This window comes from Rutidosis leptorrhynchoides, chromosome 3 (assembly GCF_046630445.1).
Source record: "Rutidosis leptorrhynchoides isolate AG116_Rl617_1_P2 chromosome 3, CSIRO_AGI_Rlap_v1, whole genome shotgun sequence".
NCBI lineage: Eukaryota > Viridiplantae > Streptophyta > Magnoliopsida > Asterales > Asteraceae > Rutidosis > Rutidosis leptorrhynchoides.
This window is the reverse complement of record NC_092335.1, coordinates 623036466-623180644: the sequence shown is the minus strand read 5'-3', so window position 1 is coordinate 623180644 and position 144179 is coordinate 623036466. Positions and strand designations below refer to the sequence as shown.

The window sequence follows — 144179 nt, the reverse complement described above, 5'->3', positions numbered from 1 at the left end:
TCAAGATCGTGGTAATTCTAGAATTCGAGGCACTCAAAAACCTCAGGTATCTTTCAATAGTGACGAATTACAGCAATTTGGGGAAGACATCGGATAGAGGTGGCCCGCCTCCAATCCTCAGTAAGTTTTCTTCTCCTCTTGCTCCCTCGATTTTTTTTCTGTTTCTTATGAAGATATTGTCTCTAAATATTCGGGGCTTCGCTGTCGAGGGTAAATTTGGATGGGTCAGAAATCTCTGTATTTCAGAGAGGCCTGATATCGCGGTTTTTCAAGAAACTAAGTGTCGTTCTTTATCTGATTGGTGGGTACAATCCTTGTGGGGTAAATCTGATTTTGGGTATATTCAAAAGGAGGTGGTCGGTAACTCAGGTGGTTTGTTATTTATTTGGGATAAGAGTAGTTTTGAAGCACAAGATGCCTTTGAAAATGAATTCTTTCAAGGGGTACGAGGAAAATGGGTACATTCGGGTTCAGAATCTATTATTGTAAACATATACGGGCCCCATAACGATGCGGATAAGAAAATTATGTGGGATTCATTGACGAAAATCATTAATAATGTGGACACATCATGGCTTCTATGTGGGGATTTCAACGAAGTGCGGGTTGCATCGGATAGGCTTAACTCTCAGTTTCTTCCTTATAGGGCTGATAGATTCAACAATTTCATCAGTGTCAATAGCTTGATTGAAATACCGATTAGTGGGAGGCGATTCACTCGTATAAGCGATGATGCTTTGAAGCTTAGCAAGTTAGATAGATTCTTGGTGAATGATAATTTCATCAGACTCTGGGATGATCTCTCGGTAAGTGCCCTTGACCGTAGGCTATCGGATCACTGTCCTTTGATTCTCACGGACAAAATCATAGATTTTGGACCGAAACCTTTCAAAATCTTTGACGAATGGCTCAATTGCGAAGAAGTAGGTAACATAATTCTTGAAGCTTGGAATCATCCGGTTACAAGTAGTAGAAGTGATTGCGTTTTTCGAGACAAATTGAAGAATGTTAAACCCGCCCTTAAGACTTGGAGCAAGAACACTTATGGGAAACTTGATCGTGAAATCAATGATCTAAAAATGGAAGCAAACGAGTGGGAATTGAAAGCGGAGTCAAATCAACTTTCAAATGAAGATCGGGTCATTTGGTTAGAATGTAGGCGTAAATGGATTGAGATGGAGAAGACTAAGTCGAATATGTTAAAGCAAAAAGCGAGGATTAAGTGGATAATTGATGGAGACGAAAACTCAAGTTATTTCCACTCATCCATACGGCATAAACAAAATAAGTGTAATATTCGCGGTTTACATATCAACGGGATTTGGAATGAAAACCCAATTGAGATAAAGGAGGCCATTGCAAATCACTTTGCTAACATTTTCAAGGAACAGAATCACAGTAACAGACCCCGTTTTCCTGAATGGGCTGATTCTGATCGATCTCATGGACTGGTCAGCCAGGCTGACCCAACTGACTCAGCATGCCCATATTTTGGTCAGAATATAGGCTGCAATATGCTGTCCATTTCTGAATCCAATTCCCTTGAGCTTCCATTCAGCGAAGAGGAGATTTGGCGTGCGGTGAAAGGATGTGGAAGTAGCAAGGCACCCGGGCCTGATGGTTTTAATTTGCGTTTCTATAAAAAATTTTGGAACATCCTGAAGGAGACCCTCATGGATGCCATTAATTCTTTTTGGCAAAAAGGCGAAATCTCGGCGGGGTGTAATGCATCCTTCATAACGTTGATCCCTAAGAAGAGTGAACCGATAAATTTATCCGACTATCGCCCCATTAGTCTAATTGGCAGCCTCTATAAAATCATTACGAAACTACTTTCCAATCGACTAAGAGATGTTGTCCCTAAGTTGGTAAATTTTGAGCAGAGCGCTTTTCTAAGAGGGCGTAACATCATTGATGGGGTCCTCATTGCGAATGAAGCCATAAATTTCCTAAAGCTTAAAAAGATCAAAAGTCTTATCTTTAAGGTGGACTTCGAAAAAGCTTTCGATTGTTTAAATTGGGATTTCCTTATGGAAATGATGAGCATTATGGGCTTCGGGGCAAAATGGAGAAAGTGGATTCTTACTTGTCTTCAATCTTCTTCTATCTCGGTTTTGGTGAACGGATCGCCTACAAGAGAATTCAATATTTCTAGGGGGTGAGGCAAGGCGACCCCCTCTCGCCGTTCCTTTTCATAATTGCGGCAGAAGGGCTAAATTGGCTTGCTAAATCCGCGGTTTTAAACAATCGCTTCAACGGTGTGGAAATTGGAAATGATAAGATAACTTTATCCCACTTGCAATACGCGGACGACACGATTTTCTTTGGCGAATGGAGTCCTATCAACTTTAAAAATCTCTTGAAACTTTTAAAATGCTTCGAGCTATCCTCGGGACTAAAAACAAATTACAATAAAAGCAATCTCCTCGGTGTTGGTGTTGGTTCAAGTGAAGTGTGTGACATGGCAAGAACTTTCGGTTGCACGGTTGGTAGTTTCCCGTTCACATACCTCGGCCTTCCAATTGGGGCCAATATGAAAAAGTTAGAAAGTTGGAAGCCGGTGATTGATAAGTTCGAGAAAAGGTTATCGGATTGGAAAGCACGTGCTATGTCTTTTGGTGGACGTTTAACTCTCGTTGGCTCGGTTTTAAATAGTTTGCCCTTGTACTTCTTTTCGCTCTTCCGTGCCCCGCCTTGCGTGCTAAAAAAGCTTGAGAGTGTGCGACGAAATTTTTTTTGGGGCGGGTCGGGTGAGGTTTCAAAAATCCCTTGGGTAAAATGGGAGGATGTTACTCGTCCTTTCGAGGACGGTGGGCTAAACTTGGGTTCCTTAAATTGTAAAATTTTGGCTCTAATCGGCAAGTGGTGGTGGAGGTTTCATACCGAACCCACCGCCTTGTGGGTTAAAGTCATTAAAAGTATTTATGGGGTTGCGGGTCACATTAACTCGGGTGGGTTTGATTTTCATTCTAGCTCTAAAAGTTTGTGGCTAGATATTATCAAAACAGGTCACTGTATAAACGAGCTCGGGATCGACTTCAGTAATTCAATAATGAAGGTTATCGGGAACGGCAACAACACCAAGTTCTGGCACGACAGATGGCTTGGGAACGTACCTCTCAAAACTGTCTACAACAGATTGTTTCGTTTAGAACAACATCAAGACGTATCGGTGCGAGATCGAATCAATTGGCAGACTACACTTGCGGTCAATAACGAAGGCTGGACTCGAGTACCAAAGGGGAGAACAAACTGTGAACTGCTCGAAATCAACAACAGATTACAATCTTTGTCTCATGATTCATCAAAAGAAGACTCTTGGCGATTCACGTTATGCGGTAATGGTTTATTCTCTACTAAAGTTCTTGCAGACCTATTGTTTTCGAAGATCAACTCATCTGACGGGAACACAAGTGGTGCGACATTAAGGAATAATCTGACTCCAAAGAAAGTAGAAGTATTCATATGGCGGGCAAGGCGGAAAAGGCTTCCCGTTTTATCGGAACTCGATAAGAGGGGTATTGACCTTCACACCGTTCGTTGCCCGCTTTGTGATGACGGTTTAGAGGTTGTTGAACATTCTTTATTTTCATGCAAGTTTGCGAAAAATATTTGGGAAAAGGTTTTCTCTTGGTGGGGTAGAGGTAGCGTGCAGCAGCATCAGTTTGAAGATATTTTCGAGATCGATCCTTCAACCTCTAAGACAGAAATTGGTGAGAAAGTTTGGCAGGCGGTCAAGTGGGTATGTGGATATCTCATCTGGAGGAACCGGAACCAAAAGATATTCAAACGCATACATTGGACCCCTCCGGTTTCATTAAGTGAGATCCAAGTTAAGAGCTATGAATGGATATCAAAACGGTGCAGGTTCGTGAGAATCGATTGACATAGGTGGCTCCATAACCCGACGTCTCTCTTTATTTAATAGTGAGCTTCGGAAGTGATGCAATTCTCTGGTTGCAGTCTTTGCATCCTCCATGTATTACATAGCTTCCTGTATTGTTATGTATTATGGCAATTGCCACCTTGTGAACTACTTGTACATTTGAGACTTTTGAGATTAATATAATAGTTCTGCTTTTCACAAAAAAAAAAAAAAAAAAAAACATATTTTTCTTATTAGTGAACAGTTGGTATAAAATAGCTATTGGAAGACAGTATTGGAAGACAAGAAGGACCTACTTTTGGTACCATAGAGACAAGTTTAGTGTGAAGCTTGACGTGGATATTGTGATTAAATTACTTGTACAATCCAAAGTGGAACGCACGCACTTATCACTCGCATCCTATTTTTACCTCCAACAACCACACTTTTTTTTGTTAGGTCACAAGTCGTAAATTTTTTTAAATATTACAATCACAACGATTATAACTGATCATGACGATTGACGTCATGTATATAAGAGTAATAAGAATGTTAACACGATATCATGTTGAAAAATTACAATAAATAAAATAGTGCGGAATGGATTAGATGAGCTTTCGGGGGCGTTTGAATCAATGATTTCAATTCTCAGGATTTAAAATCCCATGGGATTTGAAATCTCACAAGATTCGAAATCTTGCGAACCCGGAAAGCGGACACGGAACGAGAATCCGAAACTAGTACCCGAAACGCGAACCCAAAACGGGAACTCAAAAAACGAACCCAAAACGCGAACCGAAATGCGTACCCGGAATGCGGACCTTGAAAGCGAACCCGAAACGCGAACTTGAATCGTGAACGCAAAACGTAAATCGTAAACGTGAAATCTTAGAACATGGGATTTCAAATCACTCATATATACAAAGGATTTTCAAATCCTTCATCTATGGGATTTCATAGGATTTGAAATGCAAATCCCTCCAACCAAATCCTCCAACCAAACATGTGATTTGAAATGCAAATTTCTCCAAATCTCACGAACCAAACGCCCCCTTAAATTTTCCATGTTGATTCGTTTATCTTATCTTATTTCTATTTATATTAAGAAAATTAATAACTTTTCATTTTCATACTACTATAAATGAATTGTTTTACAAAAATATTTTTCCTAAACAATAAAATAATATAGGCTAAATGGCAGGTACCAACAAAATTGAATCTCTTCGCAACAACTTAATTCCCAAAAAAAATCGAAATGTTTATTTGGAGAGCTAGGAGGAAACATCTACCGGTTCTTATTGAGTTAGATAAGCGTGACATCGATTTACATTCCGTCCGTTGCCCTTTATGTGATGACGGGTTGGAATCGGTTAACCACTGATAATGCTAAAAACGAACATATATTTCATAGCATTATTCCTCAAGAAAGACAAGCTTTTAGTTGCAATTGTCCTATTTACAAGTGATATTCGTTTAAATAATAAAAGGTGAAGACAAAAGACAGATTCGATGAATTGAAGACGCAAACGACCAAAAAGCTCAAAAGTACAAAATACAATCAATGAGGTTCCAATTATTGATAAGAAACGTCTCAAAATTACAAGAGTACAAGATTCAAAACGCAAAGTACAAGATATTAAATTGTACGCTAGGACGTTCGAAAATCCGGAACTAGGACCAGAGTCAACTCTCAACGCTCGACGCAACGGACTAAAAATTACAAGTTAACTATGCACATAAATAAAATATAATATTTAAATAATTCTTATAATTATTTATATATTATATTATTATTTATAAACGTCGTCAAGAAAGAAAACAAAGAAATGTGACTTCTCCCAGCTGGCCATGCGATTGCATGGCCTGGAGGCACAAAAACCATGCGATCGCATGGCTCTGAAATCCAGCCCAGGTCCTATAAATTCAACGCGTTTTGGACAAAATAAACACATCTTTTCTCTTCTCCATTCATACGTAATATTTATATTTATAATTTATATTTTAATTTTAATTTTAATTATAATTCTAATAATAAGGGTATGTTAGCGAATGTTGTAAGGGTGTAAGTCCCAATTCTGTCCGTGTAACGCTACGCTATTTTTAATCATTGTAAGTTATGTTCAACCTTTTTACATTAATGTCTCGTAGCTAAGTTATTATTATGCTTATTTAATCCGAAGTAATCATGATGTTGGGCTAAAAATATTAAAATTGGGTAATTGGGTTTTGTACCATAATTGGAGTTTGGACAAAAGAACGACACTTGTGGAAATTAGACTATGGGCTATTAATGGGCTTTATATTTGTTTAACTAAATGATAGTTTGTTAATGTTAATATAAAGATTTACAATTGGGCGTCCCTATAAATTATCATATACACTCGATCGGACACGATGGGCGGGGTATTTATATGTACGAATAATCGTTCATTTAACCGGACACGGGAATGGATTAACAGTCACTAGAATTATTAAAACAGGGGTGAAATTATGTACAAGGACACTTGACATAATTGTTAACAAAGTATTAAAACCTTGGGTTACACTCAGTCGACATCCTGGTGTAATTATTAAACAAAGTATTAAAATCTTGTTACAGTTTAAGTCCCCAATTAGTTGAAATATTTAACTTCAGGTATAAGAATAATTTGACGAGGACACTCGCACTTTATATTTATGACTGATGGACTGTTATGGACAAAAACCAGACGGACATATTAAATAATCCAGGACAAAGGACAATTAACCCATGGGCATAAAACTAAAATCAACACGTCAAACATCATGATTACGGAAGTTTAAATAAGCATAATTCTTTTATTTCATATTTAATTTCCTTTATTTCATATTTAATTGCACTTCTAATTATAGTACTTTTATTTATTGTTATTGTATTTAATTGCACTTTTAATTATCGTACTTTTTAATTATCGCAAGTTTATTTTATCGCACTTTTATTATTCGTAATTTCATTATCGTTATTTACTTTACGCTTTAAATTAAGTCTTTTATTTAATATTTTACATTTGGTTTTAACTGCGACTGAAGAATTAAAATCGACAAACCGGTCATTAAACGGTAAAAACCCCCCTTTATAATAATAATATTACTTATATATACATTTGTATTTTTATAAAAGTAAACTAATATAGCGTTAAGCTTTGTTTAAAGATTTTCCCTGTGGAACGAACCGGACTTACTAAAAACTACACTACTGTACGATTAGGTACACTGCCTATAAGTGTTGTAGCAAGGTTTAAGTATATCCATTCTATAAATAAATAAATATCTTGTGTAAAATTGTATCGTATTTAATAGTATTTCCTTCTAAAATTTAAAAGCTATTTTATATACACCTCGCATAACGCCAAGTTATTTTTGGCGCCGCTGCCGGGGATTCGCTTAAAAGCCGGAAGCGCAACGCTAATATAAAAAAAAAAAACAAAAATATAAATTTTTTTTTAGAGTTTGTTAAGTATTTAAGTTCTATAAAAGTTTCTTTATCGTTATTTTGTAAAAATATAATTTTTATTTAATTTATAAATATATTTTATAAATATATTATTCAGCAAAAAAAAAATAAAAAAAAATAATTTAATTCGGCCTGTACTGTAGCAGCCCATTCTGTGGCCCGAAACCCTAGCCCATGCGATCGCATGGCTGGGCAACTTAGGACTCATGCGATCGCATGAGCCCGTCTGACACGCCACAGTTGACTGAACCAGCATTTATTACGGGTATTATTATTTATTATTAATCTAAAACCCTATTTAGGGTTATATATTTTATAATTTAATTTAGTTTTTATATTTAATTTGTATTTTTATGTTTAATTAGTTTATTTAAATTATAAAATTAATAGTTTTGTAAAATAAATAATATAAAAATAATATTTTTATAAAAATTGTAATTTTTACAACTTTTTATATATTTTTATATTTTGTCCCTTTTTAATAGTTTTAGCGTAATATTTGTATTTTTCGCTCGTATTTATTTTTAATTCATAGTTTTGCCATAGTTATTTTTATTTCTAGATTTTTAGGCCTTGCCGTAAAATCCCTTAAGTACTTTTTCTATAGATTAAGATTTAGGTGCTTTAGAATTTTACGACGCCTTTTTAAGTTTTAGTACCTTTTTAAGTTATTTCCATTTGGGATATAGTTTTACTTGTAAGCTTTAAGACGCACCTTTTAGTTTTAAATTTTTAGTTCCTATTTAAGTTTAGACGCGCTATTTTCTTATTTCTCGACACCTTTTACCTATGTATCAATTATCATTCCAATTAGTAATCTCAATTTGCGATTATAATTTTAAGTTAGTGGTAGTAATAAGGTTGGGTTAGGCGAATATTTTAAAGTTTTATAAGTCACTCTTTTTATTTCTTATTTTTCAACACCTTTTCTTTTCTTTTTCGACCTTTTTCCGACGCACTCTTTTTCTTTCTTATTTCTCGCTATTCTAGTTTTTAGGACATAGATTTTTATTCTACTTCTTATCTAAATTTCTTAAAATTACGAAAATTTATTTTAAGTGGTTAAATTGATAGACATCAAAATTTTCTGGTTCGTAGTAATAGTTGGATTTGTACGTGGACCGGGTTATTGGAGCCAAACAGTCCTCAATTATATTGAGACCAAACGAATCCTGCCCCTCTGCTGCATCTTTTGGCTATTCGAAACGTGGGCAAAATCAGAAAAGTCTATTCATTGGATAACTTATATAATTTTTCTTTCCTTTTAAAAACTAATAGGATATTCAGTGAATGCACCGAGCAAGACGTTCACCACCTTTTGTACGTTCACCACCTGTAACTAGATCAAGACATTTAGCAAATATAACCGCCGTTGATTTTTCTTTAGAATCTTCATCCAGTCGACCAAGTACTCCAGTTCAAATTTCCGATAATCCATTTTTTGAACCCGACCTCACAATTGAGAATCCGGAGAATATTCAGGGACGATTCATAGATCCTGAACCACTAAACTTTCCTCCAGAACCACCAATCATTCAAACAGAGATTGTTGAGGAACGAACAATTAAATCAGAATCCTCCAGTGATTCCGATTCAACAAATTCAATTATGGAGAATCTGGAACCTTTAAGTATGGAAGACCGAATGAGAGCTAAACGCACTGGCCAAGGTCACGCAATTACTCATCCAGACATTAATGCGCCAGATTATGAAATCAAAGAACAAATTCTACACATGGTGACTAATCAATGCCAATTTAGTGGTGCGCCGAAGGAAGATCCAAATGAACATCTACGTACCTTTAATAGGATCTGCACACTATTTAAAATCCGAGAAGTTGAGGATGAACAGATATATCTCATGTTATTTCCCTGGACTTTAAAGGGAGAAGCCAAAGATTGGTTGGAATCGTTACCTGAAGGGGCTATTGATACATGGGACGTTTTAGTTGAAAATTTTCTTAAACAATTCTTTCCTGCATCTAAAGCCGTAAGACTTCAAGGAGAAATTATTACGTTTACACAGAAACCGAATGAAACTCTATATGAGGCGTGGACAAGATTTGGAAAGTTATTAAGAGGATGTCCGCAACATGGTTTAGATACCTGCCAAATAGTACAAATATTCTACCAAGGATGCGACATCACTACAAGAAAAGACATCGATATAGCAGCTGGTGGTTCCATTATGAAGAAAACAGAAACTGATGCTTACAAAATTATTGATAACACTGCTTCCCACTCACATGAGTGGCACCAAGAAAAAGATATCGTTAGATCATCTAGAGCAGCTAGAGCCGATTCTAGCCATGACTTAGATTCCATTTCCGCAAAGATAGATGCTGTCGAGAGACGAATAGAAAAGATGACTAAAGATATTCACTCAATACGAATTAGTTGTGAGCAGTGTGGAGGACCACATTTGACAAAAGATTGTCTCAGTATTGAATTAACAATGGAACAAAGAGAGAATGTTTCATATCTAAACCAAAGGCCTGGAAATAATTATCAGAATAATTATCAACCGCCAAACCGATTTACAATCAAAACCAGAATTATAACCGAAATATTCTATACAACAACCAACAAGGTCCTAGCAATCAACAAGTATCCAATAATACTTACAATTAGCAAAGACCTAATTTTCAAAACAAACCACCACAACAACCCGATGATAAAAAGCCGAATTTAGGAGATATGATGACGAAGCTAGTTGAAACTCAAACGCAGTTTTTCACATCTCAAAAACAAACCAATGAACAAAATGCTCAAGCATTTAGAAATCAACAAGCTTCTATTCAAAACTTGGAACAAGAAGTAAGTAACCTAGCAAGGTTAATAGGTGAAAGAAAACTGGGAAGTCTACCTAGTGATACAAATGCTAATCCCCGGAATGAAACAGCTAAAGCCATTACCACAAGAAGTGGTACAACACTTAAACCACCTGAAATACCTGTAACTTCTGACGAAGCTATTCCTACTCCACAAGAACCACAACCTGATCAAGATAAGGAAAAAGAACCGGTAGTTGAGAAGGTTAATGAAAATAACACAGTTAAGGCTAAACCTCATGTTAAACCATACCAACCACCACTTCCTTACCCGAGTAAAATGAAGAAAGAGAAACTTGAAGCCGAGCAATCCAAATTCTTGGATATGTTTAAACAGATAAATGTAAATCTTCCTTTCATTGATGTGATTTCAGGAATGCCTAGATATGCTAAATTTCTAAAAGATCTGATCACAAATAGAAAGAAAATGGAAGAACTCTCGGCTGTTACTATGAATGCTAATTGTTCAGCAGTGCTGTTTAATAAGATACCAGAAAAACTATCTGATCCAGGAAGTTTCACAATTCCATGTTTTTTGGGTAGTCTTAGTTCAATAGAAGCATTGGCAGACTTAGGTGCTAGTATAAATCTAATGCCATATTCACTATACGCTAAACTAGACCTTGGAGAATTGAAACCAACTAGAATAAGCATACAACTAGCCGATAGATCAATAAAATATCCTAGAGGGATAATGGAGAACATGCTAGTTAAAGTTGGTACTTTAGTATTTCCAGTAGATTTTGTTGTTCTGGACATGGAAGAAGATTCTCAAGTTCCTCTCATATTAGGAAGACCATTCTTAAACACGGCTAAAGCAATGATAGACGTGTTCGGTAAGAAACTGACCCTAAGTATAGAGGACGAGAGTGTTACCTTTTCAGTTGATAGAGCAATGCAACAACCACAATCTGCAGATGATACATGTTATTATATTCAAACTATAGATGCACATGCAGAATTATTAGAAGAATTTCCAGAATTACAAGGAACAGGAGAATGCTCTTTAGGAGAAGGTAATGAACCAATTGATGAAGCTGAAATGTTAGCTACACTTATAGCTAATGGATATGAACCAACAACAGAAGAAATTCAAATGCTAAAAGAAGAAGACAGATATCGATACAAATCATCGATAGAAGAACCTCCGAAATTAGAGTTAAAGCCACTTCCAAACCATTTGGAATACGCTTATTTACATGGTGAATCTGAATTACCTGTAATAATATCGTCTTCTCTTACTGAAAATGAGAAATCACAACTCATTTCTGTGTTGAAAGCTCATAAACCAGCCATTGCATGAAAGATTCATGATATTAAAGGAATAAGTCCTTCGTATTGCACACATAAAATCCTTATGGAAGAAGGTCATAAAACGTATGTGCAACGCCAATGAAGACTAAATCCTAATATGCAAGATGTAGTTAAAAAAGAAATTATTAAACTGCTAGATGCAGGTTTGATATATCCAATCTCTGATAGTCCATGGGTAAGCCCAGTTCAATGCGTACCTAAGAAGGGTGGCATGACTGTCATTACAAATGAGAAAAATGAGCTTATTCCTACTAGGACTGTAACAGGATGGCATGTGTGTATTGATTATAGAAAATTAAATGACGCCACCAGAAAAGATCACTTTCCCTTACCTTTCATAGATCAAATGTTGGAAAGATTAGCCGGAAATAGTTACTATTATTTTCTAGATGGATTTTCCGGATATTTTCAAATTCCAATAGCACCCGAGGACCAAGAGAAAACCACGTTCACGTGCCCTTATGGTACTTTTGCTTACAAACGCATGCCATTTGGACTTTGCAACGCCCCTGCAACCTTTCAAAATGATGGCGATTTTTCACGACATGATAGAAGAATGCATGGAAGTTTTCATGGATGACTTTTCAGTCTTCGGTGATACATTTGAATCATGTCTAGTTAATCTGGAACGAATGCTTATTAGATGCGAACAATCAAATCTAGTTCTTAATTGGGAGAAATGCCATTTTATGGTTAAAGAAGGCATCGTTCTTGGTCATAAAATTTCAAAAGAAGGAACTGAAGTGGATAGAGCTAAAGTAGATGTAATTGCTAAACTTCCACATCCCACCAATGTTAGAGGAGTTAGGAGTTTTCTAGGGCATGCCGGTTTTTACCGACGTTTCATAAAAGATTTTTCTAAAATTGCCACTCCTATGAATAAACTCCTAGAAAAGGATGCTCTATTCATCTTTTCAGATGAGTGCATCAAATCTTTTAATATTCTTAAAGAGAAACTCACTAATGCACCGATCATGATAACACCAAATTGGAATCTACCATTTGAACTAATGTGCGATGCAAGTGATTTTGCAATGGGAGCCGTTTTAGGACAAAGGATTGAAAAACGATTTCAACCTATATATTATGCTAGTAAGACGTTACAAGGAGCACAAACGAACTATACAACTACTGAAAAAGAACTCCTTGCTATTGTCTTTGCTTTTGACAAATTTCGATCATATCTCGTTCTAGCAAAAACGGTGGTCTATACCGACCATTCTGCTCTTAGATACCTATTTTCGAAACAAGATGCTAAACCAAGATTAATCCGTTGGATCTTACTCTTACAAGAGTTTGATATTGAAATCCGAAATAAAAGAGGAGCAGAAAATCTCGCCGCTGATCATCTTTCTCGTCTTGAAAATCCCGAATTAGAAGTTCTAAATGAATCGGCCATACAAGACAACTTTCCTGATGAATATCTATTGAAGATAGATTATAAAGAAATCCCATGGTTTGCAGACTATGCAAATTATTTAGTATGTGGATTCCTTGAAAAAGGATTATCGTACCAAAAACGAAAGAAATTCTTCAGTGATATAAAACACTATTTTTGGGAAGATCCACATCTTTTTAAAAGTTGTCCAGATGGAATAATACGCCGATGTGTATTCGGAGATGAAGCCAGTAAAATATTAAACCATTGTCACACAGGACCAACAGGAGGGCATTATGGGCCTCAATTAACAGCAAGAAAAGTTTATGAAGCTGGATTCTATTGGCCTAAAATTTACAAAGACGCACACCTTCTTTGCAAATCCTGTGATGCTTGTCAAAGGGCCGGAAAAATAAGTCAACGTGATGAAATGCCACAAAATGTTATCCAAGTATGTGAAGTATTTGACATTTGGGGTATTGACTTTATGGGTCCATTTCCAAAATCTCATAATAATCTCTATATTCTCGTAGCCATTGATTATGTATCTAAATGGGCGGAAGCACAAGCTCTCCCAACTAACGATGCACGAGTTGTAGTCAACTTTTTAAAACGTCTTTTTGCAAGGTTTGGAACACCGAAAGCTTTAATAAGTGATCGGGGAACTCATTTCTGTAATAATCAACTTGAGAAAGTTCTCAAAAGATATGGAGTAACTCATAAAATCTCCACCGCATATCATCCACAAACAAGTGGACAAGTTGAAAATACCAACCGAGCTTTAAAACGTATTCTAGAGAAAACCGTAGGATCAAATCCGAAGGAATGGTCCATTAAATTGGAGGATGCACTCTGGGCATTTAGAACAGCCTACAAAACTCCAATTGGAACCACACCTTTTAGACTTGTTTATGAAAAAGCATGTCATCTTCCAGTAGAAATTGAACACAAAGCATTTTGGGCTTTGAAGACATGTAATCTTGATATACATGAAGCTGGACGTCTACGATTAAGTCAACTAAACGAATTAGAAGAGTTAAGACATGAAGCATACGAAAATTCATTAATCTATAAAGAAAAAATGAAGAAATGGCATGATAAAAGAATCAGAAGTTTAAAAGAATTTAAAGAAGGAGACAGAGTTCTTCTTTTCAATTCACGATTCAAGCTATTTCCTGGAAAATTGAAATCAAGATGGTCTGGACCATTCATAGTTAAAAGAGTTTTTCCATACGGGACAGTAGAATTGATAAATTCAAATGAGATTGAATTTAAAGTTAATGGTCACAGAGTTAAACACTATATAGATAGTCCGATGGAATTCGACAATGAAGTTAATCACAATTTCGATACCACAGCTACTAAGTGTGGGGAGAATCAAGTCTTTAAAGGATAATATGTATTTCTGTTAGAGTTAGATTGTCTGTTTTCGTGTAGTTCTCGAAAATGGAACCCGAATGGTCTTTCCCTAGCAGACCCTAAAGAACTAGTCTTCTCCCCCATTCTGAATTTTTATTTTTTTTAGGTTTTTACGAAATGAAGACTGCCTGTGAACTAAACCATGGTCTAATGCTACACGCTTTGATCACTAAACGTAATAATGACACACTTCCGAGTGAAATAGTATCAGTAATCAGAGAAAGATTGGACGGAGTAAGAAAAGAATCCAGATGCGAAGATAATAAGTTACAATTTGATAAAGGAAAATCAAAATCCGCAGCGAAAAGAAGAGCACGACACCTTGAAAGATGTCACAAATGCGGAAAATGGTCACATGGAGGTAAATGTTCAAATAATCAAACCTATTCAAATACCGAATTTGTTACTTTATGCAGAGACGGACCGTTCATATGTTTAGAAGAAAAAACACTGAATGCTCGAGGTTACGCCTATGTAGCTATGGAAAACTAATTAAACCGACTATCTTATGAATGAGATAGATCATATAACTAAGAATACTATCTCACAGGTAAGTCTGTACAGTTTTTATTTTTTTAACCTTTTGATAATGAACGCTAATTTGTTCGCTATAAAGTATTAAATTGGTATTAAATAAAATTAGGTTTGACGACCGAAATTGTTGATATCATACAAAAATTTATTACATCACTGCGAAATTTAACGTTTATTCTTAAGGTATAAATATCTTTAATCAATCAACCCAAAATATTTCAAAAATTCGTCATGAGTTAAATTAGGTCATGGAACCGAAATTACTTTACCGAAAAGAGGGGCGCATATTTTTGATAATATTTGATTGATTAAAGTGGGATAAAAAGCAAAAAAGATTTTTAATTTTATTTTTACCATATTTTTAAAATTAATATATAAATCTTAAATTAATATTGTAAACTTTGTAAAATCAATATATTTAAAATTATAAATATTCGAAAAATTAATATAAGTTTGGTGTGAATTTATAATATGAATTTTTAAATTAAGTTTGGTGTGAATTTTTAATTTTTAAAATATGAATTTTATTTTTATGCATTTTAAATTTAAGTTTGGTGTGAATTTTTAATATTAATTTTGAATTTGAATTTTATGCATTTTTAAATTTAAGTTGTGTGAAATTAAAAACAAAATTTTACTTTATTTCGCTAAGTTAAAAATATAATTTTTAAAATTCGTCGTAAGTTGAAGACTAGGTCTTTGAACCGAAATTGCTTTACCCGAGGGAGGGACGAGAACTTTTATTATCATTATTTTTAATCTTATTGAATTAAGGTATGCCAAAAAAATTAAAAAAACCCAAAAATCTAAGCTTTTAAAATAATCGCTTGAAAAAGACAAATTTTAAAATTTTTGTCGAAGGACGGATTAGGACATCGATCCGAAACGACCTCGTCCTAAAACAAAGGGAAACAAAATTTTAAAATTAATCACTTAATTGTTTTATAAGTTAAAGTTAAAAAAAAAAAAAAAAACCAAAAACACTGTAGCCGGGTACCCATGCGATCACATGGGAATCACCCTATCCATCCATGCGATCGCATGGAGGCCAATTACAGGCCTGGTACATACAGACCAGCGGGTCTGTTTCTTCTCCACAAAACACACACATTCACGAAACTCACCCAAAAATTCACCAATTTTCGCCATTTTTCCACCGTAATTCATCAAATTTCTTGTTCTAATCATGCCTAGATTCTCATTCTTCAGCAAATTAGTAAAAATTACACCCCTAAACTCTATAAATTCCTAGTTTTTGTGATAATTACTAATTTTTTACCTAATGCAATTTTGTTAATTTCTAGTGTAATTATTGTTAAATTGTTAGTATTTTATGCATGTATAACCTAGATTGATGCTATTTAACATGATTTGAAGCCAAAAACTTCAAAAAATTTAGAAATCTAGGGTTTGTGTTCTTGAGCAATTTGGGGCTTTTTGATATAAACAGGTTATGGCCGATTTTTGTCATGAATTATTGCTAAATTGAGTAGTGTAACATGTTTAGATAGTTAAATGATCTAAACAATGATCCTAAACATGATTTTTGGAGATTAAAGTGGACTTTTTAAGTCCAAAATTCATGAACTTGATTAATTTGATGTAATTGCCATTTGAGACTTGTTTAATTATTAGTAATGAATATTTTGACATGTTATTTAAGTTAAATGCTTATGAACTTTGTATACATTTTCATATGTGCTTATTTGAAAAGTGTAGAATTGTGAAAAATTGTGAAAATGTGTATAAGTTTTATTTTGATTTAACATATTATAGTGATTGTTTTAAGTTGTTAGGAGCATCATCATCTAGACGACCAGCACCAGCACCAGAACCAGAACCAGAAATGCAACACGAACGAGAACCACAACAGGAACAACAACAACAGCCTGATCAGCACATACCTTATTATGATCCGGTACAGTTTGTTGATGAATTCATAGTATTCCCAATGAGGCCGCCAGTAGAATTCCTAACGATTCCTGAGCACACTCTGCATCCTAATCTGAGATTTGATAGGAGATGGAGAGATTACGAGACATATCAAAGGAACAAATTCAAATTGGTAACAAAAAATGTAGAGGTTCCAAGGGTAATCGATTGGGCTCCTTTGGAAACAGTCCATCTAGCTGACCGTGTTAGACAGCTTTTAGTTCAAAGGTATGGCAGTTCTTCTTTTACAGATTGGGAACGTCTTTTCACCATTCGTAGACCTGTATATAAGGAATGGTGTGTTGAGTTGATGAGTACTGTATCACTTGATACAAATATAGTTAGAATAGATGATAGAAGATTTCTTAGGTTTATCCTTGGCGGTAGGATGTACAGAATGTCCATGTTGGACATGGCCAGGGCCTTACAGATATATACTCCTGGTGAGTTGCTATTACCCGATTGTACAAATTTGATTCATTATGGTGAAAGGGTAGATAGTAACTTTGACGCTGACGCCATTTGGAGGCGTGTGTCACATTTTGATGTTTTTACACGAGCAGGAGGACGCTCCTATACACATATTGACATAGCCGAGCTTCGTATTATTCATAGATTTTTGGCTAAGTCGATTACACAAAGAGGTCATAATAAAGAAAAAATTACCTTATATGATTTATTCTACCTAAAGTGTATTCGGGATCCTAGAAGCTTTGTCAATATCTCTTACTGTGTTGCTTTTTATTTATCTAAAATGGTAGAGGGAATGCAGGACGGGAGTATAATAGGAGGAGGTATTTTTGTTACTCTCATTGGAGAGTATTTAGGTGTTGATAGGAACCAAGGGGGTCCATTACAGCTTTGTAGAGAACAGGTTGAGCCCTTAGGATTGAAAGTTTATGTGGGTGCTAAGGTATTGAAAAGTAGACGTAACCAGGCAGTACCCTATGAGGGATCTCATCCTCAGGTAGAGAGAGGCTCAGACAAGGAAATGGAGGAGGCGGAAGACATTAGGGATGTCTTTCGAGATGCTATTCTTGACGTCCACGTTCGTATAGATGAGGAAGCAATGACGAACACGGCCAGACATAGTATGTATGAGCAGTGGAACTCCGAGCGAGTATACGAGGATTATAGGCGACGCCAACACGATAGCTGGTTAGTTCATCAGCACCAAATCATGAGCCACATAGCCCCGATATCCGACCACCCTTTAACCGGTATGACTATAACCAAGCCTATCAAGACACCTATAACCAACAATGGAACCCACCTGACGAGATGAACTGGAACCCATATCCAGACTTATTTAGTTCCATTTGGTTATTTATATGATTTTTATGTTTTTATCTTTTTACTTATTCATGTTTAAACTTATGTTATTGAATATACTTATGTAATCTTTATCATTTTTATTATTATTGTGTACTAATATTTCACATTTAGGATTTGAAAGTGGGATATTAAGTCTCATTTCAAATTGCCATGCATGTTTATATTTGTATGTATGTATATTGTAAATTGTACAAAACAGGGTAAAACAGCGCATTTTCAAAGACTGGCATTAAGTTCAGCAAAAGCTACTAATTTTGACGACAAGATGACAAATAAATGTGATGTAACAACAGACGAAATGAACAAATGATATGCACCATTTATCATTCAGCAAACAAACGCCAATATGTTTGGAAACTTTGGTAAAATTTAATCATTTCTACGCTAATCACCCTCAATAATTTAAATTGTTACTGATTTCTTGCAAATGAGGGCATTGCAAGATCTTAAGTGTGGGAAGGGGTTAAATTCTTTCGGATTTTAAAATTTTTACTTTATACACTTGGTTACCATTAGAAATACTAGTAAAGTAGTAGTTGTATTAGAATCTAGTGTTCTCTGATAATAAAGAACAGCCCTAGTCTTATATACTGACTACCCAATTCTAGTAAAAATTTTCAAAATTTTCAATTAAATGAACTCAAAATCATGTTTATACATATTTATGAACGATAAAACTAGGTGTTAACACCGAAATTATTGTTACCTCAGAAAGGACATAAATTGAGAAACAAACCAAAATGTTAAAATTTATTTAAAATAGAATAGAGGACAATAAAAAGGAAAATAAAAGCCAAGTGTGGGAAAATGTACCAAGTTTTTCAAAACATATATCACATATTTCTGTAACAAATAACTGAAAATACTTTTGCTTTGGACTAAACTAAACTATTTTACCCGATGAAAGAAAAGAAGAGATGGATCTACACGATGAATCAATTCCATCATTAAAAGGAAGTAAAGTCTTCCGAAAAAGAAGCGCGCTTCTTGATTTAGGTCAAGAAGTTGTCGTCCAGACCAGCTATAGGTTGACGAAAAATCTAGAAAAGTCATCTCCAAAATCAGCAGGAAATCCACGGACCTCAGCATTAAACAGGGTTGCCAAGTGGTCAGATTTATCCTAACCATGAGAAGGATTTATCTCATAAAATGGGGGGGCACCGTGCAAATTAGCTGGATAAGACTAATGAATCAGATCCCCAGAAAGGATAATCTCCTTAAAGATTAAAAATCAGCTTTTAAGCCTGATATTACTCAATCCTAGAGAATTGACCTTAAAGATTGAGAATTCAAACTCATAGAATTCAATGATATCTAAACTCGAGCTTGAACGAGAAAATATTTTGATCAAATTATAAACCGATTTGTTTTCTGAAAACCCATTTTCAATGCGTTCATTACCATTGAACGTAAAATCCTAGGAATTCACCTGGAATTCATTAGGTCATCTGAACCAAATCGGGTGTCAACCGTAAGAACGGTGGTTGCATAGCATGGTTAAAGACAAGACCTTGTGCCAGACCGACAAATTATAAGGGTGAGCTTTACTATTGCTCCTACAAAGGATAGTAATTGCGTCCGACACGTTATAGACCATAATTAAAAGCATGTCAGGAGACATTGCCTTAACAGTTGCTTGTTCAACGCTTTCCTTTACAACCGGACGGTAGTTTACCGAAAGGTAATATACGGGACAAGTAAACTGGACGTGTTGCTTTCCTAAATACAAGGTTAGCAAGTGGGTGACACAAAACCATAAGTTTTGAGCTAAAATTTTCAAATCTGAAATCCACCAAGCCCACAAAAATATTTTGCAAACACCGGTGAAGGGTTATTCCGGAAAACTTATCTAGGGTAAAAACTAGATTTAATTTTCAAAAGATCAAATGTTTTCATAAAGATCCAATTTCCTTAATGGATCTAAATTTTATAGTCATATGAGACTGTAAACCGCATCGTTACTACCATTGTTTATACCGCCGTATTGAAATCACTGATGTACAAAATGTGAAGAATAAAGAAGTGATTCTTGTATTTCAAGACTATATTGCTTGAGGACAAGCAACGCTTAAGTGTGGGAATATTTGATAATGCTAAAAACGAACATATATTTCATAGCATTATTCCTCAAGAAAGACAAGCTTTTAGTTGCAATTGTCCTATTTACAAGTGATATTCGTTTAAATAATAAAAGGTGAAGACAAAAGACAGATTCGACGAATTGAAGACGCAAACGACCAAAAAGCTCAAAAGTACAAATACAATCAATGAGGTTCCAATTATTGATAAGAAACGTCTCAAAATTACAAGAGTACAAGATTCAAAACGCAAAGTACAAGATATTAAATTGTACGCAAGGACGTTCGAAAATCCGGAACCGGGACCAGAGTCAACTCTCAACGCTCGACGCAACGGACTAAAAATTACAAGTTAACTATGCACATAAATAAAATATAATATTTAAATAATTCTTATAATTATTTATATATTATATTATTATTTATAAACGTCGGCAAGAAAGAAAACAAAGAAATGTGACTTCTCCCAGCTGGCCATGCGATCGCATGGCCTGGAGGCACAAAAACCATGCGATCGCATGGCTCTGAAATCCAGCCCAGGTCCTATAAATTCAACGCGTTTTGGCCAAAATAAACACATCTTTTCTCTTCTCCATTCATACGTAATTTTTATATTTATAATTTATATTTTAATTTTAATTTTAATTATAATTCTAATAATAAGGGTATGTTAGCGAATGTTGTAAGGGTGTAAGTCCCAATTCTGTCCGTGTAACGCTACGCTATTTTTAATCATTGTAAGTTATGTTCAACCTTTTTACATTAATGTCTCGTAGCTAAGTTATTATTATGCTTATTTAATCCGAAGTAATCATGATGTTGGGCTAAAAATATTAAAATTGGGTAATTGGGTTTTGTACCATAATTGGAGTTTGGACAAAAGAACGACACTTGTGGAAATTAGACTATGGGCTATTAATGGGCTTTATATTTGTTTAACTAAATGATAGTTTGTTAATGTTAATATAAAGATTTACAATTGGGCGTCCCTATAAATTATCATATACACTCGATCGGACACGATGGGCGGGGTATTTATATGTACGAATAATCGTTTATTTAACCGGACACGGGAATGGATTAACAGTCACTAGAATTATTAAAACAGGGGTGAAATTATGTACAAGGACACTTGGCATAATTGTTAACAAAGTATTAAAACCTTGGGTTACACTCAGACGACATCCTGGTGTAATTATTAAACAAAGTATTAAAATCTTGTTACAGTTTAAGTCCCCAATTAGTTGGAATATTTAACTTCAGGTATAAGAATAATTTGACGAGGACACTCGCACTTTATATTTATGACTGATGGACTGTTATAGACAAAAACCAGACGGACATATTAAATAATCCAGGACAAAGGACAATTAACCCATGGGCATAAAACTAAAATCAACACGTCAAACATCATGATTACGGAAGTTTAAATAAGCATAATTCTTTTATTTCATATTTAATTTCCTTTATTTCATATTTAATTGCACTTCTAATTATAGCACTTTTATTTATTGTTATTGTATTTAATTGCACTTTTAATTATCGTACTTTTTAATTATCGCAAGTTTATTTTATCGCACTTTTATTATTCGTAATTTCATTATCGTTATTTACTTTACGCTTTAAATTAAGTCTTTTATTTAATATTTTACATTTGGTTTTAACTGCGACTGAAGAATTAAAATCGACAAACCGGTCATTAAACGGTAAAAACCCCCCTTTATAATAATAATATTACTTATATATACATTTGTATTTTTATAAAAGTAAACTAATATAGCGTTAAGCTTTGTTTAAAGATTTTCCCTGTGGAACGAACCGGACTTACTAAAAACTACACTACTGTACGATTAGGTACACTGCCTATAAGTGTTGTAGCAAGGTTTAAGTATATCCATTCTATAAATAAATAAATATCTTGTGTAAAATTGTATCGTATTTAATAGTATTTCCTTCTAAAATTTAAAAGCTATTTTATATACACCTCGCATAACATCAACCACACACTTCTATTTTGTAAACACGCGTACGATGTTTGGCGCAAAGTTTTTGAATGGTGGGGATTGAACATTGCTTCATCTCTAAGTATCAATGAGATGTTCAATGTTCAATCAAATGTCGCGATGTCGGAAGTAGGGTACAAGATATGGCAAGCCGTTACTTGGGCTTGTGACTATCTCATTTGGTGGGAAAAAAGTATACAACAACAAAAATTGAAGTACTCCGGTAGCATTATGTGAGATACAAGTGAAATCATTCGAGTGGATCGCGAAAATGTGCATATTAAAAAAAAATTGAGTGACATGATTGGTTGCATAATCCTCAAAATATTATTTTGTAAATTGTTAGCTTCACGCCTTGTTAGTTAGAAATTGTCGCGAATTATTGTTTTTTCTTTCGTGTTGCCTGTGTTATGTCCGGGCATATGCACTGTAATTTTTGAGTTCTAATAATATATCTGCTTTTTCAAAAAAAATATAGGCTAAATGGCGTATTTTTTCATTGCGATGATCTCTAAGTTGCCAATGCCATCTTTTAATCTTTTCATCTTCCAACATCAGTTAAATTTCTTCGTTAATTTGAATAAAATGGCGATAATATACATTAGCATCAATAGTTACGTAGTTACTCCTCGTTTAAACTTTTTATCGTATTAAATTATTCAACGAAAACTTAAGTATTAATAAGAGGTGATTCTTATACACAGAAAAATTAATCCAACCACGCTAATTTTATATATTAATCTTTTTAACCTTTAGTAAAATTTTCAAACATTTAACTAATATTATCCTTTGACTTTTTAGTTTTCTTTTGATAAAAAAACATTTAGTCCGAAACAATAAAATAGTATGAATTGAGTGGCCAAGGATCGCCTTTAAAAATTATTAAATTAATACTCAAATTGAGCATTTTCTTGCTAGATCTCTGTCATTTACACACGATAACTTACCACAGTCCTTCGTTATGAATTAGCATTGTCTAAACTCACTCGTTAATGTTGTAAAATAACTGTAACCAATTATCACATCCTCTAGCTCCAGGTCCAAAATACTGTATATATACTTCAAAAAATCAAAGAAATTTCGAAGTTGAAAATACATCATATCTACATAGTTTTTTTTTTTAGAACGGCAATTTTGGCATCGAATCCTCTAATTTGCAACTCACGCACCCGTTAGGAAGAAACTCCTCGCATCCATCACGCAAAGCGTACCCGAAATACTTTAAGTTGACTGCTTGGCCTGCACAAAGTGAACGATTCCAGGGGCACAAACCCACAGCCTTGGAGAAAACTCCCAACCCTCCTAGATTTGAACATGTACCTGTTTTTTTCAAGGATATGAGCATAGAACCAACTAAACTTTTTACCACTCAACCAATAGTTTGGTGGTCATCATATCTCCGATGTGGATCAGTGAAAATTATATATTTGAATGACAATACTGGTCATCATATGAAGCGTATTTTAGGAAACTGTTAAGAAAAGCGAAACCGAATTATAGCAAACCGATAGTAATAAATGAAATAGCGACAATAAAGAGACACCGAGATTTAACGTGAAAACCCCCAATAGGGTAAAAACCACGGGAAAGGAAAGAAAACGTTTCACTAATAAGAATAATAGGAATTACACTTCTCTCTAATTACAAGGATAAGCACTAATCTTTATATCTCTTGTAATTAGGAGACTAAACACTCAAACTCTCTATTAACTCTTTTAGTACAAGTATGAGAATGTGTTTTCGGGATGATTAAATGAGCATAAGTTGAGCTCTATTTATACTACTCAAATGAATGTTGGTGAGGTTGTGAATGCATGATCCAAAAGTCTAATTTGTATTCCTCAAATTGTAGGCACCAAACACGTAGCAAATTGATTCAAACATGGTTGATGTAGTTGCCAAATAAAAGTCTTCACAAGTTAGGCACCTACCATCCACCACTTGTTCACTTGAATATTTTAACAGAAACTGTCTAAAAAAATACTGGATATATAAAATTTAAGTGTGAAAATATCATCTTCATTTTTTTTAACGGCAACATCAGTTTATTAATATATAAATATCATCTACCTTAATCTGTACGAGAATGTTAAATTTAATGAGAAGTAAATTGTCTATGTACAGTAATCTGTACGAGAATGATTTCCCCAAGCTTGCAGTTGCCAACATCGCCCTTGTTCTATCTAACAAGGTTCTGTTCATCCGCTCTGCCACTCCATTTTGTTGAGGAGTGTATGCCGTCGTGAACTGCCTTTTGATGCCTTCTTGTTTGCAGAACTTATCAAATTCATCACCAGTGTATTCTCCTCCATTATCCGTCCTTAAACACTTGATCTTTTTACCAGATTCAAGTTCAACCCGCGCTTTGTAAACGTTGAAAACTTCAAACACATCTGCTTTCCTCTTGATTGGGTACACCCAACATCTCCTAGTGTAATCATCAATAAATGATACAAAATACTTTGCTCCTCCTAGGGATTGAACTGGTGTTTGCCACACATCAGAGTGAACCAATTCTAGAACCAATTTACTTCTAGAATTTGATGTGTTAAACTTCAGGCGATGCTGCTTGCTGATTACACAATGCTCACAGAAAGGTAACGATACCTTTGTAAGACCAGGAATAAGATTTCTTTCAACAAGAACCTTCATACCTTGTTCAGACATGTGTCCAAGCTTTTGATGCCATGTTATAGCAACCTTATCACTTGAACTATTCGAAGCAATGGATGCTTCCGCTTCCCGTACCGTCTCGCCTTTCAGAATGTGTAAATTAGCACCCACCTTTTCTCCTTTCATAAGTACAACCACGCCTTTCGTGATTTTCATGATCTTATCTTGTATCTCCATCTTACAACCAAGATCATCTAATTGTCCTAAAGACAATAAGTTCTTCTTCAAACCCTCCACATGCCGTACTCCTTGAATAGTACGAACTGTACCATTGTGCATCTTCATAATGATATCTCCAATTCCAATGATCTTTAGTTCATGATCATTGCAACTGTATACAGATCCTCCTGAGATACGTTCATATTGTTTGAACTATTCTCTTCTAGGGTTCATGTGAAAAGTAGCCCCTGAGTCAAATAACCAGACATCAACAAATGTCTTTCTGCCTTCATTTGCTACCACTGCTTCACTAATCAAAGCAGTCCCATCTTCTGAAATTCTTGCGATATTTCCTTGAGGATTAGAGTTATTTAAACTCCGAAAATCCTTCTTCAGATGACCTTTCTTGCCACAATTGTAGCATGTGTAGGTCTTCTTCTTTTTAGACTTCGGTTTACCATGATTGTGACTCCCACTTGGGCTACGTTCCATTGATCTCCCTCCTGATACTACCAAGGCCTCCACTTGTCGTGAACCAGCATGTTTGTCCTCCTTGTTATTGCACCGATTTTCTTCTTCTAGAATAGCAGTCGCAACTTCATCATAGACTAGATACTCTGAGAGAACATTATTGGTTAAGTTAATAATGAGTTGATCATACGAGTCAGGTAGACTCTGAAGTAAAAGTTCAGCACGTTCTTTTGGCTCTATATTGCAACTTAATGAAGCGAGTTGAGAAAATAGAGTATTCAAAGAATTAATGTGCTCATTAACTGAAGTAGATTCATTCATGCGTAGCGCATAAAGTTTCCTCTTAAGGAATATCTTATTGTGGAGTGATTTGGTCTCGTACAATTTTACGAGGTGATCCCAAATCTCTTTCGCCGTCTTCTTTTCTTCTATGCTAGACAAAACACCATCTGCTAGTGCCAGATGAAGATTTGCGATAGCCTGGCCGTCCATTTCTTCCCATTTTTCATCAGTGACTTCGGCGGACTGTCCACTAATGGCCGTCAAACACTTATCCTTTCTCGGGATAGCTTTCATCTTTAGTTTCCATAACGAGAAGTTACTCCCGTTGAACTTTTCAATTTCAAATTTTGTAGACATTGCTATAATTACAATCTTCTTTTCGACAATACTATTTTTACCAGAAATAGTACCCGAGAATCTTTATCGAGTGAAAATAATCTTACTTATTTTCTGATGTGGACGATCCACTCCCGTGGCAACCACAGAGCATACGATAAGTAGATTAATACACACTAGATATTAGACCTTAGCTCTGATACCACTTGTTAAGAAAAGCGAAACCGAATTATAGCAAACCGCTAGTAATAAATGAAATAGCGACAATAAAGAGACACCGAGATTTAACGTGGAAAACCCCAATAGGGTAAAAAAACAACGGGCAATGAAAGAAAACGTTTCACTAATAAGAATAATAGGAATTACACTTCTCTCTAATTACAAGAATAAGCAATAATATTTATATCTCTTGTAATTAAGAGACTAAACACTCAAACTCTCTATTAACTCTTTTAGTACAAGTATGAGAATGTGTTTTTGGGATGATTAAATGAGCATAAATTGAGCTCTATTTATACTACTCAAATTAAGGTTGGTGAGTTTGTGAATGCATGATCCAAAAGTCTAATTTGTATTCCTCAAATTGTAGGTACCAAACACGTAGCAAATTGATTCAAACATGGTTGGTGTAGTTGCCAAATAAAAGTCTTCATAAGTTAGGCACCTACCATCCACCACTTGTTTACTTAAATATTTTAACAGAAACTGTGTAAAAAAATACTGGATATATAAAATTTAAGTGTGAAAATATCATCTTCATTTTTTTTAACGGCAACATCAGTTTTATTAATATATAAATATCATCTACCTTAATCTGTACGAGAATGTTAAATTTAATGAGAAGTAAATTGTCTATGTACAGTAAAGAAGTTGGTATTTTTTGTCCTTTTCATCTATTATATGATAAATTCTTATTTATATATGAAAAATGTTTTTTGCTCGTATCATTTCTAACATAATAATTATTTTAATAGTATAGGATTATGATATATGTCGTTCGTTAACTCTTTCTAAATCATGGTTATTGATTTTTTCCAGTTGTCATTATGTTATTGATTATTTTGATTGATAAAATTATTGAGTTGATAAATCATTACTCTGATTTTTCAAAAAAAAATAAATAATACCGAGTTTATTTTAAGACTTGTATCTAAAAGGTGAATATAGCAACTAAAAATGTAGTAGCTAGCTAGTGTAAACGTGTATAACAAGTACATATATACTCTTACAACAAACAAAAACTTGATTATTTGACAATGACCTAATTTAATTGAATCACTTCAAAAAGGTAAATGATTAGGAATCATCCACCGTACTTATTAACTTTAACGATTAAAAGTTAGTTGTACAGTAAATATGATAAAGGTGTTACATCTATTGAGGATTTCAAAGGTCGCAAACAATTCTCCACATCTGTGTAAAAACGTTAATGCATGATCATATAATGAGTGGGACTGTGCGAAAGTTTTTATTAAAATATTGTTGGTGGATTATATATAAAGCATGACAAGTCAATTTGTATGCTCAAGTCCGGTAAAGCAGAAAATTGATTTGATTCACCTTATTCGCCGAAATTAGTTTTTAAATAAATCCGTTATTAATAAATGGATTTTTTTATTTGAAGGCAAAAGAACAACTTTGAAAGTTTAATTTTTTTGAGGTGAAAGATAAAATACATTATCTATGAAAAAAATTAATAGTGCACTAAGACCGGTTGAAATTTTTTTAACAGAAATAGCTGACTATTTTTAATATACAAGCATTTTTTAAATTTTTAAAAACGCTATTTAGAGTTCTTATAAGAAAATGTGCAAATAATAATTGTAGAAAAGAATATTATATTTAAATTTTTACCCAAAATGACCTACTTTCTTTCATAAAATTAGAATTCTAGAAAATATCACGTTATGGTGCATTTAGATGTTACATCATTATTTTTTATGCAATTGTAAATTAGATATTAGTTTTATCATAAATTTATTATTTAATTGTGGTGGGGTTTTGGAAGTGCCTTAAATTACAGCATTAGTAACGCGTTTCGGGGTAATACCCCTACGGGGTTATCTCCTTTGAGACGTCAATTATGGCAAGCGGTCGAGTGGACGACTTTGTATCTTATATAGAAAAACCGCAATAATAAAGTTTTCTCTAATAAATCGTGGATCGGGTCAAACGCACTAATTGAAATTCAACTTATGTCCTTCGAGCGGGTTTCACAACGACTAAAAAAAGCGAATATCGATTGGCTACAATGGCTTACGTCTCCTTCTATTTGCTTAACTGATCATTCTTGAGATATGGATTGTGAGTTGCACACTCTGCAACTAGCAGGATTTTCACATCTCTTCAATTAATGTAAATTTGAGACAGTTTCCATGTGTAGTCTTATGGCTCTGTATACTCCATAACTAGCGTGTTTGTGTTTGTATATTTTGCTGGGCTCTAGTTAGCCCTTAAGTTCGTGTACTGTATTGGGCTGGGCTCCCTTTAGACCTTCGAGTTTAATATAATATTGCTTTTCAAATAAAATATATAATGTCATATTTTGCCATATTGTTGTTAATCATGTATACTTATATCATTTTAGTTAAATCCTTTAGTTTAAATTACGAGTTCAATTTAAATAGCTGGAATATGAAACGTTCAAAGCAAATCTAGCTACGGAATATAAGTTTCCAGTTATAGCTAAAAATATTAAAGAGTGTGTTAACCAATTATGATTTATTGCTATAAATGGTCACTTGATGGTTTTAGTGCATTTTACTCCGAGTAATATATATATTTATTATAAATAAACTAAACAAACATTTATTTCCAACCTCAGCTAGTCATCCCCATCTCTCTTTCGGTCTTGATCTTCATCTATATCATTTTATATATATATATTTTTTTGGGTGGTTCACCATTTTTAAAAAATTTCTATATGCCATGTTAGATGTATGATACGATTTATTTACCAAAGTTAAATATTTCATAAATAATTTAATTATAATTAATATGTTTTTTTAAAAAAAAAAAAAAAAAAAAAAAAAAAAAAAAAAAACAATAGCTTTAACTAGCTACGGAACGGGCTACCGTTGTTGCGGCTCCAAGCTTAGTGTATTCGTTGGTGTATTGGTAGTTGATATATCTTGATGGTTGTTATAAGCTACGTAGCTATAGTTATTTACGTACGCAAAATGGCTACATACATCAGTTGTTCAGTCGAGTACACGACTTAGTATAGTTTATTACAAACTTAGCGATGACTACGATTATACTTAATAAGTTTTGGCTGGCGGTAAATTTCTATTCATTTTTCTTCTCCGGTTGCTTGCTTTCATCTTGAGGCAATAATGCTCTTTTTGTTGACTCGTTGCATTTTGGTTCATCTTCTTTGTTTGAGATATCTGGGGTTGATGTTGCTGTTGTTGCAGGTGTGATTCTCATTCGAATGTGGATGATCATGCATATATTTTTCATAGGGTCAATATGCATGTTCAATACGTAAAAAGGGGGTTTAAGGATCTTAGAACAAGGCTCTCCGGTCCGGCTACCGTGAATAACCTTGGCCGACATGATGATGCTGGCGGGGTGGCCAAGTGATTAAGTCCACCTTCGATAACGATCGTTGATCAGAAGGCCCCTAGCAAGGTTGTAGGTGCTAGCTAATAAGAAACTAACCTGTAAACCTTGAGAAGATGAACGATGATAGCTTGTTACGTAGGATGTGTAGTAGGTGGTGGTTACGTAACGTGATTGTCATTCGAATGATAATTAGGGTTAGTATATATAGGCAAACCCTAATTCTAGAACCATCCAAGATAATGATAATCTCGTCCATAACTAACTCCCCCGAATCACGGATATAATTATGGAAAAGATATCAACTTGATGGCCAAGTAACCGCCGTACCGGGAACAAAAGCATTCGATACGCCACCGCATGCCGCATACCGCATACAAAGTACACGCATACGCATGCTAGCGAGTGCCCACATACGTATAGAATGCGCATGCGGGGTGCGGTATCATTAGTGGAGGTACAGTTTAAAATTTGAATCAATCTAAGTTTAGTAGATAACTAGAAAAGTCAATCTAGGAAAAGTCTAGAGCGATGCAACTTTGAGGTGAAAACCTGAAATTAATTATATTGTTAAATATTATTAAACTTTTTTTTAAGTTTATGTATGACAGATACTCTATTAAACCTTTATTATATAAAATCATTAACTTTATAATACTCTCAGAGCACATGAACAAAAGGGGCCGAATAAATCACATCCTTATTTAATAGTTGAAGGTAGGTAGGAAAGTAGGAAACGAGTAGTATAACCACGAAAAAATGAATATATATATATACATAAAAAAAAGGACAACATCAAGTTTATTCTGAAAAAAATTAACATTTTCATTTGGAGATTATCTCAAAATGGGCAGCCTACGAGAACAAACTTTCGGAACGTGGAGTTACCATTGACCCAATTAGCTGCCCATTTTGCCACTCTGAAACTGAAATCATTGGCCATCTGTTTGGCATCTGTAGGTACATCATTCCACTTTGGCGCAGTTTTCTGACATGGTGGAACATCCCACAATCTGTCGCCTGACTAATCTCCAACTAGTTAGATTTGGGGATTACTCCAACCCGAAAGGCCTAGTTGGTCAAATATGCACATCAAATTCGTCGGTCAAGGCTAGTCAAGAGGTTAAAATATGTCAAAAGTCATATTTAGTCAAGAGGTTATGACATTTCATTATTGGTTTTTATGTTATTGTTTTGTTAGTTTCAATGGTTCAATGTCACTAGGGTCGGTTTCAAGAGTTGTTTTCAAATTGATTGTAGACGTAGTACATTCAAGCAGATGTGTATCACTTTGTAACTTGATCTTCGAATTTTTTTAATTTTAAATTGATTTTAGCAAAGAAAGAAAAGTAGAAAAGAAATAGGGATTATCACTAAAATGCCCACTTTTTCTCTCCTTTTTGACTTAGAGCCCATAAATTATTTTTTTTGACAATTTGCCCGCGCAAGGTGCCTGTTTGCGACCTTGCTTCCCGGTGGATGCAAGGACGCAAGGTGCCTCTTGCGACCTTGCTTCCCGGGGACGCAAGGACGCAAGGTGCCTCTTGCTCCTGCCTCATATCATGATCAATCTTTTTCTTTCAGACATTTCATCAGACGCCTTATGTGCATGTTACGTGATACGATTTTTTCCGACATCAAACACCCTAGTCTAATAGTCTAATACGTAGTAGTATTTTACTATAAATAACTTACAAAATTAACAAAAAATAAAATAAAAAATCATGGCATCTAAAGTGGAGATGTCAGCCACGTGCATCTAATACCTGAAATTTGCGCAAACGATTAAACTTGCGGGATCTGATATTTGCGACATATAATATTCCTAAAAGAAAGAGACTCATATTTCCGATTAAACTTTATGCAAGGTACTTAATATTTTTTCTCCCTTCTTTCAGACATATTAAGTTTTGACATCAAACAAATGCTCATATTTTGTAACATGAAACAATTTTTTGCCAAGTTAAACGGGTCATAGTTTGATGTCGCAAAAAATTGTATCACATAAGATGCACGTAAGGTGTTTGATGAAATGTCTGAAAGAAAATATTGATCATGATATGAGGCAGGAGCAAGAGGCACCTTGCGTCCTTGCGTCCCCGGGAAGCAAGGTCACAAGAGGAACCTTGCGTCCTTGCGTCCTCGGGAAGCAAGGTCGCAAGAGGCACCTTGCGTCCACCGAGAAGCAAGGACGCAAACAGGCACCTTGCGCCTTGCGCGGGCAAATTGTCAAAAAAAAAATATTTATGGGTTCTGAGTCAAAAAAGAGAGAAAAAATGGGCATTTTAGTGATAAGGCCAAAGAAATATATGGATCCATGAAAATTTAAATAAGCTATACCAAAAAGCCCAATACTTAAAAATACCTACTAGTTGTTTATTGGATAAGGCCCAATGTAGTGAGTAAGCCCACTTCATGAGAATATCATCAGCCCAGTAACGATCAAACATTCACACCACATCGAAACATCACGTTATAAATTCCCACGTGTAAATGCAACAAGGATAAAGTCTGTCACGTGTCCCTCCAACACCTCATGATCTATACTTAGTATGTTTTTCATAAATCCCAAGTTAAATTAAGAAACAAGAACGGAAAACCTAAAACTACGAATGGCGTCAAAATTGAACCCAACGTTTGCATACACGGTGATTTACGTGAAAGATGTTGCGAAGTCGGTCGAAATTTATAGTAAGGCATTTGGTGCCTCTGTTCGTCGATTAGATGACTCTCACAGGTAAATCAATCAATCAATGTGTAGATTTTGGGCTTATTTTTTTTCACAATTTAATCCCATGTGTGTAAGCCTATTAGTAAGTTAATTGACGGTAGGATGTATTCAAGCTTATTTAAATTTGAGGTGAAAATGATGAATGTTTAGTAACAAATCGTCACACATCGTATTGAGAAAAGAAGTTTTAGTCCCTAACCTTTGAAAGTGGCTAAATAATGTTTTTCACTTGAAGCTAAAATAAATATTGGGCCATTGCTTTAGCTTTGGGGCGTTACATATAGTATGATAGTGAGACCAGTTCTAAGGGTGCTCTCGGCCAGGGACGGAGCTTGAATATCTAAATAGGAGGGGCCGAACTCACCTAGGCATAATATATAATCTTTTACAAAAAAAAAAAAAAAAAAAAAAAAAAAAAAAAAAAAACAAACTTAGTCTGTCTATGTTATTGTAAGTGACGACGGGACACCACTAGTTCGACATATTTTAGTAGAAAATACCCTTTAAACTCTATATGATACCACTAAATTGAACTGTAGGACCCCATATATTTTTCGGATTTATAGTTTTTCTTTTTAATTGTATAAAACACCACTAAATACAACTATTCGGACCACCACTAAATACGACTACTCGAACTCCATATATTTTTCGAATGAAATGGTGTATAATACTAAAAATTTACAAGAGTCATCTTTACTTGAATAGAAGATGCATGTTTGAAAATAAATAAAAATGAAAAATGTACGTAGTAAATAATACAATAATACGTAGTAATAATAGGAGTAATTGATATGAAAGGAAACAAAAATGTCACGGGGATTTCAATTTTAAAATGCAGAGACATACATTCAAATTAGTTAAAGGGCCAATAAAAAATTTTGCAATACATATATCTTATATTTATCAAATTTGCTATTTAGTTCAAAACTTTCTGGGGTGGCCAAGGCCACCCCTGCCTTAAGAAAGCTTCGTCTCTGCTCTCGGTGTCTACCACCTCGCCCACCCAGCTGCCCAGGTGGGGGCCGTTGGCAGCATAGCGCCCACGGCTCCGTCCAGGAAGCCGCCCAGCACCCCGTCTCCCTCTTCGTGCATTCTTGTCATATTTGAGGACGTGAGGACGAGTTTTTTGTTTTTTTTTCGAATTTATTTATTTATTTGAAGAAAATATATGAAGGTTTATGTAATGGGTTGAAGATGTAGATCTATAGAGGTTGCAATGGGTTGAAGATGAAAATAAAGAGTGATATTTACTCTATGGAGGTTGCGATGGGTTGAAGATGAAAATAAAGAGTGATATTTTAATTGTGGGTTCCACAAGGTTTTGTGGCTAAAATTGTTTTGCATACTAGATGAGTTTTACTTTTAACTTTTAATTTAATTTTCTTTTTCATTTTAATTTTTTATTTATTTTTTAATTAGATTTTTATTTTATTGTATCTAATCAAATTAATAATTTTTAAAATTTTTAATTAAATGTAATTTGATAATTAATAATTCTTTTAATATTATTAATAATAAAAGTATTTTTAATTTAGTTAAATAATTAAATGTGAGTCCCATGTGGAAGGAGTGTTACTGTTGAGAGTGTTTAGTCATGAGTTTAGTCCTGTGAAGGAAGTGCTGATGTGGCAGCTAGTTCTGAGAAGAGAGGAACTACTTCATTGGGAGCAATCTAAGACCACTCCCAACGGTACGTACTCAGCCCGCCATCCGGCCATGCCCTCGAGGGCGCCGATGGCATTGTGCCGCCCTGGCCACTTCCTCGATCGCCCTGCAGCTTGTCGCCCTGGAAAATTTCTTCAAAACCACGAGGAGGAGGGCGTAATCGTGGACCTTTTTCAAGTGTATTTGTAATTTTCCAGTGTATTTCCATTTATTTTTTACACTTGCAACCTGCAATTGATTTTTTTTTAAAACAAAAATAGAGGGTTGAAGGAATGGGTTAAAAAGGGGAAGAAGAAGATGAAGTGGGTGGTGTGTTTTTATTTTATTTTATATTTATATTACTTAAATAATTAATATTTATATTTATATAATATATGTGGGACCCCATTATAAAAGGTAGTTGAATATTTCAAGTTTTTATTCCAGATTTTTTTATGTTACTCATTAACATTATTTGATTTATTTATTTTATTTTATTTTTATACTAACGAATTTTAATAAAAAAAAATAATAAAATTTGAGGAAATATGTCATGGTTGGCAATGGTGTGTTATGAGAGTGTTATGGGAGGAAGTGGTGAGAAAGGAGGAGAGAGAAAGCTGATGTGGCGCTGAGGAAGTGCACATGACGGCGTCATGATTGGGAGTGGTCTAATGTTTTCGTTAACATCGTCTAGTTCTTGTTTTTTATTTTAAATTTTCAATAATCGGCGTGGGGCTGAGCCGCCTAGCATGACTAGGTTCCAAACCCCGAAAAAAAAGAGGAATATATTAAAAAAAAGTTTATTTGCAGCGTTGATGAAGATCGTTATCATTGACAAAAGTAGCATATCAAATCGGTACTTGATCCTTAGGCACAGCAAGCCACGGCGTAAAAAGAAGAAAAAAAAACGCTACGGAAAAGGAGAAGCCGTCAAGAAATCTGCAACTCTATCAACGAAGATCGGTCTATTCGATGCAAGACAAATGAAAAAATAGAGCTTATTTTATTTCTTTTATTTAATATTTATTGTTTTCTTCCCGTCCGAGCTTTCGCGATTTCGCCACTTGAACAGGGAGTGTTAGATGATAGGTTAATGGCCCAACCCAATTGTGGGTTTGGGTCCATTAGGGTTTGAATAGTTATTAGGGTTTATGTGTCCTTTATAAATACCGCTTGAATAATGTATAATATGGTACGGGTTTATATTCTCAACAAAAAGTCCCTTGTGGGTTTCGATGTTAGTTTGCCAGAATTTATTTTAAATTGACAGTTTCATTATGGATTTATGTCATGGCTTGTACGAGTCCTCTTCTGTGGGCTTCGATGTTGGTTTTCCCAAAATATGTTTACAGGACCGGTTTTGCTATGTGTTCCAGGTTTGTTGCTTTATGGTTTTGATGTTGGTTTTCCTAAGTCAGTATACAATTGACGGTTTCAAGGTGTCAATATATGTCGTGGCTTGTGAAAAATGCCCGTTGCTGGTTTCCAGCTTTCGACCAGGGTTAATATTGTGGCTTGTCAAACAAGTCCCATGTTGGTTTCGATGTTTATTTGCCAAAATCTGTTTAGAATTGGCGATTTTGATATGGATTGCGCCATGACTTGTTAAAAAGCGTATGTCTGTGAGTTTCAAGTTTTTGATGGTGATTTAGTTGTAAATGTTGGGTTATATATTTAGTAAAAGGTGTATACACATGATGGAAAATCGTGTGTACTTTTAAAATTTAGAAACGCAGCGGAACATGAATATAAACATCTTTTATTAATCATTAAAATAAACATCATTTATTTTATTATAAACTTTCAAGTAAAACATTCACACGATTAACGATCCCAACAAGATCCAATTATACAACTAATAATTGTCAAGTAATAAATTCACAAAGAGGAGTTTAGATATACCTTTAGCGAGCGATGCAAGAACGGTAGAAAGAATTGTTCACGTCTAAGTTGAAACATATAGAGAAAATTGCGCGGTTGGTCCTTGTGGTTTACATGAAATGGGGTGCCTAGTAAAGGTAGTTTTTCAATTACCTAAGGCACAAAAGATTGGAGCCAAGACTGTTGATTGCATATTTATTAGATATGTTGAACACAGTAGTGCTTATTGCTTCCTTTTGTATGAATCCAATATTTCGGATATAGACACGGGTCTGAAAATGGAATCGATAAACGTTTCATTCTTTGAAATTGTATTTCCATACATTACAAATGAACGTAGAAGTTCGTTTACGATAGACAATGAAGGTGTTCAAAATGAGACACCTAATGAGCTAGTTCAAAAGGAACAATTAGATAAAGGAACTTTTTCGGAAGGATCTCAATGGAGAGATGCCATTAAATAATTATTTGTGATAATAAACTGAATTATGATTTTGTCATGATACAAGAGATATGGTATGACATTTCTTGTGAGAAAAGCAATGTAGAATATGTATGATGCGTCTTTTATTCTAATGCTTTTGACATAAAGTCTATGGAGTACTAGACTTGGATTTGTTAATGACGAGCATCTGCAAAGATCAATTAACAATTAATATTTCATTGTGTTGAATATATTTATAGACAAAATCACTTTCATTCAGTAATAAAAGGATTTGGTATATCTTGAAACCAGATTTGTGAACATCATTGATGATATTGAAGATAATTATAAATATAAAGATGTCAATCTTTATTATTCTATTATCTTAACGTTTTGAATTATCTAATCAGTATACAGATTCAAATATAATTTTGAGTGCGAAATTTTTGTTAAGTTTCAAAATTTTACGTCTCTAGGTCAAACCTAGAAAATGACTAAGAATTGCTCAAATGTGCTAAAATATGGATCACAAAAGATATAAATCTTATGTGTAGGCATTTGAATGTTTCATTGATTAGAATCATATTAGATATATATGATTATGATATCAAGTTGCAAGACATGTGGGGGAAGCTTTGAATGATAAGCGGTAACCCTTGTTAGTTGTGTAAAATGAACATAATAGCTTGATAATGTGGGGGTGTCTTGCATTTTTATAGCAAGAACATGATACATGATAATGCGTTCTAATGTATCTAATGAGTTTGTACTAGATCCGACTTAGCATATGCTGTAAGCAAGCTAAGTAGATACAAGATAATCAAAGTACATCTCATTAGAGTTAAGTCAGTAACAGATATCCCGCAGTGATCAAGGGACACTGTGATGCAAACTATATATCTGATACGAATGATTCCAGAGCGACAAGTGGGTATTTATTCACACTTGAAGGTGCGACTATATCGTGGAAATCGTTTAAACAAGCGGTTATTGCTAGATCCACGATGGAATCAGAATTCATCGCTTTAGATAAAGCTGGTGAAGAGGTAGAATGGCTACGTCAATCCGTTAAAGATATACCAGATGGCCTAAGCCGGTGTCGGCTATATGTATACATTGTGATAGCCAATCGGTAATTGGTAGAGCTCATATTACAATGTGTAATGGCATGAATAAATATATGAGACGTAGACATAATAAAGTACGACAACTAATCTCTAAAGGAATTATCACTATTGACTATGTGAAGTCAAAGGATAATGTTGCGGATCCGCTAAAAAAAAGGCTTAAGCAGAGAGTTAGTGTATGAGTCGTGCGTGGGAATGGGACTGAAGCCCATGAAAGGCTAAGTTTATATGAAGGAAAACCTAACTCAGTTGACTGGAGATCCCAAGATCTGAGTTCAATAGGACAACCTACTTGTATGAACTGGCGACGGTCACTGTGGGGGAGTTAATTACTAAACTAGCAACCCCTACACTTTTAAAGGGAGTTTACTAATTAAGAGTAGACTTCCTAGTCCATTCCTAAAAGTGACAAGTAAGAGGATAAGCCTATGACTTTTAATGATTCAACTGAAATAACCATGCGTGGTTAGTCAGTAGCAATTCAGTGGTGAATCACCTATGTGAGAGAGAAGTGGGGTCGCTTCGAAGGGTATTGTTGGGGCACAATACTTGATAAGCTCTCGCAGAACCAGGCTAATGTTCATGACCATAACGAACATAACTATGAGGACGTGACATTGTCAGGGAGAGTCTTGTGTGATACGTATTGTCGCCTACACAAACGGCAGAATGAGTTCAAAGACATCGTCGTCTACTCCGAGCCAGTAGACTAAGTGCGTATTCACAAGCGGAAGTTCAAAGGGTAACACCTACTTATCGTATGCAAGATTCAACCGCTGAAACTTAATCGGAATATTGTTGTTTCTGAGATCGATCTCCATTCATGTGGGGGATTGTTGGAAAAGTAGTGTTGAAAATTGTGTTTTCACCAATATTTGGACACCATTTAATATATGAGAGAGTGATATATATTAATGACTAGTTAGTGGGTTTTGTAGTCTCTAACGAGGGCTTTAAAACGAGCCAAAGTGTGTCCAAAACGGATCAATGGTGAATGAGATATCGAGTCTCAAAGTTGTTAGTTTGGTGCAAAATTAAGAGGAATGAAAAGAAGTGGAAGTTGTCCCACATCGGTGATGGGAACAAACTTAAGGCCTTGGCTTCCACTATAAATAAAGCCTTTAGGCTTTGTAGAAAGACACCAAAAACAAGAGAGCAAAAACACTATTAGTTTTCCTTCTCAGCCGCAACGAGGTCTCCCCATTCCGGTTTCCTTTCAGGCAAGTGGTCAAGTCCGGCAGTACGCTGCTTCGAGCCGGTGTACCCTGGGAACAGACGTTGAATCTGTTTAAGGGAATTGTGTCAAACACAAGCCCGGTTCAACCCTTCAAATCGGATAGATCGTCAAATCGGTTAGATCGTTCTATCTTTTTCCGTTCTTATTATGATTATTTATTATATATATTGTCTATGTGATTATTATGTTTGTGATAATATGTATAATTATTTCAGTTTCGTATATATTTTTCTTACATTAAATACCCCTAGAAAATTTGAGATGTTGCAGGCATCTCTCAAGGAACATTCTATGCAACTTACCCGGATATATAACTTCCTTTTAGGGAATAATTAGAAAGAAAAGTGCTTATATTATTCCTTAACTTGAAAGTCTACCCATGCACTGATACATCAACAAGCATCAACCTTAAGTAAGGTAGTAAATATAACTAAGGAGTGTGTTGAAATCTTTCTAGAGCTATTAGCTTCTAAATATGAAGGAAGGTTTTCATTCATTAATCAGCACTTTATATATTATATTAAATCACTTGAACTTCAAATATGTTATTCATTAAAAGGAGCATGCCAAGCTTATACAAAGGATGAATATACAATTACATATGTTATTCATTAAAAGGAGCATGCCATATCTTACAAAATATACCACTATGATCAAGAGAATAAAAACATTCCAATTGGATACTACATGCATGAACCTTAAGTGCAGCAGACGGTATATTGTGCATGTAATACCAGTAAAGGTCTAGTCTAATCTAATCTTATCATAAGACCACTCCCAACGGTACGTACTCAGCCCGCCATCCGGCCATGCCCTCGAGGGCGTCGATGGCATTGTGCCGCCCTGGCCACTTCCTCGATCGCCCTGCAGCTTGTCGCCCTGGAAAATTTCTTCAAAACCACGAGGAGGAGGGCGTAATCTTGGACCTTTTTCAAGTGTATTTGTAATTTTCCAGTGTATTTCCATTTATTTTTTACACTTGCAACCTGCAATTGATTTTTTTTTAAAACAAAAATGGAGGGTTGAAGGAATGGGTTAAAAAGGGGAAGAAGAAGATGAAGTGGGTGGTGTGTTTTTATTTTATTTTATATTTATATTACTTAAATAATTAATATTTATATTTATATAATATATGTGGGACCCCATTATAAAAGGTAGTTGAATATTTCAAGTTTTTATTCCAGATTTTTTTATGTTACTCATTAACATTATTTGATTTATTTATTTTATTTTATTTTTATACTAACGAATTTTAATAAAAAAAAATAATAAAATTTGAGGAAATATGTCATGGTTGGCAATGGTGTGTTATGAGAGTGTTATGGGAGGAAGTGGTGAGAAAGGAGGAGAGAGAAAGCTGATGTGGCGCTGAGGAAGTGCACATGACGGCGTCATGATTGGGAGTGGTCTAATGGGGCTTCACTTTTTTCTGTCACTTATGTGGCACTGTGGCTCAAATTGATGTTGAGCGTCACTTTTGACGGAATAGGGGCGTCAACTGTGGAACTGACGGAAATGAATTGCTATTTTTTGGACCAATCAGATTTCACTTAATTATTTTATAAATTATAAATTTATTTGTTTTATCCTCAACTTCCAGTCACATTTTACCATATCACCACTACAAATCTAACACTTAAATACTTAAAAAAAAATGACGTCTCATTATTTACATTCACACATTCACTCAATGACCTTGTCTCATCACATAAAAAGTGTACTCATTGCCTTTGCCTTTGATATCACAGGTCTCATAGCCTTTCAGGTGTAAGAAATGCAAATATTATTATTATTACTATTATTGCCGTCGTCGTCATTTGCTGTTGCACCGGCACCCACGGGCGGATTTTCTATGGGGCAATCGGGGTCACCAGCCCCCGACGATCCAAATCTTTTTACCGAAATTTTTTTAATGCATACTCGATAAAAATGGTGAAAAGCTAGGTTATAGATCATGTAAAAGACAGTTTAACGGAGATGCTCGGTAGCTTAGATGGTAACACCTTACTTCTTTTAATTGGAAGGTCGCAGGTTCGATACCTATATGGGTTATTGTGTTTTTTGTTTAATAACTATATACATATGTGACTTTAGTATCTAAATAGAAAAAATTCGACCCCGCATTGTTACAGTTGTATTTGGATATACGTTGTTTGGTACCACCATATATATAAATGGTCTGCGCATTGCGGTTGAAGATTTTAACGTCTTTTATGAAATTAATATTGAGCGAAAATTTGAGGGATAAAAAATGAGGGAAAGAAGGGGGCAGAAGGACTCGAACTACGATTTTTTATTTTACAAACTCATGAACTTGTTTTAGCCATGTACTTATATAATTAGTTTGGTTTGTTATATATATATATATATATATATATATATATATATATATATATATATATATATATATATATATATATACACCATATATACTAATAGCCACAAAGTTTTTGGTCGTTTAGGGTCTTCTGTGTCTATAGGAAGTGTGTCATTTTTGAGAAGGAAGTAATGGGTCAAATGCCTCAAACTTGAAGGGTAACAATTGTTAAATTTCAGGGTTAAATATGTTAAATGATATATCTTTTTTCGCCCCGAGTTAGAGTTAAATTTATTCGTCATAACCGTTCAACTTAAAATAATTTTACGAACAAAATGCAATTACCTATATTCGAAACGGAGTTTTTTTTTTCAAAAAAAAAAAATTCTTTTAATATATATATATATATATATATATATATATATATATATATATATATATATATATATATATATATATATATATATATTAAAAGAATTTTTTTTTTTGAAAAAAAAAACTACGTTTCGAATATAGTTAATTGCATTTTGTTCGTAAAATTATTTCAAGTTGAACGGTTATGACGAATAAATTTAACTCTAACTCGGGGCGAAAAAAGATATATCATTTAACATATTTAACCCTGAAATTTAACAATTGTTACCGTTCAAGTTTGAGGCATTTGACCCATTACTTCCTTCTCAAAAATGACACACTTCCTATAGACACAGAAGACCCTAAACGACCAAAAACTTTGTGGCTATTAGTATATACGGTAATGGTAATGGTAATGGTAATGGTAATGATGATACTTGAATTATTAAACTGAGTTTAAAGAAACCATGTACTTCAAAAGGCATTTATTTACTCCGTATAACATTAATTGGCTTTTTTTTACTACTACTAAAATTTGTGTTGAATGTCTAAACTTAACACAATTAATGCTACTTTTTAAGAGAAATGGGATAATTTTTATATTGAAAATTTTATATACGTGTAAATTAATTACAAACTATGAATATTCTATTACTTTTTCTATGAATATTCTATTACTTTTTGCTATATTAACATAACAAAATTATTGTTGATTTATAAGGTTCTATCAAAATTGTTATGAATCACTTTACTTTTTACGTAGTATTTTTGATATAAAAAAAAAGATGTTTGCCCTCACTAATTTAATTTTCTGGATCAGCCACTGTTGGCACCCCTCCTAAAAATGTCATATGTTAGATTTATCACGCAAGGGTATTTTTGTCATCCTTAGTTGTGAAACTTGTACTATATATGTATATATATAATATGGAGTATTTTTTTTTTTTTGAAAGGCAATATAATTAAAACTCAAAGGAATTTACAAAGCTGAGGGCCTACAACAAAAACGAGCAGTAGCTCCTCAGAATCACGAAATGCTTAAGGCACAATACACGGAAACATACTAATCTATAGGATGCTAAGATAGTAACCTATCTAGATTAATACATTATGCAATAACAAGATCGACTGGAGAATGAAGCCATCTATGCCAATCCAAGGTCTTTGATTTGCACCTTTTCGCGATCCAATCATAGCTTGTAACTTGTATCTCGTTTAGGGCTCCCGGAGTATTCCAACATTTGTTCTTGAAAACCTTTTGATTACGGTTTTTCCAAATAAGGTACCCGCTCACCCATCTAACCGCTTGCCAAATCCTCGCACCCAATTCTGTCATGGATCCCGAAGATCCCTCACCAAATATCTCGGCCACACTAAGATTGAATGAGGCATTTAAACCCCACCATTCGAAAACCTTGGACCAAATGTCGAAAGCTTGTTTACAAAAGAGAAGTATATGATCCACCGACTCGATATCGTCGTCACAAATAGGGCATCTAGTGGAGTTGAGGTCGATACCCCTTTTATCGAGCTCGGGCAAAACGGCTAATCTTTTCCTTCTAGCTCTCCAAATGAAAACTTCAACCTTCTTTGGGCCTAAATTATTCTTCAAAGTTTCAATACGGTTGGAACCTGCAACAATGATCTTAGAGTTGATAGTTTCGGTCATGACATTGGTTTCGTACACGCCTCTACTACTCAAAGACCATCGCCACGAATCGCAACAATCAGGAGAGAGTTGGATAGCACTAATTACCTCGCACAACTCCATCAATTCATCAAGGGATCTGCCAGTTGGGGGTCTGAATCAGCACCACGAACCGTACATATTGACCCGTTCCAGCTCAATCTATCACATACCCGGACATGTGGAGTGGACTCTAAGTGAAATAACCTGCAGAATCTGTCTTTTAAAGGCCCCCCTGGCAGCCAATTATCGAGCCAAAATAATGTTTCACTACCCGAACCAAGTGTACGGCATAAAGAGTCTCTAAATGGAATATCAAGCTCTTCGATAATGTTCCCTGCTTTTAATAACATTGCACCAACAAGTATTGTTAAAGGATAAATGATTAACCCCACCCGAATCAAGACCACCCGAAGACCCGTAAATACTTTGGATGACTCTCACCCACAAGGAAGTGGTTTCGGATTTAAACCTCCACCACCACTTGCCGATAAGCCCACCCGAGTATATAATTAATGGTTGCACATGTATACGCATTCACACCCTAAACCAACATCTAAATTTGTATTTTCGATTGTGATGGTTATGTTTTAGATGGGGAGAACTAGGAAGTGGACAAACAACAATAGCATTTACGCCGTTGCATCAACATGAGACCGATGATTTAACGGGCGAGGTTCATGAGTTGCGATCTAAAAGTCGAAGGAATCAACTCGAGGTTTGCTTTGCTTATGAGGATGTTGATGATGCTTACAAGGTGTTATTTCTATAACTTTGTCGTCTTATCTTGATTTGGTACTATTATTTTTATTAAACAAAATAATGGGCATAAAATGATGGTTACTGTTAATACTTTTTTTTTTTTAACGGCCGGTTAGTTGGTTAGACGCACGCACCCGCGAAAGAAGAAACCCACTCTCGAATCCCCGAAGGGGGGTTGATTTTATCTGAGGTCCCACCCACCCAGAAGGTGGAATGGTGACTCAGCATTTGTGGGAAAACCTCCCCCCCATGGATTCGAACCTGCACCACCTGGAGTGAATACAGGCCTGCACACATGGAATGGCCACCCAGGAGTTGCTGTTAATACTATTTCATGCATTTTGAGGAAATCTAACATACCTCATGCTGTCAAATTCAGAAGTAGTTGCACTATTTAGTATTACTCCCGTTTATTGTTGCACTTGTATGTGGGAGTTAAATATACATTAGACATGTGTACATTATATTTCATTCACAGAATCACACCTTTAGGACTTACTTGACGTTATTATTAATTTGTTGCAATTTAGTTGTCAAAAACTTATAATCATCATTCACATTAATATCATTTGTACATTGTACTTCATAAACAGAACGCGGTGGAGAACGGGGCAGAAAGAGTGCGCGAACCTGAGGAAAAGGAGTGGGGCCAAAAAGTAGGTTATGTTCGTGATATCGACGGAATTGTGGTGAGGATGGTAAGCTACGTTAAGCAGTAAAGTAAATACTAATCAATATATACCCTCTTGAGGTGGGAATCAAATGTTTGTGGTATCGTGAAAATTGGTATTATGTTTAGAAGTAGGTCGTGGACCTTGTTTGTGTGTTACTAAGGTTGTTAACTTTTTATTCCATTAAGTCACACAAAGGATGCGTTTGTTTACTTCTTAATGGAATGGTTCAGCACTAAATGTTGAAACATTCAACATTTAGTGTGTTTGTTTTTGACCTCTGAATGACATATGGTATTGAATGGTTCATTATTCGGTGATGAATTATTCAGATTTGAAACAATCTCTATAAATTTTATGTAGTGTTATTTTTAGATTACATCCAGAACACTTATCAAATAAGTATATTGAAGTTTTCGTTTACATTAAACGATAATAATAACAACTTATTGTTATTCAAAACCTCTGAATCATTCAGATTATAAACCATTTAGTCAGAGACGGAGCTTGAACTATTAACTTGGAGGGGCCAAAATCATTTTAGATTGTATTTAAGTGAGCATTATCACTTCACAATTGATAATAAACCATCTCCGAGAGCTGCATAACCAATTTTTTACTGAATTTTTTTTGCAAAGTTAATTTGTAAAATGTTTTTTACCTGATTGTAAAGTTGTGTTTTTCAAATGTATTTAAAGAACCTCACCTTAATGTGAGCAAAAATTTTAGTACACAAAATGTATCAAACATGCACTAATATAGTTTAAAAAATCATAAGAGTTCTGGAATTATTAGATTTATGTGAAATGGGTTTCAAGTTCTTTCGAACACTAAGAAGTTTTAGAAAAGATCTCTTACTGAAAATATTTAATGTCAAAGAAACAAGTCATGCAACATAATATAATTATAATTAGTGGGGGCTAAATAATTTAGTAGTAATATGTAGCGCTATTGCTCATTTTGTAATATATACGAAGTAATCCATATCTCTTGGTCAAATTTTTGGGGTGGCCTCAACCCCCTCTAGTCCCTTCTATCCTCCGTCCTTGCATTCAGTGCTCAATCATTCAGATTTATCAAACGCATAACTTAATAACAATTACAATACAATACACAACTTTGCGTTATAGCTAGTTACTACAATTTTAATGTAAGACATCAAAAAACGTTTACTAATGAAGATTAACAAACAAGACCGGCAGTCATTCTTGCTTCCTCATTTAACAACATTGGGGTTACAAGTGTTTGCTTTACAAATCAATCATTTTTCATACTATTTTTATTTTGTTTAAAATGATCAAAAGAAAACATTTCGACAAGGCCCATAAGATATAATATTATGATATGCACAAGAAACCAAAGTCACCAAACACATCAAGACGCCTATATATACAACCTATTTGTATGCATCTACATCCCACCACAACACAAACAACCATCACCATGTCTTCATCTTACTCACTCTCAATCCTACTCATCCTCCTCCCTTTTTCCCATGCCTCCATGATCCTAACCGTTGTAAACCACTGCCCGTATCCTATCTGGCCAGCAATCCAACCCAATACGGGCCACCCCGCCCTCGAACGAGGCGGGTTCTTTCTCAACACCAACACCCACCGCTCCTTCCCAGCCCCAACCAAACATTGGTCGGGCCGCATTTGGGCCCGCACCGGTTGCACCCACACCAACAACAAGTTCTCCTGCATTACAGGCGACTGCGGTGGCAAGTTAGAATGCAACGGTCTCGGTGGGGCCACCCCCACAACTTTAGCTCAGTTGAGTCTCCACCACACCCCAACCGACCAAACCTCGTACGGCGTTAGTCTTGTCGACGGGTTTAATGTTCCCATGACGGTCACGCCACACGAGGGAAAAGGCACATGCCCGGTTGTTGGATGTAAGGCGGATCTTCTTGCCACGTGTCCGTGGTCCCTACAGAAACACGCAGAGGATGGGCGCGTGGTCGCGTGTAAGAGTGGGTGTGACGCGTTTAATACTGATGAGTTTTGTTGTAGGGGACATTTTAATAATGTGAATACTTGTAAGGGTTCGAAATGGTCAGATTTTTTTAAGAGTGCGTGTCCAGCGACGTTTGCTTTTGCTCATGATAATCCGTCTCTAATGCACGAGTGTTCGTCACCGAAGGAAGTTAAAGTTATTTTCTGTCATCCGTAGGTTTAATTAGTGATAATTATGGTTATTATGATAAGGATTTGAAATAATAAAGTACGTAGTAGTTTGATTATTATCTAGGGTTAATTTTATACAGTATGTTTAAGTGATTTTATTTTATTTACTACTAGTTGTTGGGGTTTGTGTAATGTATTTGGAATTGTGATATTAATGGAATCTAATTAGTTTGTCGTCATTTACATTTTCAAAAATTAATAATATAAATAAATGGATCTAAGATTTAATAATGTACAACATGGATCCAATCTAATCCTAATAAATATACGAGATATCAAACAAGCAGGATAAAAACCGGATCAAACTAAACTAAGATCAACCACAACCATGATATTGTTATTCTCTGTCATATTAGCGCCATATCATGTTTCTTTCTCCATTTACTCGCAACTTCCTCTCATGACATTCTCATAACACTCCACTACTAACCATGATATACATCATTCTTATTAGATACCTCAAAAAATTAATTAAAAAAATTAAGGTACAAGAGTTAAAGCAAAAAATACAAATCAAACAAACACAGTCTCTCTCGGTAGATTATGCGTGAAAAAGAAAAGTTGGAGGGCGGATGAGGGCAGTGAGGGCATGGGAATGCCAACGGTAAAAATTAAGGTACAAGAGTTAAAGCAAAAAATACAAATCAAACAAACACAGTCTCTCTCGGTAGATTATGCGTGAAAAAGAAAAGTTGGAGGGCGGATGAGGGCAGTGAGAGCATGAGAATGCCAACAGTGCCCTCAAGAGCAAGGTGAGAGCACATCTCGAAAGCGTACCGTTGAGAGTGGCCTAACAAGACTAACTAAATAACCATCAAAGCTATAAAGACAAGAACCCAACATACAGGCAAGACTAAACTATTACTGATGAACACTATCAGTGTTCGGGAGAACTCCAAATAATCTACCATCAATCACAAGCATTAGTTTGTCGTCCTATCTTTCTATTTTAATATTGTATTTAATTAATTTAATATATATTAATGATGATATTATTTATATTAATGTGTAAGTGATGATTAATATTAAAATTAGTTTAGTAAGAATATCTTAGTTAACTGTACTGTAATTGTTGTCGTATATCAATTCAAAAGATTATTTAAAATAGTACTACGTAATTATATAATAAGGAGTATTTAACTAAAAGTTTAAACAATGTTGTATCAGAGCCTTTGCTTGTGCTCCATTGTGATTAAAACTGGTAGGTGCTAGTCTGATACATATTTTCAAAGATAAATTTAAGAAGAAATTAGACGGCTCCCAACGTTGCTGTCCACCAACCCGCCCAGGCCACCGCCCTGAAGGACGCCGTTGGCAGTAAACCGCCCAGGACACCGCCCACCCCATCGTGTTCCACTTCGTGCTTTTTCGTCATTTTTGTGGACGGAAGATTTGAAGGGAAATAGACTCCAACGGTCAAATTTTTGTCCGTTGGATATATATATATATATATATATATATATATATATATATATATATATATATATATATATATATATATATATATATATATTCTTTTTTAAACTCTATATTTACACACATATTTCATACAATTTCATACACACACATCTCATTCAAATACATTTCATACTAAACATCAAATCTATCTCAAATTATCAATCACTTTATATATTAATATGAATCCAAATAACCCAAATTCCGATCCGGATATAAATTTGATATTAACGATCTTGAATACCACAAATAATCGAGCTCTTGAAGATATCACAAGACTTGATCATTTAGATAAGTTAAACGACGATGAAGAAGTTGAACCCATTCCAAGGGCACCGAGAAGATATTTATATAGAGATCGTGAAGGCCGTGTAAAAGCTTTATGGAATGATTATTTTTCCGACAATTGTACGTTTCCCGACGATTATTTTCGTAGACGTTATCGAATGCGCAAACCTTTGTTTCTTCGTATATGTCAAGGTATAATGAATTTTTCCCAAACTCCGATTCCTGAGTATTTTACTTATTTTCATCAAAGACGTGATGCTTGTGGGCTACTTGGTTTTAATATTGTTCAAAAAGTAACATCAGCCATACGTCAACTAGCGTATGCTGCGACGACCGATCTTTTTGACGAGTATTTGCATATGGGTGAACAAACCGCATATGATTGTTTAAATAAATTTTGCAAATGTATTTTTCACTTGTACGCAACAGAATATTTGAGAAAACCAACTGCACAAGATGTGCAACGTTTGACCACTAAACATGCTCAAATACATGGATTTCCGGGGATGTTAGGAAGCATCGATTGTATACATTGGAGATGGAGAAATTGTCCGGCACGTTGGAAGGGTCATTATACACGAGGTGACCATGGTTATCCGTCAATTATGCTTGAAGCGGTAGTGTCTTATGATGGATGATTTTGGCACGCTTTTTTTGGTACTGCGGGATCAAATAATGATATCAATGTACTTAATCAATCTGATTTGTTTAACGACTTATTAGCCGGCGAGGCTCCACCGTGCACGTTTACGGTGAATGGGTGTACGTTTGATAAGGGTTATTATTTAGCGGATGGAATTTACCCGGAATGGTCCACACTAGTTAAGTCGTTCAGAAATCCGATTGATCCAAAACAATCAAAGTTCAAAAGGTATCAAGAATCTGCAAGAAAAGATATTGAACGAGCATTTGGAATACTACAAGGTCGATGGACGATTGTTCAGCATCCGGCAAGACCATATTATATCCGAAAAATTAGAAGGATTATGTTAACATGTGTGATATTAAACAATATGATAACCGAGGACAACGGCCGTGCATTTTGTGGACTTGAAGAGAATTATCGTCCGATTCGACGTGCACGAGGAACATTCCAAGAAAGGGTGGACGCGTATATCCGGGCGGACGCTGAATTAAGAGATGTGGGCATTCATCGACTACTACGAGATATGCTAGTAGAACACGTTTATAATCTTCCACCTAATTATCGAATTCGACCAGATCCAACAAGATATCCAAACAATCAAGATGATGCGGGACCTTCACACGTTAACGATGACGAAGACGAAGACGAAGAAGAATAATTATTAAGTGTTTATGTAATTTTATTTTAATTCTATGTTTTAATTTTAATTATTTGTAATGTTTTTTTTATTTATCAATGAAATTTTAGTTTTATGTTATTAAATATTTATTATTTATAATATATATAACTAAATTAATATTATTTTGGAAAAAATAAAAAAATTAAAAATTAAAAAAAAAAAAGGAAGGAAGGAGTGTCATGGTTGGGAGTGTTTAATCCTGGGTTTAGTCCTGAGAAGGAAATGGAAAAAAAGTGCTGATGTGGCGCTGAGGACTAAGCTGGAGACATATCTCCATTGGGAGCACTCTTATTATGAAAGAAAAATTATGTATGAATCTAATATAATAGCTTATGGACTCTTAAAAATACAGAGTTGATGAAAAGCTTTAAATTATAAGATTATTATAGATATTTTTTTAAAATATATAGTTTTTTTTTGGAAAATAAATTTTAAGTAATTAACTTTAAAAATCATGCTATTTGAAAAAATGTTGAAATCATTGGTTTAAAATTAATTAAAACCAGCTTAAGGCCCGCGACTTCGCGGGGCTTTTTTGTGAATGAAAAGGCAATAAATAAATTCAAATAATAGGATTTGATAGTGGACTAATACGGTTAATTACAAAAATAATGAAATAATATAATAATGATTCCGTCATGTTGAAAAAAATATAAAAAACATTTGAAACATAAAATATTAAAAATAACTGAAGCTTAATATTAGAATTTAGGTCTGTTATCCCAGAGCTTAGTCCATGATTCTATTCTCTTCATGTGTTGATGAATTGTGAAGATAGCGAAAGCCGTTTGCTTTATCAATAGTATACTCTGAAGCTGTTTGAATGTAAGCACACGTAATTGATCTGTCTGTCATATAAACATAAATTGATTCACACATTAATGAATAAGAATAGAACATTTATAAGTTAACATGTATTTGTACGGGATATAATATTAGAGTAAAGAAAGAAAATATATATTTAATTACCTCATCTAAGTAGTTTGCATAGTCGATAGCTTGCCAATTTGTTCAAACATGCTATCTTTATAATTCGACATAGCAATGGTATCGCCTTTGTTAACAAAAGTTTCTGATATACTTCTTTTCAAGTTATCCACTCTATTTGTAATGTTGGACTCGTGTTGGATGGTTGTTTGTTTAAGTAATTGCATTCTTTCAGCTTGATGTTCTAATAAATCCAGGTGATTCAAAAGTAGCTGCGATTTGCCGAAAACAAAAATGTACCAAATATTCAAACATGTTTAATATAAAATGTTAATAAAAATCAAAATACAAAGGGAAGTGTCATTAACATAATCTTAGTTAAAAAAAAATGATAATTAAATTCATACCGTAATAATATCAGATGGGCGAATTCCACCAATCCACATAACACAACTTTGAGCTGGCGACATCCATGTCAGATTGACAATAGACATGACACAGGTTCTTGCAGCAACTTTCTTTTTTGTTAATAGGTCATTGTAATAATCGTTGATAAGTTTAATAATTGGTGAAATGTGTGCATCGGTATTGTTTGATGAAACTTGTCTGTGAAGGCTAAGAATAAGATGGTCGAATTTTGATGACCAATCATTATAACAGCTAGCAAACTTTGTAATGTCTACAATGTTAAATAAAAAAAACTGTATAATAAACATGTAAATGACACTATGGTATTCTTTAGATGAAACATATGGTATTCTTTTAACAATAAGATATAAAAATGTGTTTAAAAAGTACCTGATATAGAGTGTTGGGTACTGTTTGCCTGCAATTCATTTAATGTGTATATGAAACTGTACAGTATATTTGTAAACTCCTAAAAATGTTAAACTTATATTATTCAAGTTTGATAACATACCTTATTTTCAGAAATTATTAATAACTCGATGTTTTGTTGTAGGTGTTTTATCTTCCCTTCCAATTCGATAACATACGCCTACAAATATAACATACAATGGTAGTTTAGTATGTATATATGAATAAAATATAATACTTAAAGATAATTAATCTAAAGTGTAGAATTGCTAACCTTTTTTCTCTCCCTAGTTTTTTTTGGCCGACTCGGTGTTTTTAGCTTTTTTCATTGTTAACTTGCATGAAGTAAACATGAAATACATAGTCTCAATATAAATGAAAAAGTAGATACAATCAAAGTATAATAAACCAAAAAAAGTATGTTGAGTTGCAATACCCTTTCCGCTTCACTGAGTGTTTGTTCGACACCATTGATCTTTATTGATCTTTTTTGTCTTACCATGTTCTGCAAAATAGTAATCATTTTAGTATATATTTATCATAAGCATCAATTAAAATAAGCAGATAATGTTAAATAATTACCCTATGTTCAATGTGACACATACAGAGAATGAAACCATAAGCAATGAAGAATGATATAAGGCTAACATAGGTTAGAAGATTACGTACCTTAACAATTCAACGATAAACGATTGTATGATACTTGATGCTCCTGCAATTAATTTTTTTATTCGGAACTCTCTGTGTTAAGCATTGATATATGATATTTGATATGTAATAATATATATGTATAAATATACATACAGGTTAAGGTTAGCAGGAAGTAATTTAGTAAATAATTTTTTTTTTGTCAACCTTGTAATTAACAGTGATTGATACGTTAATTATGGATGATATCACATTTATTTCCATGAATTATTTTTTGAAATGTTACCTAAATCACAATTAGGTTGTGTCGTTTTTGTTTGAGATAACATTTCTTAAATAGTCACTAATTTGTAGGAGATTTAGGCTTTAATGTATATAATTAAGTACAAACTTATAACATATCAAAAGTTGTATGCTAACACAACAACCGGGGAGAATGAGAATTTCTAGGAATTAGACAACTATTAATTTTTAAAAAAACTCATCTTGAATTTAATCTTAATATCCAGCTGGTACACATTTTTTGACTTCACTAAAACAAAAAAACACAAAGGCCCAACAGCAGTTTTAATCTAACTATTTAAAAAACCTGGTCCAAAGAAAGTGTTGTCAAATAATCTGCTGCAGCAACTTTTCATTCATGGAGTCTGTTACGCCAGATGCTACAATAGTGTAGGAAATCTGTAAAATGAAGATGGTTCACTGACCATTAAATGGTAATACTGTTTTAGCATTTCAAAATTTATAAAAGCAAGCATGTTAGTAGTTAAATAATACCTGTTATTTATATTGAGCGCAAAACCTCTTTGTAAACTACATTCTTTGTGGTGGTTGAATCCTTACCTTTCTCATCTAATATTATAACATTCAAACCATTTTTATTCATAACACGAGAAACAGCTACGTATAACTGTCCGTGAGTGAAAACAGGCTTACGTAGATACAGGCCGACATTGGACAATGATTGACCCTGGCTCTTGTTAATCGTCATAGCAAAGCAAACAGCAATTGGAAATTGTCGTCTTTGAAACTTAACTGCTATTTTCTTGTCGGTAGGCGCAATCATCATGCGTGCAATGTAGGTAAGGCTACCAAAACAGTGACCAGTAATAATTCGAGCTTCAATGGTATGTTCCCCAAGCCTCTCGACTAACAGACGCGTTCCATTACACAGTCCTTTTGACTGATCCATGTTACGAAGTAACATTGTAGGTACGCCTCTCTTCAAAACTAATTTATGATTGGGCACACCAGGAACTTTGAGGCCATTAAGGATCTCAGGGGAGTATAGTTGTTGTGCAAAAGTATCATTCTCCTCATCCGGTGTAAGACTATCAGAACTGTAGTAAACTCGTTCCTCATCCATGATAGAATCTAAAATATGACCATTTATGGAATCAACTTCTTCATTAGTGGGAGCGAGAATAGCCTTGGACTGAAAAAAATCTCCATCACCTAAATGTTCATGAACAGAAGAATATGTAGAATCTACAACAGTCTCAACAGCATTTGAATTCATTTTTAATAACATTTCATCGGGAAATTCTACGTCAGCTTCACCATCGTTTGGCTCGTTGATCCTACCCTCACCAATCTTCAAAATACAAACCGCGAAATCACTAATATCCTTTAGATTTGCAGCATTGTTGTTAGACCTGAGGCGCATATTTTTAGTTAACTTCAGTACCTTACAATGTCGTCATAAATCTGATGAATGAAGTGACGCGTGCACAATTTCAGCTCGGGTACCTCTTTGTATGACCGGTAAAATCTGTCCAAAATCACCTCCAAATACAACAACCTTTCCACCAAAAGGTGCAGAACTATTCAGTGACACTATTATATCACGCAGAGTTCTATCAAATGCCTCAAAGCAATGCCGATGCATCATAGGCGCTTCATCCCATATAATTAACTTAGCTTTATTCAACAGTGCTGCTAGTTCACTATCTTTTGGAATTGAACAAAAGGAGTCCTATAGCACATTGATGGGAATGGCGAAGCGGGAATGTGCAGTTCGACCTCCGGTTAATAGTAAAGTTGCAATACCACTGGATGCAACATTTATCACTATGTCACCACGAGATCTAATAGCAGCAGCAAGTGTTTTCCACACAAATGTTTTTCCATTACCACCGTAACCGTAGAGGAAAAAAAGTCCACCTTTATCTTTATCTACTGCATCCACAATAGTATCATACACACCAAGCTGTTCATTAGTCATAGTGGATTTCAGAGTATGATGCTCTGTTTTCAAGGTTTCAATATCATAAGAGATTTCATCTTGAATGAGCATGTTGCAGGAAGTTTCGATAAATTCGAAATCGAGAAATGGCATGTTTGGAATATTACGCAAACTATACCCAGCACTGTTAACTTCTTTTTCAATTCTTGCTAGAGCAATGTTGTGTAGCACATGTTTAAATGTCTCTGGATCTATAAAATTAAAAAAATCAGTACCCTATATAATGTTGCAAATGTATAAAATATGGGTGAATGTTATAGATATTATTGTAAGTGAAACATACCGTTGGATTTAAGTCGCTCTGGGCATTGACGTGTCAAATCATCAGAGAGTAAGTCGCATGTCTCTTTCCATACACGATCAGGAAAAGAAAGACTATTTGATGTGATCAATGATACGAAATGTGACCGACAAGAGTTTCCAGTAGACCACTGATGAACTTCTTTGATAGAAGCAGTGTACTCTTTATCGTCATCTAAAAGTCCCATAGCATAACACGCTTCCTTAAAAGTATCATATGTTATACCATCAACGGTTCTTAAATCGGCATACGAAGTAGGACCTTTTATTTTGTTGAGCATGATCCTTAGATAATGTAACACCCTCAAGTGGGCCTAGATGTAAGATTACTAGAGTGCCCTTAAGTTAGTGTTGTGTTAAATTATACTTTTATTTTTATTTAATGTTTAGTATATTTTAATGATGAGGTTAGGACCAGTTTGTGACAAGGGTCACAGAACAGGTTTGTTTATTTAAATTGGACTCCGTTTGGGTTGCCAAACGAGGTACGAAAGATATCAGATAACTGATAAATACCCGTGTGCCACACAGTGTGGGAAATAAACCTAAATTAAGTAAGAAGAGTGTTGTCTCTCTCCTCACTTTCCAGACTTTTCCAAATAATACTCCCGTACCCTAAATTCTTCCCCTTTGAAACCCTAATCACTAAAACTTGTTCTTGAGCTCTAATTGACTTTAAAATCGTGTTCCTTGTTGTTTACTGATTCATTTAAGGTAAGATTCATGTGTCTTTCATGTTTAAATTGTTGTTAAAATGGAATTTTGTGTTAGTTTTGCATAAAGCTTGAAATTGTGTTAGTTTTGTATATTACGCTTTTGGGGAGAAGACGGGCATGACGATGTTATGTTTGGCAATGAAGAAAACTCTGATGTGTCTTTTCTGTTAAAACTAACTTTTGGTTGTAATGTGACGTGACACTAGTTATGTAATTAAACATGTTTATATTATGGTAATGGTTTAATTAATGTTAATGCTTCCGCCACGTATAAAAAAAAAAAAAAAATAGCGGTGTCACAGATAATATGCCTCACCAGCTCTAGGATGAACATAATGAACTCGGCCAACATTTTTTTGTCCAAGTCTTTTTGTCCACTTTCGTGCAGGTCCATTCCAAACATAATATCTCGGGAATTCAATGTACGTGTATTATCGCGCTTCAGGATCTACTTGGTTGCATTTCATCCACTCTAAAAATTGGGATGCACCTACTGATGGCTTTGCAATGACAGATTCCACACTATCATCACCATCAAAAAGTATTGGCTGTTTATCCGGGAGGTGAAAGGAAAGCCTGTAGACAGCAGGTCATCTGAATACAATCTCGTAGTTGAATATACGCCATGACGCCTCGCATGCAGAAAGATAACGACATCTATAATATTCGTTGATCTCATCTCTACCTTTAGACGTGTTAGCAGACGTGTTAGCAGACATGTTAGCGGACATGCTAGCTCTGTTGACACCATCATTATTACCTTCAAAAGAGACCGATATTCTATCGGGATCTTTGTTCATATACTTGAATAAATACTTGATGGATCCCACTTGATTACACCATTCAATGTTTATATGAGCCTGTACTGTTTAAGCAAAGTTTTATTATAACCAACCACATTCCTGAAAAATCGTAAATAAATCAATTACACAAGTTAGGAAAAATAAATGCACGAAATGTTTTTATAGTACATGAAAAGATAAAAACATGTATGTATAGAAGACAAATTTGACATTATATTGTAATAGTCAAAAACTGGTTCCAGGTATTTAGTATCTAAATTTGATATTATATCAATATTTAATGTTGTATATTTTTGGAATAAAAGTGTCAAGATTAACTGTTTCAGATCACAGGTAATAGATGTTGTATTAGCTGTTGTAGTTGTTCACATAAGAATGACCCATAGATACTAACCTGTTGTCTAACTTCTCGCCCGATTTCAGTATATATTTTCCATCATTATGACGTCTGTATATTGGGAATCCATCGACGTCGAAGTGAGTTTTATTTGTAAAATCCTTTGGGAAATGTTTCGAGCATCTACCTCTTTTCATGCATGCACACTTTGGATGTTTTTCACCACATGGTCAGTGCATCATGAAATCTGACACCATTGAATAAAGTTCCGGATCGTCATCTTTGTCTGGAATTTCAGCGGTGATGACATTGTCTATCTCAGATGCATTGGGTGACATGCTAGTCATGTCAAGAAATAAGCACATGTGAACGTGTGGCAACCCACGCTTTTGAAATTCTATAACGTAAAGACCTATTTAATTTTAAAAACCAAAGAAAATTAAGTGAATAGTATATCTGATACGTTGAATGAAGAGTAACGTATTCAGAAGATACTTAAAAAAATAAATAAATCCAGATAATTGTATATACCTCCCAAGAGATACCCGAATATTTTCTCATCCCTGATTTGATCATACAACGCATCAGGCTTAATCTTGAAGACACGCGTAACGATATCTGGCCTATCTTCAGGCTTTTGATTAAGAGGTGTTACAACCCTCATAATCTCTGGCCACTTAGGATTATATGTCAACGTAATAAAAAGATCGGGTGAACCGTAAGCTCTAACAATGGCCATAGCGTCCATATAATTTGCGTACATGTAACGTGCTCCACCAGTAAAACTTGATGGAAGCATGACCCTAGTGCCCAAAATAGAAACATCATCACTTCCAGTATCTTGTGCTTCAAGCAAAGTTGAGATTTGTGCAATTCTAAAAGTTTTCTGATTATTCCGAACGTAATTCAATCATGTATTCTCGACCATTGTATATGCGTCAACAATAAATTGTTGCAGTAATTTTCGGGACAATAAAATCAAAGAATTCTCACCAACCCTCATTTGTAAACGATACGCAAAAAATTCCCTTAGAGTAAGTTTTGCATGACCAGATATGTGATCTATATCAACACCTTTATGGAGTATATCAACTCTGTAACCATCTTCAGCATAAGGAAACAATAGAGGATACTGAAGAGCTAGATACGATGGATGTAATTCACTTATACGTTTCAATCCCTTTCTACGATGCTCTATGACAATGTCACGCTTGTCACAAGTACCATCAATATCTCCAATAATTAAAGCTGCAACCTCATTGGCTGACGGTAGATTATATGTTCGACCATCTGTATCCCTGCTACCAATGAGCTTAATCCGTATATGTTCATTCTCATTCATGTCAAACCTATCTCTTGTCATCCGAAATTTCTTGACTAAAGGGTTGTTAAAATCAAGTAACCCCTTTAACTGATAAACTGTTTCAGGAATCAAGGCATATTGGTTTGACGTTGTCTTTGAATTTCCAGAGCTGAATATACATGTGAATGTAAAAATTATTAATACTTCAATAAATTAGATATGAAAATATAAAAGGTAGATAAAATCACATCAAATATTGTTAAGGTATACCTGTATGCATCGATTCGGTGACGTACTTCATTTCCAGTGTCATAGATATATAATTGACAGAATCGTGGATCTTGACGTGGTTGGGGAAGTAAGCTACCAAAAAGGTGATAATTCTGACCTTGCATACAATATACATAAGGCGCGATTCCATTGTTTATTGAGTGGTCTATTTTCCCTCCAATAGATGTGAAACTAAAAATCATACTATAACGCCTGATGTTCTCAATAAAATTTTTGCTATTGTCGGTGGCACCGCTAAACAGATCTAAGAGTAATTGGGGTGGATCATTTAAACCAGGAAGCTCAACTTTGCCATTTAAACAACACAGAGAGTAATTTTTTTTTGATGAAACTTGGATTTCCTCGCATTGCCTCAGATTTCCACAAACGTGCTTTACATGAAGTGCATATATATATTGTATCACCAATGTCTCTATATCCTGTTTTACAGCAAATGAACAGAAAATGAAGTTAAAATGCTATGGTATTATTGGTTGGATAAATATTATTATGTAGCTTAGTAATTTACCTTTACATTTTCCAGCGAACTTGTTGTTTAAAGGCTGATCATCGTTTACGTTGAGGTTGCTGTTATTCATTAAGTTCAACGGGATTACTTCTTCATCAGAAAATTTGTATTTTGTGGTCTTCCTCTATGCTTTGCGCTAGTATCTTGGCTCTGTTGTGAACTCTTCGGCGATTCTGAAATTTTTGAACAGGAAATAAAAGGATGAGTTAAGAAATATATATGATATATAATAAAGTATGGTTGCTATTGCTATGATTGCCATTGCTATTTGATATGATGTATATAAATGATATCAAAGAAAATCAAAGTGATGAAAAATATATTGGATACCGTTTATTGTCAGTGTTGACTTAGAGTGTGTCGTTTGTTCACTCTTGATTGAAGGTCCTTTTTGAGTGGAGTTACCTAATTTCATTTTCAATCAAGAAAAGGATAGGAACTTGTGAATGTTAATATAAGCACAAGGTGTAAAGAAATTGTTTGAACAAACATGGAAAAGCTAACCTGGTTTCGCCGTGTCAGTGTATATATGACATTTGTTTGGCAAATCGAAGTAATTTTCTGTAAGGTATTTAGGGGGCCTCCCACGTCTTTTTGATAAAGAAGTACTTGCTTTAGAATTATCAGTGTTTGTATTATAATTGTAGACATATTTATTTGTACGAATACGCATGCAAGCAAATTAATAACAATAACAAATGAGATGAAAATAAAAGTAATTTAAATAACTTACTTTTGGTTGTAGCAGTGATAACAACACTTCTGTTGATACTAATATCAGTTGCAGTTTTAGGCTCTGTTGGGGTTGGATGATCGAAAATGGGTATCACAAATGGAATAACATCAGACGGAGAAACATTGTATTTGGGTGGTCTGCCTTTTCGAACGATTTGAGGAGTGATGGTAGAGCTACTAAATGGTGTTGAAATGGTTGATTGGGTCTGATGTGGACCTGAAAACATGCAAGTTCAAATAAATGATGATTGTGGTGTAATGCTTTTTCAATGATCAGCTCATAGTTAACTTTGTCAAAAGGCAATACATAAGAAAATAGTAAATGGTTTGATAGAACAAATATTACAAAAAAACATTACAAAATAGTATATTTTACTTACTGTTGGTGATATCTTTCAGAACTGAAACGTTGGAGGTAGAGCGCGTAATGGTATTCATACTTTGAGAATCACTATTACCATTCCGTTTGGGGAGACAGACTGCAAATAAAATAACATTCTTGTTAATAGAGTCATAATTAGTCATTTGCTTTAAATACCATATTTTTTTTTTTTTTTTGCGAAATCTTAGGCTATCAATCATACTTTTGTATTACCCAAATTCAGAATAAAGCTAACTAACCAATTTATAAAGAACAAAGAAAACATAAGAAAATATACAATTGATATCCGATACACTTTAATGTAATTGATGTGTAAGCATATTGTATTATCAATTACTAAGGTGAATCAAAACGCATATCGACTGGCAATTTGGGGCTGAATTGTTCAGAAATCAATTTTACATCGATAATTCCAATATATCGACCAATCGATAATAAGAAATTAAATAATTGATACATCGTATAAATTGATAACATACCTTTTCGATTTTTTGATTCAGGATCTTCAATCTTAACATTTGAATTATTATTAATTGAACAATTCTCGTTTTCGGTATAAAAAATGTTCTTCCTTTTTCGATATGAACTTGACTCGTTAGTTTGATTTTTCATCTTCCAAAGGGCTGTTAATGGAATGAATTGAAGAGCAAGAACGATGAATTACTGGAATTTGTTTAGTTTTTTCCGTATCAGTAAATTGAGTTAGGGTTAATTGTTACCAAAAATGTAATTAGCGCGTATGAAATGAAGTTTTGAAAAAATTTCAAGTATTTTGTCGGTTGTTTGATTCTACAGAATTACAAACCTTAAGACACAACCCCAACAATGGGCCATATATGATGGACTTATTTATGTTGTAAATTGTATTCTTAATATTGGCCCATTAATTTTAAAATTTGGGCTCACTGTGTTACTTAGACAATAGAATGTTGGGATTATCACCAAAATGCCCTTTTTTTTTAAGCTTGTTGACTGACAGCCCTAAAAAAAAAAGTTTGACAATTTGCCCTCGCAAGGCGCAAGACAGCTTGCGTCCTTGCGACCTTGCGTCTTTGCGTCTTTGCGACGTTGCGACGCTGCGACCTTGCGTGTAGCAGTAAAAGAACTAGTTAAATGATCAGTTTGCGTTCACTGTTCCCACACACATACGCAAACTCCTCTCTGGTGCCCTTTCGCTCGTCATTCGCAAGATCCAAACACTCGCAAATCACTCGCAAAATCTTCATCATCATCCTCACGTCATCCTCCTCACATCTTCATCGTTACTAGATCTTCTTCATCCTTCCATCTTCGATCTTCCCGAGTACAAGCGAGCTTCTACGCCACCAACATCATCGAATCACCATCATCGTTCACTATGTCTCAAGAACAGGTTAGATTTCTTAGATCTATGTTATATTATTCGATCTACTTCATAGTGCTTAGATTTATGTGCTAAAACAAAGTTTTTGCACTCTTTGCACGCCAACTGTTCGAAAAAATGTGTCAACGAAATTTGTTTGTATTTTGTGTTTTTGATTGTATATTATTGAGATTGCGTACGATACCCAGGAATTTTTGCTAGATTCAAGTTGTGTAACTCTGTTGCTATGTAGACGCAAGACAATCCTTGCGTCCTTGCGTATGCCTTTGCATGTGCACGCAAGGTAACCCTTGCATCCTTGCGTCTTGATCATAAGTTACGCAAGGTAACCCTTGCGTCCTTGCGTCTTGATCATAAGTTACGCAAGGTTAACCTTGCGTCCTTGCGTCGTACAGAGAGCGTTTATGGGGAAGCAGGGGCAACATGTGGTTAGTAAACAGTTTCTATGGTTGGTTGAAGATTTCAATAAGGTGAACGCGTACCCATGGGGGTCTCGTATTTGGGATGCTACTTACTCTGCGGTGAGCGAAGGTTTTGAGGTTCGAGAAAGCCAATTAGAGAGTGGGGGTGGAAAGGCTTACACATTGGCTGGTTTTATGTGGGCATTTAAGATTTGGATCCTCGAGGCATACCGTCGTACCATTAAGAGTTTTGCAACCAAAACTGATAAGGGTGGAGTACCAAGAGCATTATTTTGGAAGCGTTCATCTGCTGAAACCTTTACAGTGTCTGACTACCTAAAACTTCTACATATAATGGTTAGTTAATATCTCCAAGAGCTTTTTATATAGTGTATATACAGCAGTTTCTGTTTTAACAGAGCAGTTTTATGTGTCGCATGAGGACGCAAGATACACCTTGCGTCCTTGTGTGTGTCGCAAGGATATCCTTGCGTCCTTGCGTGTGAACCGTGGGTTATACTTGTTACAGGCGCAAGAATCATGCTTGCGTCCTTGCGTGTGTCGCAAGTTTACTCTTGCGTCCTTGCGTCTACTCGCAAGATGATCTTTGCGTTCTTGCGTCTAGACGCAAAATGACTTTTGCGTCCTTGCGTCCTTTTGTTTTTACTAATATAACTTCATTTCAGGATGATTGTCCGAAGAGAAAAAGACCTTTTCGTTCCCTGCACCCATCTGAGACAGAGAGAGGTTGTCAATGGTGGATCCAGAGTTCCTCTTACTTTCAAGGAGATGTTGTTGAAGACGAGAAAAATACACAAGATGATAATCAAGTTGAAGAGGAGTTGGGTGGCAGTTTGAAGGAATTATTGCAGGAGGAGTCAGAGCAGACCTCGGACGCTCATCCAACACAAAAAGGCAACAAATTGCAGAAATTGTTGCGTATGGTTAATATGTTGACTAAGAGGGTGGATGATCAAGAAAAGGAGTTGGCTGATTGTAAAAAGAAGCTTGATGATCATGAAAAATGTTTGAAAGAACAGGAACACCAGGAACATCAGGTAAACTAAGCGCAAGTTTTTTTTGCGACCTTGCGTCTTGCCTGTTATGTTGGCGCAAGGTTTTACTTGCGTCCTTGCGCCTGATGTTATATCAGACGCAAGTACCATCTTGCGTCCTTGCGTCTTTATTGTAATTTAGGCGCAGGTTGTACTTGCGTCCCTAACTCAGATGCAAGGACTTACTTGCGACCTTGCGTATGGCTACTTTTCTTATTTTTTGCGTTTTGTTCATTATAGTATGTTGATAACGAGGATGCATATGTGGATCCTCGATCTTTCTCTAACAATGATACATCTCCGAGGGTTGTTAGACGTGGGAAAAGAGAAAGAAGGCCCACTCATTTTTTAAATTCCCCTTTCACAACACCGGGCTACAGAAAACCATTGGAGAAGGTATATCTGTAACATTCACCAGACGCAAGGTTTTCCTTGTGTCCTTGCGCCTGATGTTTATAAGACCTTGCGTTTTGCGTCTTGGTATACGCAAGATATATCTTGCGTCCTTGCGTATGTTTGCTGACTCATATATTATATACAGTTGTCTGACGAAGTAGCTTCTAGAGTAAAAAGGCTGAAAGTTTCTCATCAAGGGACTAAAGAAGCTGAGAATATGTTGCCAATGGAAACTGAAAAGCCTACTGAAAAAGGGGCTGAAAAAGCTGTTGATAAACAAGATGAGAACGTGGCTCTGGTGTCTGAGGAGATTGAGCAAGGAGTTGATTTACCATTGGTTAATGAAGCAGAAAAACAAGCAGACCAGCATGATGTTAGTGAATGACGCAAGGATCACCTTGCGTCTTTGCGTCTTCTTCATTGTTGGACGCAAGGATTACCTTGCGTCTTTGCGTATACTTCACTGATGGACGCAAGAACTGTATTGCGTATTTGCGTTTGCATTACACCGACGCAAGACAATTCTTGCGTCTTTGCGTCTTTATTACTAATTTTTTTTTTTTCAGAAAAAGGAAAGGAAGAGAAAAAGGAAGGAAAAGGATTGGGTTGGTGAGGAGGAAATTTGGTCAATGGTTGATAAATTTATAAACGATCAAGGAACTTTGCAACCACCACCACCAAGTGCATGGAGAGATCAAAGGAAGCATGTGGGGCCAGCAAAAGATTTGAAATCACTAATCCTCAATAAGCAAGATACGCGTTGCATGTTCATTTTCCAAAATGAAACCTTCCTCTTCCTTGATACTGAGTTTTGGAAACGTTTATTGGGAATTGCATTTTCTGGTTATTTGGAAAACATAGTAAGTTTGTTAATAATTATAAACTTATGCATGTTTTGTTTTGTTTTGTTTTTAGCTTTATAACATTCATAATCAACTTGATCTGATTATAGCATATTGATGGATGGGCTACCTTCCTGTTGAGATTTCGGCAGAGGTTTCTGCCCCGAGCTAGCCAGATGTCCTCGAGTCCTCAGTTTTCGATTGCAGATTATACATGTAGTTCTCGATGGACGATTATGCCATTGGGTTTCCTCAATCAACTGGAGAAATTCAAGTCCTTTTATGATGATGACACTCAAAATGAGGAGGAGAAGGGGGATACATCTAATCCTGAAGCAGAGGGGATCATTAAATTCAATCCCCCAGATTATATGTATTTGATTGGTCTTGGGGATGGTAGTGATGACCTTTATCCATCCTGGGCTGAATGTGATAAGGTTAGTCCTTTTTTTTATATAAACTATACATTTTGAGTAAACTGTAATAGGCGCAAGACAAATCTTGCGCCCTTGCGTCCGTTCGCAAACACTCTCTTGCGTCCTTGCGACCCTCGCAAGATTAACCTTGCGTCTTCATTATGGACGCAAAGTAAAATTTGCGTCCATGCGTCCACCCGCAAGGTAGACCTTGCGTCCTTGCTCCTGACGCAAGGTCTACCTTGCGTCCTTGCTCCTGACGCAAGGTCTACCTTGCGTCCTTGCGTGTCTCGCAAGGTCAACATTGCGTCCTTCCTTATTGACTTTTTATGTTTCTTTTGTTGCAGATTTTGATTCCAGTACATTTTTCAGATCCTGAACATTTTATACTACTCACTTTGAACTTAGATGAACAGAGAGTATTAGTCTATGATAGTTTAAAGGGTTGTTTGAAAAAAGGTCAACTCGAGGCTGTCTTCAAAAACTTATCAGACAACTTGCCATTATATTTGAAGGCTATTGATTACTTTAACAAGAAGCAGGACTCACAAATTGTTGACTATTATGAGAACAGAGAAGATGTAGAGTTGATGATTGATGATGTAGCGTGGGGGTACGTGATAGTACTATATTTTACTACGAAATACGTTACAAATTACACAAGTTTTAATTATTTATTTACAAATGGGATATACCTAAATCTTACTACAACACTATAGGCAGTGTACCTAATCGTAGAGTAGTATAGTTTTTAGTAAGTCCGGTTCGTTCCACAGGGAGCGGGCTTATTGCACACTATATTTTTAAACGACTATATTTGTACAAAATATATATAATAATATATAAAAGGGGGTTTACCGTTTAATGACCGGTTTGTCGATTTATATTTTAAGTGAAGCGTATAGTAAATGACGATATTTAAATAACAATATAAAATAAATAACAATAATTAAAATGACAATAAATAAAAGTACGAGAAAAAATGAAATAAAATATATTATGCTTATTTAAACTTCCGTAATCATGATGTTTGACGTGTTGATTTTTAGTTTATTCCCATGGGTTAATTGTCCTTTGTCCTGGATTATTTGATAAGTCCATCTGGTTTTTGTCCATAACGGTCCATCAGTCATAAATATAAAGTGCGAGTGTCCTCGTCAAATTATCCTTATGTCCGAAGTCAAATATTCCAACTAATTGGGGACTTAAACTGTAACAAGGTTTTAATACTTTGTTTAATAATTACACCAGGTTATCGACTGCGTGTAATCCAAGGTTTAATACTTTGTTAACAATTACGCCAAGTGTCCTTGTACATAATTTCACCCCTGTTTTAATAATTCCATAGACTATTAATCCATTCCCGTGTCCGGTTAAATGAACGATTATTCGTACATATAAATATCCCGCCCATCGTGTCCGATCGAGTGTATATGGTTATTTATGGGTACGTCCAATTGTAAATCTTTATATTAAAATTAACAAACTATCATTTAGTTAAACAAATATAAAGCCCATTAATAGCCCATAGTCTAATTTCCACAAGTGTCGTTCTTTTGTCCAAAACCCAATTATGGTACAAAGCCCAATTACCCAATTTTAGTATTTTAGCCCAACATCATGATTACTTCGGTTCAAATAAGCATAATAACAACTTAGTTACGAGACATTAATTTAAAAAGGAGAACATAGCTTACATTGATTATTTATCGCGTAGTGGTACACGGACAGAGCTCCGACTTTAAAACCCGTAAAAATAACCTTTACATAACCCGAACTAATCTAATATAAAACTACCCTATACTATATATATATATATATATATATATATATATATATATATATATATTATATATATATATTTATTTATTATTTAGTATTATTATTATTATTTATTTATTTATTTTTTATATATTAAAATCGAACGAATGCATGGCCTTTTATAGGCATTTTGATTTCTGACAGCTCCGCGAGTCGTGGAGTTTTTAGCCTTCAAACTCCGCGAGTCGCGGAGTTTGAAAATCCAGCTCAGGATCATTTGTCTCATAGCTTGTCGACATAATTTTTAAATATATATAATATATAAATAATTTATATAATTATTTAAATATTATATTATATTCTTGTGTATAGTTGACTTGTAATTTTTGGTCCGTTGCGTCGGGCGTTGATAGTTGACTCATGTCCCAGTTCCGGATTTTCGAACGTCCTTGCGTACAATTTAATATCTTATACTTTGCGTTTTGTAACTTGTACTCTTGTCATTTTTAGACGTTTTTCATCAATAAATTGAACCTTTTGAATTGTATCTTGAACATTTGAGCTTTTTGGACGTTTGTGTCTTCAAATCTTCGTTTTCGCCTTTTGTCTTCGCACTTATTTATTTAAACAATTACAATGAAAATATAATACAATTACATATGAAAACCTATTATTTAGGAGGGATATTGCTATGAAATATATGTTCCTTTTTAGCCTTATCAAACATCCCCACACTTGAGCGTTGCTTGTCCTCAAGCAATACATAACTTGAAATAAAATCACACTTCACTCGAATCACTTTTTTATTCTCACACTTTATACATCAGTGATTTTGATACGGCGGTATAAACAATGATAGTAACGATAGAACCATGGTTAAAGGTGGGTGTGTCATCCACAGTTGTCTCGGGTTTAGGTCAACGACACTTGCAATCAAATAGCCGATTTACTTTCGGTTTCCAAAGCAAAGTGCACATTTGAAAGGCGGTTTACAGTCCCACATGACTATGAAAATGTAGATCCTTAAAGAAATTGGATCTTTATGAAAACATTTGATCTTTGAAAATTCAATCTAGCTTTTACCCTAGATAAGTTTTCCGGAATAACCCTTCACCGGTGTTGCAAAATATTTTTGAGGGTTTTGTGGGTTTCAGATTTGAAAATTTTAGCTCAAAACTTATGGTTTTGTGTCACCCACTTGCTAACCTTGTATTAGGAAAGCAACACGTCCAGTTCACTTGTCCCGTATATTACCTTTCGATAAACTACCGTCCGGTTGCAAAGGAAAGCGATGAACAAGAAACTGTTAAGGCAATGTCCCGTGACTTGCTTTTGATTATGGTCTATAAACGTGTCGGATGCTAGTACTATCCTTTGTAGGAGCAATAGTAAAGATCATCCTATGATTTTTCGGTCTGGCACAAGGTCCTGTCTTCGACCATGCTATGCAACCACCGTTCTTACGGTTGACACCCGATTTGGTTCAGGTGACCTAATGAATTCCAGGTGAATTCCTAGGATTTTACGTTCAATGGTAATGAACGCATTGAAAATGATTTTTCAGAAAACAAATCGGTTTATAATTTTGATCAAAATATTTTCTCGTTCAAGCTCGAGTTTAGATATCATCGAATTCCATGAGTTTGTAATTCTCAATCTTTAAGGTCAATCTCAAGGATTGAGTAATATCAGTCTTAAAAGCTGATTTTTTATCTTTAAGGAGATTATCCTTTCTGGGGGTCTGATTCATTAGTCTTATCAAGCTAATTTGCACGGTGCCCTCCCCATTGTACGAGACAGATCCTCTCATGGTTAGGATAAGTCTGGCCACTTGGCGACCCTGTTTGATGCTGAGGTCCGTGGATTTCCTGCTGATTTTAGAGATGACTTTTCAAGATTTTTCGTCAACCTACAGCTGGTCTGGACGACAACTTCTTGACCTAAATCAAGAAGCGCGTGTCTTTTTCGGAAGACTTTACTTCCTTTTAATGATGGAATTGATTCATCGTGTAGATCCATCTTTTCTTTCAAATATATTACAGTAAATCGGGTAAAACTGATTAAAATCGTCCAAAACAAAAGTACCTGCAATAACTTTACAGAAACATGTGATAGATAGTTTTTAATTGAATAACTTGGTACATTCTCCCCACACTTAGTTTCTTTCTTTGCTTTTTTATTCTCCTTTATTCCATTTTAAATGAATTCAACCGTTTTAGGGTGTTTCTCAATTTATGTCCTTTCCGAGGTAACGATAATTTCGGTATTAACACCTAGTTTTCATCGTTCATAAATATGTATAAACATGATTTTGAAATCATTTAGTTGAAAATTTTTCAAATTTTTCACAAAATTTGGCAAATAAAACCAAGTGTAAACCCGAGAGAATTTATAACCCTTCCCCACACTTAAGATCATGCAATGCCCTCATTTGCATGAAATCAGACTATAATTATAAATTCATGAGGGTGATTAGCGTAGAAAGTAGTTAAAGATACCATAAAATTGCAGGATGATAGATGGTGCACCTCATCGTTTTATCACACATGTTTTTCTTCAAAAACGGTTGCTTTTATGAACTGTTTGATAATTTTTGAAAATGCGTCTTTTACCCTAATCGTGCATTTTTATTAACTAGTTATGCACTAACCCGAACCCCTAATTTAACGTTAAGTGGGGTTAAACTTCCCCACTCTTAGCTGACGACATGTGAAGTCGGTAGAATAAGTTCCACGAATTAGAGTAGTGAGCCAGTTATTTACATCTCGGGTGGTGTATAATATATCAATGGGTTTAAAGTTTAGACTCGCCCGATTGTCACTACTTAATTCTTTTTTAAGTGTAGCTTTTAGTAAATGGATATGTCTCTTTTCTGGTTCTTGGTTAAATGGATCGATATACATCGACATACATATTTCTATAGGGTGGATAATTCCTAACATTTCCTTCCGTTCATTCTCGGGATCAAAGGTTTCACCTCTATTACCCAATTGGGTGAAATTCGAGGTGTCATTATCTATTAAAGCTCGTAGTTCATCTTCGGTAGATGACTCGTCTATTGAGAATATTGGGTTGGAAGGTTGTGGAATGGTGAATTTCGGGATTGGAGTAGATTCTTCTTCATTAACGGTACTTATCAGTCCCTCCATTTTGGTCTCGGGGGTAAAATTTTCAACGTTATCATTTTCCCAAGAGTACAAATTTGTTACCCTTACTTCTTCTTTATCCATTGATGGATCGATGATTTCGTCGGTAGAGGCTAATGTGTCGATATGTTGTGAAATTGGTAAGACTGAATAAAAAGTATCATCGGGATAGTTGGTGATTTCGGAGCTCTCGAATTCATCAAAATTCGATGATATGAGATTTTCTTGCACAATACTCCTCAGATCAACAGGTGTGTAGTCTGATAGAGTTTCAGCTTGCCAGTTTACAAACTCTCTCATTTGTTCATTTTGAGCATTGAGTTCTTCGAGTTTGATTTTCATATTGTCTAATAAATTTTCAGACACGTAATTTTCCTCGTCTACTGGTTGTTGAGTTTGGATATATTCTTGGGAATAATCCCAATTTGAATTGTATTCTTCATAATCATTCCATTCAGGTTCCGTGGGTGCGTAATTTTTCATAGGAACGTAATAATAACATTCCCATGTTGAGTGATAATCTCCACAGATTTCACAACCAGTTATTGTTTCGTCATTCGTGATCCAAGATTGACCGAACGAATTGTCATCAACACCCGTTTGAGAGTATTGTTTTAATTGATTTTGGATATCAAAAAGAGTTTCCATAGCCTTGTTTTCAAAATTTTCCATTTTATTGCGATGGCCAAATTTTAGCTACAATGTGGTGCATTTACTAATTATCCTATTAGTTATAAAAATAGAAAAACTTATATAAGTTGTCCAATTAATAGACTTTTCTGCTTTTGCCCACGTTTCGAATAGCCAAAAGATGCAGCAGGGAGCCAGAACCCTTTAAATCGGAAGCTCACAACTCAGCCACTAACAAATCCAACTATTACTACGAAGCAGAAAATTGTCAACGTCCATTAATTTAACCACTTAAATAATTTTTCTTTCTGTTTGAGATATTAGATAAGAAATAGAGAAAATTTCTAAGTCCTAAAAACTAAAGCGTCGAGAAATAAGAAAGAAAAAGAATGCGCGTCGAAAAACGTCGAAAAATAAAAATAAGAAAATAGCGCGTCGTAACTTAAAAAGGAATTAAAAACTAAGAATTAAAAGTTGCGTCTAAAAATATTAAAGCTTAAAAGAAAAACTATATCCCAAATGGTAATAACTTAAAAAGGTACTAAAATATAAAAACGGCTTCGCAAAATTCTAAAGCACCTAAATCTCAGTCTAAAGAAAAAGCACTTAAGGGATTTTACGGCAAAGCCTAAAAATCTAGAAGTAAAAATAACTATGGCAAAAACTAAGTTTAAAACTAAATATGAGCTTAAAATACAAATATTACGCTAAAACGATTAAAAAGGGACAAAATATAAAAATATACAAAAAGTTGTAAAAAGTACAATTTTTATAAAAATATTATTTTTATATTATTTATTTATTAAAACTATTAATTTTACATATAATAAAACTAATTAAAATTTAAAATACAATTTAATTAAAAAAAACTTAAACTAATTATAATAATTAAACTAATTAGGGTTTATTAATAATAATAATAATAAAATCCGTAATTAATGTGAAATTAGGGTTCTGTCACGTGTGTCAGAGTGTCTCCGCGAGTCGCGGTATTTCAAGCAGCAAACCCCGCGAGTCGCGGGGATCCAAAATTCAACTCTGGTACAGTTTTTAATTCGACGTGTTTTTTTTTTTATATTTTTCTGTTTTAAAATCTAAATATTTATATAATAAAAACTTATATTTAAAAACTAAAATAAAAATAGAACTACTTTATAATTTTATAAATAAAAAGCGTAAAACTAGATTTATATATATATTTTATTTTTTATTTTTTTTCGGTTTTTTTTTTTTTTTTAATTTTGATATTGTTTTTCTAAAAATATATTTATACAAATATATATTAAAAATATAGCGTTTCGCCAAGTCCCCGGCAGCGACGCCAAAAACTTGATGATGTAGCGTGGGGGTACGTGATAGTACTATATTTTACTACGAAATACGTTACAAATTACACAAGTTTTAATTATTTATTTACAAATGGGATATACCTAAACCTTGCTACAACACTATAGGCAGTGTACCTAATCGTAGAGTAGTATAGTTTTTAGTAAGTCCGGTTCGTTCCACAGGGAGCGGGCTTATTGCACACTATATTTTTAAACGACTATATTTGTACAAAATATATATAATAATATATAAAAGGGGGTTTACCGTTTAATGACCGGTTTGTCGATTTATATTTTAAGTGAAGCGTATAGTAAATGACGATATTTAAATAACAATATAAAATAAATAACAATAATTAAAATGACAATAAATAAAAGTACGAGAAAAAATGAAATAAAATATATTATGCTTATTTAAACTTCCGTAATCATGATGTTTGACGTGTTGATTTTTAGTTTATTCCCATGGGTTAATTGTCCTTTGTCCTGGATTATTTGATAAGTCCATCTGGTTTTTGTCCATAACGGTCCATCAGTCATAAATATAAAGTGCGAGTGTCCTCGTCAAATTATCCTTATGTCCGAAGTCAAATATTCCAACTAATTGGGGACTTAAACTGTAACAAGGTTTTAATACTTTGTTTAATAATTACACCAGGTTATCGACTGCGTGTAATCCAAGGTTTAATACTTTGTTAACAATTACGCCAAGTGTCCTTGTACATAATTTCACCCCTGTTTTAATAATTCCATAGACTATTAATCCATTCCCGTGTCCGGTTAAATGAACGATTATTCGTACATATAAATTTCCCGCCCATCGTGTCCGATCGAGTGTATATGGTTATTTATGGGTACGTCCAATTGTAAATCTTTATATTAAAATTAACAAACTATCATTTAGTTAAACAAATATAAAGCCCATTAATAGCCCATAGTCTAATTTCCACAAGTGTCGTTCTTTTGTCCAAACCCCAATTATGGTACAAAGCCCAATTACCCAATTTTAGTATTTTAGCCCAACATCATGATTACTTCGGTTCAAATAAGCATAATAACAACTTAGTTACGAGACATTAATTTAAAAAGGAGAACATAGCTTACATTGATTATTTATCGCGTAGTGGTACACGGACAGAGCTCCGACTTTAAAACCCGTAAAAATAACCTTTACATAACCCGAACTAATCTAATATAAAACTACCCTATACTATATATATATATATATATATATATATATATATATATATATATATATATATATATATATATATATATATATATATATATATATATTATATATATATTTATTTATTATTTAGTATTATTATTATTATTTATTTATATATTTTTTATATATTAAAATCGAACGAATGCATGGCCTTTTATAGGCATTTTGATTTCTGACAGCTCCGCGAGTCGTGGAGTTTTTAGCCTTCAAACTCCGCGAGTCGCGGAGTTTGAAAATCCAGCTCAGGATCATTTGTCTCATAGCTTGTCGACATAATTTTTAAATATATATAATATATAAATAATTTATATAATTATTTAAATATTATATTATATTCTTGTGCATAGTTGACTTGTAATTTTTGGTCCGTTGCGTCGGGCGTTGATAGTTGACTCATGTCCCGGTTCCGGATTTTCGAACGTCCTTGTGTACAATTTAATATCTTGTACTTTGCGTTTTGTAACTTGTACTCTTGTCATTTTTAGACGTTTTTCATCAATAAATTGAACCTTTTGAATTGTATCTTGAACAATTGAGCTTTTTGGACGTTTGTGTCTTCAAATCTTCGTTTTCGCCTTTTGTCTTCGCACTTATTTATTTAAACAATTACAATGAAAATATAATACAATTACATATGAAAACCTATTATTTAGGAGGGATATTGCTATGAAATATATGTTCCTTTTTAGCCTTATCAATGATCGAGGATGCACCGTATGTGCCAATGCAGAGTGGTGGCCATGGTGATTGTGGTGTTTGGGTCTGCCTTCATATGGAGAGGATAGTTTTTGGTTGGGATCAGATTGACAACATTGGAGACCCTAAAAAGGCTGCTAAGGACTATAGAATTCGAATGGCAAGAACATTCTTCCGTGCACGCTTTGATACACAGGAACCACCACCACCAGAGGACCCAGAGGACCCAAAGGTTGTTAATTAGTTAACTTGTAGATGTAATTATTATACAGTTTTTAGGTAAAACATGTAATTTTTGTATGTAAATAATCTGGGACAGACGCAAGGACTTTTTTGCGTCCTTGCTTCTGGTTTTTTGACAGACGCAAGGTGTTGTTTGCGTCTTTGCGTCTCTTTAAATGGCTTACGCAAGGTTTGGTTTGCGTTCTTGCGTATGTTTGAAGACTTACGCAAGGTTATGTTTGCGTCCTTGCGTCTCTTTAAAAGATATGCGCAAGTTGATGTTTGCGTGCTTGCGTATGTTTCATGACATACGCAAGGTATTGTTTGAAAAGTTGCGTCTTTTTTAAAGACAGACGCAAGTTATTGTTTGCGTATTTGCGTGTGTTTGATGACATACGCAAGATTTTTCTTGCGTTCTTGCGTCTGTATGTAGGTCAATCTATGACACATATTTAAACAACTAACTGAGACTGATAAACAACAAACTGAGACTGATAAACAAGCAACTAATTCTGGTCCCATAATTCTGGTCTAAATCGTACGTTTCATAAAATTGAGACTGATAAGCTTGCGAAGGTTCGACTTTCTCTTTCGACTTTGACTTTGATTTTGAGGCTGTTTTTTTAACCCTCTGAGAAGTAGATTCACCGGTTAGGTCATAAGAAGCGCTACATGTTGTTCGGTTATGACCTGCTTGCTTGCAACGAGTACATGTTCTTACTTTCTTTTCAGTTTCTTCACCTTGAGATGGAATCCGATCGGTACTTTTTGGGCATCCAGGTGCTCTTTTCTTTTGAATTGGGGGCTTTACGATTTTCAAGATCTTGGGCCCTGGATCGGACCATTCGGATCGATGGGGCAAAGGAAGGATGTGTTCGGAATATGTATTTATATAAGTTTGAGACAAGAACCAATGTGATACATAACATGTAACATCTTCCACTCCGAAGAGTCGTGCTACTGCCAATACATGTCCGCAAGGTATGCCTGATAATTGCCATTGCCCACATGTACATGTTATATCTTCTAGATTAACGAGGCCGTTTTTCCTTCCATCACGCACCTCTATTAGATTGTTTGTCGATGGAAATGCTTGTCATCTTCTTGATTTGTTCGTCCTCTTACCTAATTTACGTTCAACATATGGAGTAACCGTTGAAGTGAGACTAACTGCTTTGTTGTGATGTTTGAAAAACCAATCCTGTATAGAAGCGCGAAAAAATTCCAATAACATGCAAACTGGTAGTTTGCGAGCATGTTTGGATAGAGCGTTAATAGACTCTACACTGTTGCTAGTAAGGTATGCATACCTAACATGACCAGCATGACTTCTGGACCATTTGTTGAAACCAACGTCATTTAGATACTTGTGAGACGCTTTTAATCTTCGTTGAAATACACTAACATGATCTTGAAAATCTGACAAACGATAAGCCTTAACCATTTTCCAATAGTGCCATTCAAAATATTTGAATTTGTTGGACATCGTTTTTATGTTCATGAATAGATGACGTGCGCAAAAAGAGTGAAAGGCTTCAGGAAACACATTTGAAATACCATGTGCTATTGAAGGAGCACGATCAAAAATAAAGGTAATCTCTGACATACGATTACTCATACCACAACTCTCTAAATGATCTCTTAGATTGCCAAAAAACCATGATCAAACCTCGTTTGTCTCGCCTTCACCAATTCCATAAGCCAATGGCAAAATTCCGTTATTGGCATCCATTGCAACAGCGACTAAATTTGTACCCAAGTATCCAGCTTTCAAATGTGCACCATCAACGATGATAATAGGGCGAACATTTTGGACAAATGATCGAATCTGCACGCAAACAAATCAAATGAGATTGCTATTAGTTTAAGATAAAACAATTGTAGGATGAGTGATACTTACAACTGCGCCAAAGGACATGTAACACATCACGAATCTATTTTCATTGTCAGTCACCACATTTGTCATGCTTCATGGGTTATGAATCTTAATGTTATGAAGATAAATGGGAAGCATTCGGAACGAGTCATCCATACTGCCATGAAGCATCTCTATTGCATGACACTTGGCTCTCCATGCTTGATTGTAAGAAATGCTCACCCGAAAACGGTTGCCAACATCATCACGTATATCTTTTGGATTATAGTCTCGATTTGCAGCTTTGAACGATTCCATCAGAATACTTCCTAACACCTTTTTGGAAGCATGTTTATTATTTCCCATAATTTGGGTACGTGAGCATGTGTGTACGTCATGCAATTTCTTTACGATGAAGTTGTCAGTGTGGCGTATTTTGTATGCACTACATTTCCACTCACAATTTGGCAACATGCATTTAGCAGTGAATCGAGATTTGTCAGACTTTACAGGCTTAATTTGGAAGTTTTCTTCAAGACATTTTGTGTATAGATGGTTTACAAAATCATCCTTGTTTAAAAAAGTTTGTCGAACTTTAATCAAATCGGATACTCTATAACTGGTTGTTATTTGGCTCGTAGATTCAGTCTCTTGGTCATGCTCACTCAATAAAAGTGGCATATTCCAGAATACATCCTTTTTTTTCTTCCTCTTCTTCATTTTCATCTTCATCTTGATCTTCTCTGTCATTTTCTTCCTCCGAAGCACTAGACGCGACAACTGATTCAAAAGGGTGATCTATTTTTTTAATTTTACATACGTTCTCAACTCCATAGTTGAAGAAATCAAACTCTTCTGTGTTTGGAGGTGGTACTTCAGGTCGTGCTTCTTCCAAATTGGGTGTCTGAAGGTTTGTGCTCTCCTCGTTTGTTGGTAGGTTTTGTTGGACATCGTGTGTTGGTAGGTTTTGATGGACATTGTGTATTGGTAGGATTTGCACTGACTGTAAGTTTTCTGGGAGTTGATGCATTGTAACTTTGTCGACAATGTAAATATTAATAGGAGCATTTGATATTGCATGTTGTAGAAAATCACGAAAGTCTTCATAATCATCAGTAATATCAAAAACAAGATTATCGACAACATATCTCATTGAAACAGGAGCATTAGGTGGCAAATTAATTTTTCTAAGAACATTTTTTAACAATATTCTTCGAGTAATTAGTTTTTGGGGAGCAACTGGGAGTTTTAATCGTGTTCTAAAACAATCTAGAGGCAAATACATAGGTAAGTTATTAATAAATTGAAAAGAACCACCACAACATATATGAATAACAAAGGTTTCATTATCACTAAAACTCATTATTTAAAATAAAGAAAGTTACCTTAATGACGCTTGAAATTATATGATTTATGTTGAAATGGTGGAAATGAAGTGAAAATAGAGCTGGTAATACCTTATATGAATTGAAAAAGTTATCCGTAATAGTACAAAAATCGTACAAAATCTTATCCACGAAATCATGAAAATCTTATCGGGATAAGACGCAAGACGCAAGGCGCAAAGGCGCAAGTCGCAAGACGCAAGACGCAATACGCAAGGACGCAAGTCTCTTTGTTGCGTTTGTCAGTAACGCAAGGTCGCATGGTCGCAAGATCGCAAAGACGCAAGGTCGCAAAGACGCAAGGTTTCTTGCGCCTTGCGAGGGCAAATTGTCAAACTTTTTTTTTTAGGGCTGTCAGTCAACAAGCTTAAAAAAAAAGGGTATTTTGGTGATAATCCCTAGAATGTTTAGTCCATATAATTAAGTTATATACACATAACCAAACATAAGTCCGTTTGGTAGAATCAGTCTGAAAGAAGCAAGGCGAAGCAACCGAGCAAAACCTTCTAAACGACTACGACATTGATCTTCTAATCAGTGTAAGTACCATCTTTCTATTGTTCAGTTGTTCAGTTTATTATCAAGGCTTTATCTGATACACGAAATGATTCCATACATACATCTGTGTAACATTGAAATACTAATTTTTATCATGTAGCGTCTACCAAAGCAGTTTTTGTTAGTCCCGACATTTAAAGATAAGATGAAGGTGTGTGTAGTGACTGATGAAGGTGTTGAGTACAAATGGGGTTTGAGAACACAAAAAGCAAAGAAAAAACCAAACTTTTGTGTATCAGGTGGGTGGAGCAATTTCATTCGAAAAAATAAGTTGATGCCGTACGATGAAGCTGTGGTGACTTACAATCTGGATCAAAAAAAGTTTTATATGTCTGAGATTAAGAGAAAGCGTATGCAGATAAAGCGTATGTAGAGAAAGCGTATACAGATAAAGCGTATCCGTTAGTTCAAAGATACGCCCATCCTTTAGTTTGAAATGTTTCCAAATAGTCAAGCTAAAGTTATGTTCCCTTTTGTGGTTGTATATAAGTAGTTATATGTATTTTGAAATATAGTAGCTGGATAAGATTATGGTTAGTTTAGATTTTTGTGCTAGGAATGCTAAATTATGTAGTTTGTTTTTATTTATTAACAACCTTTTGTTTAATGAATTTTTGTTGAAGTTTAGTATTACAATTATAAAACGTTGATGTTTAAAGACTCTATCTATTGTATATGTTGTGCTTGAATTTGTCTTCTGCTGGATTTAAGCTTTATTCATTGTAAGAATTTGTTGAAACAATTGGTTGATTTAAGGCTTTGTTATTAAGAAAAGGGTTGTTAATAACAAAAGGGTTGTAAGGCATGTATAAAACACATATAATGACCAAGAGGTTCACTCTTAATCATGGTTAGTGATGAATTGTAATAAAAACTTACGTTTGTTTAAGATAGTTTAACAAATAAGTATGCTTGGAAACAGTGATGAGAAACATGAAAATTGATGTTTCTATTCATCAAAGTAATCACATGTTCTATTAGAAGAGTGCTTTAAAATGAATAGATATCATTGTTGCATTTCATTATTTTAACCTATGTAGCAACAGTCGTTACCAATCTTTCTTTTTTTTTTTTTACGAGGAACCCCACTATGGGCCAGAGCACATTGGCCCCCCCACCGCAGGTAAACCCCGGGTAAACGGCAAGCCAGCCCTCCACCGCTACCAGGTAAGGCATTCTCCAGTTTGGTCATTAAATGCGGGCACCCCTTAGGATTGAACCCGAGACCTCCCCTTCACTGAAAGTACTGGTGGCCACCCAGGCTAGGCCTGGATGGTTGTCGTTACCAATCTTAGAATGTGGATATATTTGAGAAATTGTAACAATAATCATCTGCAAGCTGTAAAAAATAATGAAAAACTACCATATTTAGAGTAGATTTAATAAAATCATTAACCATAAATAAGTGTTGAATAACACCAGGAAACGATAGAAATAAGTTCACATGAAAGGCGTATTTCATATGAATAAACCACATAAAAGAAAACAAAGATCCAATTGTGGAACAACCCCATTGTAACCCTCAATGGTTTGCCACTTTATTCTAGTAATAATGCTTTAAAAAACATAAAGAAAACAAAAGAGGAAGTCCTTTGCTTTGTTGTTGTTTTAAAAGGCTCCATCTTTGGTATCTTCAAAGCGCCAATGCCAGCTGAAGTTCCACCGGTGGGTGTATCATCGTCAATGACTTCTAGTGGGGAATCACTCTTACATTTACCAGTGTCAGCTTATTGTCCCAAATTAGAGCTTCCAGAGGTATGAAGCGGAGAATCAACAACGGAGTTCTGAATCTGTTTTAGAACAATAAAAAAATGACATATAAATTTCCTACAGAAATAATACGACTTTAAAGTAAAATGTTTCATAATCATGAATGTTAATATAATTTTAAAACAAAATTAAACTTAGGATGTTAGATGTGTAGTATAAAAGCCTTTGGTGTTTTAAAGTCACTCTCATCATTGTCCAAGTCAATTGAGTGACCTTTCTTACTGAGCTTGGTAGCAATCTCATTGATGACGTTCGCATCATCTGTTGCATCGACTACAGTGTAAACCATGTAGTTGTTTTTCACATTAAAGTCCTTTATCTTAGCTAACCAAACAAATGTTTGATCTCGAATACCATTCACCTCAGGAGGAATGTCAAAAGGATCGACACACTATATCAAAAAGGTTAAAGGGATAATGAGAAGCAAATATTATTGAATATTTGATTAAGCCAATAATACATGAGTACGAACTCATACCACTCCCGCTCTAGCGTTCAACCAAGCCGCACTTCAGTTACACAACTTGTAACGACCCGTCAAAATCGTCATTGACGGCGCCGTTAACTTACGTCCCGTTACGTAGTCAAAGTCCCTAAATGAGACGCGTTTGACCAAAATTATGTCCCATTCATTTGAAACGTATGACTTGCAAAGTTTTAAGTTACCAAATGGTTTGACAATAAGTTTAAGTCTACAAAAGTTATAAAGTATAAATGAAATGATTTGCGACATAATATAAGTTGAAAAATCATGATTGCTATAAATAGCGTAAGTATGTATGCTTTAAGTTGAATCCAAAGGTGCTATCACTAGCGTATGCATGTATGCTTGACTCCAAGCAAGAAATCAAAGTATGCGGAAGCATGTATCAAGTAGCCAAGTATGAACCTGAGAAATATATAGAAAACTGTCAACGAAAAATGTTGGTGAAATCATAGGTGTATTTGTAAAAGTATGTTTTTGAACCACAAGATTTAGTATAAGGTGATTATCCAAATCGTTTACATTCCAAAAGTTGTTGTTTATATCACGAGCACCCAATTACCAAGACTTAACTGAATAGTACCTCTGCATCATAGTGTTAGAACCTACACTATATCCCGAAAATACGTTTCATTCATCCGAATGAGGGTTCGTCAAACCCGTATGGCCACACAACATAAGTTCTCGCTTACACCCTACAAGTGTAACTAATGATAATTGGACTTGAGGATTTTTGTTCTAACTCGTACGTGGAATGTTTGTTTTCGTACTTGTGTTCAACGTATAAAAGTATAAACCGTATATGTTTCTCATCCCATGATTTAAAAGTATAAAAGTTGTTGAAAAGATGGGACTATGATCTCACCGTGGTTGCATGCCAAAGTACTTGAAATTAAACGTTGTGCAAATGAAAGTTGCTTAGCCTTACTCTAAATAAATAAGTCGTATCAATTACCGGTTACGAAACAAGGTCGATCGAAATGTGTTCAATTAGTCATATGGCTCATTACGACTCGATTAATATAGCATGTGAATCAAGTTGTCAAGTTTCATGCAAGATATAAGTATAAAAGCACGTTAGAACGATTGTATAAGTGTTTGGTTAAGTTTGACTAAAAGTCAAACTTGGTCAAAGTCAACGGGGTCGGGTCGGGTATCCGACAATTTTTCTTCAATTAGTAATCATATATAAACATGTTGGCCAAGTTTCATGTTAATCGGAGGTGCGTAGCATAGTTAGAATTAAACGTGAAAACGCAAATCTGGACAGCCCCTGACAGGCCATCTGGATGGCGTCTAAAATGAAGGACTGGACGGCTTCCAGATGAGTTACAGATTGCTGTTATGCTGAAAATTTCACAAGTGCACGAACCAAACTTCAAACCAACACAAATCATGAATCGTAAACATTCAAAACACGTATCTTATATCGTTGGAAAGGTAATTTAACGAGGAATACAACTAAACACATTTCATCAAACAAAAACATCATTTACAATAACCGAATCCTCATCGAATGATCATTAAAAGCTCATCATTAGAGTTTCAAGTTCGTAAAACGCATTTCATGATTCGGGAACTTACTACACACATATAGCATTATGTTTCGTAGGTATTGCGCATACAATACAACTAAACACTTACCAACAACATTGCAAAGCATTTGGTGCATCAAAAGTTTATTATAAAATCTATCAAACCCTAATCAAGAATCATAAGACCAATAATCATGTTAATGTGAGATTTTCATGTCATCCAACATACCAAATCGAAGTATATGAAGTAACTAACACTTTGAACATACAAACATTAACATCTAAACACATTTCATTATCCAAAATCAAAGAGTTAACTAACCCATTTCAAGTGTTCTTGCTAGTTACACCAAATAACAAGATCGAGCATACAAATTACATTTTCATATTAGACTTGAGCCATAGACACTAACTAACACATTTATTAGTCAAGAACATCAAGAGCAAGAAATCTAGTGTTTTTAGAAACCTTACCCCAAGTAGTGAAATTAGTATCAAAATGTAGAGGATGAAGAGAGGATCACAAATATGTCGTCGAATTTGTTGTGAGCTTCCTAGATGTGAAATGGATGATGAATCTTTGTTTGAAGAGATGAGAGAAAAGTGGAAGTAGTGAGAAAGAGATAAGAGAAAGAATGAGAGGTGAATGGTGGGAGGTGGTGACTAGTTGACCATGTTTGGCCAAGTGACAAGATTAGTCTTTCAAGTTTGTAGTCGGGTGCGGGAATTAATCAAACAAATTATTTTTAAAACGCTAGAGTAAATGGGAGATGTTATAATTAAATAACAGACTTTAAAATAGATAAATGGATGATACGGATATAGATGACGGAAGATATTATATAAAGAAAAAGACGGGCATTGATGGTTAAAGCTAAGGGGTATAAAATACTATTAAATTATACAAGGAAATACTATTAAATATGATACAATTTTACACAAGATATTTATTTATTTAGAGAATGGATATACTTAAACCTTGCTACAACACTTATAGGCAGTGTACCTAATCGTACAGTAGTGTAGTTTTTAGTAAGTCCGGTTCGGTCCACAGGGAAAATCTTTTTCACAAAGCTTAACGCTATATTAGTTTTATTTTATAAAAATACAAATATATATATAAGTAATATTATTATTATAAAGGGGGTTTTTACCGTTTAATGACCGGTTTGTCGATTATAAAACTTTAGTCGCAGTTAAAACAAAATGTAAAATATTAAATAAATAAAAGACTTAATTTAAATCGTAAAGTAAATAACGATAATGAAATTGCGATAAATAAAAGTGCGATAAAATAAAATTGCGATAATTAAAAAGTACGATAATTAAAAGTGCAATTAAATACAATAACAATAAATAAAAGTGCTATAATTAGAAGTGCAATTAAATATAAAATAAAGGAAATTAAATATGAAATAAAAGAATTATGCTTATTTAAACTTCCGTAATCATGATGTTTGACGTGTTGATTTTAGTTTTATGCCCATGGGTTAATTATCCTTTGTCCTGGATTATTTAATATGTCCATCTAGTTTTTGTCCATAACAGTCCATCAGTCATAAATATAAAGTGCGAGTATCCTCGTCAAATTATCCTTATACCCGAAGTTAAATATTCCAACTAATTGGGGACTTAAACTGTAACAAGGTTTTAATACTTTGTTTAATAATTACACCAGGATGTCGACTGCGTGTAACCCAAGGTTTTAATACTTTGTTATCAATTATGCCAAGTGTCCTTGTACATAATTTCACCCATGTTTTAATAATTCTAGTGGCTATTAATCCATTCCCGTGTCCGGTTAAATGAACGATTATTCGTACATATAAATACCCCGCCCATCGTGTCCGATCGAGTGTATATGGTTATTTATAGGGACGTTCAATTGTAAATCTTTATATTAAAATTAACAAACTATCATTTAGTTAAACAAATATAAAGCCCATTAATAGCCCATAGTCTAATTTCCACAAGTGTCTTTCTTTTGTCCAAACCCCAATTATGGTACAAAGCCCAATTACCCAATTTTAGTAATTAGCCCAATATCATGATTACTTCGTTTTAAATAAGCATAATAATAACTTAGCTACAAGACATTAATGTAAAAAGGTTGAACATAACTTACAATGATTAAAAATAGCGTAGCGTTACACGGACAGAATTTCGACTTACACCCTTACAACATTCGCTAACATACCCTTATTTTTAGAAATTAAAATTAAAATTAAAATTAAAATATAAATATATATATAATTTACGTATGATGAAGAAGGAAAAAGATGTGTTTTGATGTTCACCAAGCTGCGAATTTTATAGGCATGTGGGCTGAAAAAGTGGCTCATGCGATCGCATGAGCTTTACCCTTCAAGGCCATGCGATCGCATGGCCAGCTGGAGAGGCTCACATGTCTTTTTTTTTTTTTTTTTTCTGTCGACGGTTTTTAATAATATAATATATAATATATAAATAATTATAAGAATTATTTAAATATTATATTATATTTATGTGCATAGTTGACTTGTAATTATAGTCCGTTGCGTCAAGCGTTGAGAGTTGACTCTGGTTCCGGTTCCGGATTTTCGAACGTCCTTGCGTACAATTTAATATCTTGTACTTTGCGTTTTGAATCTTGTACTCTTGTAATTTTGAGACGTTTCTTATCAATAATTGGAACCTTATTGATTGTATTTTGTACTTTTGAGCTTTTTGGTCGTTTGCGTCTTCAATTCGTCGAATCTGTCTTTTGTCTTCACCTTTTATTATTTAAACGAATATCACTTGTAAATAGAACAATTGCAACTAAAAGCTTGTCTTTCTTGAGGAATAATGCTATGAAATATATGTTCGTTTTTAGCATTATCAAATATTCCCACACTTGAGCGTTGCTTGTCCTCAAGCAATATCGTCTTGAAATACTAGAATCACTTCTTTATTCTTCACACTTTGTACATCAGTGATTTCAATACGGCGGTATAAACAATGGTAGTAACGATGTGGTTTACAGTCTTACATGACTTATGAAAATTTAGATCCTTTAGGAAATTGGATCTTTATGAAAACATTTTATTTTTTTGAAAATTAAATCTAGCTTTTACCCTAGATAAGTTTTCCAGAATAACCCTTCACCGGTGTTTGCAAAATATTTTTGTGGGTTTGGTGGGTTTCAGATTTGAAAATTTTAGCTCAAAACTTGCGGTTTTGTGTCACTCACTTGCTAACCTTGTATTGGGAAAGCAACACGTCCAGTTTACTTGCTCCGTATATTACCTTTTGATAAACTACCATCCGGTTGTAAAGAAAAGCGTTGAACAAGCAACTGTTAAGGCAATGTCCCCTGACATGCTTTTAATTATGGTCTATAACATGTCGGACGCAATTACTATCCTTGGTAGGAGCAATAGTAAAGCTCACCCTTATGATTTTTCGGTCTGGCACAAGGTCCTGTCTTTGACCATGCTATGCAACCACCGTTCTTAAGGTTGACACCCGATTTGGTTCAGATGACCTAATGAATTCCAGATGAATTCCTAGGATTTTACGTTCAATGGTAATGAACGCATTGAAAATGGGTTTTCAGAAAACAAATCGGTTTGTAATTTTATCAAAATATTTTCTTGTTCAAGCTCGAGTTTAGATATCATTGAATTCCATGAGTTTGTAATTCTCAATCTTTAAGGTCAATCTCTAGGATTGAGTAATATCAGTCTTAAAAGCTGATTTTTGATCTTTAAAGGAGATTATCCTTTCTGGGGATCTGATTTATTAGTCTTATCAAGCTAATTTGCACGGTGCCCCCCATTGTACGAGACAGATCCTCTCATGGTTAGGATAAGTCTGACCACTTGGCGACCCTGTTTGATGCTGAGGTCCGTGGATTTCCTGCTGATTTTAGAGATGAATTTTCTAGATTTTTCATCAACCTACAGCTGGTCTGGACTATAACTTCATGACCTAAATCAAGAAGCGCGTTTCTTTTTCGAAAGACTTTACTTCCTTTTAACGATGGAATTGATTCATCGTGTAGATCCATCTCTTCTTTTCTTTCATCGGGTAAAACAGTTTAGTTTAGTCCAAAGCAAAAGTATCTTCAATTATTTGTTATAGAAATATGTGACATATGTTTAAGACAACTTGGTAATTTTTCCCACACTTGACTTTTATTTTCCTTTTTATTGTCCTCTATTCCATTTTAAATGAATAAAACATTTTGGTTTGTTTATCAATTTATGTCCTTTCCAAGGTAACAATAATTTCGGTGTTAACACCTAGTTTTATCGTTCATAAATATGTATAAACATGATTTTGAATTCATTCAATTGGAAATTTTGAAAATTTTACTAGAACTGGGTAGTCAGTATATAAGACTAGAGCTGTTCTTTATTATCAGAGAGCACTAGATTCTAATACAACTACTACTTTACTAGTATTTCTAATGGTAACCAAGTGTTTAAAGTAAAAAAATTTAAAAATCCGAGAGAGAATTTAACCCCTACTTACAATGATTAAAAATAGCGTAGCGTTACACGGACAGAATTTCGACTTACACCCTTACAACATTCTCTAACATACCCTTATTATTAGAAATTAAAATTAAAATTAAAATTAAAATATAATATATATATATATATATATATATATATATATATATATATATATATATATATATATATATATATATATATATATATATATATATATATATATATATAATTTACGTATGATGAAGAAGGAAAAAGATGTGTTTTGATGTTCACCAAGCTGCGAATTTTATAGGCATGTGGGCTGGAAAAGTGGCTCATGTGATCGCATGAGCTTTACCCGTCAAGGCCATGCGATCGCATGGCCAGCTGGAGAGGCTCACATGCCTTTGTTTTTTCTGCCGACAGTTTTTAATAATATAATATATAATATATAAATAATTATAAGAATTATTTAAATATTATATTATATTTATGTGCATAGTTGACTTGTAATTTTTAGTCCGTTGCGTCAAGCGTTGAGAGTTGACTCTGGTCCCGGTTCCGGATTTTCGAACGTCCTTGCGTACAATTTAATATCTTGTACTTTGCGTTTTGAATCTTGTACTCTTGTAATTTTGAGACGTTTCTTATCAATAATTGGAACCTTATTGATTGTATTTTGTACTTTTGAGCTTTTTGGTCGTTTGCGTCTTCAATTCGCCGAATCTGTCTTTTGTCTTCACCTTTTATTATTTAAACGAATATCACTTGTAAATAGAACAATTGCAACTAAAAGCTTTTCTTTCTTGAGGAATAATGCTATGAAATATATGTTCATTTTTAGCATTATCAGGCGTTAAAATAAATTAAGGGAAAAAAGGCGGGTCATTACATTACCCACACCTTAAGAGAAATTTTGTCCCGAAATTTAGGTAGAAGTAGTAAACGTCGCTTCCTCCTCGAGGTTTTGCGTCTTCGGATCTCCGAGTAGATGAGGACACTTTCGTTGTATTTGGATTTTCTCGTTCCCAAGTAAACTCGGGTTCTCCTTTGGTGTTCCAACGAATTTTGGAAATCGAGATTTTACGTTGTTTTAGAGTTTGGTTTCACGATTCATAATTCTAATCGGTTCTCCTATGAAGTGGTGTTTGTCATCGATAGTAAGCTCATCAAAAGGGATAACAAGTTCTCGTTCGGCAAGACACTTCTTTAAATTTGATACATGGAATGTAGGATGAACGGAATTCGATTGAGTCGGAAGATCGAAACGGTAAGCAACGGGTACAATACGCTCCAAGATTTATAAGGATCAAAATGTCGCGGATATAGCTTTCTACGTCTCCCGAAACAGATTACACCTTTCCAAGGTGCGACTTTTAATATCACACGGTCACCTATTTGGAATTTGAGAGGTTTACGTCTAACATCGGCATAGTTTATTCGACAACTACGGGTCGTTTTGAGCCTTTCTCGGATTTGAATGATCTTAACGGTTATTTCATGAATGAGTGCGGGTTCGGTGATTTGCTAGTCGCCTACCTCGGCCCAGCAATTAGGAGAACGACATTTGCGAACTTATAAAGCTTCGAAAGGTGCGGCGTTAATACTCGAGTGAATAGTATTGCAGTAAGAGAATTCGGCTAAAGGCAAATACTTTTCCCAAGTACATTTGAAGTTGATAACACGAACTCGTATTATGGCTTCCAAGGTTTAAATCGTACGTTTGCTTGGTCCGTCTGTTTGTAGATGATACGCGATACTCATGTCTAAACGTGTTCCCAAGGCTTCTTGTAAGGCACCCCAAAATCTAGAAGTGAAACGAGCATCTCGAATTGAGATAATTCACAATGGCACACCGTGTCGAGATAGAATTCCTATAAGGTATAGTTGTACAAGTTCTTCCCATCTTGTCGGTTTCTGAAAACGTTCGTTAGGACTATTCACCCTCGAGGCGAATACTAGTATAACGTGAAGAGTATCTCTCTCCATTGAGAATTTAGATAAAAGATTTCCTTATACGGGAGTATGAGCGTAATGATAAGAGGAGTTTTCATTTTGATATAATCACATCGCTCATTTTGTGGTCAAATGTTGAGACTTGGTGGAAACGAGATAGTACACGTAGTTATATATTCCGGAGTTGGGTAGTTGTTGGCCATTTATCGGAAGCATAAGGATGGTAAGTCAATGAAGGAAAAGGTATTCTTGGATTGTGTGTTATCTTGGGTTCTGGTAATATCAGATGGAAACAGTGAAATAATAGAGTTATGTAATGTGGTACGTGGCGATGAGAAAGTTGATCGGGCCCCATAATTAGGTATCCAAATTTCTTCGGTCAAAAACTAAAGAATTTCAGTTTCCTTGATTTCGAGTCGAGAGAGGATGCCTTTCAGGTGTTCACTTAGAATATTTTCACATTTGAACTCCATTTTTGTGCTTCACGAATTTGGCTAGTAAGGTTGGTGTGGATACTCACATCTGAGGTTCGGACATGGAGAGGTTTCATTCTTTCCTTTCGGCTCAAGGCATCAGCTACAACATTTGCCTTGCCCGGATGGTAACGAAGTTCACAATCATAATCGTTTAATATTTCGGTCCACCGTCGTTGTCTCATGTTGAGTTGTTTTTAATCGAAGCTGCGTTGGAGGCTTTTGTGGTCGGTGAGAATGGTACGTTTGATTCCATATAGATAGTGTCTCCACATTTTAAGTGTAAAGACAATGGTTCTTAATTCAAGATCGTGTGTCGTGTAGTTTGTTCGTAAATTTCAATTGTCGGGAAGCGTAAGCAATAGCTTTCTTTCGTTGAATCATCATTGCCTCCGGGAAAAGATAAGATCGTTGCGGTGGATAACTTCTTCTTTAAGATTGAGTGCCGACTCTTGTTCGGCGGGCCAAACGAATTTCTTTCCTTCGTGAGTTAACGAGGTTAAATGACGAGTAAAACGGGAAGAGTCGGAAATAAATCTTAGGTAATGACCGGCGAGATCCAAAAATGGACGAATATGAGTTGGAGTCGTGGGGGTTTCCCAATTACATATGGCTTCGATTTTCGCGAGATCGACTCAATGCTTTGACCATTAATAAGATGGCCTAGAAATTGGACTTCGTTTAACCAAAATTTTCACACTTGGAGGACTCGACATGGAGTAGTTCTTTTCTCAAGAGTTCGAGCATAAGACGAAGATGTTGCGCGTGTTCTTTTCTCCTTCGGAGTATATTAGGATGTTGTGGATGAATACGATTACGGAATTGTCTAAATAAGGCTTTCATACGCGATTCATAAGATCCATGAATACGGCCGGAGCATTAGTTAAATTGAATGGCACTAAAAGGGATTCATAACTACCGTGGCGAGTTCGAAAAAAGGTTTTGGAGACATCTTCTCCCTTAACCCATAATTGATGATAAACGGATTAGAGGTCGATTTTGGAATACACATGAGATCCTTGTAATTGATCAAGAGGTCATCGATACGGGGAAGAGGATATCAGTTCTCAATTGGTAATTTATTTAGTTCACAATAATCGATACACGTTCTTAGGGATCCATTTTTCTTCTTAACGAATAGGATCGGGACTCCCCATGATGAACGACTGGGTTGGATAAAACCACTGTCAAGTAGTTCTTGGAGTTGACTTTGTAATTCTCGTATTTTGGATGGAGCAAGTCTATACGGTGCACATGCTACATGTGCGGCTCCCGGGATAAGATCAATTTGGAATTCAACCGGTCGATGAGGTGGAAGGCCCGGAAATTCTTCGAGAAATACATCGGAAAAATCACTAATAATCAGTACATCTTCGATACGCTTCTCATCGATTTCGACTTTCTTAATGTGGGCTATGATCACAAAACAACCCTTACGAAGATGTTTTTCAACGTTGAGGCACGAAATGAGGTTGAGCTCAGTGCAACTCTTTTTGCCATAAACGATCAAGGGTTTACCGTTCTCGATAGGAATACGAATGGTTTTGAGATCACAAGGAATGTTGGATTTTTGCCTTGGCTGACCAATCCACACTAAATTACATCGAAGTTTTCTAGGTCTAGAGGTATTAAATAGATTTTAAATTCCTTACCCACCATCATTTTGAGCCATTGGGACTTTGGTATGACTTATCGTAATATAACCACGTCGATTAAGTGTCGTTATATTTCGTTAGTTTATACCTTCATTCCAACACCTCTCCATATGGTTAAGTTTTGTGTAATCGTGAAGATTGCAAACGAACAAGGTTGATGTCAAAGCAGAGGGGTATAAAATACTATTAAATTTTAGCAGGAAATACTATTAAATACGATACAATTTTACACAAGATATTTATTTATTTATAGAATGGATATACTTAAACCTTGCTACAACACTTATAGGCAGTGTACCTAATCGTACAGTAGTGTAGTTTTTAGTAAGTCCGGTTCGTTCCACAGGGAAATCTTTAAACAAAGCTCAACGCTATATTAGTTTACTTTTATAAAAATACAAACATATATATAAGTAATATTATTATTATAAAGGGGGGTTTTTACCGTTTAATGACCGGTTTGTCGATTTTAAGACTTTAGTCGCAGTTAAAACCTAATGTAAAATATAAAATAAATACAAGACTTAAATTAAAGCGTAAAGTAAATAACGATAATGAAATTGCGAATAATAAAAGTGCGATAAAATAAACTTGCGATAATTAAAAAGTACGATAATTAAAAGTGCAATTAAATAACAATAAATAAAAGTGCGATAATTAGAAGTGCAATTAAATATAAAATAAAGGAAATTAAATATGAAATAAAAGAATTATGCTTATTTAAACTTCCGTAATCATGATGTTTGACGTGTTGATTTTAGTTTTATGCCCATGGGTTAATTGTCCTTTGTCCTGGATTATTCAATATGTCCGTCTGGTTTTTGTCCATAACAGTCCATCAGTCATAAATATAAAGTGCGAGTGTCCTCATCAAATTATTCTTATACCCGAAGTTAAATATTCCAACTAATTGGGGATTCGAATTGTAACAAGGTTTTAATACTTTGTTTAATGAATACACCAGGTTATCGACTGCGTGTAAACCAAGGTTTTACTACTTTGTTAACAATTACACCAATTACCCTTGAATGTAATTTCACCCCTGTTTTAATTATTCTAGTGGCTATTAATCCATTCCCGTGTCCGGTTAAATGAACGATTATTCGTACATATAAATACCCCGCCCATCGTGTCCGATTGAGTGTATATGGTAATTTATAGGGACGCCCAATTGTAAATCTTTATATTAACATTAACAAACTTTCATTTAGTTAAACAAATATAAAGCCCATTAATAGCCCATAGTCTAATTTCCACAAGTGTCGTTCTTTTGTCCAAACCCCAATTATGGTACAAAGCCCAATTACCCAATTTTAGTAATTAGCCCAACATCATGATTACTTCGTTTTAAATAAGCATAATAATAACTTAGCTACGAGACATTAATGTAAAAAGGTTGAACATAACTTACAATGATTAAAAATAGCGTAGCGTTACACGGACAGAATTTCGACTTACACCCTTACAATATTCGCTAACATACCCTTATTATTAGAATTATAATTAAAATTAAAATTAAAATATAAATTATATATATATATATATATATATATATATATATATATATATATATATATATATATATATATATCGTATAGATAGAGAGATGAGAGAAATAGAATATGAAATTTGATCAGAATTCGGTTTGCTTTATAGCCAGAGTTGAAATTTGGGGCTCCGCGACTCGCGGCAAAATCCTCCTTAAACTCCGCGAGTCGCGGAGAATGTATTTACAGCTCACACCCTTGGAGTTTCTCTGCCGACGGTTTTATAATATATATATATATAATATATATATAATTAATATAATTAATTATATATTATATTATATTTATATGCATAGTTAACTTGTAATTTTTAGTCCGTTGCGTCGAGCGTTAAGAGTTGACTCTGGTCCCGGTTCCGGATTTTCGAACGTCCTTGCGTACAATTTTATATTTTGTACTTTGCGTTTTGAATCTTGTACTCTTGTAATTTCGAGACGTTTCTTATCAATAATTGGAACCTTTTTGATTGTCTTTTGTACTTTTGAGCTTTTTGGTCGTTTGCGTCTTCAATTCGTCGAATCTGTCTTTTGTCTTCACCTTTTATTATTTAAACGAATATCACTTGTAAATAGAACAATTGCAACTAAAAGCTTGTCTTTCTTGAGGAATAATGCTATGAAATATATGTTCGTTTTTAGCATTATCAAATATTCCCACACTTGAGCGTTGCTTGTCCTCAAGCAATATTGTCTTGAAATACTAGAATCACTTCTTTATTCTTCACACTTTGTACATCAGTGATTTCTATACGGCGGTATAAACAATGGTAGTAACGATATGGTTTACAGTCCCACATGACTATAAAAATTTAGATCCATTAAGGAAATTGGATCTTTATGAAAACATTTGATCTTTTGAAAATTAAATCTAGTTTTTACCCTAGATAAGTTTTCCGGGATAACCCTTTACCGGTGTTTGCAAAATATTTTTGTGGGTTTGGTGGGTTTCAGATTTGAAAATTTTAGCTCAAAACTTGCGGTTTTGTGTCACCCACTTGCTAACCTTGTATTTGGAAAGCAACACGTCCAGTTTACTTGTCCCGTATATTACCTTTCGGCAAACTACCGTCCGGTTGTAAAGGAAAGCGTTGAACAAGCAACTGTTAAGGCAATGTCCCCTGACATGCTTTTAATTATGGTCTATAACGTGTCGGACGCAATTACTATCCTTGGTAGGAGCAATAGTAAAGCTCACCCTTATAATTTTTTCGGTCTGGCACAAGGTCCTGTCTTTGACCACTATGCAACCATCGTTCTTACGGTTGACACCCGATTTAGTTCAGGTGACCTAATGAATTCCAGGTGAATTCCTAGGATTTTACGTTCAATGGTAATGAATGTATTGAAAATAGGGTTTTCAGAAAACAAATCGGTTTGTAATTTTGATCAAAATAATTTCTCGTTTAAGCTCGAGTTTAGATATCATTGAATTCCATGAGTTTGAATTCTCAATCTTTAAGGTCAATCTCTAGGATTGAGTAATATCAGTCTTAAAAGCTGATTTTTAATCTTTAAGGAGATTATCCTTTCTGGGGATCTGATTCATTAGTCTTATCTAGCTAATTTGCATGGTGCCCCCCATTGTACGAGATAAATCCTTCTCATGGTTAGGATAAATCTGACCACTTGGCGACCCTGTTTAATGCTGAGGTCCGTGGATTTCCTGCTGATTTTAGTGATGACTTTTCTAGATTTTTCGTCAACCTACAGCTGGTCTGGACGACAACTTCATGACCTAAATCAAGAAGCGCGTTTCTTTTTCGGAAGACTTTACTTCCTTTTAATGATGGAATTGATTCATCGTGTAGATCCATCTCTTCTTTTCTTTCATTGGGTAAAACAGTTTAGTTTAGTCCAAAGCAAAAGTATTTTCAGTTATTTGTTACAGATATATGTGACATATGTTTAAAATAACTTGGTAAATTTTCCCACACTTGGCTTTTATTTTCCTTTTTATCGTCCTCTATTCCATTTTAAATGAATTTTAACATTTTAGTTTGTTTCTTAATTTATGTCCTTTCCGAGGTAACAATAATTTCGGTGTTAAAACCTAGTTTTATCGTTCATAAATATGTATAAACATGATTTGAATTAATTTAATTGAAAAATTTTACTAGAATTGGGTAGTCAGTATATAAGACTAGGGCTGTTCTTTTTTATCAGAGAGCACTAGATTCTAATACAACTACTGCTTTACTAGTATTTTTAATGGTAACCAAGTGTTTAATATAAAAATTTTAAAATCCGAAAGAATTTAACCCCTTCCCACACTTAAGATCTTGCAATGCCCTCATTTGCAAGAAATCAGTAACAATTTAAATTATTGAGGGTGATTTGTGTGAAAATGATTAAATTTTACCAAAGTTTCCAAATATATTTGCGTTTGTTTGCTGAATGATAAATGGTGCACATCATTTGTTCATTCCGTCTTGTTGTTATTTCACATATATTTTGCATCTTGTCGTCAAAATTAGTTGCTTTTGCTGAACTTAATGCCAGTCTTTGAAAATGCGTTGTTTTACCCTGTTGTGTACATAAGATAAACTGCAAACATATACATATTTTTGAAGTTTGGTTTATTACCCCACATTCTAAAATTATTAAAATCTAAGAATAAAAGTTAGATAATTATAAAAATGATTACAATATTAACAAAAATATTAAATGTATCAATAATTACAAATTACAAAATAAAAAAAAAATAATAATAAGTAAACTAAGGATGATATTGGTACCAATAGGGGTTCCAGGCATAACCATAAGTTCTATAGAATGCTTCGGCAGGGTCATACGTAGGATATGGTGGCTGCATCTCTATAGACCAAGGAGGGAAGATGGGTTTCGGTGTAGGAATATAGTTTCTACCTATATGTTGGCAATGAGCTATGATCTGGTTCTGATGAACTTGCCAATCTTCAAATGCTCTCTGTCTAGCATTTTCGTATTCCTGAGAAGCTATAAACCTATGCATTTCTTGCATCTCATTCCCCCCTCCTACATTACCTTGCTGCTGGTTTCTCTCCACCTGTGGATGTCTACCATGGTATCGTACTGCGGTGTTATTTCGCCTCTTCAAAACTTTCGCACCATGATATACATTTAAACCTATAGTATCGCGGGGTTCTGGTTCTTCTACTAATAATCCCCCCCGACTTATATCCACACCGAGATATTCACCAATCAAAGTAATAAAAATTCCACCTCCTATTATGCTATGTGGTCGCATCCCCCGAACCATAGCTGATAAATAATAACCCACACAATATGGTATACTTACAGCGCTTTGTGGGTCTCGAATACACATATGGTAAAACAAATCCTGTTCATTTACTTTTTCTTTGTTCTTACCCCTTTGTGTAATCGAATTAGCTAAAAACCTATGTATCACTCTTAATTCGGCTCTATCTATATCCAAATAAGAGTAATTTCCCCCTTTGAAACGGTGATGGCTTGTCATTTGACTCCACACACCGTGTGTATCAAAATTTTCATCTATCTTTCTACCGTTTAGTATCAATCCTCTACAATCGGCAGACGCTAACTCCTCAGGCGTATATATACGTAAAGCCTGAGCCATGTCCAGTAAAGACATGTGGCGCATCGAACCGCCTAACAAAAATCTAATAAAAGAACGATCGGTTAAACTAGCTACCCGATCATTCAACTCTATACTACATAACAACTCTTCACACCATACTTTATATACAGGTCTGCGTATGGTGAATAAACATATCCAGTCATTAAAAGAAGAATTACCATACCTCTGTACAAGTAATTCCCTAATTGGCCCGGCCAATTCTACAGCTTCTAAGGGTCCCCATTCTATGACCCTCGGTACCTCAACAACCTTAGAGTGAAGAGTATGCAAACCCTGTTGATATTTTGGATAATCTATCCAAAGTCTGTCAAATCTCAGGTTCGGGTGCAACTCTTCCAAGTGCATATCGGAAAAGGTCATGACTGGATGAGGTACATCCTGCTTGTAGTAGTTATCCACCTCCTGTTGTTCCAAATTCTCAGCAGGAGCATTTGGGGGCTTGGGATGAAGATTCACCCCTTTCATTCTGCAAAACACATCAAACACAATTTTTGTGCATCCAAATATGCATTAGTGTCAGCAAAATCATCAATCAAAATAATTACAATGACATTATCAATTTATATCAAACTTAAGCTCATTTTCACATTTTTATCAAATCTACACTTTTTCAAATAAGCATATACGAAAATGTTCGCCAAGTTCATAAGCATTCAACTCAAATAACATGTCAAAATAATCATTACTAGCAATTAAACAAGTCTCAAATGGCATTATCTTTCAAAAATCAAGTTCATGAATTTTAGACTTGAAAAAGTCCACTTTAATTCTCAAAATCATGTTTAGGCTCAAAGTTTGGATCATTTAACTACCTAGACATGTTACACTACTTAATTTAGCAACAATTCATGACAAAAATCGGCCATAACCTGTTTATATCAAAAAGCCCCAAATTTGCTCAAGAACACAAACCCTATATTACTCAAAATTTGAAGTTTAAGGCTTCTAATCATGTTAAACAGCATCAATCTAGGTTATACAAGCATAATACATAAACAATTTAAGCCTAATTACTCTAAAAAGCATCAAAATCAAATTGGGGAAAAAATAGCTCAAGAACACCAAATTTCGGATTAAATGGTGTTTAGGTGTAGAAATTTACCGTTTTTCTTGAGTAATTCTTAGATAGCATCCTTCTCAACATGATTTTAGCAAAAGATTTGGTGATTAACGGTTAAAAATTGGGATTTTTGGGGGTGTTTTTCGGGTTTTTCGGGTTCTTTTTTCGCAGTTATTTTTGAGTTGGGGGTTGGACTGATCAGTTTGCAGCTCTTTATTTTTTTTCTGATTTCCGACCCCTCCGCGAGTCGCGGAGATTAACCCTCCAAACTCCGCGAGTCGCGGAGTTTGGTATATATTTTTTTTTTTTTTTTATAATCATTAACTTATTAAAACAATTAAGTAATTAATTTTAAAATTTTGTTTCCCTTGTTATTTAGGACGAGGTCGTTTCGGATCGATGTCCTAGTCCGTCCTTCGACAAAATTTTAAAATTTGTCTTTTTGTAGCGATTGTTTTAAAAGCTAAGATTTTTGGGTTTTTTTTAATGTTTTTGGCATACTTTAAATTAATAAGATTAAAAATAATGATAATAAAAGTTCTCGTCCCTCCCTCGGGTAAAGCAATTTCGGTTCAAAGACCTAGTCTTCAACTTACGACGAATTTTAAAAATCATATTTTTAACTTAATGAGATAAAGTAAATTTTTGTTTTTAAATTCACACAACTTAAATATGAAATTCAAAATTAATATTAAAAATTCACACCAAACTTAAAATTTGAAATGCATAAAATTAAAAATTTATATTTTAAAAATTAAAAATTCACACCAAACTTAATTTAAAAATTCATATTATAAATTCACACCAAACTTATATTAATTTTTCAAATAATTACAATTTTAAATATATTGTTTTTACAAAGTTTACAATATTAATTTAAGATTTATATATTAATTTTAAAAACATGGTAAAAATAAAATTAAAAATCTTTTTGTCTTTTTATCCCACTTTAATCAATCAAATATTATCAAAAATATGCGCCCCTCTTTTCGGTAAAGTAATTTCGGTTCCAAGACCTAATTTAACTCATGACGAATTTTTAAAATATTTTGGGTTGATTGTTTAAAGATATTTATACCTTAAGAATAAACGTTAAATTTCGCAGTGATGTAATAAATTTTTGAATGATATCAATAATTTCGGTCGCCAAACCTAATTTTATTCAATACCAATTTAATACTTTTTAGCGAATAAATTAGCGTTTATTATCAAAAGGTTAAAAATAAAAATAAAAATAAAAACTGTACAGACATACCTGTGGAATAGATTTCTTAGTTATATGATCTATTCCATTAATAAAATAGTCGGTTTAATTGGTTTTCCATGGCTACATAGGCGTAACCTCGAGCATTCAGTATCTTTTCTTCTAAACATATGAACGGTCCGTCTCTGCATAAAGTAACAAATTCGGTATTTGAATAGGTTTGATTATTTGAACATTTACCTCCATGTGACCATTTTCCGCATTTGTGACATCGTTCTAGGTGTCGTGCTCTTCTTTTCGCTGCGAATTTTGATTTTCCTTTACCAAATTGTAACTTATTATCTTCGCATCTGGATTCTTTTCTAACTCCGTTCATTCTTTCTCTGATTACTGATACTATCTCACTCGGGAGTATATCATTATTTCTTTTAGTGATCAAAGCGTGTAGCATTAGACCATGGTTTAGTTCACAGGCAGTCTTCATTTTGTAAAAACCTAAAAAAAATAAAAATTCAGAATGGGGGGAGAAGACTAGTTCTTTAGGGTCTGCTAGGGAAAGACCATTCGGGTTCCATTTTCGAGAACTACACGAAAACAGACAATCTAACTCTAACAGAAATACATATTATCCTTTAAAGACTTGATTCTCCCCACACTTAGTTAGCTGTGGTGTCGAAATTGTGATTAACTTCGTTGTCGACTTCCATCGGACCATGTATGTAATGTTTAACTCTGTGACCATTAACTTTAAATTCAATCCCATTTGAATTTATTAATTCTATCGTTCCGTATGGGAAAACTCTTTTGACTATGAATGGTCCAGACCATCTTGATTTCAATTTTCCAGGAAATAGCTTGAATCGTGAATTGAAAAGAAGAACTCTGTCTCCTTCTTTAAATTCTTTTGAACTTCTGATTCTTTTATCATGCCATTTCTTCGTTCTTTCTTTATAGATTAAAGAATTTTCGTATGCTTCATGTCTTAATTCTTCTAATTCGTTTAGTTGACTTAATCGTAGACGTCCGGCTTCATGTAAATCAAGATTACATGTCTTCAAAGCCCAAAATGCTTTGTGTTCAATTTCTACTGGAAGATGACATGCTTTTCCATAAACAAGTCTAAAATGTGTGGTTCCAATTGGAGTTTTGTAGGCTGTTCTAAAAGCCCAGAGTGCATCCTCCAATTTAATGGACCATTCCTTCGGATTTAATCCTACAGTTTTCTCTAAAATACGTTTTAAAGCTCGGTTGGTATTTTCAACTTGTCCACTTGTTTGTGGATGATATGCGGTGGAGATTTTATGAGTTACTCCATATCTTTTAAGAACTTTCTCAAGTTGATTATTACAGAAATGAGTACCCTGATCACTTATTAAAGCTTTCGGTGTTCCAAACCTTGCAAAAAGACGTTTTAAAAAGTTGACTACAACTCGTGCATCGTTAGTTGGGAGAGCTTGTGCTTCCGCCCATTTAGATACATAATCAATGGCTACGAGTATATATAGATTATTATGAGATTTTGGAAATGGACCCATAAAGTCAATACCCCAAATGTCAAATACTTCACATACTTGGATGACATTTTGTGGCATTTCATCACGTTGACTTATTTTTCCGGCCCTTTGACATGCATCACAGGATTTGCAAAGAAGGTGTGCGTCTTTGTAAATTGTAGGCCAATAGAATCCAGCTTCATAAACTTTTCTTGCTGTTAGTTGAGGCCCATAATGCCCTCCTGTTGGTCCTGTGTGACAATGGTTTAAAATTTTACTAGCTTCATCTCCAAATACACATCGGCGTATTATTCCATCGGGACAACTTTTAAACAGATGTGGATCTTCCCAAAAATAGTGTTTTATATCACTGAAGAATTTCTTTCGTCTTTGGTACGATAATCCTTTTTCAAGGAATCCACAAACTAAGTAGTTTGCATAGTCTGCAAACCATGGGATTTCTTTATAATCTATCTTCAATAGATATTCATCAGGAAAGTTGTCTTGTATGGCCGATTCATTCAGAACTTCTAATTCGGGATTTTCAAGACGAGAAAGATGATCAGCGGCGAGATTTTCTGCTCCTTTTTTTATCTCGGATTTCAATATCAAACTCTTGTAAGAGTAAGATCCAACGGATTAATCTTGGTTTAGCATCTTGTTTTGAAAATAGGTATCTAAGAGCAGAATGGTCGGTATAGTCCACCGTTTTTGCTAGAACGAGATATGATCGAAATTTGTCAAAAGCAAAGACAATAGCAAGGAGTTCTTTTTCAGTAGTTGTATAGTTCGTTTGTGCTCCTTGTAATGTCTTACTAGCATAATATATAGGTTGAAATCGTTTTTCAATCCTTTGTCTTAAAACGGCTCCCATTGCAAAATCACTTGCATCGCACATTAGTTCAAATGGTAGATTCCAATTTGGTGTTATCATGATCGGTGCATTAGTGAGTTTTTCTTTAAGAATATTAAAAGATTTGATACATTCATCTGAAAAGATGAATGGCGCATCCTTTTCTAGGAGTTTATTCATAGGAGTGGCAATTTTAGAAAAATCTTTTATGAAACGTCGGTAAAAACCGGCATGCCCTAGAAAACTCCTAACTCCTCTAACATTGGTGGGATGTGGAAGTTTAGCAATTACATCTACTTTAGCTCTATCCACTTCAATTCCTTCTTTTGAAATTTTATGTCCAAGAACGATGCCTTCTTTAACCATGAAATGGCATTTCTCCCAATTAAGTACTAGATTTGATTTTTCGCATCTAATTAGCATTCGTTCCAGATTAACTAGACATGATTTAAATGTATCACCGAAGACTGAAAAGTCATCCATGAAAACTTCCATGCATTCTTCTATCATGTCATGAAAAATCGCCATCATACACCTTTGAAAGGTTGCAGGGGCGTTGCAAAGTCCAAATGGCATGCGTTTGTAAGCAAAAGTACCATAAGGGCACGTGAATGTGGTTTTCTCTTGATCTTCGGGTGCTATTGGAATTTGAAAATATCCGGAAAATCCATCTAGAAAACAATAGTAACTATTTCCGGCTAATCTTTCCAACATTTGATCTATGAAAGGTAAGGGAAAGTGATCTTTTCTGGTGGCGTCATTTAATTTTCTATAATCAATACATACACGCCATCCTGTTACAGTCCTAGTAGGAATAAGCTCATTTTTCTCATTTGTGATGACAGTCATGCCACCCTTCTTAGGTACGCATTGAACTGGGCTTACCCATGGACTATCAGAGATTGGATATATCAAACCTGCATCTAGCAGTTTAATAATCTCTTTCTTAACTACATCTTGCATATTAGGATTTAGTCTTCGTTGGCGTTGCACATACGTTTTATGACCCTCTTCCATAAGGATTTTATGTGTGCAATACGAAGGACTTATTCCTTTAATATCATGAATCTTCCATGCAATGGCTGGTTTATGAGCTTTCAACACAGAAATGAGTTGTGATTTCTCATTTTCAGTAAGAGAAGACGATATTATTACAGGTAATTCAGATTCACCATGTAAATAAGCGTATTCTAAATGGTTTGGAAGTGGCTTTAACTCTAATTTCGGAGGTTCTTCTATCGATGATTTATATCGATATCTGTCTTCTTCTTTTAGCATTTGAATTTCTTCTGTTGTTGGTTCATATCCATTAGCTATAAGTGTAGCTAACATTTCAGCTTCATCAATTGGTTCATTACCTTCTCCTAAAGAACATTCTCCTGTTCCTTGTAATTCTGGAAATTCTTCTAATAATTCTGCATGTGCATCTATAGTTTGAATATAATAACATGTATCATCTGCAGATTATGGTTGTTGCATTGCTCTATCAACTGAAAAGGTAACACTCTCATCCTCTATACTTAGGGTCAGTTTCTTACCGAACATGTCTATCATTGCTTTAGCCGTGTTTAAGAATGGTCTTCCTAATATGAGAGGAACTTGAGAATCTTCTTCCATGTCTAAAACAACAAAATCTACTGGAAATACTAAAGTACCAACTTTAACTAGCATGTTCTCCATTATCCCTCTAGGATATTTTATTGATCTATCGGCTAGTTGTATGCTTATTCTGGTTGGTTTTAATTCTCCAAGGTCTAGTTTAGCGTATAGTGAATACGGCATTAGATTTATACTAGCACCTAAGTCTGCCAATGCTTCTATTGAACTAAGACTACCCAGAAAACATGGAATTGTGAAACTTCCTGGATCAGATAATTTTTCTGGTATCTTATTCAACAGCACTGCTGAACAATTAGCATTCATAGTAACAGCCGAGAGTTCTTCCATTTTCTTTCTATTTGAGATTAGATCTTTCAAGAATTTAGCATATCTTGGCATTCCTGAAATCACATCAATGAAAGGAAGATTTACATTTATCTGTTTAAACATATCCAAGAATTTGGATTGCTCGGCTTCAAGTTTTTCTTTCTTCATTTTACTCGGGTAAGGAAGTGGTGGTTGGTATGGTTTAACATAAGGTTTATCCTTAACTGTGTTATTTTCATTAACCTTTTCAACTACCGGTTCTTTTTCCTTATCTTGATCAGGTTGTGGTTCTTGTGGAGTAGGAATGGTTTCATCAGAAGTTACAGGTATTTCAGGTGGTTTAAGTGTTGTACCACTTCTTGTGGTAATAGCTTTAGCTGTTTCATTCCGGGGGTTAGCATTTGTATCACTAGGTAGACTTCCCGGTTTTCTTTCACCTATTAACCTTGCTAGGTTACTTACTTCTTGTTCCAGATTTTGAATAGAAGCTTGTTGATTTCTAAATGCTTGAGCATTTTGTTCATTTGTTTGTTTTTGAGATGTGAAAAACTGTGTTTGAGTTTCAACTAGCTTCGTCATCATATCTTCTAAATTTGGTTTTTTATCATCGGTTTGTTGTGGTGGTTTGTTTTGAAAATTAGGTCTTTGCTGATTGTAAGTATTATTGGATACTTGTTGATTGCTAGGACCTTGTTGGTTGTTGTATGGAATATTTCGGTTATAATTCTGGTTTTGATTGTAAATTGGTCTTGGCGGTTGATAATTATTCTGATAATTATTTCCAGGCCTTTGGTTTATGTATGAAATATTCTCTCTTTGTTCCATTGTTAATTCAATACTGAGACAATCTTTTGTCAAATGTGGTCCTCCACACTGCTCACAACTAATTCGTATTGAGTGAATATCCTTAGTCATCTTTTCCATTCGTCTCTCCACAGCATCTATCTTTGCGGAAATGGAATCTAAGTCATGGCTAGAATCGGCTCTAGCTGCTTTAGATGATCTAATGATGTCTTTTTCTTGATGCCACTCATGTGAGTGGGAAGCAGTGTTATCAATAATTTTGTAATCATCAGTTTCGGTTTTCTTCATAATAGAACCACCAGCTGCTATATCTATGTCTTTCCTTGTAGTGATGTCGCATCCTCGGTAGAATATTTGTACTATTTGACAGGTGTCTAAACCATGTTGCGGACATCCTCTTAATAACTTTCCATATCTTGTCCACGCCTCATATAGAGTTTCATTTGGTTTCTGTGTGAACGTAACAATTTCTGCTTGAAGTCTTACGGCTTTAGATGCAGGAAAGAATTGTTTAAGAAATTTGTCAATTAAAACATCCCATGTATCAATCGCCCCTTCAGGTAACGATTCCAACCAATCTTTGGCTTCTCCCTTTAAAGTCCAGGGAAATAACATGAGATATATCTGTTCATCCTCCACTTCTCGGATTTTAAATAGTGTGCAGATCCTATTAAAGGTACGTAGATGTTCATTTGGATCTTCCTTCGGCGCACCACTAAATTGGCATTGATTAGTCACCATGTGTAAAATTTGTCCTTTGATTTCATAATCTGGCGCATTAATGTCTGGATGAGTAATTGCGTGACCTTGGCCAGTGCGTTTAGCTCTCATTCGGTCTTCCATACTTAAAGGTTCCAGATTCTCCATAATTGAATTTGTTGAATCGGTATCACTAGATGATTCTGATTTAATGGTTCGTTCCTCAACAATCTCTGTTTGAATGATTGGTGGTTCCGGAGGAAAGTTTAATGGTTCAGGATCTATGAACCGTTCCTGAATATTCTCTGGATTCTCAATTGTGAGGTCGGGTTCAAAAAATGGATTATCGGAAATTTGAACTGAAGTACTTGGTTGACTAGATGACGATTCTAAAGAAAAATCAACGGCGGTTATATTTGTTAAACGATGTCTTGATCGAGTTACAGGTGGTGAACGTACAAAAGGTGATGAACGTCTTGCTCGGTGCATTCACTGAATATCCTATTAGTTTTTAAAAGGAAAGAAAAATTATAATAAGTTATCCAATCAATAGACTTTTCTGATTTTGCCCACGTTTTGAATAGCCAAAAGATGCAGCAGAGGGGCAGGATTCGTTTGGTCTCAATATAATTGAGGACTGTTTGGCTCCAATAACCCGGTCCACGTACAAATCCAACTATTACTACGAACCAGAAAATTTTGATGTCTATTAATTTAACCACTTAAAATAAATTTTCGTAATTTTAAGAAATTTAGATAAGAAGTAGAAAAAATTCTAAGTCCTAAAAACTAGAATGGCGAGAAATAAGAAAGAAAAAGAGTTCGTCGAAAAAGGTCGAAAAAGAAAAAATGGTTGAAAAATAAAAGGTGACGGAAAAATAAAAGAAACTTATAAAAACTTAAAAATACTTAACTAACCTAACCTTATTACTACAACTAACTTAAAATTATAATCGCAAATTGAAATTACTAATTGGAATGATAATTGATACATAGTAAAAGGTGTCTAAAAATATTAAAGCTTACAGGAAAAACTAAATCCCAAATGGAAATAACTTAAAAAAAAAACTAAAACTTAAAAAGGCGTCGCAAAATTCTAAAGTACATAAATCTTAGTCTAAAGAAAAAGCACTTAAGGAATTCTACGGCAAAGCCTAAAAATCTAGGAGTAAAAATAACTATAGCAAAAACTAAGTTTAAAATTAAATATGAGCTAAAAAATATAAATATTACGCTACAACGATTAAAAAGGTACAAAATATAAAAATATACAAAAAGTTGTAAAAATTACAATTTTTATAAAAATATTATTTTTATATTATTTATTTAATAAAACTACTAATTTTACAAATTAATTAAACTAATTAATACTAAATAAAACAAATTAAATAAAAAATAAATCTTAAAATAAAACTAATAATAATAATAATAATAATTAGGTTTAAATAATAATAATAATTAATTAAAACCCGTAATTAATGCTGGTTTAGGGTTTTTTGTCGCCTGTCAGAAAGGCTCCGCGAGTCGCGGCAATTAAAGCATCAAACCCCGCGAGTCGCGGGGTTCCAGAATTCAGCTGACAGGTTTGAATTTTTACGCGTTTTTCTTTATTTTTTTTTTTATTTTCTGTTTTCTGTTTTTAAATAAATAAAAGATTTTAAAATAAAACTTATATTTTTATAAACTAAAATAAAAATAAAGAAACTTATAAAACTTAAATATTTAACAAAATCTTAAAAATACATATATTTTTGTTTTTCTTTTTATATTTTTGAATAATTAAAACGTATTTTTACAAAAACGAATTTTAATAAAAGTTAAAAAATCTTTTTTTTTTTTTTATATTAGCGTTGCGCTTCCGGCTTTTAAGATAGTTCCCCGGCAGCGGCGCCAAAAATACTTGATGTTATGCGAGGTGTATATAAAATAGTATTATTTTTAGTGCGAAATACTATTAAATACGATACAATTTTACACAAGATATTTATTTATTTATAGAATGGATATATTTAAACCTTGCTACAACACTTATAGGCAGTGTACCTAATCGTACAGTAGTGTAGTTTTTAGTAAGTCCGGTTCGTTCCACAGGGAAATCTTTAAACAAAGCTCAACGCTATATTAGTTTACTTTTATAAAAATACAAACATATATATAAGTAATATTATTATTATAAAGGGGGGTTTTTACCGTTTAATGACCGGTTTGTCGATTTTAAGACTTTAGTCGCAGTTAAAACCTAATGTAAAATATAAAATAAATACAAGACTTAAATTAAAGCGTAAAGTAAATAACGATAATGAAATTGCGAATAATAAAAGTGCGATAAAATAAACTTGCGATAATTAAAAAGTACGATAATTAAAAGTGCAATTAAATAACAATAAATAAAAGTGCGATAATTAGAAGTGCAATTAAATATAAAATAAAGGAAATTAAATATGAAATAAAAGAATTATGCTTATTTAAACTTCCGTAATCATGATGTTTGACGTGTTGATTTTAGTTTTATGCCCATGGGTTAATTGTCCTTTGTCCTGGATTATTCAATATGTCCGTCTGGTTTTTGTCCATAACAGTCCATCAGTCATAAATATAAAGTGCGAGTGTCCTCATCAAATTATTCTTATACCCGAAGTTAAATATTCCAACTAATTGGGGATTCGAATTGTAACAAGGTTTTAATACTTTGTTTAATGAATATACCAGGTTATCGACTGCGTGTAAACCAAGGTTTTACTACTTTGTTAACAATTACACCAATTACCCTTGAATGTAATTTCACCCCTGTTTTAATTATTCTAGTGGCTATTAATCCATTCCCGTGTCCGGTTAAATGAACGATTATTCGTACATATAAATACCCCGCCCATCGTGTCCGATTGAGTGTATATGGTAATTTATAGGGACGCCCAATTGTAAATCTTTATATTAACATTAACAAACTTTCATTTAGTTAAACAAATATAAAGCCCATTAATAGCCCATAGTCTAATTTCCACAAGTGTCGTTCTTTTGTCCAAACCCCAATTATGGTACAAAGCCCAATTACCCAATTTTAGTAATTAGCCCAACATCATGATTACTTCGTTTTAAATAAGCATAATAATAACTTAGCTACGAGACATTAATGTAAAAAGGTTGAACATAACTTACAATGATTAAAAATAGCGTAGCGTTACACGGACAGAATTTCGACTTACACCCTTACAATATTCGCTAACATACCCTTATTATTAGAATTATAATTAAAATTAAAATTAAAATATAAATTATATATATATATATATATATATATATATATATATATATATATATCGTATAGATAGAGAGATGAGAGAAATAGAATATGAAATTTGATCAGAATTCGGTTTGCTTTATAGCCAGAGTTGAAATTTGGGGCTCCGCGACTCGCGGCAAAATCCTCCTTAAACTCCGCGAGTCGCGGAGAATGTATTTACAGCTCACACCCTTGGAGTTTCTCTGCCGACGGTTTTATAATATATATATATATATAATATATATAATTAATATAATTAATTATATATTATATTATATTTATATGCATAGTTAACTTGTAATTTTTAGTCCGTTGCGTCGAGCGTTAAGAGTTGACTCTGGTCCCGGTTCCGGATTTTCGAACGTCCTTGCGTACAATTTTATATTTTGTACTTTGCGTTTTGAATCTTGTACTCTTGTAATTTCGAGACGTTTCTTATCAATAATTGGAACCTTTTTGATTGTCTTTTGTACTTTTGAGCTTTTTGGTCGTTTGCGTCTTCAATTCGTCGAATCTGTCTTTTGTCTTCACCTTTTATTATTTAAACGAATATCACTTGTAAATAGAACAATTGCAACTAAAAGCTTGTCTTTCTTGAGGAATAATGCTATGAAATATATGTTCGTTTTTAGCATTATCAAATATTCCCACACTTGAGCGTTGCTTGTCCTCAAGCAATATTGTCTTGAAATACTAGAATCACTTCTTTATTCTTCACACTTTGTACATCAGTGATTTCTATACGGCGGTATAAACAATGGTAGTAACGATATGGTTTACAGTCCCACATGACTATAAAAATTTAGATCCATTAAGGAAATTGGATCTTTATGAAAACATTTGATCTTTTGAAAATTAAATCTAGTTTTTACCCTAGATAAGTTTTCCGGGATAACCCTTTACCGGTGTTTGCAAAATATTTTTGTGGGTTTGGTGGGTTTCAGATTTGAAAATTTTAGCTCAAAACTTGCGGTTTTGTGTCACCCACTTGCTAACCTTGTATTTGGAAAGCAACACGTCCAGTTTACTTGTCCCGTATATTACCTTTCGGCAAACTACCGTCCGGTTGTAAAGGAAAGCGTTGAACAAGCAACTGTTAAGGCAATGTCCCCTAACATGCTTTTAATTATGGTCTATAACGTGTCGGACGCAATTACTATCCTTGGTAGGAGCAATAGTAAAGCTCACCCTTATAATTTTTTCGGTCTGGCACAAGGTCCTGTCTTTGACCACTATGCAACCATCGTTCTTACGGTTGACACCCGATTTAGTTCAGGTGACCTAATGAATTCCAGGTGAATTCCTAGGATTTTACGTTCAATGGTAATGAACGTATTGAAAATAGGGTTTTCAGAAAACAAATCGGTTTGTAATTTTGATCAAAATATTTTCTCGTTTAAGCTCGAGTTTAGATATCATTGAATTCCATGAGTTTGAATTCTCAATCTTTAAGGTCAATCTCTAGGATTGAGTAATATCAGTCTTAAAAGCTGATTTTTAATCTTTAAGGAGATTATCCTTTCTGGGGATCTGATTCATTAGTCTTATCTAGCTAATTTGCATGGTGCCCCCCCATTGTACGAGATAAATCCTTCTCATGGTTAGGATAAATCTGACCACTTGGCGACCCTGTTTAATGCTGAGGTCCGTGGATTTCCTGCTGATTTTATGTAGCGACCCCGACAAATCGTCAAATGACGGCGTCATCTACGTATGGTCCCATTACATGGTCGTAAGTCTTTATAACAAAGTTTGACCGAAAAGTATGTCGCATTCATTTCATAAATAAGGGTGTTTCAAAGTTTACAAAAGTAGTTTCCATAACAAGTGTATAACAATGTTTAAAGTTTGTATGAAACACATGCGACACGATTAAATGTAGTCAAAAAGACGCTCCACGTATGCAAGTATACTCGACATCCAATGCAAGTATCAAATAGGATGAGCGGAAGCATATATCACCTAAGTTCAAGGACCTGAGAAAAACATAGAGAAACTGTCAACGAAAACGTTGGTGAAATCATAGGTTTAAATAAGTAAATGAGTAATAGTAAGTTGAACCACAAGATTTGCAACATCGATAAAGCCATAGTACATTCTAAAAGTTAATATTCACGAGCACCCAATTATCAAAGCTTAACGTTCCGTCCGTTGAATACCCCATCAATTAGTGCTAGAACAACACTGTTCCCGAAAATATATTTCATTCGTAAACGGTAGCGAACCGTTTGAATGAGGGTTTGTCAAACCCATATGGCCATATAACATAAGTTCTCGCTTACACCATCTGATGTAACTAATGATAATCGGATTGAGGATTTTCGTTCTAAACTCGTATGTAGAATGTTTGTTTTCCCGTTCTTGTGTTCACTTAGTTCAAAAGAATCGTTTATGTTTTCTCATCCCAAAAGTAAGTTTAAAAGAGTAAAAGTGGGACTATGATCTCACCTTGTATGCACGAACCAAAAAGTACTTCGACAAGTAACGTGTGCAAAGAACAATGCTAGTCTTGACCTAAACAAATAGGTTGTATTAATAATGGTAACCACGATAGGTCAAAGATGTTCAATTAGTCCTATGGCTCGTTACGACTCGATTATTTAGCATGTGAAATCAAATTGTCAAGTTTCATGCAAGATACAAGTATATAAACAAGTTAGGAAGGTTGCAAAAATCATTTGGTTAAGTTTGACAAAAAGTCAAACTTTGGTCGGTCAAAGTCAACGAAAAAGTCAACACGCTCGGGTCGTGTCCCGAACTATTTTTCTGAGGTTTTTAATCATGTATGAGCATGCTAGGACAAGTTACATGTGAATCGGAGGTGCGTAGCATAGCAAACATTATTCGAAAATTGACCAAATTGGACAGACCCAATCGGCGCGCCGCGCGGGGGGTATGGCGCGCCGCGCCACCCTGCTGCTTCAGCTATTTTTCTGCTTTTTAAATGTGCACGAACCAAAACCAATTCTAACACAATTCTTGACCCGCAAACGCTTATAACGCCTATCATACATCGTTGGAAGGGTATTTTGACAAGGAATGCAACTAAACACATATCATCAATCAAGCTTGCACTTATGACAAACAAAACCGCATTTAATGTTCCATAATCAATGCATTCAAGTCAATATTGCAATTTAATGATTTGGCAACCAAATTACATGTACAATATGCCGTTTCGAAGGTAATTAAGCATACAACACAACCTAACACTTACAATTAACATCTCATGTCATTTAATGCATCAAAAATCCATTCCTAGTTCGTGAAACCCTAACCAAAAGTCACCAAATTTCATAATCAAGTTTAAGGGGTTTCTTGATCAATCTTTACATCATAATGGAGCTAGTAACACTAAGAACAAGATTAAAACATGAAGTCTTAGCATCTAACAACATATGAACACTTAAAACTCAAGATTAAGCATGTTAACTTTCCATATGAACTAGTTACACCAAAATGGCAAGAACAAGCATACAAATCACATAAACAAACTAGACTTGAGCCATAGACACTAATTAACAACCTTTTAACTCAAAAATCTCAAGAACACATAAAATTAGTGATTTTAGAAAGTTACCCAAATGTAATGAGGTTGGTATGGAATCGAAGAGGAGATCACGAGGAGTTCAAATACGTAATTTGTTTGGCAAGATAATCACTAGCTCGATTTAAGATGATGATTCTTTGATGGAGCAAATTTAAGGAAAATGTGAAAGTAGGAGAAATAAAGGAAAATGAAATGAAAATGTGAATGAGTGGATAGAAAGGGTGTTGACCACCACTTTGACCTAGTGGTTTCTTTGACACTTTGACAAGTTTAGTCCCTCATGTTTTAATCGGGTGCGTTAAGTTACCTAAACAAGATAATTTGAAACGCGTATCAACGAGACGTGTTATAAACATATAACGGAACATAAATAGTTAAACGGAAAAGTAAACGGAAAAAGGCGGGATGTTACATTACCTACACCTTAAAAGAAATTTCGTCCCGAAATTTAAGTAGGCGTAGTAGTCGTTGTTTCTTCCTCGAGATCTTGCGTTTCCGAATTCACGAATAGATGAGGATACTTCCTTTGCATTTGATCTTGTCTTTCCCAAGTAAACTCGGGTCCTCTTTTGGCATTCCAACGAACCTTGACAATCGGAATTCGGCTTTGTTTCAATGTCTTGACGGAGGTGTCTACAATTTCAACCGGTTCCTCCACAAAATGAAGTTTGTCATCGATAGTAAGTTCTTCGAGAGGGATGACGATATCGGGTTCGGAAAGACACTTTTTCAAGTTAGATACATGGAAGGTAGGATGAACGGAGTTCAATTGAGGCGGAAGATCTAAACGATAAGCAACGGTTCCAATACGCTCCAAGATTTCGAAAGGACCAATATACCGCGGATTTAGCTTCCCGCGTTTCCCAAAACGGATTACACCCTTCCAAGGTGCGACTTTTAACATTACTCGGTCACCGACTTGAAATTCAAGATCGTTGCGTCGTTTGTCGGTATAGCTCTTTTGACGACTTCGGGCCGTCCTAAGCCTATCTCGGATTTGAACGATTTTCTCGGTGGTTTCGTGAATGAGTTCGGGTCCGGTGATTTGCACGTCGCCTACTTCGGCCCAACAAAGAGGTGAACGACATTTGCGGCCATATAGCGCTTCAAAAGGTGCGGCTTTAATACTCGCGTGATAACTATTGTTGTAAGAGAACTCGGCGAGAGGTAAGTGCTTGTCCCAAGCTTTTCCGAAATCAACCACGCAAGCTCGTAACATGTCCTCTAAGGTTTGAATTGTACGTTCGCTTTGTCCATCGGTTTGAGGATGATATGCGGTACTCATGTCTAAACGCGTTCCCAACGCTTCTTGCAATGTACGCCAAAATCTAGAAACGAAACGGCCATCTCGGTCGGAGATAATCGATAAAGGTACACCGTGTCGGGCTACGATCTCCTTAATGTAAAGTTGTGCAAGTTTCTCCATTTTGTCCGTTTCTTTCATGGCAAGGAAGTGTGCGGATTTGGTGAGACGGTCAACAATAACCCAAATGGTATCATAACCGCCCGTCGTTTTTGGTAGCTTGGTGATAAAATCCATCGTTATCCTTTCCCACTTCCATTGCGGGATCTCGGGTTGTTGAAGTAGTCCGGACGGTCTTTGGTGTTCGGCTTTGACTTTGGAACATGTCAAACACTTGGAAACATAAGTAGCTACGTCCCTTTTGATGTTCGGCCACCAATATAGTTGTTTAAGGTCGTGGTACATCTTATTGGCACCGGGGTGAATCGAGTATCGTGACTTATGGGCTTCATCTAAAATAAGGCTTCGTAGATCCCCATAACTAGGCACCCAAATTCTTCCGGTGAAATATCGGAGTCCGGTTTCTTTAACTTCGAATCGAGAGGTGAGGACGTTCAAGTGTTCGAGAGAGATGTTTTCATCCTTGAGAGCCTCATCTTGGGCTACCCGAATTTGGCTATTAAGGTTGGTGTGAATGGTGATGTTTAAAGCTCGGACACGAAGAGGCACCGCTCTTTCTTTTCGACTTAAGGCATCGGCTACTACATTTGCCTTCCCGGGATGGTAACGAAGCTCGCAATCGTAATCGTTTAAGGTTTCAATCCACCTTCGTTGTCTCATGTTTAGTTGCTTTTGATCGAAAATGTGTTGAAGGCTTTTGTGATCGGTGAAGATAGTACTCTTGGTTCCATAAAGATAGTGTCTCCACATTTTAAGTGCAAAGACAACGGCTCCGAGTTCGAGATCATGCGTCGTGTAGTTTCGTTCATGAATTTTGAGTTGTCGAGAGGCATAAGCAATGACTTTCGTTCGTTGCATCAATACACACCCAAAACCATGTTTTGAGGCGTCGCAATACACAACAAAGTCATCATTGCCTTCGGGAAGTGACAAGATAGGAGCGGTGGTTAGCTTCGTTTTCAAGATTTGGAATGCGGATTCATGTTCGGTCGCCCAAATGAATTTCTTTCCCTTGTGAGTCAATGCGGTTAGAGGACGTGCAACCAAAGAGAAATTTTCGATGAATCTACGATAGTACCCGGCGAGACCCAAAAATTGACGAATGTGAGTAGGAGTAGTAGGAGTCTCCCATTTGCTAATGGCTTCGATTTTCGTTGGATCGACTTTAATACCTTGGTCACTTACAACATGACCAAGAAATTGAACTTCCTTTAACCAAAATTCACACTTGGAGAATTTGGCATAGAGTTGTTCTTGTCTTAAAAGTTCAAGCACAAGTCGGAGATGTTGTTCGTGCTCTTCTTCATTTTTGGAATAGATCAATATGTCATCGATGAACACAATAACGAATTTATCGAGATACGGTTTGCACACGCGGTTCATAAGATCCATGAACACCGCCGGTGCGTTAGTGAGACCAAATGGCATGACAAGGAATTCATAACTACCATAACGAGTTCGGAAAGCGGTTTTGGAGACATCTTCCCCCTTAACCCTCAATTGATGGTAACCCGAGCGGAGATCGATTTTCGAATATACACAAGACCCTTGTAGTTGATCAAAGAGGTCATCGATGCGAGGAAGAGGATATCGGTTCTTAACCGTCAATTTATTTAGTTCACGATAATCAATGCACATTCGTAGGGATCCGTCTTTCTTTTTAACAAACAAAATCGGAGCGCCCCAAGGTGAATGGCTAGGTTGGATAAAACCACGATCAAGTAGTTCTTGGATTTGACTTTGCAATTCTTGCATTTCGGATGGAGCAAGTCTATACGGTGCACGTGCTACGGGTGCGGCTCCCGGAATAAGATCGATTTGGAATTCAACCGGTCGATGAGGCGGAAGACCCGGCAATTCGTCGGGAAATACATCGGAATAGTCACTAACAATTGGCACATCATCGATGTGCTTCTCATCGGACTCGACTTTCTTAACGTGAGCAAGGATCGCAAAACAACCCTTACGGAGTAGTTTTCTAACTTTAACACACGAAACGAGGTTGAGTCCGGTGCAACTCTTATCGCCATAGACGATCAAAGGTTCACCATTCTCGATAGGAATTCGGATTGCGTTAAGATCACAAAGAATGTGAGATTTATTTTTTTAACCATCCAATTCATACCAATTATTACATCAAAACTCCCTAGTCCCATGGGTATCAAGTCAATTTCAAATTCATTACCCAAAATGTTTAAAGTACACCCCCGGTAATACGTGTCGGCACTTAAGAGTTTTCCGTCGGCCACTTCGATAGAATAAGTAGTATCTAAGGGGTGTGGTGGAGTGCAAAGAGTAGGAGCCAAAGTCTTAGACACAAAACATTTATCGGCACCCGAATCGAATAAGCAAGTAACATAAGTGTTGTTGAGAAGAAACGTACCCGTGACTAGTTCATTGTCATCTCGGGCTTCCTCGGTGTTGATGTTAAAGGCTCGGCCTCGGTTGTTGGGGTTGGCTTTCTTTTTCGGGCATTCGTTCTTATAATGGCCCGTTTGGCCACATTCGTAACAAGTGACCGTTTTTGGAGGATTGGGCCCCTTTCGAGCAACGGGGGCGACGCTTGTGCAATTGTTGGCCCTATGACCAACACCTTGGCAACGGTGACAAACTAGCTTGTTACATTCACCGTGATGATGCTTGTGGCATTTGTTGCAAAAAGGTAAGTTTCCGACATAACCCTTCTTGCCGTCGTTGTTGAAGGGCTTTTTGGTGGAGGTGTTGTTGTTGTAGTTAGTTGATGGAGTGGCTTCCCATTTCCTTTTGTTGCCACCCGACTTGTCCTCGGCCTTAGGTGCCGGAACTACGACTTCGTCAACCATTTCAATTAGTTGGCGAGCCATGTTCATAGCGGCTTGATGAGTAGTGGGTTTGGATGACATCACCCCTTGTTTGATGCTTTTTGGAAGACCGAGCATGTAGAGCTCAATCCTTTGAGATTCGGGGTTAACAAGATTAGGACACATCAAGGATAGTTCGGCGAAGCGTTGATTATAAGCTTTAAGATCGTTTCCGACCGCTTTCAAAGCTCTTAGCTCTTCTTCAAGCTTTCGGGTTTCTTCGCGCGGAAAATATTCGACAATCATCTTTTCCTTCAAATCGGTCCAAGAGAGGGCATGAGCTTCATCGGTACCCACCGATTGAACATAGGTGTTCCACCAAGTGAGAGCAACACCGGAGAACGTGTGGGTGGAGTATTTGACCTTGTCTTGATCACGACAACCGCTTATGCTAAAGACGGCCTCGGTTTGTTCAAACCAACGAGTAAGCACAACCGGTCCACCGGTTCCATCATAAGTGTGAGGTTTGCACCCCATGAAAGCTTTGTAGGAGCATCCCTCGTTTGAGTTACCGGCCCCATTGTTGTTGTTGTTGTTGTGGTTGTTGTTATTGTTATTGTTGTTGGAAGAGTGACCGGCCATGGCCGCATCTACGGCGGTAGCTATCATCCGTTCGAGAGCTTGTTCGGGAGTTTCATTGCGGCGTACACGACGAGGAGCCATTGTTCCTTCAAAACAAAAGAATACCGTTGGTTATTATTCTAAATAATACTAACCGTGATATGGGATAAAGATAAAGAGAAAATTATCCTTGACCCGCCTTAAATTCTTTATGTCATAATGTCGGTATGTTCATATGAGTCACCGTAATATAATTTCCGGGAATTATATTACCCTAATTCATATGTGCATTCGACATTACATCATATAGTCAAGGTGGCGTGTCAATTAAATTATACAACGCAAGATTTAGATAGGATAAGAGTAGATATGAGTAAGAGAGTTCGAGTATAAATGCACAATTTGTCAAATAATTCCTACTTCAGTCTATATGCCGGTTGTAGTCTAGATTCACCTATGTACCCTATGACTCGGGGGGGAACACAAATGAACTATAAATCCCTACAACCAAGGCTCTGATACCACTTGTAGCGACCCCGACAAATCGTCAAATGACGGCGTCATCTACGTATGGTCCCATTACATGGTCGTAAGTCTTTATAACAAAGTTTGACCGAAAAGTATGTCGCATTCATTTCATAAATAAGGGTGTTTCAAAGTTTACAAAAGTAGTTTCCATAACAAGTGTATAACAATGTTTAAAGTTTGTATGAAACACATGCGACACGATTAAATGTAGTCAAAAAGACGCTCCACGTATGCAAGTATACTCGACATCCAATGCAAGTATCAAATAGGATGAGCGGAAGCATATATCACCTAAGTTCAAGGACCTGAGAAAAACATAGAGAAACTATCAACGAAAACGTTGGTGAAATCATAGGTTTAAATAAGTAAATGAGTAATAGTAAGTTGAACCACAAGATTTGCAACATCGATAAAGCCATAGTACATTCTAAAAGTTAATATTCACGAGCACCCAATTATCAAAGCTTAACGTTCCGTCCGTTGAATACCCCATCAATTAGTGCTAGAACAACACTGTTCCCGAAAATATATTTCATTCGTAAACGGTAGCGAACCGTTTGAATGAGGGTTTGTCAAACCCATATGGCCATATAACATAAGTTCTCGCTTACACCATCTGATGTAACTAATGATAATCGGATTGAGGATTTTCGTTCTAAACTCGTATGTAGAATGTTTGTTTTCCCGTTCTTGTGTTCACTTAGTTCAAAAGAATCGTTTATGTTTTCTCATCCCAAAAGTAAGTTTAAAAGAGTAAAAGTGGGACTATGATCTCACCTTGTATGCACGAACCAAAAAGTACTTCGACAAGTAACGTGTGCAAAGAACAATGCTAGTCTTGACCTAAACAAATAGGTTGTATTAATAATGGTAACCACGATAGGTCAAAGATGTTCAATTAGTCCTATGGCTCGTTACGACTCGATTATTTAGCATGTGAAATCAAATTGTCAAGTTTCATGCAAGATACAAGTATATAAACAAGTTAGGAAGGTTGCAAAAATCATTTGGTTAAGTTTGACAAAAAGTCAAACTTTGGTCGGTCAAAGTCAACGAAAAAGTCAACACGCTCGGGTCGTGTCCCGAACTATTTTTCTGAGGTTTTTAATCATGTATGAGCATGCTAGGACAAGTTACATGTGAATCGGAGGTGCGTAGCATAGCAAACATTATTCGAAAATTGACCAAATTGGACAGACCCAATCGGCGCGCCGCGCGGGGGGTATGGCGCGCCGCGCCACCCTGCTGCTTCAGCTATTTTTCTGCTTTTTAAATGTGCACGAACCAAAACCAATTCTAACACAATTCTTGACCCGCAAACGCTTATAACGCCTATCATACATCGTTGGAAGGGTATTTTGACAAGGAATGCAACTAAACACATATCATCAATCAAGCTTGCACTTATGACAAACAAAACCGCATTTAATGTTCCATAATCAATGCATTCAAGTCAATATTGCAATTTAATGATTTGGCAACCAAATTACATGTACAATATGCCGTTTCGAAGGTAATTAAGCATACAACACAACCTAACACTTACAATTAACATCTCATGTCATTTAATGCATCAAAAATCCATTCCTAGTTCGTGAAACCCTAACCAAAAGTCACCAAATTTCATAATCAAGTTTAAGGGGTTTCTTGATCAATCTTTACATCATAATGGAGCTAGTAACACTAAGAACAAGATTAAAACATGAAGTCTTAGCATCTAACAACATATGAATACTTAAAACTCAAGATTAAGCATGTTAACTTTCCATATGAACTAGTTACACCAAAATGGCAAGAACAAGCATACAAATCACATAAACAAACTAGACTTGAGCCATAGACACTAATTAACAACCTTTTAACTCAAAAATCTCAAGAACACATAAAATTAGTGATTTTAGAAAGTTACCCAAATGTAATGAGGTTGGTATGGAATCGAAGAGGAGATCACGAGGAGTTCAAATACGTAATTTGTTTGGCAAGATAATCACTAGCTCGATTTAAGATGATGATTCTTTGATGGAGCAAATTTAAGGAAAATGTGAAAGTAGGAGAAATAAAGGAAAATGAAATGAAAATGTGAATGAGTGGATAGAAAGGGTGTTGACCACCACTTTGACCTAGTGGTTTCTTTGACACTTTGACAAGTTTAGTCCCTCATGTTTTAATCGGGTGCGTTAAGTTACCTAAACAAGATAATTTGAAACGCGTATCAACGAGACGTGTTATAAACATATAACGGAACATAAATAGTTAAACGGAAAAGTAAACGGAAAAAGGCGGGATGTTACATTTTAGTGATGACTTTTCTAGATTTTTCGTCAACCTACAGCTGGTCTGGACGACAACTTCATGACCTAAATCAAGAAGCGCGTTTCTTTTTCGGAAGACTTTACTTCCTTTTAATGATGGAATTGATTCATCGTGTAGATCCATCTCTTCTTTTCTTTCATTGGGTAAAACAGTTTAGTTTAGTCCAAAGCAAAAGTATTTTCAGTTATTTGTTACAGATATATGTGACATATGTTTAAAATAACTTGGTAAATTTTTCCACACTTGGCTTTTATTTTCCTTTTTATCGTCCTCTATTCCATTTTAAATGAATTTTAACATTTTAGTTTGTTTCTTAATTTATGTCCTTTCCGAGGTAACAATAATTTCGGTGTTAAAACCTAGTTTTATCGTTCATAAATATGTATAAACATGATTTGAATTCATTTAATTGAAAAATTTTACTAGAATTGGGTAGTCAGTATATAAGACTAGGGCTGTTCTTTTTTATCAGAGAGCACTAGATTCTAATACAACTACTGCTTTACTAGTATTTTTAATGGTAACCAAGTGTTTAATATAAAAATTTTAAAATCCGAAAGAATTTAACCCCTTCCCACACTTAAGATCTTGCAATGCCCTCATTTGCAAGAAATCAGTAACAATTTAAATTATTGAGGGTGATTTGTGTGAAAATGATTAAATTTTACCAAAGTTTCCAAATATATTTGCGTTTGTTTGCTGAATGATAAATGGTGCACATCATTTGTTCATTCCGTCTTGTTGTTATTTCACATATATTTTGCATCTTGTCGTCAAAATTAGTTGATTTTGCTGAACTTAATGCCAGTCTTTGAAAATGCGTTGTTTTACCCTGTTGTGTACATAAGATAAACTGCAAACATATACATATTTTTGAAGTTTGGTTTATTACCCCACATTCTAAAATTATTAAAATCTAAGAATAAAAGTTAGATAATTATAAAAATGATTACAATATTAACAAAAATATTAAATGTATCAATAATTACAAATTACAAAATAAAAATAAAAAATAATAAGTAAACTAAGGATGATATTGGTACCAATAGGGGTTCCAGGCATAACCATAAGTGCTATAGAATGCTTCGGCAGGGTCATACGTAGGATATGGTGGCTGCATCTCTATAGACCAAGGAGGGAAGATGGGTTTCGGTGTAGGAATATAGTTTCTACCTATATGTTGGCAATGAGCTATGATCTGGTTCTGATGAACTTGCCAATCTTCAAATGCTCTCTGTCTAGCATTTTCGTATTCCTGAGAAGCTATAAACCTATGCATTTCTTGCATCTCATTCCCCCCTCCTACATTACCTTGCTGCTGGTTTCTCTCCACCTGTGGATGTCTACCATGGTATCGTACTGCGGCGTTATTTCGCCTCTTTAAAACTTTCGCACCATGATATACATTTAAACCTATAGTATCGCGGGGTTCTGGTTCTTCTACTAATAATCCCCCCCGACTTATATCCACACCGAGATATTCACCAATCAAAGTAATAAAAATTCCACCTCCTATTATGCTATGTGGTCGCATCCCCCGAACCATAGCTGATAAATAATAACCCACACAATATGGTATACTTACAGCGCTTTGTGGGTCTCGAATACACATATGGTAAAACAAATCCTGTTCATTTACTTTTTCTTTGTTCTTACCCCTTTGTGTAATCGAATTAGCTAAAAACCTATGTATCACTCTTAATTCGGCTCTATCTATATCCAAATAAGAGTAATTTCCCCCTTTGAAACGGTGATGGCTTGTCATTTGACTCCACACACCGTGTGTATCAAAATTTTCATCTATCTTTCTACCGTTTAGTATCAATCCTCTACAATCGGCAGACGCTAACTCCTCAGGCGTATATATACGTAAAGCCTGAGCCATGTCCAGTAAAGACATGTGGCGCATCGAACCGCCTAACAAAAATCTAATAAAAGAACGATCGGTTAAACTAGCTACCCGATCATTCAACTCTATACTACATAACAACTCTTCACACCATACTTTATATACAGGTCTGCGTATGGTGAATAAACATATCCAGTCATTAAAAGAAGAATTACCATACCTCTGTACAAGTAATTCCCTAATTGGCCCGGCCAATTCTACAGCTTCTAAGGGTCCCCATTCTATGACCCTCGGTACCTCAACAACCTTAGAGTGAAGAGTATGCAAACCCTGTTGATATTTTGGATAATCTATCCAAAGTCTGTCAAATCTCAGGTTCGGGTGCAACTCTTCCAAGTGCATATCGGAAAAGGTCATGACTGGATGAGGTACATCCTGCTTGTAGTAGTTATCCACCTCCTGTTGTTCCAAATTCTCAGCAGGAGCATTTGGGGGCTTGGGATGAAGATTCACCCCTTTCATTCTGCAAAACACATCAAACACAATTTTTGTGCATCCAAATATGCATTAGTGTCAGCAAAATCATCAATCAAAATAATTACAATGACATTATCAATTTATATCAAACTTAAGCTCATTTTCACATTTTTATCAAATCTACACTTTTTCAAATAAGCATATACGAAAATGTTCGCCAAGTTCATAAGCATTCAACTCAAATAACATGTCAAAATAATCATTACTAGCAATTAAACAAGTCTCAAATGGCATTATCTTTCAAAAATCAAGTTCATGAATTTTAGACTTGAAAAAGTCCACTTTAATTCTCAAAATCATGTTTAGGCTCAAAGTTTGGATCATTTAACTACCTAGACATGTTACACTACTTAATTTAGCAACAATTCATGACAAAAATCGGCCATAACCTGTTTATATCAAAAAGCCCCAAATTTGCTCAAGAACACAAACCCTAGATTACTCAAAATTTGAAGTTTAAGGCTTCTAATCATGTTAAACAGCATCAATCTAGGTTATACAAGCATAATACATAAACAATTTAAGCCTAATTACTCTAAAAAGCATCAAAATCAAATTGGGGAAAAAATAGCTCAAGAACACCAAATTTCGGATTAAATGGTGTTTAGGTGTAGAAATTTACCGTTTTTCTTGAGTAATTCTTAGATAGCATCCTTCTCAACATGATTTTAGCAAAAGATTTGGTGATTAACGGTTAAAAATTGGGATTTTTGGGGGTGTTTTTCGGGTTTTTCGGGTTCTTTTTTCGCAGTTCTTTTTTCGGGTTGTAGTCTAGACTCACTAATACGTCCTAACGATCATGTCAGACACATTAATGCATATCCTAGATCCCTACAACCAACGCTCTGATACCATCTGAAACGACCCGTCAAAATTGCCATTGACGGCGCCGTTAACTTAGGTCCCGTTACCTGGTCATAGTCCCTAAATGAGACGCGTTTGACCAAAATTATGTCGCATTCATTTGAAACGTATGACTTGCAAAGTTTTAAGTTACCAAACGATTTAACAATAAGTTTAAGTGTACAAAAGTTATAAAGTTAAGTTGAAAAATCACGATTGCTATAAATAGCGTAGGTATGTATGCTTTAAGTTGAATCCAAATGTGCTATCACTAGCGTATGCATGTATGCTAGACTCCAAGCAAGAAATCAAAGTATGCGGAAGCATGTATCAAGTAGCCAGGTATGAACCTGAGAAACATATAGAAAACTGTCAACGAAAAACGTTGGTGAAATCATAGGTGTATTTGTAAAAGTATGTTTTTGAACCACAAGATTTAGTATAAGGTGATTATCCAAATCGTTTACATTCCAAAAGTTGTTGTTTGTATCACTAGCACCCAATTACCAAGGCTTAACTGAATAGTACCTCTACATCATAGTGTTAGAACCTACACTATATCCCAAAAATACGTTTCATTCATCCGAATGAGGGTTCATCAAACCCGTATGGCCACACAACATAAGTTCTCGCTTACACCCTACAAGTGTAACTAATGATAATTGGACTTGAGGATTTTTGTTCTAACTCGTACGTGGAATGTTTGTTTTCGTACTTGTGTTCAACGTATAAAAGTATAAACCGTATATGTTTCTCATCTCATGATTTAAAAGTATAAAAGTTGTTGAAAAGATGGGACTATGATCTCACCATGGTTGCATGCCAAAGTACTTGAAATTAAATGTTGTGCAAATGAAAGTTGCTTAGCGTTGCCCTAAACAAATAAGTCGTATCAATCACCGGTTACGAAACAAGGTCGGTTGAAATGTGTTCAATTAGTCCTATGGCTCGTTACGACTCAATTAATATAGCATGTGAATCAAGTTGTCAAGTTTCATACAAGATATAAGTATAAAAGCACGTTAGAACGATTGCATAAGTGTTTGGTTAAGTTTGACTAAAAGTCAAACTTGGTCAAATTCAAAGTCAAAGTCAACGGGGTCGGGTCGGGTATCCGACAATTTTTCTTCAATTAGTAATCATATATAAACATGTTGGCCAAGTTTCATATTAATCGGAGGTGCGTAGCATAGTTAGAATTAAACGTGAAAACGCAAATTTGGACAGCCCCTGACAGGCCATCTGGACGGCATCCAAAATTAAGGACTGGACGTCGTCCAAGATTGGGACGGCGTCCAGATGAGTTACAAATTACTGTTATGCTGAAAATTTCACAAGTGCACGAACCAAACTTCAAACCAACACAAATCATGAACCGTAAACATTCATAACACGTATCTTATATCGTTGGAAAGGTAATTTAACGAGGAATACAACTAAACACATTTCATCAAACAAAAACATCATTTACAATAACCAAATCCTCGTCGAATGATCATTAAAAGCTCATCTTTAGAGTTTCAAGTTCGTAAAACGCATTTCATGATTCGGGAACTTACTACACACATATAATATGCCATTTCGTAGGTAATTACGCATACAATACAACTAAACACTTACCAACAATATTGCAAAGCATTTGGTGCATCAAAAGTTCATTTTAAAATCTATCAAACCCTAATCAAGAATCACAAGACCAATAATCATGTTAATGTGAGATTTTCATGTCATCCAACATATCAAATCGAAGCATATGAAGTAACTAACACTTTGAACACACAAACATTAACATCTAAACATACTTCATCATCCAAAGTCAAAGAGTTAACTAACCCATTTCAAGTGTTCATGCTAGTTACACCAAATAACAAGATCGAGCATACAAATTACATTTTCATGTTAGACTTGAGCCATAGACACTAACTAACACATTTATTAGTCAAGAACATCAAGAACAAGAAATCTAGTGTTTTTAAAAACCTTAACCCAAGTAGTGAAATAAGTATCAAAACGTAGAGGATGAAGAGAGGATCATAAATATGTCGTCGAATTTGTTGTGAGCTTCCTAGATGTAAAATGGATGATGAATCTTTGTTTGAAGAGATGAGAGAAAAGTGGAAGTAGTGAGAAAGAGATAAGAGAAAGAATGAGTGGTGAGTGGTGGGAGGTGGTGACTAGTTGACCATGTTTGGCCAAGTGACAAGATTAGTCCTTCAAGTTTGTAGTCGGGTGCGGGAATTAACCAAACGAATTATTTTTAAAACGCTAGATTAAACGGGAGATGTTATAATTAAATAACGGAATTTAAAATAGATAAACGCATGATACGGATATAGACGACGAAAGATATTATATAAAGAAAAAGACGGGCGTTAAAATAAATTAAGGGAAAAAAAGACGGGTCATTACACAACTTAGACAGTTGTGTATCAAACAAAATGAGCTCACACGTACCAGTATTATCTTGGATGACCATTGTAGTTCGGATCCTGTCAAAAAGGCATTGGTTACGATAGAAACTTATAGGATGATTGATGTTTGTATAATACAGTTTATCGAGTCAGTTTTCTTACTTGGGGATCCACTGCATTTCAGCACCACATTTTAGACACCATAATACCGACTTTTCCAACTCCACATTGTAAGTGTCCACAAGTTTCTTGTCACACTTACAACAGTACTGCTGAAACCATCCATCGGTATCAAACACTCTTGTCACCGTACCACATACGACAAAACTAGCATCCTGAAATATAATATTTTTACAAAATAAAGATATTAGTATTGTTTTTTATTTACAGTTCCATACATTATCAAAGCAAGAACCTTCATATAGACGAATTGGTAATGGAAGGTATAATTTACTCTTATACCTTTGGTAACTTGACAATGTCAGCAACACAAACTGGCTTAGCATCCGTAAACTTACTGAGCAGATCAGACACATCCTCTTTAAAATCCTTTGAAATAGTCAGAATTTGACTAAGCTCAGCATGGTTGGGGTTGTTATGAAACCTGATTAAAATAATGATGGATATGTGTTTTAATATTTTATCCAAATATTATAAATCTTAAACCATAATTATGAATACCTTTCTAGGTTCAGTGTCATCGATAATATAGATGACAAAATCTAGTTTATCACTAATCCCTACAAGATTATGAATACATACAAAATTTGTTTGAAATACTACTTACAGTTCATTATGAAGGTTGATATGAGACGGTGGTTCATTGAGATACACCTTTGTTCCAAAGAATATGTTGTTGACCTATGGATCCTCTGATCAATAACATAAATTTGGGTTAAGCTTTAATAGTACTCTGAACTTTGTTTAATTATTAAACTTCCTATTAATATAAGAAAAAGGTTACCATCCCAATTCTTGAGCTTGCAATTATGGATAAGTGCTATGATTGGAGTATTAGCTTCTTGATATTCTTTAGCTAATGCAAGCAATCTTATTGCATGTTCTCCCCATAAATCACATCGTATACGCTCACCACTTTAAGATCAGGGGTTAACATAAATACAAAAATGTTAGGTTTCTGAACTTCTAAATAATAAACAAAGTTTTATTTTGAAGTTCAGATACCTATGATTAAGCAGCTCAAATTCCAAAGATATCCTCTCAACATTCTTTTTTTTTATTGTTCTAAACTTGATTATGTTAATCACCCGTCCAGTAACATCTGTTGATGTATAAGACAAATATATTATTATTTTTTTCAATTTAATATCCGAATCTGAGTATTTCAGAAACTGATTTACCAAAATATAGTTATTTACATAAATCCCATATAAATGGACACATTTATATGAAATTAATATATACTAATCACTAACCGAAAATTTCATCAGGTGCCAACAGCCTTTCATTGACTTCATCGTAAGTAACCACTCGAAATATGTCATTTTGGAGTTCAAACTCAGGAGCCTTCTGCACGTTAGCAGTTTTGTAAATCATAATCTTGTAGGGATTAGTGATAAACTTGATTTTGTCATCTATATTATCGATGACACTGAACCTAGAAAGGTATAAGAATCGCCCTTCCTTAAAAGTAGCTTGAAAATAACGAATTCCATCCTTCTCGATCCCAGCCCTAATCTTGTTACCCTACAATGAATTTCAAATCATCAAAAATGTAACATAAATTTAGAGATGTTACTTTAAAAAATGTCTACGTAGACAAAGCAACTAAACCTCTCTGTCGATCAAAACCATTTCAAGTGAGGATGGAACAGATGCATTGGAGTAATAGAACTTCTTCCACACATTGTGTACCTTCACTTCAATCTTGTAGTCATCCCTTTCTTTGGTCAATTGGTTCAGTGTGGTTACTGCAGAAACGTTAGCCATTGATGTTTTGCTTTTGTTGCTATTGAGTGTTGATTTAATTTGTGAGTGAGGAATTATTTAATATGGAGGACATATTATAAGGTTGAAAAGCATAGAGATTTACACGGGTTCTAATTATGGATGAAATTACATTCAAAGCAATTAGAAACAATTGAGGCAAAAATCAAGGAAAATTTGAATAAACTGGCTGTAACAGAAAATATGAAATCTAGTTATTGTTAGATTTGTGTAATATGGAGGACATATTTATAAGGTTGAAAAGAATATAATCCACACGGTTCTAATTATGGATGAAATTACATTCAAAGCAATTAGAAACAATTGAGGCAAAAATCAAGGAAAATTTGAATAAAATGGCTGTAACAGATAATATCAACTCGAGTTATTTTTAGACTAAATTAGAATGTTACCTGTACATTAATGGTGTTTAAAATCGTCATTGAACTTCATACTATAATGGTATACTATCAAAATCGAATTATTTTTGGTCAAAATTCGCGTATTACCTGTACATTAAAGTTATGTTAAAACTGTCATTGAACTTTCTCACATAATGTAACCAGTATTAACCATGTATTTAACGTAATAACTTATGTTTCAATGTATTGAAATAAATTGAGGCAATAATAAAAACTTTAGTTATTAATCTTATATTCATAGATTAACCATTTTATGATAAGTATACTGATTACAAATCATTTGTATATGGAAATAATAAAATTAGTTATCCTACTGCCTGTGTATCTAAAGATCGTTTATTGGAGAACATACACTGATTCTAGAGTTAATGTATCAAGATGTATACAATTATCACACCCCCAGTAAGGGCCTGGGCTAAATGTGACTTAATATCAAAATATACCAACATATTATAATAACGAGAACAATACTAAATGAGAAAATTAACTTTAATGAGTACGCAGTAGAAAATGAAATGTCGTTACAACAGAATAGAGTAAATGTTTAAATGTAATAGTAAAATACGCGATAATCTCTTGATCCTATGTCCAAGTAGCATCACATAAGCAGTAGATAAGTAAGCTTGAATCAAACAGCACCTGAGACAAAACATGCTAAAGTGTCAACCAAAAAGGTTGAGTGAAGTTCATAGGTTTAACAAAAGTTTGACCGTTGTTTTAGAACACAAGATTTAGTTTGTAAGGTTGATCTCCCGCAGGATCTAAAGTTATGCCAAAGCGTGATATTTAGACTAAACGTTCAAGTTTGCCCCATGACAAGTTGTGTCTGTCCTTGTCGGTTTTAATTTCATTATCAAGTAATACAAAGACTGAGTCAAATGTATCGGGGACGTTACTCCCGATAGGCCTACCCCCAATAATTAAGCATGCAGCAGCAATTAAAAATATCACTGTAGGGACTTAGTCGGACATAGCCGGGTATAGCATAGTTTAACAGTTTGGTACTTGTGTCTAAAGTGTAAAAAGTAAAAACAGCATGTGTCTCACCCCAAGTAAAGTAAGTAAGTTTGCTAGTAGTAAAGAGGGGCTATGAATTCACCTTAGTAAGTAGAGAGAGAGTTATTCCTCGGAATAGAGAGTTGAACGAGTGAGCAGGAAAGTCAACCTATGACATTTAAGAGTAGTTAAGTGTTTTGCCCATGTTTGAGTTTAAGTACGTGTTTATGTATAGTTTGTTTCACTAAGTTCCTATTCCTAGTAAGTTTCTATATTTAGAAAGTTTCTACTTAAAGAGTGTTTTCCATTTTAGGATACTTGTCGTATTAGATTAGCTTCCAATCACCCCTTTCCCTTCGAATGACCATTTGAGATCTAGGAGCTTGAGCCATAAGACCCTTTAAATTTGAAGTCTAAACCCTCTGCCTAGAGTCTCGTAGAACCATTCGTCAAGAAAGTTCGAAGATCTATACATCTCTAATACATATCCCAAAACGTTCTTAAGTGTTATAATATAAGTAGTAGGTTATAGGTGCTAGTAATAGTAATAGTGTATACATGTTAATTAATAGTATAAGTAGTATTAGGGTTTCATTAATTAGAGTTAGCTATTTAAAGTAGTAATTAATTAACTAGGGTTTAGTAATTAATGTCCTAGGGTTTCATAAATTAGGGTTTAGTAAATTAGGGTTTTATTCAATGTAATAATAATTAGGTAATGATTAGGGTTTAATAATTAAAGTGGTATTAAATAATTAGGGTTAGGTTTAATGAATTAGGGTTTAATAATTTATTAGGTTTTTAATAAAACTAGGGTTTTAATTAAAGTAGTATAAGTTAAATTAGGATTTAAGGTTTTAGTATGTATACATATATAATGTCGTGTATATATGTATATAAAAATTTATTTTTTACAAGTATATATGTATATGTGTCGATATATATGTATATGTATATATAGTTATTTTGTTTCCTTAATTAACCACTAATAAATCTCTTAATTGTATCTAGGGTTTTAAAGATCAAAGTTTCTTCCCCTTTTTTTTATCCTAGTCGATGTGATGACCCAGAAATTTCCGACCAAATTTAAATTTAATCTTTATATGTTTCCGACATGATAAGCAAAGTCAGTAATATTGAGTCTTAGAAAGCTTTGAACTGTTTTCATGAATTCAGTTAAACTTCGACCATCCTCGACGATTCACGAACAACTATTTGTAAATAAATATGTAAATACATATGTAGATATAAATATAAATATAAGTATATGTAATAATTGGAATTAATAAAATACAACTTAATCAATTAAGTTAGTTATGTAAAATAATTCACAAGATAAAAAGTTATTATTAAAAATGAAGCTATACGTAGATATATATATATATATATATATATATATATATATATATATATATATATATATATATATATATATATATATATATATATATATATATATTTATATATATATATATATAATATTCTATTATTAAGTAATATATATAAAATGTAGAAATAATAAATATACACTAAAAGTTATTATTATAATATTAAGATAGTATATATTACATAAGTGATAATACATTTATATAATACAAGAATAAATAAAGTTATTATAATAATATTATCATTTTTTTATTAACAATGTTAATAATATTAATTAATATATAAATTATAGGTACAAATTCATTATATATAAATTATTAAAGTTAATAGTATTATTGTTTAATAATATGAGTATTATTATAACTAGTATTATTACTTTTAATATTAGTGTTATGAATTTTATGTTCATTAATAATAATATTATTATGACTACTAATATATTATTATAAATTTTTATTATTAAGAGTATTATTAATGTTATATTTATTAATTAATAAGATTAATATGTAAATACCGATATATATACACATAGATATATAAATACAAATATATATACATAAATATAAAAATTAGATATATATATATATATATATATATATATATATATATATATATATATATATATATATATATATATATTTATATATATATATTTATATATATATATATATATAAAATATTTATGCAGATACAGTATATAATCAGTAGTTTTTTTTAATTATATAATTATTTATTAATACTATTATTTATATATGAATGAGAATCAAATTGGTTTAACATATCAATCATACTTCTGTAATTTTTGTTTTGGTCTCCAGTCAGTTAGAAGTCAGGATCAACTTATCAAAACAATACAAAAATCAGTACAATTCGATATCATTCTTTATTTATTTTTCCTACACTAATTGATGCTTTTTGTCTACCTTTAATTATTATAATGATCGATCACATTCAGTGTTATGGAGTCCAATTGACTTTACATTATTAGATATCAAGACCCACTTATTCTAAGTTGTATTTTTGGTTAGACAATCAACATTTGGGAACCTCTTTGTTTCCTAACTACCACCAAAACACTATCAACTTAACTAAATTATGGAGATCAAAACATTAATCATTCTCGCCTAACTTCTGCCTCACCGCAATCATCACCTACGATGGACCAACCTTCTTGCTCACCACCATCGACTACGCTATGATCACAAAACCACCGAATGAAACTTCTACTTCCTATTACGAATCCGATCATTAGTAAGTCATATAATGAAACCCATTAACTGGTCACTTTTTCTCTTTTAATTCTCGATCCAAATCACCACCATTTGCTACGGTGGCTGCAGTTTATCTTGTGCTAATCGATGTCTTGCACCACCCAAAAAAACTTCAAGCACCAAGAATTATCACCTTTCCTCTCCTTGCTATCATCAACCCTCACCAACCTCATGTTACTATTTTCTGTATCTAACTTTAAATCGTATATTTGTTGCTGCTGTAGCTGTGTAAACACCACCAATAAACCCGCTAGAATAGCCATTATTCTATGTTTTTTTTTTCTTATTCGAACAACAGCCCTCGCTGTTGTTTTTCTGTCCAATCGTCACCTAATACCGTCAAACAAATGATGCGACTGCTACTGTTCTAGTTGATGTTCCTGTTATCGGTCACCACCACAACTTAGTTACTATCTACACCTGTTCCTGCTATTGTTTCTATTACAGCCGATATCGATGATGATGATTATGTGAACTGTGATGGTGAGCGTGATGATAATCATGAAGTGATTATGAAAATCGAAAGAAAGATAACAGTGATGAACGATGATGACAGATACAATAATGGTGATGAGTTGTTGAATTGTGATGATGATTAAGGAATAAAGAATGATGGGCAATTATGAAATTTAAATAACATAAAGATAACTAGTTGATGTCCACTTTTGCTTTTTTGTTTCGAATCCTAAATTCATCATCATGGACTGAGTTTAAATTAATGATCTTGGGCTGAATTTTTGGATTGATTGGGCCAAGACTTAACTGATTACAGATGGGCTGATAACATAATAAATATAAATGGGTGAAGGGTTATTTAAGAAAAGTATGAAATAGTTGAGTGGTTAAGGGTGTTGGGGGTCAAAGGAGAGGTCGCGGGTTCGAGTCCCGTACTGGACAGTTTTTTTTAGAAGGGCTTCAAAGGTAGAACACTTTTATTATTATTATTATTATTATTATTATTATTATTATTATTATTATTATTATTATTATTATTATTATTATTATTATTATTATTATTATTATTATTATTATTATTATTATTATTATTATTATTATCTTCATTATTATTATTAGTGATCATGCTATTATTATTAGGAATGTAATGTTATTATTATTAATTAATATAAAGAATGTTATCTTTAAAAGTAACTAATATTATTATTTTCATCATGGTTATTATTATTATTATTACTTATTAGTATTATGATATTATTAATTATTATCAATATTATTAACTATAGCAAATTATTAGTAAAACAGGTATTATTAATATTAATGTTACGATTAGGATTACGAATTAAAGTTATAGGAGCTTTAGTCATTAGTTTAGAAATTTGACACAAAGATTATAATTTTCGTGATTAGGAATATAAAGGTTTTAATAATATTATTACAAAAATAAAAAATAAAAATCTTGGATATAAAGATTAGTAGGAAAATCATTAAGCTAAAATTTTAACTAATTTATGATTCCTAGGAATTACTAAAAATTTTATAATTGTTATTACCATAGCACAACTTTGTATTATAATTATTAATATCCTTATTTCTAATAACATTATTATTATTATTATCACTTTTATCAATATTATTATAAAATATCATTACTTTTATTAACTTCAGTATTACCAAAATTAATAATAATTTCATAAACAAATGATCTTCATATAAAAGATATATATTTATTATACATAACACCACTACATTAATATTACGATATATAAAATGGAAAATATATAAATAAATAAGGAAACTTATAAATTATTAAATATAACAATTACATCACTTATAACAATAAATAGATTCATTCAATTACAAGTATATGTATTAATATATATACAAATGATATAGGTTCGTGAATCCGAGGTCAACCCTACACTTGTTCATTGTCGTTATATGTATTTTTACTACAAAATACAGTATGGTGAGTTTCATTTGATTCCCTTTTTACTCTTTACATTTTTGGGACTGAGAATACATGCGGATTTATAAATGTTTGACGCAATAGACACAAGTACCTTAACTGCATTCTATGATAGAATTATCTGGGATTGGGGTTGATTATTATGACACGCATTAGCCCCCGATTTCCGTTAGAGCGTATGAGCTCCCGAGCCGGGTGGATGGTTTATTATTTATGACATTTTGGCACCGGTTGTCCTATATTTTATAAACATGTGTTCAGCCGTGGGGTGTAAAGACCGGCACAGAGGCTCTATATTTTGAAGGCACATGTATTCAGCCGTGGGGTGAAAGACCGGCACAGATGGTTACTATTATATTTTGAATCCTCACCAGGTGTTCTTCATATGAAAGATATTTTTGTGCAGTTGGAATGGGACTTCTGCACATTTTATAATATTTAAAATCTTGTGGTCTATTAAAATGATAAAAATGAAATGATTACTATAAATTGATGAACTCACCAACCTTTTGGTTGACACTTGAAAGCATGTTTATTCTCAGGTTTGAAAGAAATCTTCCGCTGTGCATTAGCTCATTTTAAGGATATTACTTGAAGTCATTCATGACATATTTCAAAAGACGTTGCATTCGAGTCATTGAAGTTCATTAGAGATTATTAAGTAAATGACGGATTAGGTCATTTATAGTTGGATATTATGAAATGGTATGCATACCTGTCAACTTTCGATGAAATGAAAGTTTGTCTTTTAAAAACGAATGCAATTTTGTAAAATGTATCATTTCGAGGTCAAGTACCTCGCGATGTAATCAACTATTATAAATCGTTTATAATCGATATGGACTTCTTCCGGATGGATTAGGACGGGGTGTTTCAGTTGGTATCAAAGCGGTGGTCTTAGCGAACCAGGTCTGCATTAGTGTGTCTAACAAGTAGTTGTTAAGATGCATTAGTGAAGTCTGGACTTCGACCTAGTAGTTGTTAGGTTAGATTAATGAGTTTGGACTTGAACCTGGTCTGCATGTCAAAAGTTTTGCTTATCATTTCTTGTCGAAAATTACTTGCTTACCATTCTTAGTCTAGACACATCTTACTGCATTGACTGCATGAATAGTGTATAGACAAAATTCATATCTTAGCTTATATGCTAATTCATATCTTAGCGTATCTGCTAATCCATATCTTAGCGTACCTGTTACCATAAACTATGCCTGATATATTTCATAAATTCCTCCGTAATCTACGAAATCTTTTGTTCTATATACATAGATATTCTATGTAATTAGAATATCATCCGATATCCAAAAATCATTTCATATCAAAAAATCCTTTATCCAATCGTACGCAATGGAACTCACCACTAGTTCAAGTCCCTCGGATTTCGATATGGAGTCCCACTCCAGCTCCGAAAGCAGCGTCACCAGAATGAATCAATCAATCAGCCATCCCCAATTCATCTGATGAGTTTGTAGTCGACTCAATCAATGGAGACGAGAAGAAGGCGATACTTTCCATCAACCAAATTTCCCTCTTAGTGATAAACCTGAAGCACTCACCGGCGAACAAATCCGAAACACCATTTTCACCCTCATTTTCCGAATATCTCGCTATGATTTTATACTATCTCAAATTCAAAACCTTATTCACTCGCCCGTTCCTACCGACAATCATCCCGGAGTAATAAGTCAACGAGCTTTGCACCCGAATTGTAGCCTTGAAAAATATGGTGCAAAATGTACCAGCTTCAGCAACATTACCGGCATCAACCGTACCACCAACAACAATATCCGTATCCCACACCTCAACATCACAATCTGTTCCACTAACATCAACATCCTACGCACCATGGATACCAAGGAGTATCAACAGCAATTAACGATGAAGTATTGAACCATAACTTCATTAATATTCTGCGAAGAATATGTGGATCCTAATAATTAATGATGAAGTATTGATCCATAACTTCATCAATATTCTGCGAAGAATATGTGGTTCCTAATAGTTTTAGAGATTACTTATTCTAGCGCAAACCGAAACTCAAATGAGTCTAATATTATATTGACTCATTAAATCATGATTACATCTGAAGAAAATATATATGTATATATATTTTCATAAAGATTGTGATTAAAAAAAAATTCTTTCGTACAAACTGTTAATGATGAAAATATTTTAACGGGTAGGTAATACCCGAGGGATATTTAAGATTTCACATTAATAAGTTACACTCTACATTCTTCAAATCTGATTCAACAGTCATTTCTTATCCTACTTACATCCACAGATATATGAATCCGTTCGCCACAGAATAACCATTTCCATTCAAATTTCATATTTGGATTTTAACCTATCAAAATCCAACCAGTGGCATAATGAAGAAAACATTTGACGGAATAAAATTTGTTAGAAACAAACAAATTAACTATGAGAAATTTTGTTAAGAATCCACTCTAACAAAATCCTGGCTAACTGTTCCTAGCTAACTGTGGACTAATCAACTGAGGACTATCAACAGTGGACAATTAAAATGAATTAAAATATTGATTATAACATATGAAACTAAACAATTCTTCAAGTTTTCCACTTGATTTTCATATTAAACCTCATTTGTATCTTGACGATTACAATCTGCGTTTAAACCTTTCGTGATTCTTGAAAACACCTCAATCGGGAGGATGAATCAACCGCACTTTATCTACGGAAGAAAAGATTTACGCATATAGTTATGCACCTGAAAAATTCTCGAAACCTGTATAAATGTTTAACACGTATCTGTGCTAGCCTCCTTGGCATAGTTATTTTCGAAAATAACAACGCAATTTCTTTTCAAATTAGCCAATTTTGTGATAGCTCCAGCAAATCAACTTCAAGTTTCTCATTCGAATAAACCCTATTATAAAGATTACCCCCTTCATCATCGTTACCGGGGAACCATTTATATTCCACCACATTAGCATTAAACTTACCAGCAACTTCATTACTCATTGACTTAAGTCTCTTCGAAGAATCATTATATTTATTCATAAAAAACCTATCATATACTTATCCGCATTCTATAACGAGAGTTGTCGTATCAATTACCGAGAATTAGCAATCAGTATTTCGAATCTCGCAGCGTTTCTACATCAACAGTTATATGTACACATATAACATTTGAAAGGACCCGTCCTAATCCATCTGGACGAAGTCACCAACAACTGGTTCCATTGCGATGATCGACTCCAAATACTGTCTTTAAAATGAACAAATGCACAGCGGAATGTTTCTTTTATACCTGAGAATAAACATGCTTTCAAGTGTCAACCAAAAGGTTGGTGAGTTCATAAGTTTATCATAAAACAATAAAATTCATCATTTTGATAGACCACAAAATTTAAATGCTGCATGGTACAAATGGGCCCGAATCCTATACCCACCTGTAATGTACATGCTATATCTTTTAAATACAGTACATCTTTCTCGTGTACGAAACCATTTTCATAAATCATAGTAACAGTACACATATCTTGTGCACAAAAATAACATACACATAACCTGTGTATAAAATCATTCTCTATATATAACATTCACATCAACTGGTGGCAATTATCATGTCCACATAATTCTATGGTGGCAATTATCATGTCCACATAATTCAATGGTGGCAATTATCATGTCCACATAATTCAATGGTGGCAATTATCATGTCCACATAATTCAATAATATTTCGCAGAACTTCTGTCTGCATAATAATTCATTCGAGGAATGTTTTGCTTGTGTCTATCTTGTCAAACATTTATAAAAGTATTTCATGTATTTGCAGTTCAAAATATATTTCAAAAGCATTTAATAAAGCAGTTATAAAAACAGCGCATGTATTCTCAGTCCCAAAAATGTAAAGAGTAAAAGGGAGCAAATGAACTCACCTAATGTATCTTGTAGTAAAAATACATATGATGACACTGAACAAGTATAGGGTTGGCCTCGGATTCACGAACCTATATCAAGTATATATATATATATATATTAACACATATACTTGTAAAGCGAGCAACTAAATTTTAAGTTATGTTAATTATTAATTTGAATATGTTTATTTTTATATATTATATACTATAAGGTATTAATGTTTTCATATATGATTATATTTATATCTTATATACATTTATAGAAATGTTTATTTGTTATGATAATAAAATAATAATAAGAAATGATAATACTTTATAATAGTAAAAATAATGATACTACTATTAATAATAACTATAAAAATAATGATTTTACTAATAATAATAATAATAATAATAATAATAATACTAATACTTATGTTAATAATAATAATAACAATAATAATAACAATAATAATAATAGTATTAGTAATAATAATAATGATAATGATAAATAAGTAAACTACCTCAAAGAAGTAGCCCTTAAAAATGCCCAAGTCCGGGTTTGAACCCGCGACGTCCCGCTAACCCGATAACATTTCAAAAACCACTCCTTTGTCTCAACTTTTCTGATTATATCAAGGACTTAATTTACTTAACCCGATTTTCTATTTCATCTTTTTCATCACCTCATCATCGTCCCTAGCGCTACTTCTTTTTAACATCAATATACCTTAATCCTTTTTTTTTTTTTTTAATCTTGTAACAAGTACTTGTGATGGTTTCGGCCTAAAAGAAAGATTTGAACACGGCCCATTAGTAAAAATTGGAATCACAACAACTCGGCCCAACAACAAAAAGAACCCGTAACTTGAGTTGTGTGATTTCGAACCAAGCAGGGAAATATGTCGGGTTCATCTGTAAAACAGGGACAATATATCATCGTCCAATCGAGTCATTTCATTACGGTTTCATCGTGGCCATTAACTATCATGTATCATCTCATCTATATTTTATAAATCATTTTCATCACTTTAAACTATCATCAACTAACATCATCATCTCTATATTATTGTATCAATCGTCGAATCATCATTAATCTCTACCACTCTCATCATCATATCCTAATTATCAAACCATCTTTATTGTCAAATTTTTGTGTTGGCGTATAAGCAAGTTCACTAGTCCAAATAGCAACTGAAATCTGGTAGTCCACGCAAGTCCTCGGCCCAATCTGTGAAGCAAGTTCACGGCCCAAACAGATCGATCCAGCAGTGTTTCATTACGTCCGCATGCAACAAAGGTTTATAGGATTCGTTTTTTTTTAAAAAAAAAAATAACAGGCAAGTTGCATAATCATACGACCATTCCTTCTTGTAACACTGTTCGCATAATTAAATAATCCAACTATCCTTATGTACTTTACCCTACCATTATCAATTAAACAACACATTTTGTTGACACTTAATACCCATGCTTTCCTTTGTGTTTATCATATGAAAGTTGGTTCCACTTGCAAAAGATATTGCACCTTTTCTTTAAATAGATGTTGGCCATACACTAGTAAACAAACCAATTCATTTGCTAAACCTTTTACCCGTAATACAAGTGTAGGTGGGGTTCGGTGATTACTAATATGGCCAAAGGAGAATTATTTAATCCCTACATGTCAAATGGGTTGTTTATTTTCTTTGTCGGACCATCACAAGAAAAAGAAGGATCACCCACTAATATATAAAATAAACGTCGGCCATAATTTGTATTACCTCTCCACTTGACTAATTATTAATACGCCATATTTGATTGCTTCCAAATGTCATCCATAAAAAAATTAATGGAACGCACTACAGCATCTTTTACTTGATAAAGAGATTTGATGATTGAATTTCAAATATATAGTGTCATGTTGTGTGAGGGTTTTTCCTACTGCAGCGATTTTTCTTTTATTGTCAAGAGGTTGGTGAGTTTTAATTTACGAGAGAGATATGAGATGATTGGGTGCTTGTTAACAAAAATAGAAGCAGAATACTAGATCGAGATGGCATAGGGTGGTTTAATGGTGGGTTGGGCTGCAAACGATAAACATGTAGTAGCATTCTTAAGGGAAATAGCATAATACCTGGTCAACTAATGGTGTTGAATGATGGTTTTGCAGGTGGTTTGCTAATTCGAAATAGAAACAGAAAAGGTGGTTCTAACACGTCGGTTTAATGTGGTGTTGGATGGTTTCATCGATAGGAAATCAAGAAAGAGAGAGAAAAGATGATAGGGTGATTGAAGGTGGTGACGGTTGGCTCACGGTGGTGTATGATGGCGGAAGGAGGTGATTGTGGCTGCGGTTATGGTCGATGGTACCGGTGGTGTTCGAGCTTTTAGAGTATATGATATATATCCTATATATCTTATGTATGACAAAGTATATATATAAAATTAGATAAGGAAGAAAAGCAAATAGTGACTCTAATTAGTTAATAAGTCACGGGAGTAATTAGACTATTTCTTTGCCGACACTTATTCACGGATATGATTTCGTGTCCAATGCTAAACAGTTAACGTATAAAAGTGTTCCTAAAAATTTCAAATTTTTAGATTAAATGTATTTAATTATTTCACTCATTAACTGTTTGAAACCTGATCAAAAAGGTTCGAAAATTATTTATTTTCTGTTCCGATTTATATGTACGGAGTACTAATATTTAAACTTGAAAAGGTAAAAATACTTTTAATAAATCTAAAATCTTCGTAATCGATTTACAGTTTAGCTTTTATTTTAATCCACCATAGACTTATATTAAATCTATATGAATGTTAACGAAATGTTAACCGAGTATTACTGACGTTTACTAATTAAGCTCGAAATCATTTATATTCTCTTTCTATATATAACAGTTTTACAATAGCAAAGTTAATTACTAAAACAAATATATTATATATTTTTAAACAGATAGATTTAATATAACTTTATATATTTACAAATAATATTTATATACATATTTCTATATATTCTATAGTTTCCATTAATAGTATTTTATTTTATTTGTTTTACAATATAAATCCTAGTAATCATATTATATAATATTCTAAATTATATTTCAAATTATAAATATTTATTTAAATATATATGTTATCTATTTATAAATAGTAGTTCGTGAATCGTCGGGAATGGTCGAAAGTCAAACGAATATATGAAACAGTTCAAAATATTTGTGACGCAACATTACAGACTTTGCTTATCGTGTCGAAATCATATAAGATTAAGTTTAAATTTGGTCAGAAATTCCCGGGTCATCACAGTACCTACCCGTTAAAGGAATTTCGTCCCGAAATTTGAGTGAGGTGGTCATGGCTAACAATAAAAATGTTTTCATGACAATTGTGAGTTGATAATTAGAGTTTTATCATTATTGAGTAATACAGATAAAACAATTCGATTATTCGAAGCGTACGAATGAAACTATCACAAAATAGTGAAATGAAAGGATAAAGATTTGTCTTAGCTTTTGACATCGTCAGGGTTGAATTTAGAAAAATAAGGTGTGTCTAATCTTCTGACGTTGTCTGGATTAAATTCCGGAATTCAAGGGATTTAAAAGAAAAATCTTCGAGATCTATAAGATTTGATTCTTTGACGAATAAGGAAATTAAGATCTCTATAATTAAATACGGTGATCTGCCTCGATTACTCTGTCTGATATTTCCATTATAAATTAAACTCTTCCGTCCCATTATTCTCACCATTCCTATACTTTCTTTCTTAGTTCATACATCCAAAAGATTGTGAAAATGCTTAATCCAGTTCTAATACTTGATATTTTTCCTAATTATCATTTCCATCATCCTTCTTTTCAATCTTCCGCCAGAGAAATCTGTTTACTTCTACTATTACCTTGGGATGATACTATTCTTAATTATACCGTGTCTTTATATTGCTATTCGTATTAATATCCACGATTTATAATCTTCGTGTTGTCATTGGGCTTTATGTTTTCTCTTATATTTCAATGTCCCTATTTTTGTTTCCTATAATCATTGTCATCCACAGTTAATACTCTCTCCTTTTTGATGCGATTTATACTCCAATTTTCTATTTCTTTTGGAGCTTTGTCCCTTCGTTTCTTCTTTTTATGATTGGACATCTTTGGTAATGGTCCAGAATTCGTAGATATGGAGTTTCAAATGAATTTAATGTTCTAAACAAGAAAGAACGTTATAGCACGATTTGATTTGTCAAATTACCAGAATCACTAAGAATAGAACTATCAAGAATATACTTTCTTGATATGTTCAGAAGTTAAGCAGAATGAAAGAGTTACGTAACATGGCACATGATGACGTTATGATATGTGAATCATCATGTCCCAATAGAAACTCAACATGACTTACTGTAATATAATCACGTTGATCAAGTGTCATTATATTATACTAACTCATGCATCAGTTCCCAACACTACTTCAAAAACATTCATATTTTAAGCTCGAAAGTTTACAGAATATGGAAACTAACAGTTTCTATATGATGTAACACCGATAGCATGAAGAGATTATTGATTTCAGATAAGAATAGTTATAAAAATATCTTCAGAAATATGGAGGATATTTGTAATGAAAGATACGATAATATCTTTGAATATCTAAGATCAGAGGATGATGGAAATTATTGTCTGCAAGGGTTTAGAGTAAGGAGCAAGATATTCGCTAAAGACTTCAGCAGGCATTGAATCATTTGGATTCTTTGAAGTCAAACTTATTCTTTGTGATTTGTCCACGGCTTCCTTCATAGTTTCGCATAATCCGCTTTTTGGTACTAAATTTTCTATTGAGTGTTTCCAATACTCCATTCTTTATCATCAAACTTTCGACGGTTAAGGTCATTTACGGTTGTCTACGGTTTCTGCTGCTTCATTCAGCTTCCTCAAAATTTGGAGTATTGATTCGTAGACTGGGTGCTTTCCAGAATTTCAGAATAAAAGATCATAATTCTAAGATATAAATGTTATATGTATTCATATATCTGTTGATGTAGACATGCTGCGAGATTTCAAAATACTGATTGCAAATTCTCGGTAATTAGAATGGCAATTCTCGTTATAAGATGTTGAATGAGTATATGATAGAGTTTCAATGAGTATAAAGATTTTTCGGAAAGTCAAAGATCAATGGAGTTGCTGGCAAGTTTACTTCTAATGTGGTGGAATATAAACAGTTCCCCAGTAACGATGACGAAAGGTAAACTTATATATCAAAGTTATAATAAGGTTTATTCAAATGAAAAGTTGAAATTGGTTGGCTGAAGCTGTGACATAATTGGCTACTTTGAAAAGGAATTGCATGGTTATTTTCGGTAATAGAAATGCCGAAGGAGCTAGCACAGATGCGTGTTAAACGTTTACTCAGGTTCTGAGTGTTTTCAGGTGCATAACTATATGTATCAATCTTTTCTTCCATAGATAAAGTGCGGTTGGTTCATCCTCTCGATTGAGGTGTTTTCAAGGATCATGAAAGGTTTGAACGCAGATTATAATTGTCAATATTCAATGAGATTTAAGATGAAATCAAGTGGCAAACTTGAAGAATTGTTTAGTTTCATATATTATAATCAATATTTTAATTCATTTTAATTGTCCAATGTTATTGGTCCATAGTCGATAGTCCACTCTTAACAGTCCAATAATTCTTATATAATTTAATATATAATATTCGAATTAATTAATACGTATCGTGACCTGTGTACATGTCTCAGACTCGATCACAACTCAAAGTATATATATATATTTTGGAATCAACCTCAACCCTGTATAGCTAACTCCCAACATTACTGCATATAGAGTGCCTATGGTTGTTCCGAAATATATATATAGATGGGTCGATATGATATGTCAAAACCTTGTATACGTGTCCCGATATTTAAAGTGCGTAAAATAAATAACAGAATTTAAATGACGATAAATAAAATTGCGATAATATAAATTGCGATAAATAAATTGCTATAAATAAAATGTAATCAGTTAGCTAGGAACAGTTAGCTAGGATTTTGTTAGCGTGGATTCTAAACAAAATTTCTCATAATTAATTTGTTTGTTTCTAACAAATTTTATTCCATCAAATGTTTTCTTCATTATGCCACTTGTTGGATTCTGATAGGTCAAAATCCAGATATGAAATTGAATGAAAATGGTTATTCTGCTGTGAACGGATTCGTATCTTTGTAGATGTAAGTAGGATAGTAAATGACTGTTGAATCAGATTCGAAGAATGTACAGTGTAACTTATTAATGTGAAATCTAAATATTCCTCGAGTATTACCTACCCGTTAAAATATTTTCATCATTAACAGTTTGTACGAAAGAATTTTTAATTACAATCTTTATAAAAATATACTTACGCATATATTTTCTTCAGATGTAACCATGGATTTAATGAGTCAATATGATATTAAACTCATTTGATTTACCGTTGGAACAAGAATATATAATCTCTAAAACATTAGAGATTACATAATCATCATGTCGAACGAAGATAAATGATGTAGAACGATACGTAGAACGATGATTATACTCGAGGTACATAATGAGATGTTGAGGCGTGTTTTTTTTTGAAACTTGAGTTGTTGGTGGTACTGGTATTGATGTTGGTGGTACTGTTGGTGCCGATGATGTTGCTGAAGCTGCTACATTTTGTACCATATTTTCCAAGGTTACAACTCGGGCGCAAAGCTCGTTGACTTCTTCCATTACTCCAGGATGATTGTCGATCGGAATGAGCGGATGAATAAGGTTTAGAATTTGATGTAGTATATAATCGTGACAAGATACTCTAGAAATGAGAGAGAAAATGGTGTTTCGGACAGGTTCACCGGTAAGTGCTTCAGGTTCTCCGCCAAGAGGTAAATTCGGTTGGTGAAAAGGATCGCCTTCTTCGCGCCTCCATTGATTAAGTCGACTAAGAACCCATAAGATGAATTAGGGATGGCTGATTGATTGATTCATTCTGGTGACACCGCTTTCGGAGCTTAGGTGAATATCCATGTCGGAATAGCTGTCGGAATAACTATCGGAATAGTTATCGAAATCTGAGGGACTCGAACTAGTTGAGGGATTCATCTCGTACGATCAGATGAAGGATTTTCGATAAGAAATAGATTATAAGATGTAGATTAGTACCATGCAATACATAATTTACATATGCATATATAATACTAAAATCCCATAAGTCGTGGAGGAATCTACGGAAGCTGTCAGGCAAAGTCTACAGTAACAGATATGCTAAGATATGAATTAGCAGATACGCTAAGATATGAATTTATCTATACACTGTCTATGCAATAGAGGTAGTAAAATATGTCTAGTCTTTAAGGATGATAAGCAAATAATTTTCGACACTAATGATAAGCAAAACTTTTGACATGCAGACACGGTCGAAGTCCAGACTCACTAATGCATCCTAACGACTATCAGTTAGACACACTAATGCAAGACCCGGTTCGCTAAGACCACCGCTCTGATACCAACTGAAAGGACCCGTCCTAATCCATCTGGACGAAGTCACCAACAACTGGTTCCATTGCGATGATCGACTCCAAATACTGTCTTTAAAATGAACAAATGCACAGCGGAATGTTTCTTTTATACCTGAGAATAAACATGCTTTCAAGTGTCAACCAAAAGGTTGGTGAGTTCATAAGTTTATCATAAAACAATAAAATTCATCATTTTGATAGACCACAAAATTTAAATGCTGCATGGTACAAATGGGCCCGAATCCTATACCCACCTGTAATGTACATGCTATATCTTTTAAATACAGTACATCTTTCTCGTGTACGAAACCATTTTCATAAATCATAGTAACAGTACACATATCTTGTGCACAAAAATAACATACACATAACCTGTGTATAAAATCATTCTCTATATATAACATTCACATCAACTGGTGGCAATTATCATGTCCACATAATTCTATGGTGGCAATTATCATGTCCACATAATTCAATGGTGGCAATTATCATGTCCACATAATTCAATGGTGGCAATTATCATGTCCACATAATTCAATAATATTTCGCAGAACTTCTGTCTGCATAATAATTCATTCGAGGAATATTTTGCTTGTGTCTATCTTGTCAAACATTTATAAAAGTATTTCATGTATTTGCAGTTCAAAATATATTTCAAAAGCATTTAATAAAGCAGTTATAAAAACAGCGCATGTATTCTCAGTCCCAAAAATGTAAAGAGTAAAAGGGAGCAAATGAACTCACCTAATGTATCTTGTAGTAAAAATACATATGATGACACTGAACAAGTATAGGGTTGGCCTCGGATTCACGAACCTATATCAAGTATATATATATATATATTAACACATATACTTGTAAAGCGAGCAACTAAATTTTAAGTTATGTTAATTATTAATTTGAATATGTTTATTTTTATATATTATATACTATAAGGTATTAATGTTTTCATATATGATTATATTTATATCTTATATACATTTATAGAAATGTTTATTTGTTATGATAATAAAATAATAATAAGAAATGATAATACTTTATAATAGTAAAAATAATGATACTACTATTAATAATAACTATAAAAATAATGATTTTACTAATAATAATAATAATAATAATAATAATAATAATAATACTAATACTTATGTTAATAATAATAATAACAATAATAATAACAATAATAATAATAGTATTAGTAATAATAATAATGATAATGATAAATAAGTAAACTACCTCAAAGAAGTAGCCCTTAAAAATGCCCAAGTCCGGGTTTGAACCCGCGACGTCCCGCTAACCCGATAACATTTCAAAAACCACTCCTTTGTCTCAACTTTTCTGATTATATCAAGGACTTAATTTACTTAACCCGATTTTCTATTTCATCTTTTTCATCACCTCATCATCGTCCCTAGCGCTACTTCTTTTTAACATCAATATACCTTAATCCTTTTTTTTTTTTTTTTAATCTTGTAACAAGTACTTGTGATGGTTTCGGCCTAAAAGAAAGATTTGAACACGGCCCATTAGTAAAAATTGGAATCACAACAACTCGGCCCAACAACAAAAAGAACCCGTAACTTGAGTTGTGTGATTTCGAACCAAGCAGGGAAATATGTCGGGTTCATCTGTAAAACAGGGACAATATATCATCGTCCAATCGAGTCATTTCATTACGGTTTCATCGTGGCCATTAACTATCATGTATCATCTCATCTATATTTTATAAATCATTTTCATCACTTTAAACTATCATCAACTAACATCATCATCTCTATATTATTGTATCAATCGTCGAATCATCATTAATCTCTACCACTCTCATCATCATATCCTAATTATCAAACCATCTTTATTGTCAAATTTTTGTGTTGGCGTATAAGCAAGTTCACTAGTCCAAATAGCAACTGAAATCTGGTAGTCCACGCAAGTCCTCGGCCCAATCTGTGAAGCAAGTTCACGGCCCAAACAGATCGATCCAGCAGTGTTTCATTACGTCCGCATGCAACAAAGGTTTATAGGATTCGTTTTTTTTTAAAAAAAAAATAACAGGCAAGTTGCATAATCATACGACCATTCCTTCTTGTAACACTGTTCGCATAATTAAATAATCCAACTATCCTTATGTACTTTACCCTACCATTATCAATTAAACAACACATTTTG

The 144179-nt window shown here is 34.3% G+C and overlaps 6 protein-coding genes across 6 annotated transcripts; 3 read left to right on the top strand and 3 right to left on the bottom strand.

Annotated features, from left to right (window-relative positions):
• Positions 1 to 32250: 32250 nt before the first annotated feature.
• Positions 32251 to 44661, top strand: LOC139898957 (uncharacterized). Its single transcript, XM_071881762.1, has 3 exons — positions 32251 to 32382; positions 43648 to 43810; positions 44409 to 44661. Exons 1-3 carry the CDS (start codon positions 32258 to 32260, stop codon positions 44532 to 44534), a joined length of 414 nt encoding a protein of 137 aa, XP_071737863.1. The 5' UTR covers positions 32251 to 32257; the 3' UTR covers positions 44535 to 44661.
• Positions 44662 to 45920: 1259 nt separating this feature from the next.
• LOC139902302 (osmotin-like protein) lies at positions 45921 to 46661 on the top strand. Its single transcript, XM_071884942.1, has one exon. It carries the CDS (start codon positions 45930 to 45932, stop codon positions 46659 to 46661), a length of 732 nt encoding a protein of 243 aa, XP_071741043.1. The 5' UTR covers positions 45921 to 45929.
• Positions 46662 to 48312: 1651 nt separating this feature from the next.
• Positions 48313 to 49722, top strand: LOC139902301 (uncharacterized). The gene is made up of 2 exons (XM_071884941.1): positions 48313 to 49009; positions 49142 to 49722. The coding sequence occupies exons 1-2, from the start codon at positions 48313 to 48315 to the stop codon at positions 49720 to 49722; spliced, it is 1278 nt and encodes a 425-aa protein (XP_071741042.1).
• A 4111-nt stretch (positions 49723 to 53833) lies between these two features.
• LOC139902300 (uncharacterized) lies at positions 53834 to 54960 on the bottom strand. The gene is made up of 3 exons (XM_071884940.1): positions 54663 to 54960; positions 54184 to 54570; positions 53834 to 54084 (listed from the first exon to the last, which is right to left on the bottom strand). The coding sequence occupies exons 1-3, from the start codon at positions 54958 to 54960 to the stop codon at positions 53834 to 53836; spliced, it is 936 nt and encodes a 311-aa protein (XP_071741041.1).
• A 2124-nt stretch (positions 54961 to 57084) lies between these two features.
• Positions 57085 to 59428, bottom strand: LOC139898956 (uncharacterized). Its single transcript, XM_071881761.1, has 5 exons — positions 59142 to 59428; positions 58968 to 59042; positions 58638 to 58810; positions 58109 to 58548; positions 57085 to 58007 (listed from the first exon to the last, which is right to left on the bottom strand). Exons 4-5 carry the CDS (start codon positions 58309 to 58311, stop codon positions 57446 to 57448), a joined length of 765 nt encoding a protein of 254 aa, XP_071737862.1. The 5' UTR covers positions 58312 to 58548; positions 58638 to 58810; positions 58968 to 59042; positions 59142 to 59428; the 3' UTR covers positions 57085 to 57445.
• Positions 59429 to 78951: 19523 nt separating this feature from the next.
• LOC139902299 (uncharacterized) lies at positions 78952 to 124640 on the bottom strand. The gene is made up of 8 exons (XM_071884939.1): positions 124485 to 124640; positions 124127 to 124397; positions 123876 to 123972; positions 123655 to 123785; positions 123372 to 123430; positions 123153 to 123239; positions 122900 to 123025; positions 78952 to 79200 (listed from the first exon to the last, which is right to left on the bottom strand). The coding sequence occupies exons 1-8, from the start codon at positions 124638 to 124640 to the stop codon at positions 78952 to 78954; spliced, it is 1176 nt and encodes a 391-aa protein (XP_071741040.1).
• Between the last annotated feature and the right edge of the window lie 19539 nt (positions 124641 to 144179).

Excerpts from the sequence above, each read along its gene's own strand:
- LOC139898957 (XM_071881762.1), top strand. The coding sequence starts at position 32,258 with ATGGCGTCAAAATTGAACCCAACGTTTGCATACACGGTGATTTACGTG. Across the intron at positions 32,383-43,647 it reads CGATTAGATGACTCTCACAG|ATGGGGAGAACTAGGAAGTG; the intron begins GTAAATCAATCA and ends GTTATGTTTTAG. Across the intron at positions 43,811-44,408 it reads ATGTTGATGATGCTTACAAG|AACGCGGTGGAGAACGGGGC; the intron begins GTGTTATTTCTA and ends CTTCATAAACAG.
- LOC139902302 (XM_071884942.1), top strand. The coding sequence starts at position 45,930 with ATGTCTTCATCTTACTCACTCTCAATCCTACTCATCCTCCTCCCTTTT.
- LOC139902301 (XM_071884941.1), top strand. The coding sequence starts at position 48,313 with ATGAATCCAAATAACCCAAATTCCGATCCGGATATAAATTTGATATTA. Across the intron at positions 49,010-49,141 it reads TTATACACGAGGTGACCATG|CCGGCGAGGCTCCACCGTGC; the intron begins GTTATCCGTCAA and ends ACGACTTATTAG.
- LOC139902300 (XM_071884940.1), bottom strand. The coding sequence starts at position 54,960 with ATGCTCAACAAAATAAAAGGTCCTACTTCGTATGCCGATTTAAGAACC. Across the intron at positions 54,571-54,662 it reads AGAGCGACTTAAATCCAACG|ATCCAGAGACATTTAAACAT; the intron begins GTATGTTTCACT and ends TTAATTTTATAG. Across the intron at positions 54,085-54,183 it reads GATAAATGTTGCATCCAGTG|ATAGTGAACTAGCAGCACTG; the intron begins GTATTGCAACTT and ends CAATTCCAAAAG.
- LOC139898956 (XM_071881761.1), bottom strand. The coding sequence starts at position 58,311 with ATGATTTTTAGTTTCACATCTATTGGAGGGAAAATAGACCACTCAATA. Across the intron at positions 58,008-58,108 it reads CACCGAATCGATGCATACAG|CTCTGGAAATTCAAAGACAA; the intron begins GTATACCTTAAC and ends ATGTATATTCAG.
- LOC139902299 (XM_071884939.1), bottom strand. The coding sequence starts at position 124,640 with ATGGCTAACGTTTCTGCAGTAACCACACTGAACCAATTGACCAAAGAA. Across the intron at positions 123,786-123,875 it reads TTTGAGCTGCTTAATCATAG|TGGTGAGCGTATACGATGTG; the intron begins GTATCTGAACTT and ends CTGATCTTAAAG. Across the intron at positions 123,240-123,371 it reads ATGACACTGAACCTAGAAAG|GATTTTAAAGAGGATGTGTC; the intron begins GTATTCATAATT and ends ACTATTTCAAAG.